This window comes from Lissotriton vulgaris, chromosome 3_2, assembly GCF_964263255.1.
Source record: "Lissotriton vulgaris chromosome 3_2, aLisVul1.2, whole genome shotgun sequence".
In the NCBI taxonomy this organism is placed as follows: domain Eukaryota; kingdom Metazoa; phylum Chordata; class Amphibia; order Caudata; family Salamandridae; genus Lissotriton; species Lissotriton vulgaris.
In genome coordinates, this window is record NC_141690.1 from 194,078,747 (window position 1) to 194,222,925 (window position 144,179).

At 45.7% G+C, this 144,179-nt stretch overlaps 1 protein-coding gene and 1 pseudogene across 3 annotated transcripts; both read right to left on the minus strand.

Annotated features, from left to right (window-relative positions):
- Positions 1 to 15,734: 15,734 nt before the first annotated feature.
- On the minus strand, positions 15,735 to 94,340 carry NICOL1 (NELL2 interacting cell ontogeny regulator 1). Of its 3 annotated transcripts, XR_015309784.1 has the most exons (5): positions 94,271 to 94,329; positions 93,994 to 94,145; positions 25,152 to 25,240; positions 16,666 to 17,177; positions 15,735 to 16,494 (listed from the first exon to the last, which is right to left on the minus strand). XR_015309784.1 is itself a non-coding variant. In XM_086964205.1 (4 exons), exons 2-4 carry the CDS (start codon positions 94,115 to 94,117, stop codon positions 17,112 to 17,114), a joined length of 279 nt encoding a protein of 92 aa, XP_086820331.1. In that variant the 5' UTR covers positions 94,118 to 94,145; positions 94,271 to 94,340; the 3' UTR covers positions 15,735 to 17,111. The 3 variants fall into 3 exon arrangements, 2 of the variants coding, with proteins under 2 accessions (XP_086820331.1, XP_086820330.1); XM_086964205.1 differs by having other exon boundaries at positions 15,735 to 17,177; positions 94,271 to 94,340; XM_086964204.1 differs by lacking the exon at positions 94,271 to 94,329 and having other exon boundaries at positions 15,735 to 17,177; positions 93,994 to 94,146.
- LOC147725515 (small nuclear ribonucleoprotein E pseudogene) lies at positions 29,686 to 29,986 on the minus strand (annotated as a pseudogene).
- Positions 94,341 to 144,179: the final 49,839 nt, after the last annotated feature.

The following is a 144,179-nucleotide window of genomic DNA, read 5'->3' on the forward strand; positions in this document are numbered from 1 at the left end:
CTTAATGGTGCTCAAGGAAGGCACTAATTTTTATTCATCTCAAACAGTAACCTAGAAAACATCTAATGAATATTTAGGGAAGAGTGTCCAAAACTTAGGCTTGCAGTTACAAGCACAGATTAATATCGTCACGGTATTGATCCACGGGAGAGAAAAACTGTAGAATACGGGATCTGCGTATATTATATCGCGTTGTCCATCACTCCAAACCTCCAGTTTCAGTGTGGAGCGGCGTGTCGTGACGTGTTGCTTCCGTGCAGGATGCTGTCTGGGTGAAGCATGTAGTTCACATGGATCTCCTCCTCGGTCAGCTGGAAGAGGATGATGCGTGCTCTGTAGATCCTTTCCTGGCATCTCCTTCTCTGTGTAGCATCTCTGATTCGCAGCCTCCTGGCTATCACATACAGGCCAGCCATGGGGGGAAATCCCAGTGGCATTGTGGGCCTGTTTAAATAGGTAGCACCTGGTTACCACCTGCTCAGAGTTGGTGGTAATTGAGAAGTGCAAAATTGTGAATTTGGTAAAATTGCAAATTGCGACTTTTAGCTACATCTCAATTTGTGAATTCGCATTTAGCAGGAACTATATTTGCAAATATCACAAATGCTGTGCCGCAGATTGTGATTTCGCAAAATAATTTGCAGAATCATTGGAACGCAAAAATGGTAATCGCTAAATTAGTGATTCCCATTTTTGCGCAACGGAAATCTTTCCTACATAGGAACAGTCTGTTTTGCGATCGCATACACCCTGATTTTTGCGAATCGCAATGTTTGTGATCGCAAAATAGCTTCCTACATATGGCCCTAGGTTTTTTAGGACTTATACTGGTGCGGACGCATCTTTCCCCAGAGCAAGGAAAGAATACGATGCTGTACGTTGATTCTTTTGCTTATGGTATGGGCCACTGCTCTGCCTACTTTCCTGATGACAACAGTGTAATATTTTCTGGCGGATTCTCATATGTAACAAAATGGTAGCTTTTTTTATTTTTGTTTAAAAATGCTTTATTGAAAATGTTTTAATGGAAATACGGCAAAGTGTATAAGGAAACTTAATATTGAGATATGCCACAAAAGAATTTGTATCAGTAATGGTAGCATTCTTGAACAACAGGTTTTGTAGTTATATGGCACAGATAAGTGCACACTTTCTTAAGCTGCAGCACCCTTTTCAGTAAAAGATAAAAGTGTGCTTTCTTCTTCAGACTTTGCCATTGGCCCTTTTGCAAAGAAACTTGTGAAAGCGATGAACAAGAGAATGGAGCTCTGTTCTCGAAACACCAGAGTGAAAGGAATGCAAGAAGGCTTTCAAGAAACTAAATGTTGCTTGAGGGTCCTGAATGTGTTCTGTGCATACCAATGCCAGTACACGTTCAGTATCTGAATGTGTAGCATTCTAATGCCAGTATCTGCTGTGGAACCGCTAGTTTTCATTTTAGAGTTTTTGAGCTCCTTCAGAATTTGAAGCACTTTGTGCAGAATCCGTCCAACATGCCTAAGAAAACTGTAAATATACAGCATACAGTACACTGTAATTATACATTGCAGGGGTGATGAATTTACTTAACAGAGAAATAGAATTTTGAGCATCCTGCTTTGAGTTATTCCTTGGCAACTAAGATGCCCACACGAGTGCAGTCAGGGGCATCTATTCTGTTCTATTCATTCTTTTAAAGCATCTATTAAATCTAAATAAATGATTTCCGGGTGAGCGCCCTCTCTTTTTTAAAAAATTGATCTTTATTTCTTTCCACACAGAAACCCCGAAGGAAATATACAAGATACAGCAGATTACAACATCATGTATATACCAATGTTTCACAAAAAGGCGTTCCAAAACAAATATTGGATCACAAATCATCAGCAGTACATCATCATCAAGAACACGTGGTATAGATCAACCATGGCAGCATCAGCAAAGATCTAAACATCATCGAGCAAGAAGGATCCCCACCCTACAAAGGAAAACTACCCACCGTGATCCAGCGGCCAGCAAAACACCGACTCAAGTCCATCTGTGCTGGTGTATGTTCCCTCGATTGTGCCCATTGACCTAGACCAAACAAGACCCAACTAGTGTATTACGATTGCCTGCAATACAGAAAGAATACATCCACTGTCATCTTACATTTTAGGGAGGTATTTTGGATAAGGAGGCATATTGTCTATTTTGGGGCATATAGTCTGCAGTAGTGATTCCCAATGTATTGCCGTCTTTGCTCTTGCCCCCCACTTATCTTGTGAGAAAGTACATTCATCTCCGCTTGGGCAAATCTGCCCAGATCTGCTTTCCACCTACCAAAGTTCAGAGGCAGCTAAGATCTCCAGTACACAGTATCTGTCTCTTTGCAAGGATCAACCTTATAACCTGATTTATCAGGTTTAGGCCGTGAAATGAAACCTAGGAGACGCTCTTTGGATTTATGTACGTCACCTTTGACAGTCCAATTCATGACTTAACTCGTGACCTCTGTCCACCACTGCTTAATAGCTACACAGAACTGCACCATATGCCAAAAGCTTCTCCCTCTGATGTACATCTGAGGCAGGCGAGAGACATATTCAGGTACATGACCTTTAAACCTGCCAGAGTTTTTTCTGTGTATATAGGTGCATTGCAAAAGCTTCAACCAGGCATTTTGTGAAACCTTGCACACATACTGCAGGGTACGAGCCAATTCAGCTGTTAAATCTTCCCACAAATCCTCATTCCATTTCCTTCAAAGAGCATCTAGGTTTTTTGCCCTGGTTGTCCTAATGCCTTGAAAACTGCAGTAATAAAATGCTGCCCTCGCCCGCATATAAAGAAAATATGTGTCATTGTGTCTTCTTCTGGCCCATGTGTTTTGATATTTCCTAGGATAATGTTGCATGTATCAAGAACTGACCTACAGGCACTCCATACGCGGCATTTATCTCCTTGAATGCCAGGAGGGTGCCTAAGCCATACAGCATGTCAGTTGAGATCACTGCGGTTCTTACTCAAGCAGACTGAGACGCAAGTTTTGCAATTGGACTAAAAGTCTGCAGCGCCAACAGTATTAATCCTGGGGCGAAAAGGGTCCTTCCCACCATACACTTCAGATAGTGATTTCAGTTATATTTCACTGCCTGTAGGAGTATCAAGGTAACTCAGATCCTTATATCGGGATTCAGAATGCAATCTCAGATGTCAAGGGGATCTATTCCTCATGCACATAGTCGCATTCCAGAGATGATCCAAGATCAAACCAGCCTGGAACACACTGGAGCGGAACCACCAGGTGGTACGATCAGGATACCGTGTGCTCCCTCATCTAGGGGAAGATACACTTCCAATTTGACTCATCTCCTATTTTCTCCTCATGTCAGTTCCATCAGAAGTGCAGATAACTCCTGCAAGAAGAGTCTCTTGAGTTGCAGTCGTATAAATGCAAAACTGTAAAGCAATCTGGATAGTATTACTATTTTAGAAAGAGCCACCCTCCTCATCACCGACAGCGGTAACTTACACTAAAATGTTATTGAGGATCTAGCCGCCATCATCGCCCGACCCAGATTACTCTGCACTGTCGTTCGGATCCCAGTATATTCTAATTCCCAAGTATTTAAATGTGTGGGATGCTAGTAACCAGCGCCGGACTGGGAACAGAAACCGGCCCTGGCAAACTGCTCAGCTGCCCCCCCACCCGGGGTGAGGGGTGTGCAGCCGAGCAGTTTGCGATGGCCAGTTTTGGACGACTTTGTTACAGGGGGCCGAGGTTCCTGACCCCCGATAACAAAAACAGCCCCCCAGGGGCCCAAAACCGGCCCCCACCTTAGCGGCCTACCGGGGAAACGCCCAGTGCCCCCTATGGCCAGTCCGGCCCTGCTAGTAACCCATGAACTGACAAACAAGGTAAATCTCACTTAGAATGAGGAACGATTTGGCCATGTTAATTCGAATACCTCATTGCTTGCCAAATCTGTCAAATTCACCCAGCACAAATGGGAGACCCTCCGCACAGTCCTGCATATGCAACAGGATGTCATTGGCATACACCGAAACAACATGCCTGTATCCATTGATTTGTAGGCCTACTTTATGTCCGCCTCACCTCAAATGACAAGGTAGTGGTTCCATTGCTAGTTCAAAGAGCAGCGGTGAGAGGGTATAGCCTTGCCTTGTCCCACGCCACACCAGCCCTACATTCAGCACAACACTTCCCACTATGATCCAACACTTGAGCAAAGATAACAAAAGCTGAATCCATTTGATGACATTGGCTACAAAACTCATGCTCTGGAGGACTGACCACATGAATTCCCAATTAGAGACGTCAAATGCATTCTCCTGATCATTGGAGACCCTGATGCTCTATTCCATTCAGAGTGGATGCTACTACCCATATGAGTCAATGTGCGCATATTTGGGATCGTGCTCCTATTCGGGATGAACCAAATCTGGTCCTGATGTGCTACGTGTGTTAAGACTGGTAATAGCCTATTTGCCCGTATCTTCTTCAATATTTTTTACAATGAAGATTTAGTGACAAGAAGTGACATTATGATCCGAAAGTTATGACAGTCTCCCTTGTGGTCAGAGGATGTGCACCACTTTCAAATGCTTGGCTAACTGCTCCAGGGAAAGTCTGTCACTTCAGAGGGTTTTGCCTGGGGATAACTGTCATAGCCAGTTTAGTTGTGTTCAGCGAGATCTGGGCTTCTAAGCCCTCCACCTTTCCTGGGGTCAGCTGCAGCAATCCATATGTAGTGCTCTGTTATCTCTTTCCATTGCTCTGTACATTGCGTATATAGTTTCTGACTCAATGAATTCACTCTAGGATTGTGTTACTTGCCAATTGTCTTGAAGAAAAGCTGTAATATCAGAGTGTGGGGTTTCAGCCCTGACCATTCTTGCCAGGAGGAACCTGTTCTATCAACCTCAGAATGTCTTTGGGCCAGATACTCCTTGTAGTCAGAGAGGCAGAGGTTATCACACAGCTCCCGTGGGAGCATTGCTTCGCAACCAACCCGCGACAGAACACCGGCTAGGTAGATATATTATGTTCTAGAGCTATCAAATCATTCTCGAGCTCCTTAAGCTGATCATGGAGTACTTTCTTATCACATCTGCATTTTTTATGCATATCCCCCTTATGTATGCCTTAAATGTGTCCCATATCACCAGATGTTTATCAATTAGTCGTACATTTGTTATGAAGAAGTGAATGATCTCTTTGAAGGTATGTCTGAATGCACCGTCATGCATCAATGCTTGCAGCTGCCAGGTGGGTATCTTCACAGGAATACTTCCCCCATTGCATGGTTATTAACAACCTTAAGTATACCGCTTTATAATGGCGGTGTGACTAAGAACATGTCATTTAGTGTGCAGCGCTTGCAATGGGGAATAATAAGAGTACTCCTCTCTAATGGAATAAAAGGTCCTATCCCCAAACCCAAGTCACAAATTTTTCAGTCATTCTCTTTGCTGTAGCCCACAAGAGTCGTGGATGTTTTCGGTACACGTGTGCATCAGTTATGGAGCTAAAATCACCTCCAGCCACATATGGTTCGTGAGGTAGAAAAGCTAACAATTTAGTAATATGTTCTAAATGAGCCATTTGACTAACATTAGGAGAATACAATTTAAAGGAATGTAGGGCTCTTCCATTTAGGCAAACATATACACATATGCACTGTCCTTCCTTGTCCACTTTGCAAACAGTCACCTAATTCTGCACTCCTGAGCATATCCTTATTAGGACCCCACTTACATAAGTAGAAAAAGATGTGCTATGTAGTTGGGCCTTCCATATACATTGTAGCTGCGTGCCTTCATGTTAGATGAGATCTATCTCTTGCAGTATTGCTACGTGCATCCCCTGCGTTTCAAGTAGGAGTCTATCTGCTGTATCGTGGTAGATTTGTCCTATCACTGGACATTCCAGGTAAGTATAGTACATTCATTGCAACCTACCATCAGGTGTCATTACGGCATAGGCACTTATAGCTCCTCTCTGTTCCAACCATCATTATTAGGCCCAAGGGGGCGTGGCTGAGCATGCAATGGCAACGGACGTGCCCGGGTAGAGCTCCGTGTTAAGCTCCCTGTTCACAGGCCATTTATCCATCACTGTTATCCGCCGTGGGCCCAAGACAGCAGTGGAGCTCCTGCGGGCGATCCCCGACCTCCCACCTGAACCTGGAGCGGATCGTGGCGCTGCGAGTGCCCCAAAATCATCGAAGATCTGACACCCTCCCTGGCGGGCTCCCCCGGCCGGCGCGCCTGATCACGCGAGACCGGGGTCGAGCCGCGCCCATCAGGCCCGGCCACTGGAGGAGACCCGGCGGAGGCGCTGGGGCCTCGAGACCTGCGACATCACCCCCCTCCTCACCCGGGGCGGCAGCGAGGTGTGCGCTGGACCCCTGTAATCCGGTAACGGCTGGAAGAGGCCGATCAGGCACGACGGAGCCCCGGCGACTACTTGCCTCCCCCCGGCCGACACGGCCATTATAGGGCGGCTGGGTCGCTGTAACGCTTCTGGGGCACAAAGAGCAACCGATTGCTATAGAAGACCTGGCAGTCTTGGTGCACGGCCGCGGAGATCCTTTATTTTTACCTACGGACACTGGCGTGGCTCGGGGGGCCTCGGCGGGTGCTCGGCTGCGGGGGTGAGTTGTGTGGCCTGCGGCCTATCTGGACTTCCTGCGGTGGGCCACACTGCCGGCTGCAATCGCTGGAAACCTGCTGCACTCCCCAGGGCTTGCTACTGTGCGCTCCTCTGGGGAACCTACTGACCGGCACGCTTGCTGCGGGATCCTTGACCTGGACGCTGAACCCTTACTACTTAATGGCCATCAGCCACTACCCGCGCCTGTGAGACACCCGCAGTGAGTGTTACAGAGGGGTCCCATTTACTGGCAGACTGTGGGTGATAACTGGAATTGGCGGGGAGCTACGGCCACGTGCACCGATGGGGTTTTGACCCCTGTTATCCTTCACTTGGCGAGGACACCCTTCTTCGAGTGCGGCTGGTGGAGGCACTGTGTGAGCTGCAGAGCCTATCACCCGCAAAGCGAGGCACCGCCTCGAGGGGACTGTTGCTACCGGTCAGTGATCCCTGCCTTGGCCCCCCAGCGCAGTGCCACCCTCCGTTTGCACACACTAACTGATACGGGACGCAGACGGACATAATGAGTGCTGTTCTCCTTTCTTCCCCTCCTCAATTGCGGCTGACATCCTTAGCGAGAGGTGGCGTCGTGGGTGCGAGGCATTGGAGTGGTAACCCTACATTCCCCCTGGGGCTGATACACATCGGCTCTGCAACATGTTGTGACTTCACACAGGCTTTGGGAGACCTCCGCGGAGACATTGGCGACTCACAATACTGCTTTGCACATGTCTGGGGGACCCAAGACGAGGGCTGGTGCTAGCGGCATCCAAGGAAAGGGCAAGATGGCGAAAGCGTCCGAGCCTGACCTAACCGGCTCCAAATTAGACACAATGCTGGCTGCGATGGAGCGTCTGGAGGAATCGCTGCAGTCGACACGCACGTCCTTAGAGACGAAAATTGATAGTGTAACCATTGACTTAACACACCTTCGAGCAGACCACAAGAAACTATCGGAACGGACAACTGCCCTGGAGACCGTCATGGCTGATACCACGCCAAAGATCACACAGATTGACCGGCATGTTCAAGATCTCCTCAATAGAGTGGAATTCCTGGAAGACCGCGGGGAGGACGCGGAAGGAAGGGCGAGGAGGAACAACGTCCACATCATAGGACTACCGGAACGATGGGAAGGGGGAGAGGCGGCGGAGCGTATGGAGAAATGGCTCATGGACTTATTGCCAGAAGGCTCCCTTTCTCAGCACTTCGTGGTTGAGCGGGCCCACTGGGTGCCGACGAGACCTCCTCCCGCAGGCTCAAACCCCAGGCCCATGTTTATTCGTGTTCTCAATTATCGAGACCGCGATGCCATCTTGAGGGAGACTAGAAAGCTGTCAGACATTAGCGTCGAGAACGCTAAGATCATGTTCTTCCCTGACTACACGATCCAAGTCCAGCGCCAACGTCACTCTTTCCTGGCAGTAAAACAACGCCTCCGCCGCCTGGCACTGAAATACTCCCTTCTCTTCCCGGCGCACCTACGAGTGGTGGCCCGGGACAAACCCATTTTTTCAATACTCCTGAAGCGGTTGAGACCTGGCTGTATTCGGGCGTGGATACAAGCCCTGGCGAGATGTCATCAAGGACGCGGCGTGACAGGGGGCCTCGGCGGTGCCGCCGGCGTCGACCCTCGCCGATAACATTGACGAACACAGGGGCGGAGAAAGGCCCCACTCCTGAACTTGCACAAAATGAACAGCAGGAGGCCCTCCCTATGGTGGCGGTGATCAGCGGCTCGCTGGAAGCGGAACAAGACCTGGAAGCCAGCCCTAATGCTATCACGAGTGATGATGAGAGCATTTATGGAATACCGGATTCACAGATATCGGTGGATCTACCGGATGTTACCCCGCAAACTGCTGACTTTGTCCACTGAGCACCTGCCTCCTTCTCACCTCGCCTCGGGACCTCAGGCTTTTGTTTCTGTTGTGTCACCTCTGAGACGCAACTTGCGCCGCCCTGTCCATGGAGGGGAGACTGGACCTGGAGATGGAGAACCTGCGAATCCAGCTCCCTCGGCCCGGCTGTGACTTGAATGCTCACGCTGCTGGTGAGTTGAGGGGTGGCACTGGAGGGGTGGACGGACCCCTGGACGTGAGTGCAGCATTGGGATCCGATCTGGAACATTATAGTGGTAGAACCGCGGACCCGAGAACTCTGGGGCCCCCATGTACTGGGAGGCTTTGCTGGGATTGGGCTGACTGTCTGGACCTGCCTGTGGGGGGGGAAGCGCCCTCAACCTGACCACGAGATGCCTGTGTAGATTGGAGCCGGGCGCTCAGCACACCCCCATTGAACTCAAGGACTCTTTCGCTCATAGGAGTGTTTGGACGACAACATGTTTCGCTGTCGACCTTTTGGCATTGTGTTTTTGTTTCCCTTGTTTACAGGGTTGGTTGACTCTTTCTTTCTCCATTGCATTTTATTTGTGACGTACGGGCTTGTGAAACAGTGTTTGGATATCATGTGTGAGTACTTGCCATGCTGGGTGGGTCTGCCGGGTGCTGGGGAGGGTGGATGGGGGGAGGATGAGGAAATGGATTTACAATGACTGCGATTACATTTTGCACGTTAAATGTGCGGGGGATGCATACGCCCTCGCGTCGCTACCAAATTTATACATACCTCAACCGACATAATATCCAAATCGTGCTATTGCAGGAGACACATTTGACTGCCCCGGAGGTGTTAACATTACGCCGTAGATGGCGGAGGCAATTACATACAACAGGTTATTCGGCATTCGCACGGGGGCGTTAATCTGGATACGACCTGGGGTCCCCTTTGCACTTTCCCACTCTACAATAGACACGGAGGGTAGGTATGTGGTACTCCATGGTAGATTGGACGGCCAATTCATAGTCCTTGCTTCCCTATATGCCCCTAATACCGACCAAGGTCACTTTTTTACTCACCTATCCACGGTGTTAACTCCATGGCATTGCACGCCACTCCTGCTCGGAGGCGACTATAACGCTATCTTGGACATTGCCTTAGACCGCTCCTTCCCCCCCTAGCCAATGCACCTGTAGTAGGAGCGATGAGGGCTCTCACAGACTGGGCGGTACAGTGGGACCTACATGACGCTTGGCGCAGTCACCATCCCCAGGAAAAGGGATATCATATTACTCAGGCGCCCACACACTACACGTCCGTCTAGATAGGTACATGTTGACAAGTGATTTATTGCCTCACGTCACAGACACCAGTTACCTCGGTCATACTCACTCTGACCATAATCCTCACACCCTTGATTTTGCTTGGGTACGCCCCCACCCACTGATCCCAACCTGGCGGCTCCAACCCGACGTCCTGCTGGACGCCCCGTATAGGGAGGCATTGTCGCACTACCTATTGCAGTACTTCGAAGACAACAATGGCACGGCGTCCACCCCACAATTAGAATGGGATGCATTTAAAGTAGTCATCCGGGGCCATTGTCTGGGCATGCAGGCAGGAATGCGAAAGCAGATAGAGACAGACCTGACACAGACCGAATCTGTGCTACTGGTGGGAGAACGTGCAGCGGCGGAGGGGGACGATGGGGCTTTACAGACAGCCAGGGAACGACATACACAGCTGTTAGGCAGGTTGAAGAATCTGAATTATGCTGCCCACTCAGCGCGAACACATCGATCAGGCGACAAACCTGGTAAATTGCTATCATGGCTGATTAGGCGCGACACTCAGACCACACCGGTGATGGCTATACGCACTAACCTACACACCATTGTCTACACTCAGAGAGCTATTCACGAGGCCTTCATGTCACACTATGAGGGTCTTTACCGCTCTCGTCTTTGTCGCTCGCCTGACGATATCTTGACGTATCTGTTGGCCTGGCCATCGCTGACAGCCACCGGTGAGCAACGGGGAGAATTGGAAGCACCGCTCACAGCGGAAGAACTGCGGACGGTTATCTTTTCCCTCTTCAACGGCAAGTCCCCAGGGCCAGACGGGCTGCCCGCAGAGTTCTATAAAGCGTACTCCGTTATCCTTATCCCCGAATTGCTGCGCATATATAGGGCGGCAATTGCAGATTCTGCCCTTCCGCCTTCCCTGAGCGAGGCGAACCTAGCGTCCCTCCTGAAGCCGGGCAGAGATGAGCTCAGTTTGGGCTCATATAGGCCACTGGCTCTCCTCAACACAACTACAAAATCCTAGCGTCCATGCTGGCTCAACGACTGGCCCCCCTAGTGCCAGGCTTGGTACACACGGACCAGAGCGGTTTTGTGCCAACTCGCAGTACGTCATATAACATCACACGCCTGTTTAGAATCCAAAGTCTAGCTACGACCCGATGGCCTTCCTCGGGATGCCTGGTTCTTGACCTCGTAAAGGCATTTAATTCTGTGGAGTGGCCCTACCTGCGACTGGTGCTAGAGAAGTTTGGCTTGGGTGATACTTTCCTCCAGATGGTGGAACTCCTGTACCAGGAGCCTACAGTGCGAGTCCGCATGGGGAAACTGATCTCGGACCCTATCCGAGTGTGCAGAGGCACTAGACAGGGGTGTCCTCTTTCTCCCTTAATATTCGCACTCATGATGGAACCCCTGGCAGCGCGGCTCCGAACTTCCGGAGAAGATTGGGGCATCCCTCTTGCCGACGGGCTACATGCAGTGTCACTATATGCAGATGACCTGCTCCTCTACCTTAGGAATCTGACCTGCTTCCCGCAGGCGCTCTCCGATATATTTCACGAATTTGGGCAAACGTCGGGGCCTAGGGTTAACTGAGCAAAGTCCGGAGTATATTCCTTTGCTGCTGACACACCAGAATGTGACATAGAGGTATTAGGCGAACGACTTGTCTGGTACCAGACCACTTTCGGCTACTTGGGGGTGCACGTGTATCGTAACCCCGCGGATATGCTGGATGGCAATTTGGTGCGGGCAGTTTCATCACTCTCAGCTCAGGTAACATTTTGGAACTTCCTCCACTCAATGTCCCAAGTCGCATCACACTGACAAAAATGATAGTGCTGCCTAAACTGTTGTATTACTATACCAACATTCCTATTTATGTCCCGACCAGAATATTCAGAGAATTAGAGACTCTAGCCAGGCATCTGATATGGAACATGGGGCGACCCCGGGTAGCCCTGAAGACACTGTATGCCTTGGTGGAGAGTGGTGGATTGGGGGTTCCCAACCAGGAACTCTATTATCTGGCGGCCCAGCTACAATGGGTGACCTACTGGTTAAGCGGGAAAAATCTGGGAGATACTGCTACGGAGGACATAATCATGACAACGGCACAGGTTCATGCGCTGTTCCACCCTCTAGCCACAGTCAGGTGCCCAAAGCAAATACACCTGGCGATAGCGCGGAAATGCTACATGAGGGGTTTGAAGCTCACAAACTCCATTAAACCGTATGCTCCCAATCTACCACTGTTGGGGCTGCCCTGGGAAGGCGGTGCTCTTACAGAGGCTACGCTAAGTAGCTGGACGCGAGCTGACCTGGAGGGACTGGGGTACACTGCTGTCATTTGAGACGCTGCCGGCCACCTCGGGGCTACCGGTCGGTCAATTCCTCACGCATGCAGCGATCGTATGCTCATACTCGCAGGCCTGGGGCGATCTCAGAGAGGAGCCACCCACCCACCTATTGATGCAGTATCTGCACGTAATGGGGAATGGTTCCCACATTGTTCGTTGGTTGGCACAGGCCCTACACACGCACACCCAGTTCTCCTCACAGCGCTTGCGTGACAAATGGACTGAGGATAGGGGACGGGACTGGACTGATGGGGAATGGGCGAGGGTATTAGCGGGAGTGTTGAACATCCCGCGCAACTCCCGCTTTAAAACTATCAAATATTTCATCATACACCGTGCATACCTATCCCCTGATAAAATAAATCGCTATTTTAACCTTACCACGACGGCGTGCCCCAGGTGTCGGCTAGTGGATGCAAACTTTTTGCATATGCTCTGGGCATGTCCACACTTGCTCAGTTATTGGTCGGTAGTATCGACTTCCCTTGCGGCGTCTACCGGGGGAAGCCTACCTAACACATGGGAGGCTTGCCTGCTGGGCCTGTACCAGCGGCCGAAAAAATTGAAAGCCCAGGCTAGATGCTGGGACCTTGGGTTAATAACGGCAAAGAGACTTGTCACAAAGCGCTGGAAGAATAGTGAGCCTCCCCAGGCCATACACTGGTGCACTTCATTTGCTACCTGGGCGCAGGCAGAAAGCGTGGCCCTGCACAGGGAAGAAACAGCGGAGACCCGCATGTACCTGATAGCTCAGACCTGGGATGAAACCCTAGTTGCCTTTCACCAAGTGTGTATCCAAGGTGGGATCACATAGAGGCTCATCTTACTGAGCGCCGCCTGGCCCCCCCCACCCTTCTTTCCTCCTTCCTCTTTCCTTCCTTCCTTCCCTTCCTCTAGGTTACATATTGACTCCCGGCGTCCACCCTCCCCTCCCTCAGACTGGGACCGCCCTTGGGAGTTCCCCCCCTATTGCCGCCGCCTTTGCGGTCACTATGCGCGATACTGGATGACACCCACTGCAGACACAATTACACATGCACTTGCCCCTACCCGTAGCCCCATCTCATTTGTTTAAATGCAAGCCTCTTCTTCTGTTAATATTCCCCCTTCCTCCCTACTATGATTTTCTCCCCTCCCGTTGGCTTACAGCCCCTATTTTCACAAGTTCTTCAATTACTATTTAAGGTTCTGAGTACATGATATTGAATATTGATTATTCGCAGATTTCTTTCTAGCGCTCTGCGGGGTGCCTATAGGACGACGTTGAATACTCAGACGTGGATAACACCCTTGGGATGAGTGTGGCCTCAGGGACATAACGTACGGGGCACGCCCGGTGACAGGGAGACGATGACTAACGCTACATTTGCTTCATCAGTGCGGTAGCACCCTGCCTGCCCGACTTTCCCCCAATATAACACTTCTTGAGGCTTGGATATTCTTTATTACCAGCGATGCATTACACCTGTCCTGTTAAGTGTTCTTTTGTCAGCCCTCTGGCACACTCAGACACTTCTCGTCAGACACTTTATTGGTATAAATGTCCCGCCATACAGATGTTCATTTTCTACCGGGTGAAACTGGGCAGAGCTATAATACCAGCAGACTGTTGTCATGTAGAAGTATCTTTGTACAGCTGCATTTCCCATCCTTGTCAGTCTATGTTTTAAACTGATTCGTAAAATTCCTCTTTTTTCTTTACGTATTCATATGTAGATAACGGATGTATGATGACGCATCTCGTCAATACTACTGCTGTTTTCCTGTATTCTAATGAAAGAAATGCAATAAAATATATTCAAACAAAAAAAATAATTACTAGGCCCACAACTTCCACCATTTCCTTGGGTGGAAATGCGGTGAACTGCATAGTCCCATACACCTTCCCTCCCTCATACCATGCGTTGGTAGCTGGATGAATGGTAAAAAAAAAAACAATTTCCAAACATGACCTCCTTTACAGAGCCAGGCATCAAACTGTCCTGTGCCGCGTGAAAACGTGCCTGGACATGGTGAACTAGGCTCCAAATCAAAAGGTATTCTTCCAACAAAGAGCAAGAATAGAACCATTGTGACAGAGTGCCAGTTAAGGGGTGCTACACCACACACACGTCAGTAGTCCATTAAATCCCCTTCAATGTGTGGTGTCTCAACCACCTTACAAAACTGAGCTGACTACTGCCTGAAGGAGTCAATAATGTACCCTCATAACTGCATCGAAGCGCAGGTTACACACAAAAACCCAGCTACCAGTCATCTGCAAGTCTGGGTGTTACCTGGGGAATTTCATAGTAGGATCCTCCTGCTTCGTCCTCCAACATTATGGCTCGTCCACTGGCTGCTTCATTTTCTGTGTCGTGCCTTGATGTCCAAGACAATTTCCATAAGGCAGCAGCTGTTGCCACATACTTCTAGCGTCCTGCCGCTACAAGAAGAGGAGTAGGATGCTCCATGACTTTCTTGCCGATCTGTCTTGTTCTGGGGGACATCACAAGTGTGAATCTGGGCAGGTGGAGGGCCGAAGTACTACCTTTCTAACCTCCGCCCATGCCCACCACACCTCTTTTGAGTCTTTGAAGAACACTGCTTACGTGTCAACAATGATTTTAATTATCACTGAAAACAGAAGCATGTGTTGTAGCCCCATTTTCCTCAATTTCACCTTCATATCACAAGAGGAGCTCTGTTGCTGAATTACTGCTCTATAGATAGGGAACACTCACACCTTAGAATTATCCACTGCCAGTCGACCCAAAGACCTGCCGTTCTTCAAAATCACATCCCAGTCCCAGAAATGTAGCACTTTGGCTATGAGAGATCTGGGAGTCTCCCCAGGTTTGGGGGGGGGGGGGGTCTGGTGGGGATTCTCTGACCCTTTTAATTGCAAAAACGTTGGTCAGTCTATCTGGGCCCAGGGTCATTTTGATCCATTCCTCCAGGATAGCCTCTGGATGCTTACCTTCTTAGTCTTCAGGAAAACCCACAAACTCTAGTTTTCTGTGACAGGATCTGCCCTCAGCGTCTTGTGTCCTGTACTCGAGGTAATGCACCCTCTCTACCATGTCTGCCAGGCTCGCTTTCAGCTCCAAAACCATTAGAGTGAGCTCTGCAATTAAGTTCTTAGTGCCCTCGTCAGCCAGTGCCCCATAACTCTGCTCTCGGCAAGGCAAGAGTTGATTTTCATTTTTAGAACAATTTTCATGTCAATCTCTGTAACTTTTTGAGTAAACATATGTCTTAACATCAACAATATGTGCATGGTTTCGTCCATAGCCTCTGAGCAGTGTGGTGTTGTATATTAAACTTAGCTGCATCCATTCAAAGATCAATTTACAGGTTGAGAGACCCACATTTACATCTTCAAAGCACTTGGGACCATTAATCTTCATATGCATGAGTTGCAAATGACGCATCTGACTTTGAAAATGTTGAAAATTATGTTTGAAGGAAATTGGGATTTGATGTAATATAGTGCATCTATTGCTTTGATATATGACAAGACTTGTTTTAAAGTAGTGATGCTTATATTTGACAGTATACATAATATTAAATGGCATAAACGCATGCAATAAAGCAACTGATGAGGTACTGTCAGTCATTTTGTGTATTTTATTATATCTTAATAATAACATCGAAAAAGAAATAAGGACCAAAAACTGAAAATATTTTGGCAAGGCCAAGTAAACCAGAAAAATGTTATGTATGTTGAAACACATTTCGGATGAGAGCAAATGAAATCTATTAGCTATTGATACGTTTTGTGATCGGACACTCACAGTGTATGTTGTGGTTAGCATTAAAGAAGTCCTTGAAAGGTTTTCTTAGAGGGTGTTAAACAATGGTCTTGATGAAATTTCTTGCTCACTAGGCTGTAGCAGAATACTTTCCCTAGCAGTTTTAAATTCCATGTTCAACTTGACGGAAGTAGTTGTTTTCAAAGCAAAAGTGTATGCACACATCAAGATTTCATGCAGGAATATTTGATTCTGTAAATGTTATACCTTGAATTTTGGACAACAGAATAAAGTTTTTTTTTATCTATTCCTGATAAATAATCCAATATGAATGTACCAGAAGCCGACAACTTAATTTTAGGAAATACAAATATGTTTGACTACAACTGAGGAATATCAAAGCTTGAGTTAAGTACACAGGGATGATAAAATCCAGTCCAATGTGCATTGCCATCAATCATTAAGTCAGTGAAAACTTGAGATTAGGTGACCAACAATATATCTACCAAATATGAATGGATTTAAAATCTGAAAAATGCTATCACTAAACATTTCAAGTCTGAAATACATAGGGCCTGAGTCACAAAGTGAGATGTTTTGTTTAAGCTTAGACCAAACGTCTAAGTTTACACCTTTGTGAATTCACAAAGGGCATTTACGAGTAGCAATTTTATGTCCACACTCGGCCGGATCTTTGCTCTGAGTGCTGACATAAAGATACTACTCGTAAATGCCCTTTGTGAATTCCCAAAATCGTAAACTTAGACGTTTGGTCTAAATTTAGATCGAACGTCTAAGTTTACCTTTGTGAATCGGACCCTTAATGTTTATTTTCTGTCAATAGATTCTATACAGCACAGCATAATAAATGTAAATTTTGGTCTTCACAATTGAGGGTAAGTACATAATAAGGTAACACTTGTTTGGATCTTTCAAAAGATATGTAGCGCAGCAGATAAAAATTATAAATAAATTAATGGAATTGAAGATGCAGAAAGTAAAGTCATTGCCACAAAGTTGTTGGTTTGAGTGATATTTCCGCGATTCCTACAGATAGTAAAATACAAGCTCACAGAATGAAACATATCTGCAGCTGTGTCGCTGTGGAAACCACAAGTATGCTTTACATTGTGACACATGCATGTTCATGACGAAAGCAAGTTGAATCCGATGGTCAGCAAATAGTGGAACAGTCTTAAAAGTGAAGGGCGTCTGCAGACCATTTCTATAAGTCCTTTCAATTGATTGATGGGAGGCAGTCACACAGGCCTCTCTTCTCTGCTCGCAGGAGAAGTGTCTCTGTCTGTAAAATAGTTTTATCATGGTAATTAGTACAATTAATACACACAGCAAACAATAGTTTATGAAAGGGGAGAATAGTTTGCGACTTAAGACATTCTAGGTTGTGCATAACAACAAATGCATTAATTTATGTAGTTATTCATTGTATTGATCTTTATGCATCAGAGTCCAAATCACACTATACAGCATAATGATTTCTTAACACAGACCCTGGTGCTGGACAGTCTGGTGGTCAGTCTTTAATGACAAGATAATATCTATATTAAGGTGTTTTGAATGCTTTACTGAAATGCTTGGGCATGCATTTTGAGTCATAACAGAAGGAGACATTCTGAAGTAGTTGTTTGCAAAGTGTGAGGGAATTCAGCTATAATGACACTTGTGCAATGTAGTTTTGAGTGTCACAATGAATGGTCCAGTAGTTTAACAATGTCTCTTAAGGCTGTAGAGGACTTCAACCAAAAACAGTGGTGAGACATCATGATTGTGCTGATCTGGGCAATGAGGATACTTGCAATACATCGAGTTTATTTGTGGCACGAAATTTTAATCATAGGCAGAATTTCAGCTACAAAAGTATTGTATGTAGGTTTGCACAGTGGTTAATTTGTAAAACAAAATAAGTGCCGGGGGCTCTCATCAGGAGACAGCTTGTACTAGCACATTTCTCCTACTAGCGCTGCCTAAAACAGAACCAACTACTAATCATGAAAGTGGGGAGAGGAGGTGGGGCAGTGGCCAGAGCTGTCAACTTCGGAGCTGGGGAACCAGGTTTGAGTCTCTGCATCGGCTCAACATCTCGGGATTCTGGGCAAATCACTTATTCTCCACGTAAATAAATGTGTCCGTAACTTGTGTCCAAGAAAAGCTCCGGTGTTGGCGATTAAGTACTGGTGCTCAGCACCAGAAGCAACTGGCTCAAATTAAGAACTGGGTCTGCATATATAGATAGCTATAGCTTTCCTATATTTACCTTAAAAGTTCCGGTGCTTTATGCTTAGCCCCCCCTTGGCCTAAATCGGGTATGATGTGGAGTGCTGTGCAGCACTGGAGTAATTACTCTGTGTTGGTTGTATGTGTGCCTGGGAAGCGTACTGTGCAAGGATGGAGCAGTATTGTGAAGTGCATGTGTGGTTAATACATTTACTGGGTGCATGTTTGTCCGAGGAGAGTATATTGAATGAGGGATGTAGTGCTGTCTATTGCATGCACAATGAAAGCATGTGCTGGATGTATGTGTGCTTGCATGAAGTACAATTCATGAAGAGTGAAATGTTGTGTAGCGTGCATAGTGAGTGTTTGTGCTGGCAGTGTATGTCTGTAAAGAGCATACTCTGGTTAAATATGGAAAAGCTTCGGTGCTGAACAGTGCCCTGAGAGAGTGTGTGTACTGAAATCACAGACAGAGGGTGTGTTGAATGCATGTGTACAAGTAAGGGTACAGTGCATGGAGGGGAGGGACAGTGCTGGTCAGAGAATGCGCTGTGAATGTGCACTGAGTAAGTGTGCCTGCAATGGTACATTATTTTGAATACACTGGGTTCCATTTTAGGAAGGCCACGCCCACCTGGTGAAGACATGAGGAAGAGAGGAATCCCCCCACACAGATTTGTGTATTGATGCATTCCTATGATCTGGGTATGGACATGCTGTAAGGAAAATTAAATGACTCCCTTTACACTTCCAGTAACTGCTCTTTGATAAAGTGATATATCACAAGTGAGGGGCCAGACCAGTTCTCAGAAAGGGGAGATGGTGTTGATAATGTAATCCTAAAGAGCAGTGACAGGGGTCTGGGATTTGCACATGTCACTGTGACTGACATCCATGTGTGAACTGTGGTCGCTCTAATTAATTGTGTTGTGGACAATCGGCTTCGGAGTCATGCCTGCTGTAACAGATATCATTCATGAATAAAACGAAAAGGAGAAGTGACACTTTAAAAGAAGCAGCATCCCAACATAAAGTGTCAAAGACAATGACTCTCAATCATATGTTGTGTCTGGAAAAGGACTATAAAAAGGGGAGGTTGAGTCCCCAAACATTTGTCATCTGCCACACAGCCAGACCGGTTGTGCAAGAAGGAGAAGCTCTGCAAGACTTCTGCCTGTCACCAGGACTGGGGGCAAAGGCATGCTAGTCTCCTTGCTGGATGAGGGACATAACCCAGGAAACTAAGATGACATGCCATGGAGCCTAAAGCACCAGTTTTTATATAGATAACAATCCTAGGCAACTGTGGGGTCCTTGAAGATATAGGGTACAATGGCACAAAAAAATATATATAGGCGCCGCACAATAAAAATAATTAATGCAGTGTACAAGGAAAACTAACAAAGACAACTTGAATATTCATTTATTTTAAAATATAAAAAACATGAAAAAGCAGATTTTAAAATTCACAGAAATGTCACAATTAAGAAAGTTTCAGAATATGCATTCATATCAACAATCATATATAAAAAAACACAAATGCAATCATAATAAAACAACCAAGTGGATTAATTAATTGTCTCTACGCGTGTTTCGGCGTAACAAACGCCTTCTTCGGGAGAACCACTTGCAGATTCTAAAAATAGAAATAATATACATTTACATAACAATATATATTTTATCCAGTACACTGCAACAATTAACAAATGCTACATCAAATACGATAAGGCTGCCTAAGAATTAAGAAACTGGTTAGTGCAGAAAAAGAAGGAGGGTGAAAAAAAATCACCCAACTACAATGTTTGATAATTAATTAGGAATGTGGAAACAATGAATAAAGTGCTGCATACAAGATAACAGAGACCAAGACACCGCAGATATGACTTGATATATATAGAAACCCAGGGCCTGTGACTACTGGTTGTATAATTAAATACACATCTAAAAAAGGCAGATGTGCCCTCATCTAAAAATATTTTGTAGTAAATTGCTTCAAAAGCCAAGAAGCAAGTTGGATTATATGTAGTTCAAAGATAGAACAAAGTCCTAAGAGGGTTAAAAAACAGGAATTTAATGAACTATAATGATGAACAGACTCAATGTGGTACAATGATAAAGTTTAACTGTATGTGATTACCTATCATGGGATTACTATTTAAGCCCAAAATAGACGGAGGATTGATACTATGTTCAAAACTGATAGGATTGAAATAACTTTCATCGTGACTTCCACACCCAGTTGGACCTGTAAGGAAATTAATTTAATGCGACAAAGATGGTATATTATTTAATAATTCATGCAAGCTGTGGGGATAGTGCTAAATTGTTATGACCTCAATTTACCTTAATAGTGGTCTGATATAAGGCTATGAGGGACCGTAGTATCGATAATAACAGAGCTGCAGTTAAATATATGAAAATAGCAGATGATCAATACTTAATTTTTATTGTGCGGCGCCTATATATTTTTTTTTGTGCCATTGTACCCTATATATTCAAGGACCCCACAGTTGCCTAGGATTGTTATCTATATAAATATTGTGCCCTGACCTAGGAACTTGCTACTAGTCTCCTTTTTTATATATTCACCTAAAGCACCAGTGCCAGCCTGCTTGCTAAGTATGTCCTGTGAAGAAGAGGAGAGCGCTGGAGGGTATGAGATCCAGTGGAGAGCCCTGAGAGAAGATTCACTGAGTGAGGTACCGATAGGGCCATTGCCCTTTTGCCATAATGGCTCTGCGACCCCCACTTGCCAGGAGAAGGCCGCAGGATACTGAGCCAAGAGTGAAGCCACGCATAGGCCTGGGCAAACCTGGGCCACTATGCTTCGGGGCCCCTATATGCCCAAGGTGGCCATTGGTAAAGTCAGCCGTGATGAATCAATGGGAGCAGTGACTGTCTTGACGTGGGTGTACGCAACAAGAAAGTTGGTGCCCGTCTTTTCCAAGTACTGCGGCAACCTCTTATGCCAGGAGGGGCTACGAGTACCAACATGTCAAAAGATTCAGATCTTTACCTGAAGTAGAGACTGAGGCTATGTCCTGCGGGTTGGACCCACACTGCAAGGAAACTGCACCTGACTGACCGGAGGGCGGCTGAAGAAGCCATGAACGATATCAAACCCCCCACTGGGCTCCAGTCGGGAACTGATGAAAGGATTCCTTCTCCCCAGTGAGCAAAGTCAACATACAGTGGTAGTTGTGGTGATGCACAGCTTGCATTTAGTTCAATACCAGTTTTATCTTGGTTAGACAATGTTTGTTAGTTTTGGTGGTGCTCAATGAGGAGGCGTCGAGGGCCCTACGACGTCAAATTGACTGTTAGATACGTGAGACCAGAGAGGCTCTGGTATCATCCCTAATTGGCACACACAGTGTTTGCGTTTCCTTGGTATAAGAAAACCACTTCCATTCAAAGTTCGTTATTCATCATTTATTTCATGAATTTAGTAATGATTTATATCAATGCGTTTCAAATTTCTTCATAGTTGTTGTCAACATGCAAAATCAGGCAATATCATAGCGTGTCCAATGCATTTCGGGCATTTAGAAGCATGCCCTTCATCAGGGAATTGACACTAGAAAAAATAACATGTGCGCAAATTAATATGAGCAAATCGTATACATATCGTCATTGTCTGTTCAAAAAACAATATCGGGGACATTTGTTAATTGGTTTGCATAACAATCCGTGTGCTTCATGCAGCTAAAAGTGAGTGATGGTGTTGGGAAAGTAATGCTGGGGGTTAAAAGTGCAGGGTTCAGAGGTTCACTTACATGCCTGTGTTGAACGGTGGAACGGAATCTAAAGAAAGGTAAAAGTAAAAAAATTCCGTCAGACCTAATGCACGAATAAAGTGTGCCTGTGCGCTCCAATATAAGGCTTTGTATGCGCTAAAACTGACCTTGCTGGTTACGGGTGACGTATTCTATCCGGTGCTCGTCTCCTTGAAACGCCGGTGAAGACAAGGGCTTCCCGCGTTAATAATATTCAAAACATCAGAGGTCACGTGGTAGGTTAGATTCCGTTCACACGTGACCTACCACGTGACCTCTGATGTTTTGAATATTATTAACGCGGGAAGCCCTTGTCTTCACCGGCGTTTCAAGGAGACGAGCACCGGATAGAATACGTCACCCGTAACCAGCAAGGTCAGTTTTAGCGCATACAAAGCCTTATATTGGAGCGCACAGGCACACTTTTTTCGTGCATTAGGTCTGACGGAATTTTTTTACTTTTACCTTTCTTTAGATTCCGTTCCACCGTTCAACACAGGCATGTAAGTGAACCTCTGAACCCTGCACTTTTAACCCCCAGCATTACTTTCCCAACACCATCACTCACTTTTAGCTGCATGAAGCACACGGATTGTTATGCAAACCAATTAACAAATGTCCCCGATATTGTTTTTTGAACAGACAATGACGATATGTATACGATTTGCTCATATTAATTTGCGCACATGTTATTTTTTCTAGTGTCATTTCCCTGATGAAGGGCATGCTTCTAAATGCCCGAAATGCATTGGACACGCTATGATATTGCCTGATTTTGCATGTTGACAACAACTATGAAGAAATTTGAAACGCATTGATATAAATCATTACTAAATTCATGAAATAAATGATGAATAACGAACTTTGAATGGAAGTGGTTTTCTTATACCAAGGAAACGCAAACACTGTGTGTGCCAATTAGGGATGATACCAGAGCCTCTCTGGTCTCACGTATCCAAAGTCAACATACCACATCTTTGCAAGCAGGGAGCTCCTTAGACATCTGAGAGACCTCCAGCAACCCTGCTCAGGAGAGGGAGCTTGTGCCGCCGGATGTTGCTGAGTAGGCCGAGAGCAGGCCAACTTCTCCAAATTGAGCAGGTGCGCATTGAAGGTGCCTGATGCATTGCCGAACTCTTTTGTCCTGAGAAAGCAGGTAAGGTGTGAACTGGGCCAGTTGGGCCCTGGGAGGACTCTCATCTAACAGTGCTAAGACAAGACACCATAGACACTTTGGACTAAATTCCTAAAGAGTCAAAGGGAGAACTCTTGAGTTCGGTCTAACAGTTTGCATTCCCTGATGCAGCCACCAGTGAATGGGGAATAATCCTGAACATTTTACAATGGGCCCTTTAATCACTCCTGTACAAGTGTGACGAACACATTAATAGTAAGCCCTGCTTACTATTAATGTAGCAGAACAGTATTCAAACTGTATTTGCTTTATATGTAAAGAAACAACAAGCACAGATATACAAGAGGGGGCGCTTTGGTCCTTGCATAGTGTTTCAGTACAGAGCTGCCGACATATGGTTTAAGAACATAGCTGCCGACTTTGGGACTCGGAAACCGGGTTTGAGTCTTTGCATGGCTTTCCTGTGTGTACAAAAAATGTCGATCTGAACTAATAAAATTCAATAAACAAGGGTTTGCAGATTGAAATTAATCAAATAAATAAACTGCGAATTATAATGAAATTAAAAATGAGGATGGTTACAAAGAAACAACCACATTAATGAATAAGCAGTAGGAAATAAAAGAAGTAGTCCCACAGCGTAATGAAACTGTAGTTGGCCGTGCTCCTGAAGGAAAAACGGAAGTGAGGTATCGGGAGCACCAACCAATAAGGAGCCACCAAAGAAGACTAACGCAGCTGGCAGAATTTCCCTATGTAGAGTGATTACAGCAGGTCTTGCACACAGCGCATGCACGCTGTCAAGGCTCAACCTAAAAATGGGGGTGATCAGAACAAAAAGGATGCCTTTCACACTCAGAATATGTTTAACTATTGCAAACCCCTGCAATAACATGCCCAAACCCTTTAAGTTTCTCTAAAATATACTCAAACGCACCTGCATGTTTCTGAAAATCATGGTCAGCAGTTACCCTGCTATTAATCATATCAGATTCCAATTATAAATGTCTCAGAGTGCATAGGAGACAGTTGCAAAGATTAAATGGTACACATGTGAATGATACATAATACTTTTAGGTAAAGTAATGAGGAACTGGGGTATCAGTGAGACAAATCACCATTGGAACTCAGTGGAATGCTGGTGGGGGTAGGCACATAGAGCCAATCGTTTGTGACAAAAATATGATGTGAAAGAGAGAAGAAGAGATTCTCAGTAATAAGATTATTTAATTCCGGAGCCTCTCTGCATAGACAGAAAGTAAATGTTTACTTGGTCATTCATTCTAGAATTTCTGTAACTCCAGCCCTCTAAGGTATATGTTGTGTGTTGTATGTATTCCATAGGGATGTGGGGCTTCCTTTGACATAATGTCAACAATTTCACGGTAGCTTTGTAGATCACATAGTAGGACTTGAATTTGATGCAGGCTCTTCGAGGAGTGTATGGAGCTCTCTTAAAGAGACGGTGATGTGGTTGAATATCCATTGACTGGCTATCAAGATAGCGTTGCATGGAGCCTAGATGGTGTGCTCTATAATGGTAGTAATATAGTGGAGTGGTGTGGCTCACTGGTTAGAGGCGGCAGACCCGAGAGCAGAGAACGGCCCGGGACCAGGGTTCGATTCCCGACGCGGCAGGGTCTTGGACCAGGATCAGCGGACTCGATAATTCTCGCATCGGTGCCTACTCCAACCAGAGATCACACTCGGCAACTCTGGGCATTAGCTTGCCTCATCTGCACAACGGCCCCTCACAAACGCCGGGGATGCCTGGTTTCACCTTGGAGACTCCCAGGAGGGACTATCTCACAGGGAAAGCCAGGACGGGTTCCCCAGCGGTCTATAGCGCTACGAGGCCTGCGGTGCGGGTAGAAGTGCGCTTTACAAGACACACACAATTTATAATGTCCCGGAGACTAAGCATTGCCACCACTGATGTAGAACGGGGCATGGGCTTGGACAATAAAGAGAAAGTAGCCCAAAGTTTGACCCTACAGACAAATTTCAAGCATGTGTTCTGGGCTTTCTAATTCACAAGGTCCTTGAAAGAAAAAGTGGTATCTCTGTACTAGTTTATGTAATGTATTAATCCAGTATGTGAAGCTTATAATTTTCACAAAGCGCTACTTACCCGTGCATCAAGGTTATACGCCGTCTTTTTCAAATCCTGCAAAGCCCTCTGCATGAACTCAAACGCATGGCAGTCAACACAGGGGCGACCTAAAGGGAGAAGATAGAACAATTGAATCTTATACACAAATCATATCTGCCTTACAGCTAGAACTAGCACTTTAGATAGGGAAATTGAAACTCTGCGTACAAGTTCACGAGGAGGCAGGTCTAATTCTAATGTTTGTGTCATGTGGCTAGTAAATAGAGGTAGCAAAGCATGAAGCAGGTTGTGGCTGTGCCTTATATGCACTATGCCCACTAATACTAGTAATACTAATGTATGTTAGCGAATAGATGTTCATATTTGCTTCATGTGTACAAACATACATCAGGATAATATACTCAACATCTGTACAAGATCAGTGCTACCAACGTGTCATTAAAAGCCATTGCATTGCTCAACATAACAACGTGGTTTTGGATCACCCATTGTAAACAGCCTTTGGTTTTACCATGTCTGCCTCTCTCACTAATCACCCAGTGGGTACCGATATAGTCATCATATGATAAGGAACACTTTTGCGTTTTCGGGGTTAGTTTTAAATGCTAGCCTGTTGGCATTCACATTTCCGGGACCCTCTGCATTACTATATACACATATTGGTTTTATTCATTGTATGTTCAAATCCACAGACCACCCATGGAAAGACAACAGTAGCAGCAGGCTCTCCCCCGCACTGTTGCCAATGTATATTGAGCAAATTGAAGAGGAGAATATTTGGATGCACATCGTAGCCAATGAGAATGTGGCAATAACTAACAAAACATGATGGCCTTTTTTGTATATAGGTTACACTGGTCATCTGCCCACCAGAACAGCCAAGGTTGCCTTTTAAGATGTGTGCTAATGAAGCCCAAAACACAGACCACATCACCAAGGTGGTATCTGGAGTTTGAAAAGACATTGCGATGTTAATTAACAGAAACAAAGTGGTTTGTCCCCCATGGTGTTCCATTATATAGTTGCTTCATTTCTACTAACCCATGTGGTCTTAATGCTAAAGGTTAGGTACAAATCTTACTGGGTCTGATGATTCGTGCTTCAATATCGACAGTATTTATGCATTTAGAAAATTTAAATAAATCTCCAAGATCTAGGATGGACCGATCTACCATGCCACTTCTCTTGAACATCTCAAATAGTACGCGCGGCATTGGTGGTCATTATTTACTCCACCAATGGCAATGGCTGTCCAGCCATCCAAATGGTTTATTCACCACTTCTTATATCAGTGCCTAGGATTTTATTTGACTTCTCTTGTGAGCTATTACGAGTGGGAATAACTAAATGGATGATTCAACAGGCTCAATACCACTTTGCACATCAGACCTAGTACTTCAGTCAGTTCTCTTCTGATACTCAATGGTACATGCCTCGGCCTTTGTTTAACTATTGCAAACCCCTTCTTTGATTCGAATAGCATCCCGAAAATCTTTAAGTTCCTCTAATATGTTCTCAAAGACACCGGAATGTTTCTGAAAGACATGGTCATTAGTTACTCTGCTATAAATCCTATCAGATACCAATTATTTTCCCAGAGTGTTTAGGAGACAGTTGCATGGCTCAAAAATACAGATATGAAAAAACAATACTTTTAGGAAGGGAGATAAGGGACTGGGGGGAATGAAGGCGACATGTTGCATTGGAACTCAGTGGAAGGCTGGTGAGGGCAGGCACATAGGGGGAACATGCACCAATAAAATGAATTGCGATTCCTAAATAGTGATTATTAAGGAATCGCAATTCCTTATGCATGTAGGTTTTCGCAGAAAAAACAGCGATTCCTACACATTCCCTGTTAGCGAATCGCAAATTGTGATTTACTATTAGGGAATACTTTCCCATTAGTTCCTATGGGCCTCTAGACCCACAGAAATCCGTAGTGAAAGCATTCGCGATTTACAATTACCAAATAGGTAATCTCAAATTGCAAATGCAATTCAAGGTGCCAAAAGGCCACCCTGATGCACCCCCAAAAATGGTACTTGTGCAAATGTGGCACACACACATGCCCTAAGGGCATGTGTATGCACCACATGGCACATAGAAAAATACAATTTTGGGCATTTTTCTAAGGAATTGCAAATTAAGATTCCTTAATGCAAAGTCACATTCTGAGAATGCTTCTTGCATTGCATTTAGGGAATCACAAATTGCGATTCCCTAACTGCGTTCACAAAATAGGTAATCACAAAAATTGCGATTGCCTATTTTGTGAATGCCTTTGAGGTTGATGCATCCCAAAAGGCTATTTGCTGGTTGCAAAGGAGCCAATTTTGCGAGTTTGCACGGTTGGGACCGGTAAATAGCTTGATGCATGTTCCTAATAGAGTAATTCTCTTTGTGGCAAACATATGATGTGAAAGAGAGAGGACAAGATTCTCAGATGATTTCATTCCAGAGCCTCTCTGCACAGACAGAAAGGACATGCTTTCTTGGTCATTCATTCAGAATTTCTCTAACTCTAGCCCTGCAAGGCATTTGGTGCATGTAGTATGTACTCCATAGGGATGTGGGGCTTGCCTGCGACATATTATCAACTTGGTCTTGGTCTGATAAATGCACGCATCCCGGGAGGTTAGCGCTCATCGGCATGTATTAGCTCTAGAATTACCACAGTTATCCAAGTAACAGATGGAGCGATCAAAGGAACCATAACTGATTTAATGAGCCATTCACAGTTTCACTGTACCGGCCGTGTGCACTTACACGTGCATGAGACAAGCTTTGTATATCATTCAGTATGAAGTTCATTTGATGCAGATTCTTTGGGGAGTGCATGGAGCGGTCTTAAAGGGCGCGTTCAGGTTCAGTTCTCCCTTCTATGCAATGGGCTGCCACCGTGGGGGGTGCTGATGTCCCCCCTTTTGGTAAATTCAAGTTTTAGAAAAAGAAAAGAACCATATGTTAACTTGTTTAACAGTAGCAGATGCAAATGGGTCTAAGGGAAACGGCAAATAGTTCCTTCCCCTACCCCTTTGTCACTAACAGTCTGGTTTATTTATCAAAATAATTTCAAAAGAAACACACAAAGTTATCAAAGACACAGTAACATTGATAAGCCTGGGATACTCCAAAAGAAGAAGCGGGTTCCTCCTGCAACTTCCACCAACCAAACAAATGCTTTCTTGGATGCACTATTTCTTCAAATGTTCACGTGATACTGCAAGGTCGCAGATAGAACAAGGGAGAAACGCTGGTGAGGCAAAGAGTTGGCCCCCCCTTCTTTTCTTTTGTGTGTTTTCTGGGGACACCTTAGACACCTCTTGCCATCTACCTGCTATTATTGGCTATCTACCGGCTATTGACTGGGTTTTGAGACTGTATAGACCAGATAGAGGTGGTCTGGAAGATAAAAGACATAGTTAAAAAGAAAGAAAAAAAAGTGCTCTTTTTCTCTGCTTAAAGCGAGCACCTGGATATTTGGGCTCTTTCTCCGGCTCTGCTCATACCTGCATCAAACTCTCTTCGGCTACCGCCCGGATGGTTGTAGGTTTCCTCCTTCTTCGGCAAAGAGCTCCATTTTGGCGTCTCCCTGCCTTTATGGTACGGTTATACTGTGGGGTAGTCCGTGGGCGCGGAGGAGCTCAAGTCACGACCCGAAGGAAAATGCTGCAGAAAGTCACTAGTATTGGAGCGCCGTAGATGAGTCAGTGGGACCCTGCGGCCCGCGCCTGCCTACCGTAAGGTTCAGCCTCTAAGTGACGTCAGGCGGGCGCACACACTTCCGCACAGGCGCAGAGTGTTCTTGGCCGCTTCTATGGGTCCACTTGGTGATGGCGTACAAGAGGCGATAGATGGCACTGGAGCCCCTGGCCGCGTCGCCCCTGCCCGCCCGCCCACTGTAGCAGCACTGGAGCCCCTGGCCACGTCGCCCCCGCCCACCCGCCCGCCGTAGCAGCACTGGAGCCCCTGACCGCATCGCCCCGCCCGCCCATCCATCCATTGGGAGCCGGGCAGAAGGAGCCCACAAGAAAACAGGGATTTCATCAATAAAAGAGCACGGTGAGGTAAGGGGGGGAGCGTGTGTGTATGCAGTGTGTGTGTGCTCGCGTGTGTATGCGACGGCGGGGGTGGGTTCTCTGTATGTATGGGTGCGTGCGTGCATGGGCGCTTGTGTGTGTGTCTCTGTGTATGCGCATGCGTGTGTGGTGTTGGAGCTTCCGAGGGGGGGGGCGTGTGTGTATGCAGTGTGTGTGTGTGTTTTCACCGTGTGTGTATGCGACGGCGAGGGTAGGTTCTCTCTATGTATGGGTGCGTGCGTGCGTGGGCGCTCGTGTGTGTGTCTCTGTGTATGCGCATGCATGTGTGGTGTTGGAGCTTCCGAGCAGGAGATAAGCATGGCGCAGTGCGCGCCCATGAGGTCAAATCTGCGCAAATCTGCGCTCGTGCCACTCTCGTGTCCACATTCCCAAAAACGTCTGACAATAGTTGTCGAGCAGACAGCAATCAATGCTTCCCATTGAATGCAGGTCGAGCTCGACCTAAAAACTACAGGTCATGGATGAAGCTGCTTAGACAGTGACGCTTTGAAGTAAAGTGATGTTGTCCCCTTTCAACATGATACGACCCGACTGTTTCCTGGACTTGGTCTTCAAGTGAACTTCTTGTGCATCATCAAGCACCAAGTTCATGTATTCGTCAAATCCAATGATGCAGCCCTCTATCCGCATGTTCACCTGTTCATACAGCCATACTTGGATTTTGGACCTATTTTGTAGGTATCTGAGGATGAGATTAATGGGCTGTACCGTCACTTTCTGCACCTTCGGACCTTGCCCATGGTAAGCCATGACTGCAGCTGTAGAGACTGAGCTACACTTCACCGGCACAAATTCGTCTGGAGTTTGGCCTCATAAAGCAAACTTGGGCTAGCTACGGTGCTTTCATTAACTGCTGGCACAAGATTAGGTCAGCAAACCCTAACACATTAAACTACCTCCTCTGGCAAGAGATCCAACAGAGGCCGAAATCACCCGCAGGCCAATATCTTGAGGAGGCTTTGACGATCACAGGCCTCTCCCCCTGATGGGACACACACTGCCTCCATTCGGCGTTCAAAAAAATGGTGCGGAAGACGCTGAAGACACTCTCCTTGCTAGAGGACAAGGCAACCTTCTCGCTTAGATTGCATGCCTGGATGACCTTGGCCACATATAAGTACTTAGCCCCACAACATTATTTTAATCTGGGATATTCAAAAATACTAAAACAACATTTTTTTAAAGTTCAGACTTGGAGTGTTACCAACTACGCAGCAGCTCCCACCTTGGAAAAGGGAGCAGGCTTTTACTCTTTGTAGTCTGTGCAACAAGGATCTGGGCGACATCATTCACACAATCTGCACCTGCACGGAGCTGTGTCAAGAAAGGAGACAGCTGCTAAAAATTCCCCTCAATCAAAGAGGTATCAGGACAAGGAGACAAGCTGTCCTGGCATGCTTTGATCCCTCATCACCACAACTGAACACTAGGCTAGTTAAATTTCTCGAAGCAGCTCGCTTAAAAATGCCAAACTGATCGTCACTTTGTAGACAATTGCTCTATGGAGGGAAATTTCACTAAGTGACTTTATAAATCTCACAGCGGACTGCATCTTTTCACAGGCAGTAAAGACAAAAACACCTGGGACATTAAAACTGTATTGACATAGAAACATCTTTTGCAGCTCACGTTGCGACGCTCATGAGGGAGCATGCACTTTTAAATATGGAACATTTTAATATGGTTGTATTATTTGTATGCATTGCAACACCCCCTTGTCAACTTTCAGTGATCAAAATGGCAGTCACTTTTGGGCACATTGATCCCGTGCTCCATTTCCCGGAGATGGGAAACCTATTAAGACCATCCACAAAAACACTTATGAGTACATTAAATAGTACTTTTACATGCCTTTATGAATCAGCTCCAATCGTCCATTTGCAAAGAGGAAACAGGCCCAATGAGCATGGTGATTTGTGGAGGATGAAGCATGAGGTGCCGATTGAGTGATTTTGTGACCAATGATTCATGCCAGGAATCAACCTACATGAAGAGGACACAGTCAGTAATCAGATAAGAGATGCTTCATGAAAGACCACGCCACCAAAACAGATTAAAAATCCTCAAGTGATGTTCAGGTACAGTGCCTAAGGTCTTCCATGAGCATGCATTTGAAATTATGGTTTAGGTCCAGAACATAGAGAAACATGTTTTTCAGTTTTTTATGCTCTGGTTGGGAAGTTTGCTGCTATTTTCGGTTTGGTAGAGTTGCCTGGGTTGCATATTCCGAGCATAGACTGATGTTTAGTACCGCACTTCTGTGCATGTTACGGTTTCTTTTGCGTATTCTCCAATTGCCTACTTATGTTTGTCTTTTGTAGCAGTGGTGGCTGGTGAGATTTGAAAGTGGTGGGCGTAAACTATCTGTGGGAGAGAAAAAAGAACAATCAATCAATCAGGGGTTGGTAAAGCGCACTACTCACCCGTGAGGGTCTCAAGGCGCTGAGGGGTGGGGGGGGGGGGGGTAGGGCAGCTCAAGTCAGTTGAAAAGCCAAGTCTTGAGTGCACTCCTGAATGCAGGCAGAGTTGGTGTACGTTGTATTTCCAACGGGAGAGAGTTCCAGGCCGTGGCCTCTGTGTAGGAGAAGGCCTTGCCTCCGGATCTGCTACGGCGGATGCGGGGGACTTCTGCCAGGGTGAGGTCGGCCAAGCGGAGGTTCCTCACAGGTGAGTGGAAACTCAGTCTGTCGTTGAGGTACTTTGGCCCAATGTTGTTGAGTGATTTGTAGGCGTGTGTGAGTAGTTCGTGAGTGACTCTCTTCTTGACAAGGAGTCAGTGGGGTCTGCGCAGGTGCGGGGTCATGTGCTTGTGGCGTGGTGTTCTTAGGATGAGCCTTGCGGCAGCGTTCAGGGTGGTTTGGAGATTGGATAGCAGGGATTTGTTGATTCCTGCGTAGAGGGCGTTTCCATTGTTGAGCCTGCTAGCGATGAGGGCATGGGTGACCGTCTTTCTGCAGTTGGGGGGGGATCCATTTGAAAGTCTTACGCCGGATCCGGAGGCAATTGAAACTGGTGGATGAGACAGCGTTGATTTGGCGATTCATGGAGAGGGAGGAGCCCAGGATTATGCCAAGGTTTCTTGCGTGATCCGTAGGGGTGGGGGACAGACCGATGGCTGCTGGCCACCATGCGTTGCTCCAGGCGGAGGGGCGGGTGCCGAAGATGAGGACTTCGGTTTTGTCAGAGTTGAGTTTGCGGCAACTGTCCTTCATCCATGATGCAACGTCCTTCATTCCCTCCTGGAAACTGAGTCTGGTTTCTTCTGAGTTCCTGGTGAGGGAGAGGATGAGTTGAGTGTCGTCGGCGTAGGATATGATATTAAGTCCGTGTTTGCTGACGATGTTGGCAAGGGGTGCCATGTAGACGTTGAAGAGGGTGAGGCTCAGCGAGGAACCCTGGGGAACTCCGCAGATGATGTCTGTTGGTTCGGAGAGATGGGGGGGAGTCTGATTTTCGGAGTTCTTCCGGAGAGGAAGGAGCGAATCCATTTGAGGGCGTTTTCCTGGATCCTCGCGTTGTGGAGTCTGGTGGTTAGTGTGTGGTGTGAAACGGTGTTGAAAGCTGCGGAAAGGTCCAGGAGGATGAGGGCTGCGGTGTGTCCCTGATCTAGTAGCATGCGGATGTCGTCAGTGGCGGCGATAAGGGCCGTCTCGATGCAGTGGTTGCTCCGGAACTCCACCCTCCTTTAAGACCCTCCCGCAGCCGCCACCGACATAGAACACATCGCCATGGAACTCCACAGCTGGATTACCAGATGCGCAGACAAACTTGCCCCCCAAAGGCATGCCACCACCAGATGCACTCCTAAAGCAGCCTGGTTCACTACCGAGCTCCTTGAGCCAGACGCACCTGCAGACGACGCGAGAGGATCTGGAGAAACCAAAAGTCCCCATCATCACTCTACGACCACAGAAGCGCCATGAGAGTCTACCACCAACTGTTAAAGGACACTAAAAGAACTTTCATCAACGAAAAGATAAACGCCAACGCCACCAACAGCAGTGAGCTCTTCAACATCATTAAACGTCTCACCAAACCCCCCTGCGAAGAAACTGACATAACACCCTTCCTAGACCTCTGCAACAAGCTGAGCACGTTCTTCCACCAGAAGATCATGACCCTCTACCACAATTTCAACAAACCAACGAACGCCCTCTCCCTCACCACCACTACCTCCACCATCCCGACCATCACCACTTGGTCCGCTGCCTCCGTTACAGCATTACAGCTGGCAAAAGACGGCTGTAATGCCAGAAACCGGTCCTAGGAAGCTTGAATCCGGTCCAGGGAAGGCATGACTTGGCAGTTCGGGCTGGACTGTTCCTATGAGGCACAGAGTCAGACTTATTTGCATATGGCCATGTCTGAACTGGGGTGGCAGAGTGGGCTAAAGAGTGGTGATGGATTAAACCCAGATCTGTTGACTGGGTGTGAGTGTTTGATTGGTTCAGATGCTCCGTCCATCACCACCCCCTTTTGTACCGCTTTGTTTGCCATAAGTTGGCAGGGTATGCTCTGACGTGAGTCCCTTGCTCATTTTGCCACTGGATTCAAGCAAGCCTGGCTGAAGACAGCTGTAATGCCAGAAACCGGTCCTAGGAAGCTTGAATCCAGTCCAGGGAAGGCATGGCTTGGCAGTTCGGGCTGGACTGTTCCCATGAGGCACAGGTTCAGACTGATTTGCATATGGCCATGTCTGAACTGGGGTGGCAGAGTGGGCTAAAGAACGGTGATGGATTAAACTCAGATCTGTTGACTGGGTGTGAGTGTTTGATTGGTTCAGATGCTCCGTCCATCACCACCCCCTTTTGTACCCCTTTGTTCGCCATAAGTTGGCAGGGTATGCTCAGACGTGAGTCCCTTGCTCACTTTGCCACTGGATTCAAGCACGCCTGGCTGAAGATGGCTGTAATGCCAGAAACCGGTCCTAGGAAGCTTGAATCCGGTGCAGGGAAGGCATGGCTTGGCAGTTCGGGCTGGACTGTTCCCATGAGGCACAGGGTCAGACTAATTTGCATATGGCCATGTCTGAACTGGGGTGGCAGAGTGGGCTAAAGAATGGTGATGGATTAAACCCAGATCTGTTGATTGGGTGTGAGTGTTTGATTGGTTCAGATGCTCTGTCCATCACCACCCCCTTTTGTACCGCTTTGTTCGCCATAAGTAGGCAGGGTATGCTCAGACGTGAGTCCCTTGCTCATTTTGCCACTGGATTCAAGCAAGCCTGGCTGAAGATGGCTGTAATGCCAGAAACCAGTCCTAGGAAGCTTGAATCCAGTCCAGGGAAGGCATGTCTTTGCAGTTCGGGCTGGACTATTCCTATGAGGCACAGGGTCAGACTTATTTGCATATGGCCATGTCTGAACTGGGGTGGAAGAGTGGGCTAAAGAACGGTGATGGATTAAACCCAGATCTGTTAACTGGGTGTGAGTGTTTGATTGGTTCAGATGGTCCGTCCATCACCACCCCCTTTTGTACCGCTTTGTTCGCCATAAGTTGGCAGGGTATGCTCAGACGTGGGTCCCTTGCTCACTTTACCACTGGATTCAAGCAAGCCTGGCTGAAGACGGCTCTTATGCCAGAAATCGGTCCTAGGAAGCTTGAATCCGGTCCAGGGAAGGCATGGCTTGGCAGTTCAGGCTGGACTGTTCCCATGAGGCAAACGGTCAGACTGATTTGCATATGGCCATGTCTGAACTGGGGTGGCAGAGTGGGCTAAAGAACGGTGATGGATTAAACCCAGATCTGTTGACTGGGTGTATGTGTTTGATTGGTTCAGATGCTCCGTCTATCACCACCCCCTTTTGTACCGCCCACATCAACAGCATTCGTCTTCCTGTTTAGAACAAAATGTTCTTTGGGAACAGGACGACATTTGCGCGCATCCTAACCGTTACACTGACTGGGAGCAGCACATGCATCTTAGCGCCTGCGGAGGTCACAGGTCAGGGAGCACGTGGCTATCATTAAAGAAAACCGTAATGGTGGGTACGATGACACGCAGAGGCTGCGGATCTTGTGTGGAGCCGCCGTGCGCGTAGTGGAACATTCATTTAGACAGGAGTTACAAGTCAATGACAGTTACCCAGTTTTCACCCGAACTATAATCCCTCTCTTTCTACCATTCGTGCTTCTCCTTCCAAGCCAGATAATGAATACTGCTAGTGTGCTCACTGTCAGAACACGTTTGCTGCTTATGTCCCCTTAAACCCTTCCTAATCTTTGCCAGAAATGGTATAAGCAGTAAAGCACAGAGCTGGCAATGTGATCTCTTAACCAGCGTCATTCCTAAAAAATAGAGTAAGAAACAAGAAGGCCTCTCCTTGATGGTCTGGATCGATGATGAGATGAAATTATGTTATTTGCTTAAACACAAGAGATTACAGCAGACTGCTGCCGACATTCAGAAGTTTCAGTTTCACTTTTCTCAGGCTCGCCGTCGATGAATTATCTAATTGCGCAGCGACCCCCACCATTCACGAAATGACCACAACACTTCGTTCACCTCTTAAGAGCCCCCACTCAGGGCAGACCCTCTGTGCTATCTCACTCTCTCACAGTGCTGATCTGTCACACATGCTCACGTCACAGCAGGACGCAGAGAGAGAGATAACTCTCTTGGCCTGGGTTCAATATCCACTTCGGTGCAGTATAATGGACGGGCCGAGGCCCGTGTGTGTTTTCGGCAGCACATAGCGCCTCCCTCCACCCGCGCTGTTTACGGGTTTCCACAGCCACGCGCAGCCACAGCAGCTTTTGCAGATCACCTATCTGTCAATCAATTAATTGGCCGTTGGCCGCCGCCACAAAAGAAGTATTTCACATACTAATCAGCAGCACTGATACTAACGCACGCATTCAATCAACTTTGCAAAGTAAGTAGTATGATACTACTTACTTTGCAAAGTTGACTGAATGCGTGCGTTGTTTGTATTATTCATGTATCGCTGCACTGTCTGCAGGCCAGGGCCTTTACTGGTAGGCCCAGGGCCTAGTACCACATGACGCAGTTCACCCTGACATTGTTGGCATCATTACATTATTGCGGCGGGCCATGATGATGATCTTGGCAATGATGGCATGCCGTAATAATGTGTAATAAATTATAATGCCAAGACAGAACTGCGGCATCACCATGTTACTGAATATTCCACGGGTCACATCATGATTCATGATGACAATGTAATGCATAATAAATTATAAACATGCAGCGCTCAGGCTTGTGTAACTCAGTCAGGGCTTGCGGGGGCGGGGGACGGCTCGTAGGGGGGGGGCGCGACTCGGGGGGGACAGGGAATTAAATATAAAACTGAACACTTACCTGACCGCCGGTCCGCGCCGCGTCTGCTCCCCTTGGCGCCTTCACCAACAGCACTGGAGTGGACTGGCAGCCCCTCTCAGCCAATCCTGGCGCTGCCAGCAGCGCCAGGATTGGCTTAGGGCACGGCTACTCTTTGCCCGCCGCACGCCCATTAGGAGACAGAGGGACTCCTAATTGGCATGCGAAAACCAGTGCAAACACAAGTGCGCATGACTGGGCACGGGCAAACAAATTCGCCCTCCGTCCCCACTATTGCGCACTTGTGTTGTGCTGCCTGCCCCTGGTGACGGTCTGACAATCATGTCAGTCAACATGATGCCTGACCGCCCACCCCCTTCAGTCTCTGAAGGGGGTGGGCGGTGTGACGTCATGCTGACTGACATGATTGTCAGTTCTCCCTCGGCGTCTTTGAACTTAAGTAAACTGATTCAGTTTACGTAAGTTCACAAACACCGAGGGAGCTGCGGGCAGGGGGGCTACGCCCCAATGGACGCACCGCGCCTGTTTAACAGTGCAGAAAAAAGGGAAATAGTGCATACAAAAGGACACCAGAGAACAAATTGTGATGTCTCATGTTGGATGAGTCCACCAATTGGGAGCTTTCATAGACACTGATACGTGGCAGCAGTTACCACTCAAGGGCTGCAAATGCCTAAGGCTTAAAGTCTTCACTGCGCATGCCCTGGCAGAACATCCTTCTCTGAGTATTTTGTTCTGTGTGCGCGGTCTGCTGCTTTTTTGGCCTTGCCGTAGTCGCATATTTTAAACATAGGCTCATGATTGTGCTAATAAGCTCTTTCTATTTCCCTACTGGTGTATTTATTCCTGTGGTTACCATGAGTAAAAGGAAATAGCAAATAAAATGTGTTGTCAGTGATCCTGCATCGATTAGTTCCTTTTCTATAGAAACTGAATTATGTTCCACATGGATAGTGACCAGTGAGTATTTACAGACTAGTGCACTTGCACCGGAGAGGTTGGTTTTCATTCAGACTGATCAGACACCAGTGAGCAGGAGCAGATCAGTGTTGCACTAGAGAGCATGCTGTGTAAATATTTATCAAGGACCCCCTGAGTACATGGAAATGAAGTTCCTAGACCAGGGAAAAGCAAATAATTTGATATGTATCAATCTAGGCAACAGAACGTAATAAGTGGTCGAAATGAACTGAGCTAAAACATAGGTTGTTTGTAAAAAAGGGGTAGTTCAATTTTATTCATAAATTCTTTTAAAAAACAACCTATGTTTTAGCTCAGTTCATTTCGACCACTTATTACGTTCTGTTGCCTAGATTGATACATATCAAATTACTAGAGAGCATGCTTACATGAGCAGTCTTCTCTTTCAGCAGTAAAGGCTTGTTTCTTTTTGTTTCTTCATGGGTCACTTTTTCGCCATAAACATCATGAACAAAGTCACACACTGGCAAAGCCTCTAAGTCATACTTTTTAATAGTGAAAGTGCTTGGTAAGCGATGGTAGATTTATCTGTGCTTATATGGGGTTTTACAAACGGGTGAATAACTCAGGGGCATATTACCAAAAAGTAGCGATATGTATCGCTAAATAGGCTTAGCGACTATTTTTTTATCGCTGCCTATCGCTGGATATATTAGCGGAGAAAACATGCTTATAGCAACGTTTTTCTCCATTGTGCTAAAATATCCAGCGATAGCGGCGAAATGCGTGAATATCGCTGAGAATACAGCGATATTCACGCATTAGCGACGAAATGCTCTTAGCCATGTTATCCACCTCCCATTGGATAACATGGCTAAGAACTGGTCTGGGCAGGTGTTAGTATTTGGAGATATTCGCGCTTAGCGCGAATATTTCCAACGCTACGCCTGCCTTGCTAATAGGCGATAGCAGCGTTAGCGACTGCTTTCAGTCGCTAACTGGTTGGGTATGCCCACTTTGCATGTCCTTAGCGATAAACATTGCTGACATGCAAAGCGGGCCCCAAACGGCTCGCTATCGCCTAAAAGCTGTTACTAACATCAGTTAGCGACAGCTTGCTAATAGGGCGATAGAATTATCACTGCTTAGCGGCCGAAAACAGCCGCTTAATCGGCAATAATTGCCTATCACCCCCCCTTGGTAATATGCCCCTCAATTCGGAGTTTATGAGTGGGTGAATGAGTGTGTGGGTATATGAATGGGAGAGTGACAGGGTTCAAGTATAAATGAATGAGTGAGCGTGTGGGTGAGTAAACAGCAGAGGCAGGGGTGGAGAACAGCCTCCAGCCACCACTGATTGTAGGCATCCATTCACTCATACATCGACTTGCTCATTCACCCATCTATACACTTACCTATTTCTCCATCCATATAGTCTCCTGTTCATCCAGCCATCTGTCATGTATTCACTGATCCATTTATCTATTCACGCACTCACCCATTCATGGGTGCATTTATTTGCACATCCATGCCCCATTACTCATCCACCCATTCTTCTACCATGACACGTTTTCATTCATGTACCCTACAGTGCTTACAACCACACAAACAATACCGCCAATTGATAAAGAAACATGTAATTAAAATAAAAGCCAGATCTATTGGTGTTGCGAATGCTTACAGTAGAGTGGTACAATATTTTTGGAGAAATCAGGAAAGTACACATTTTGCTCAGTGATTGTAGGTTTACACTAGAATATTTAACAGTGACTGTTTGGGACATTCTGGAGCCAGTGCATCAGGCACAGGAGCTTTATTGTTGTTTAGTGAAAGGATTGCTTCCCCTAAGGTTTCTATAGTAAACCAGTGATTCGCTCCTTTATTCCCTATGGGCACATCATGTGTGTCACTATCGCTAAAGGCTGTCATGAACAGTACTTACTGAAACAGGAAAGGATATATAAACCTGCCCAATAGTCGTACTTCCTATCAAGCGCAAATACTGAACAGGGTATAAGTGAACACATAATCATCATTTATAGCAAATATATTGCCAAATTATTTCAAAATGAATGTCCAACATAATAAGACGAGTGGAACCTATTCAGCTTTGAATATTTTTAGAAAAATGTTTTTTCGAAAAGACGACAATGATTGAAAAAAAATCAGTTCATGATCTGATATATTTATAGCCATAGCTATATGAATTGACTTCATTCACGAAACATTCAAGTTCCATGATGCTATTAAATAGTGGCTTAATCAAAACAGTTTGTTCACAATTGTAATTCTCCCTTTAATATTCCCACTGCATTTCGGGCGGACTGCCCTTCACCAGGGGATGCATAACCAGGAGCGTTTCTTTCCTCGTGGAAATTAGTTTTTGCACTATATTCACAGATCCTATTCCCTGATGAAGGGCAGTCCGGCCGAAATGCATTGGGAAGATTAAAGGGAGAATTACAACCGTGAACAAACTGTTTTGATTAAGCCACTATTTAATAGCATCATGGAACTTGGATGTTTCGTGAATGAAGTCAATTCATATAGCTATGGCTATAAATATATCAGATGAACTGATTTTTTTTTTAATCATTGTTGTCTTTTCGAAAAAAACATCTTTCTAAAAATATTCAAAGCCTCAGTCGAGGATTGCTGGTGTCTAGGGGGACATTCCCCTTGGGGGGGTTGCAAATGTATTCAACGCTACGTTCTGGTCCGGAGAACGATACCCCAGGAGCACATTTCAACTCATAAGCAGAAGAGTCTTCTTTAACCATAGCAACACATGGTGCAGGGGCTACAACCAGTATTTAATTTGTGCTTATGACATCAGCCAAATTTAGAAGTGTAAAATCAGCCCACATGTGTTTTGCTCTGTCTGGCTTGGCCCCAAAGTTTTTGTATTATGTTATGTTATACTTATTTATCAACACCTCTAAAACAAAGCTTATGGCCATTTCACCTTCCAAGAGATTCAGGAACAATGTTTCGCTCAATGGTGCCCCCTTGGAGTTGGTTGACTCCTTCGACTATTTGGGTATTAGGGTAAATAGCCGGATGAAATGGAAAGATCACTTGGCCAAAATGCTATTAAATCACACAAAAGAGTCTCAGGGGTGGTTTTAAGGGAACAACGGGAGTCGACGAGTAAACCTGTGGCACCGACTCTCGCAATCTATGAAGGTCAAGTATTACCGGCAGCCCTATATGGATCCGAGCTGTCGGGGTTCGAGAATATAACGGAGCTAGTTACATCCGAAAATAAGTTCATGAGAGATTTGGTGGCCCTCCCAGTTTCCACCCCGCTAATCCCCCTCTGGCTAGACCTGGGGAGGCGCCCCCTCAAAGACATAGTGCGTTTGCGCCCACTACTCTTTTGGGTGCGACTGAGAAGGACCCACGAGCTCCACAACTATGCAGCAGTACTAGACAAACTTATTTTACTCAATACGAGCAACAAGATCAAGTGGCTGTGCAACCTGAGGCAGTTGGTTGTGCAATTGGGTTTAAGTGAATCTTGGACGAGCCAAACACCGCCTCCCAAGTCAGTGATTAAGAAGCTCTATTGGGACTGGGTCCAGGAGATGGCCACACGCAGAGGTGTAGGGGGTCCTCTTTCTGAGCGGTTCCTTGAGTTCAAATGGACAAGAAAACTTGAACCCTTCTTAGACCTTATAGAAAAACCGCTGGACAGATCACTTTACCTAAAACCTAGGCTCAGGACTTTACCGGTGAACGATTTCACCTCTGGGTGGAATAACCGAGGTGATCTATCAAAAGCCTGTCCTGGATGTGCAGCCCCCAATGAGTCTGTGGCACATTTTCTCTTTGCCTGTTCGGCATATAGGGTCGCTAGGAAGGTATGGCTAAAACTACTATGCAAGGGGCTGGGCCTTAGGTGGCACAAAATGGCTCTACGAGTCATTCGCGTTGACACGTCCTCTACCGCTATGGTGTGCGGGGTAGCCCAATAGTTGGGTAGTGCATGGCAGACACGTATAAGGAGGGCTAACCCACCCCTGATCTAACCTAATCGTCTGAAGGCCCTATGGCAGGGAGTTTACCATGGGTTTTATCTATCTGTTTTTAGTGCATATTTTTATTGATTTTAGAACTTGGGTAATATGCAATGCTGTATGTACATAAGGATTGATGGGTTCCTGTCCTTTATCCTTTTAATGTTTGCACAAACTGTATACTTTTATGATGAAATGCTGTATGTACATAAGGATTGGTGGGTTCCTGACTTGTATCTTTTTAATGTACTGTATGAATTGTATACTTTTGAGATGCAATTTTTTAATCGAATAAAGTACTACTACTACTACTATACTTATTTATACAAGATGCTTGTTTCCCGTTCAGGGAGGACCAGGCTTGGCAGTTCCGGCTGGACTGTTCTCGTGAGGCACAGGGTCAAGACTGATTTGCCTATGGCCAGGTCTAAACTGGAATGGCATGGTGAGCAAAAGAATGATGGATTTAACCCAGATCTCTTGACAGGGGGTGAATGTTTTGATTTGTTCTGCATTCCGTCCATCAATTGTGTGTCTTATACTTATTTATACAGCACATGAACCTTCTTGCCACTGGTGAAACACAAAAGGATTAAACCCGGTAGAAGAGAGAGTGAGGGTCACACATTTTAAAAAAACAGGTTCGGAAGCACTTGAAGGAAATCACATTTGGCTTTGCGTGGTGGTTAAAAGGCAAGAGGTACTAAAGCTTTGCTGCTGCTATGGAAAAGGAATGTTCCTTGAAAGGGGTCGTTCTTACTCTAGGAACTATCAGTAAAATGAGGCTGGCAGAACGTAGAGATTAGGTGGAGCAGAAGGGAGTGAATCTGGAAGCCAGAAAGGCTGGAGATTTCTCATATGGCTCTGTAGACTTTAGTAAATACTTTCAAAACAACTCTGGACCGCTGGACAATCTAGGAAGACACCTCCGCACAGGATTATGTGCTCTGCTTACAGTGCTAGTGACAACGCAAGCAGCTACGTTTTGAAGAAGCTGTAGAGGATTAAGGAGGTTTTTGGAGAGGCCAGATGAATGGAACTAGCATAATTGAGTTTAGATTGGATTATGGCATTTGTCACCATAATGTATAAGGTGGAAAAACTGTGAACAAATATTTAGGAATGTGCAGTTGGGTGAAAAATGTGCAGGTAACTCTTGTATCTTGAGCATTGAAGCTTTGGTTGCAAAACCCGTAGAATACTCTTCACCTTGGAGGGTATATAGTAATAGTAATAATTTTATTTCGCATAGTTACTTAAAACCATTGCAATACAAAAATAGGTTAAGAACAGAGAATAATAAAAGTACAATTCTAATAAAAGAGAATAAAACATTCACATTTTCCTTAGTTCGAATGTGCACGCAACAGCTTCATGAGCAATAAAAATTTTTGTTTTTTTTGTTTTTTTTTAAAGTTCAACTTTATATTTGTAAGGTATTTCTACTTTCCCGATATCCTCATAAGCTCATGGAGTCAGTAATGTCATTCGACAGAGTAATATTAGGTCAATAGTACAGGGACTGTTATAGATTAATTTCTGGCATCTTTTTTTCCACTGCCTTCATAAATTTTACGAAGCTACAGCTCAAGCGAGAATCATGGGGAGAAAAGCAAGCCAGAACTGCCTCCCTTCGTGTACGGATTCCTTGCCGATTGAAGTGGTGTTTCAACAAGTGTTTCCGTTCATAGCGTAATTTCTCGCAAGAGCATATCAAGTGCAGCATGTCCTCTTGCCCCAAGCCACATAGCCGACAAAGGGGATCAGCTTTTATTTTAATCCAGCGTGGGAGATTTTGAGTACAGGGTAGCAGGCCCAGCCTGTGCTTTAAGAAGGGCATTTTGACAGATTTGGAGTATCCCTCACCAAAGTAGCTCTGTGGTGCCTTAGTAGTATACGAGTTTAGGGTCATCCAACCATGCGTTCTTTTGGAGAGGGCTGCCTTATCTTGGACCCATGATAGCTGTTTGATCGATTTCTTGACCAATTTTTTGAGTGTTATATGATTTACTGGGGTATCCCAGAGCTGCTCTAGTCCTGTGTTCGTCCGGATGTCCAGTAGGAACTTGGCTGCTGCTGAGGACGGATGTTGTACTAACTCTCTCCACAGATATTCATTTAATGTTCCCTGTTTTGATTTCCTTACTTTGTCCCAGGCTATCATGTAGGCTTCCTGCCTTGCTAGGAGCTATTGATCGATGCCGAATTCTAGCCTGATTTGAGCTGGTGAGGTTTGTTTGGGCAGGCTGAAGATGATTCTGTAAGCAGCTGTTATTGTGTTATCAAGGATCTTGGCATCCCTTCCTCTAAGTGCCTCACTCCCATAGGTAATTGTTGGGAGAAGTTTAGCGCGGATTACTTGCGTCAAGGGCAGAAGAGAGGGGCCAGAAAGTTTGTGGTTTAGAGATTTCAGCGAAATTGCCAAAGATAGCCCTTTCCCTCGAATACTCGTTCTCTGGGCGGAGAACTGCCCACCGTTGTCGATCTTCACTCCTAAGTATTAATATATATTGGGATGTCTCTAATTCTTGTCTTATTCCAGTACCAGGATGTTAGTTTCCTTTTTTCCTGCTGATGGTCATTGTCTGAGTTTTCTCAAGATTTATTGTGAGCTCATTTTTATCTGAGTAGCATTGTGTTGCAGTCAGGAGGTGTTGAAGTCCTACCTTGGTATAACTTATGAGGACGATATCATCAGCATATAGTAGACAAGGTAATTGCAGTCCTCCTAGCTTCGGAGTGTGGGAGTTACAACCGTTTAAAATGGGAACAAGGTCGCTTAGGAACAAGTTAAATAGGGTGGGGGCCAGGACGCGGCCTTGTTTCAGGCCCTTGTTGGTCTGTATACGTCTGGACAAAACGGAACCATCCCCCACCTTTATCTGTACCCAGGTCTCTGTGTGGAGGTTGATTAGCAGGTCCAAAAGGGGTCTCGATATCCCCCAGTCGTTCAGTTTAGACCATAAGAGGTTCCGGTTTATGTGGTCAAAAGCGGCCTTATAGTCAATGAAGCAGAAATGGATGGGCATTTTGTTAAATTCTGCCTTGTCTATGAGCATGCCGATGCTCAAAATATTAGTCATTGTGCCTACTGATTTGGCAAAGCCTGTCTGGTTGGCCGGGATTAAGGATCTCTCTGTTGCCCAGGCCATCAGCTCTTCTAGAAGGATGCCTGCAAAATATTTTGCCTCGTTGTCGATTAGAGCCACCAATTGATAGTTTTGAGGGGAAGCCTTATCTCCAGCCTTATAAATTGGGGAGATAATGGAGCCCTTTCAGGAGCTTGGCGGGATGTTGAAATGTCTTATCTCTAGAAAAAGGGGTTCCAGGGCTACTGCCCAGCCTGCCACATCTTGTTTATAGAGAATTGTCGGAATTCCATTCGGCCCTGGTGCTCCCTCACCTCTTCCCTTCTTGATTTGGCGCTGAATGATGTTTTGTAAGTTCGGCAAATTCCCTATTTCGCTCGGAGTGTGCCATTCTGTGGAGCTTATGTCATTGCTCGTTGGAAGTTTTTTGTGAGTATCAAACTCCTGGTCCTGGTTGTTTCCCTCAGCCTGGTTAAAATGGGTGCCAAGATAGTTTGCCCATGTGTCCTCTGAGATATTAGATGATATCCCATGGTGCGTAGGTCTTATAAATGAGTTTATTGATTTCCAGAACCTTGCCCCATCGTTCCGTTTAATGTCAGAGTGAAGTCTCGCCCATAAATTATCCTCAGCGGATTTATTCACTTCCCATTTTGATTTTTTCAGTGTTGATTTTAATTTCCGTAATTGGTCATGCTTTGCTGTATCCGTGGGTTTCTGTTGAAGCTCTCTCATTGTGCAGTAGATTGAGGTTTTTATGCCTCTAATTTTTTTTTTTTTTTCTTGAGAGAATTTGCCCGATCCTTCATTGCCTGTTTGTGACTGTGGCTTAGGTCTTGTAGCATACGTAGACATAATTTTTGTAAATTGTTCCCATTTTGTGGTTTCGCTGGATCCAGAGCAACTCCCAAGATGCTGTTTTGCCCTTTCCACTAGAGTTTCATCTATTGCTGCTGAATATTTAATTTTTTTTAAGTTGACGGTGTGGATTGACTCTTTTGGTTCTTTAGATAGCTCAAAGTTGGGCTTTACGATCTTAAAGATGGTTTCTTGGGGGCAGTGATCACTGTCTCCACTGCGGCCTATCTGGTATGATTTTAAGAACTGGAATAGTGCTAATGAGATAAAGGTTTAGTCTAGGATGCTGCTTGTTCTTGTAGAGTGAAAAGTTGCGGCTTAGGGGTTGTCTCCTGAGGTCCTTCCATTTAGGGCCCTGATGTTGAAGTATTCCAGATCTTTAAAAATCTTATTACCTAGCTTTGTTTGCTTGGAGATTTGTGGAGTCACTTGTGATGGAATGTCCCAGATTGCATTTTGGATTAGTGGCTCGTCTTCTTGCGTGGTACCCATGAGGTTAAGGTTGAAGTCCCCAGTAAGAACAACATTTGTTGTGGGTCTTTCCGTTATGCAAGTCTCCATAAAGCTGCAAAGGTCGTTGGCTGCTTTTCTTTTCCTTCTAGGATGAATGTAGACGTTGATTAAAGTAAAGTCGGTGTCAGCGGCACCTGTTTTAAGTTGTGACAGGTAAATATTGACAGCCAGCGAGGCTGTAGAAGTTGGTCCGACTTCTTTAGCCGTCAAGATGCTTGTGGCCGATATATAAGTTACTAGGCCACCTTGAGGGTGCCCATATTTAGCTGTCCTTTTTGCAGCGGAGTAAAAGCGTAAGTAGCCATGAAGGTGCGGGGGATGTGCAAGCCATGTTTCTTGAAATACCACGACATCGAAGTTTCTAATATAGGTCATAAACTCTGGGTCAGTTATTTTAGGCGCCAAGCCATTAATGTTCCATGAACATATTCTCAATAAGTCGTGAGCGCCCTCCTTTGGCTTGAGGCTAATTTGTCATTCATTATTATTTAAAGTTCTGGCTGTCCATCTTGAGTCCGGCAGTCCAGGTGGTTGTATGTATTCATCTGCAATACGTCGAGTGCTCTCATTATGTTGCTCGGCGTTGTTGCCCCCTGGCCCTATCGCTCCTCTCAGGACCGAGTTTCTGAGACTTTTCGTGATAGCTTGTTCTGCCTCATTTTCCGGCGGGACAAGAATATCAGGATATCTTGGCTTTATATATGGTTTTATTGTGATCCCCCAGTTTTTAAAGGTTTCTGCTTCAGCATGTATTTTTTGTGGAATTACCAAGGTTGTCCAAGTTGCTTTTGTTTTTTCTCTACCTGTGACCTCATCGGCTATAAATTCAATGGATACTAATTCCGAGCTTTTTACTTCTGCCAAAGAGGCAATATGGGATAACAGCCTTAAGATATTGCCTCTATTCAGTGTGTCTTGTCTTCCTTGCGAGGTGTAGTCCGGGTTGAACCAAACGGCGCCTGTTGCGTTTCTTTGTTCACTTGTCAGCCCACTCTCTATTTTTGGTTGGCTAGATCGCATTTCCTCTACGAGTCTTATTGCAGTTGTTTTCGTTTGGTTAAAATTAGGTGCCGTGACTCTTAGCTCTCTGCCAGGTATTTGCTGATTTCGTGCAGACGACTCAGCTTTTCTTTGTTTGTTTAACAGCCCTCCCTCTGTTTTGGGAAGGCTGGGTCGCATGTCCTCTACTAGTCGTGTTGCAGTTATTTGAACCTGGTTTGTATTGAGTGCGGTTACTCTTAGCTCTCGGCCGATGGCGTGCTGATTCCATGCTGGCTGCCCGGCCGGGCGATAATTATCTCCCGGCCTGGGGATAAGATCTGCTGTGCCTGTAGTGGATGATTCTTCTTCTCTCTTAATGGGCGGTGTTCCTTGGGTAATTATAGGTAGATAGCTTTCTGGAAGCCCTTTGCCTGTCTCTGCGTTATCTGGTCTTGGATTATTCCCAGGCTTCGCACCCCGAGTGTGTTCTTGGTTTTTTGTTTGCGGGAGGTTGGGGCCGGGCTGCCTGCTGCTTTTTTGTGCCTGTTCTGTGATTGATTCAAGAGTTATATTGCTGGCTTCACCGATTTGGAGGCATAAATTTTGAGTCCCTGTTTCGGGCAATTTTTGTATACAGATCCCATATGTTTCCAAGGTTTTTGTTTTTGTTTTACTGTTGCACCCCATCCCATTGGTGGTTGTTACCTCGGTAGGAGTCTCAGGTATATTGATGACTTCCTCGCGTTCCGATAGACACGTTGCACCCTCGAATTGAGTTGCGCTTTGCTCCATGGTTGGAATGTTCCCAAAGAGGTGAAAAAAGCCTTTGTGTTGAGAGTCAATTTTGTGTTTCCTGCCTTTGCGTTTTTTTGCTCGTCTTTGCTTGGCATTCATTTTTAAGCTTGCTTTATCTTCCTCCGCATTTTCAAAGAATGGAGGTTCTGTTGTTCCGGTTTTGCTGACCCCTGTGCTTGTTCGTATTATAGGTGGAGGGGCCCTTGCGTTAGAGTTGCCTTGTCTATTACTCGCCGCGCTTCTTTGGTCCTTAAGTTGTCTGTGTCAGCCTTGAAGGAGCTATCGAAGAGATTGCTTTGTTTGTGCTTGGATGGCCTTCTGAGCTGTATACACAGGTCGCTCAATATTGTTGGTAATGTTGCCAATTTATCGATGATTGGGCCGCATCCGCATCCATCTCTATTATTCCCAGATCCTTGGTTCGGCTGAGCCAGTTTGTTTTGGAGAAGCGTATTTAGTGTGCCCAACTTCCCATCAATGGCAACCACAAATACCGCCAGTGTGTCAAGTAGCGTCAATTGGATGTCCATTTTATCCGACTGATAGTTGAGGGCTTCTACCAGGAGTTGTGTTGTTTTGAGTAAACTGCACCAGGCGCTTTCATACTTTGTGTGCTTTGGAGTTTCGTCGTGATTTTCTGAGGTTGTGGGACTTTTTTGGCCCACCTCTGTAGCCCCCGTATCCTTCACTGGGTGTTCATGAGAGGCATTGCTTATAGGCGTATTCGGCACTTTGATATTTGTCTCACTTTTACTTTTGTCTTGAGTGTATGCAGCTAGTAGATCTTCCCACTCTTCCTTACCCAGGTATGAGGATATTTCTATTACCTCTAGCGGCGAGGTTGATGACCTGGCAGTGTGGGCCGTATCCTTCCCGGGCCTCGACGTACTATTGTGGTCAGTTGCTTGTTCAATATGAGTTAAAGTTTGGTTTCCCAAAATTGAGTAGTTCTTTTCCCAGCACTCCTTTTCAGTGTTTACATTTACTTCATTATAGTCGCTGAGATACTTTGTTTGTTCTTGGCTTATTGCAATGCAGTTCATACGTCCATCGGCTTCGCCTCCCTTGCCGAGTGTGTTGCCCTCACAAGAATTTTCATTAGCAATAGTGCTTTTGTGAAGTATGTTTATAGACTGGCTTTTTGTGTTGTTACTTGCCCTGTGCACTTGAATAAGGTTTGCTTCTAAGGCAAATTTCATTCCTGGCTTCATCCCTTCGTTTGTAACGGTCCTTGTGATGCAGCTTTTGTCGCGCTGAGGTGTTGATGTCACTTGTAGTGATCCCCTAGCCGTAGGGCTGGGGCTTCCCTTGCTGTTGATTGCTGGCAGTAAGCCAGTGCGCTGCACAGGCTGAGAAAGCTGAGACGGTTCGAGGGGTTGCTGTAGGCCTAAAGATTCATTGATGTTTGAGAGTAGTGTGTCCCCCGCATTTCTTAAGAAATGAAACTTTGTATACATTTTTGGTTGCAGCATTGCGAGGCTTGTATTTGTTTTGCTGCTCTTTTCTGCTTTAGTCAGTTGCTCACTACTCAGGCTGTTATGGTCGGATTTGTCGCTTGTTATGTCGATTAGCGAACCTTCGCTCTGGGTTGTTTGCCTGGTTTTGGTCGGTGGTTCTTCTCTTACGAGAGCTTTCGGCGATCTTTTGCGTTTATTTGTGCAGCGTTTGTTTGCCCCCCCTTTGTTCGTGGGGCATCCACGAACAACCTTGGAGGGTATAGGTTGTGGTCCCTTGATATCTGAGCACATGGACCTTTCCCACTCTGCATTGTCTGAAGATGTAAGCAAGATCTCTGTAGTTGCTGGGTTTAGCCTCATCCACTACCAGGCGATGGATAGAACTTCAGGCAAGGTGAATGTGCCTTATTGGGCAATTTTGACATGGGTGCTGCAGACTAAACTAAGCATTGTGTCATTTTCATACATTTAAAAGCAACCTCTCTACTTACTGGAGTAGTAGAGAAATGTAGAAGGAGCTACAGACTAGTTGTTCCAAGACAAAGTATTTCATCCAGTCAAAAACTTGGCTGAGAATCCAAACTCCACCAAAGTATTCGATAGGATGTTACATTCAATGGTATCAAAAGCAGACAGCAATTCTAATAAAATCAGCAGTCCAAGAACACTGCCATTTCCAATAAGCTACCAAAAGTTGTCAAGGAAGCACTAGACCCATCAGGCTGGTGCTGTGTCCATGGCAAAACTTGGCTTGGTGACCATTAAGCAGGACACTATGCTCTGCAATATTTTTCAATTGTGTCATGGCGAATATTTCCAGCAGCGTCTCCAGATTAAGGGAAGTCTTCTGTAACAGTGGCTTACGCACCATGGATTTCCAGAGATCTGAGAAAATGCCATGCCTGGCTGAGATGTTGAAGAGAGAGACCAGCTCTCTGCTGCTCAAGAGATGTGGGTTCAAAAATTGAGCAGGTAAGAGATCCTTGGGAAAGTCGGACGAGTGACTGCAGTTGGTGTGGTTCTGGTAAGTGCTCCGGTCAGAGCATCATTGAAATAGTTTCGGAGATCACTGGAGTTACTGTCTGTGAAGGTGATCAGAATTTGCCATGAAGTTTGTTAATGTTGAGGTCAGACTTTCCTGTTTCCTTTTTTTCCAGTTACGCACTGGGGAGGTTGATGGAAAACTTTGAGCCTATGGATAATTTGGTAATTTTACATTAACAGGAACCTCATAGTTGTCGGTCTAAACATATTAAATGGGATTATTAACAGGCATGATATAACCTAAGGGTACATTAGGGTAACACCTGACCCACTATGAGTGTTGGCTGATGGTCCAACAATTTTCAGTTTAATACAGACCGATAATTTAAGAGGATTCAGCAAAGAGCCTGTGGGTGTCTCTAATCTATAGGTTGGGGTTACCTACAAGAACAAGGTCATGTTTGGTGATGGCTAATGCTGTAGCCTCTTCAGTGAAAAAGAGAGACTTGAAAGTGCTAAATTAGGTTGTCTGTATGCCAGAATGAATGTAACAGTCAAGGGAACAAACAATTAGGGTTTCAGCTTCCTCATCAAACTGCGTCTGTATTGTTTGAACTGTGGCAGATGGATGAGGGATGACCGTGATGACCGCTAACCCACCCACTATCCTGTCTGTGTTGTCCTACCTTGGGAACATATCATTTTCAGGTGTTGGTGTCCAATAGATATCCTTTAGATTTTCGGCTGCTGCTGCAGTGAAATGAATCTCTCGGCCTTGCTAACCATGCTGTGATTTGAACCTACAAAAGTTCAGGAAGAATGGCTTCTTTCACAAGCACCTTAGCAGTTTGGTGCTGTTTCTCTGTAGGACCTATTGCAGATAGATGCATGAATGGATATCAGCTAGCGCCAAGATACCCTTCTTGGTTGAACGTTTGCGCTCTATAAATCTCATATTATAGCCCTGCCTAACCAAGGCTTTCTATGTAGGGGTACTATCACCCGACAACCACGCTTCAGTCTTAAACAGATGAATATCGTGGAGGAAGAATAGGTTTATCATATGAAACCTATGTTATAAGATAAGTGGAGTGGTGTGGCTCACTGGTTAGAGGCGGCAGACCTGGAAGCAGAGGGCGGCCTGGGACCAGGGTTTAATTACCGACGCGGCAGGGTCGTGGACCAGGGTCAGCGGACTCGATAATTCTCGGCCCGGAGGCGGAGCTTCCGGCGTGGGGGCGGAGCTTGCGGCCCGGAGGCGGAGATTCTGGCCTGGAGGCGGAGCTTGCGCTCCAGAGGTAGAGGTTTCAGCCATGGCTAAATCCCCACCTCCGAGCCGGAAGCTCCTCCTCCAAGCCGCAAGCTCCGCCTCTGGGCCGCAAGCTCTGCCCCCAAGCCAGAAGCTCCGCCTCCGGGCCGGAATTTACAGCCCGAGTGCGGACGTAAAGTTAGTAGTCTTAAATCTATTCTGTGAATACCGAAAGTAATAAGTTCATTCTGTGAATCCCGAAAGTAGTAAGTGCATTCTGTGAATCCCGAAAGTAGTAAGTGCATTCTGTGAATACCAAATAGTAGTAAGTTTAGGATTTAGTCTTAAGTTCATTCTGTGAATCGGGCCCATTATTTGTGGTGAGTTAAAGTTTGTTTGTGTGTGGTTTTATTTTGGTATTTTACGCTGCAATATAAAGTTGGCTAAAGGGCAATCCGGAACTCTAACTTTGCAAATCATTCATCAATTAGGCTGAACAACTGGCATGGGTGCAAATTCAGGATGGTAAGCGTAAAAATTCAGGACAAAAGGCCATAATTCAGGACAAAAATTCAGGACAGAAGGTCAAAATTCAGAACAAAAATTTGCGACAAAAGGTATGTTTTACAGACACATCAGAGAAGGTCGCGCAATAGTATATAAGTAAGTAAATAGACAACCAGCATAAGTTTATATTAGCTTGAGATAATCGTCCACTTCAGTTTTTCAGTCTGCGCGCAGCTTTGAGCAACTGCGCAGGTCTTTTTGTGGTATTTCATGTGATCATAATCTATTTATATGGTTACTGCACTGGGTTGTGGACTGTAGGTAACAAGGACCCCCTGATAAGGATGAATATCCTGGGACAGGGTAAATAATGTATGAAAAATAACACTCCCAGGCATACACTAAGGAAAGTACGCAATAGATTCAACAAACAAACTAGTTCAGTTAAGAAAAGTGTAATTTTTTAATTTGATAAAAAAGAAATATTAAAATTTAGTGCATTAGTCACAATTGATACAAATAGCAATATAATGATACATATGTATTCACAAAACAGATTAAAAAGAGGTTAGATGGCATCCGGTCGACGCGTTTCGGCATACACAATATGCCTTCATCAGGACTTTTACCATCAAAATTCTGTAAAAAAGTAATCATAACAAGATTTTAGTGTTATTGATTTCCTATCGTGACAGGTTTGCAACTGAACTAGTTAACGGTTTGTTACTCCATTCTATTGGTACGAATATAATACTCATTTCACATTCTCGATATACCGCTTTAATAAAACATCTCAAAAACCTATGCGTATACGTTAATCTCAAAAACACGGCATGATGTAATTTATGTTCATAAATCTGGCAAAGATAGCCTGACCGAAAAGTATTATCCTAATCATAGAGTATAGCAAATCTAATTCTACTAGGGACATATGGAAAAGATGGTACAGTTGTAAACAATCTTTTTTTGTGATCCATTCTGAGGAGTTAAATACTGTAACTGATAGTCATTATTACATTTTCGCCACCATATATGATTAAAAGTGGGTACAATTGACAAAAATACTTTTTTATATATTCAATTTCATGATTACTTGATACATCATTAGAAAGGATTAATACTATCAACAAGCAACGTTCCCTTCTCTATTTAGGTAAGCGGACTTTACCTGCACCGAAAATATTTACAACAGATTACCTCTCCGGGATCATTTAATCATTTCCATATTTTGTATCCTTTGGTAGGATTCCTATAATACACGCTATTGATTTATGGTGCTGCTCAACCGTTTGACTGGACCCCCAGACTTAAAGCATATTAATATCGTTTGAGGGTATGATACTACTAATATGTGCTCTCTCGCCTATAATAAAAAATAGCAGCAGGGTGGCTACTAATTAAATCACATAATTTACTTGTAGGTATGTAATTACGCCCTGGACCCAGGTTACCCCTCTGTGTTAATACAGCCTCAGTAGAAGATAACTATAGTACTGTCCACGTACAATGATACGCCTTTAAGGTAAGAGAACAATAATTAGGTGAACGGGCCTTAGGTTAGTAACTAGAGATAGTAGTCAACCAAACACGTGGCATTTACTAAATAACACCGTCTGAATTAATTTTAAGGAATCTAGTAACATTTAAGAAAATTCAAACAGTGTGAAAAGTGTAAATACCTATCCCTCTTTTCTCCCTTCTCCTTTTTCTCCTTTTTTTCATCCTTTCCTTTCATTTATTCATTTATTTTTTATTCATTTATTTTACTACCTGAGTAAACACGAGTGAGTAAGCCTTATTCATAGTCTAGCGACAGACATATGCAAACATGATTGTGAATATGTTTTTTGCAAAATGTATCAAGTAATCATGAAATTGAATATATAAAAAAGTATTTTTGTCAATTGTACCCACTTTTAATCATATATGGTGGTGAAAATGTAATAATGACTATCAGTTACAGTATTTAACTCCTCAGAATGGATCACAAAAAAAGATTGTTTACAACTGTACCATCTTTTCCATATGTCCCTAGTAGAATTAGATTTGCTATACTCTATGATTAGGATAATACTTTTCGGTCAGGCTATCTTTGCCAGATTTATGAACATAAATTACATCATGCCGTGTTTTTGAGATTATCTGTTTTGTGAATACATATGTATCATTATATTGCTATTTTTATCAATTGTGACTAATGCACTAAATTTTAATATTTCTTTTTTATCAAATTAAAAAATTACACTTTTCTTAACTGAACTAGTTTGTTTGTTGAATCTATTGCGTACTTTCCTTAGTGTATGCCTGGGAGTGTTATTTTTCATACATACTGCACTGGGTTGTCCAGTCTGATATTTTGTTTACGGTTTATGGACCTGAGCAGGCATGTTTGGTGAGAGAGGTGGTCAGAAAGATCTGCTCGGATGGACTTTGTTACTAGCATCTCATATCAGAGTACCATTGTAAGATGTAAAGTAGTATGTATAGCATGTACTAATCGGAACCTGCAGTGCTGGACTAGAGTGCAGTTCTCCGAGTGGCCAGCTTTATATGTCAGATTGCTTCAGGTATTCCATATCTGTTCAGCGGGTGATGACTGGTTTAGGTTGGTACAGTACTGAGTGATGAATAAGACCCATAGCAGACAGGTCTTGTGTGAGGGTAAGAGCATTAAGCAGGAAAAGGGAACTATTAACAAGTCTGCATGAGCCATGAGCCACTCAGCAGCACGCTGCTGAGTGTTATGGTATTATTGTAGCTCGGAGTGGTTAGATAGGAGTTGACATTACTATGTAATGTCCTGGCTAGCCATATATCAGCCCTCCATATTTTACCTGTATATTGGACAAAATATACTGATTGGGCTTTTTTTTATTTCTGTGAGCTGTAAAACTGCAGATTCTCAATGATGCGCAGTAGTGCGCTACAGACTAGAAAATGTGTACACTGTTGAGGCATTATTGTAGGTCAGAAGGAGGCACTGTCTTTTACATACACAACGTTTTCTATTGAAATGGCAGCAAAATACCAACATGCAGGCATACTGAAAAAACGATATAGCACACAAACAATAATATGTGGAAATGTGGTTTCAGCAAACACGTAGAATTTAAACATCACCAAGCAAAGTGCCTTGACTGTTTTTATCCTATTAAACTCTGTTTCCAGCACACTTCCGAATTACAAACCAGAGGTCCATTTGTGGTTTCCTAACTGCTGATATGTTTCGAAACATTTGCACAGTTCATTTACAGGTATTTAAAAGTTGTGTGTTACAAAAAGAACGGACAGCTTGCAGCCTTTGTTTTCACACGCTCTTTACCACCACAACAAGTCTGTCAACTAGTCTACTTTACTATTCTGTCTGTGACTGCAAAGTTGGAGAACAGTCGGGTAGGCGTTACATGAGTGGTGCATGGGCGTTCCCATGTCAATGTAAACCCATATTTACAAAGACTAGTAAAGAAGGGTTTGTGCCAAAATGGTGTGCTTATCTGAGGTAGGTGTAATGAGGAGATATATCTTCATTCCTCCTTGTTTTTTTTTATAAACAAGTTTGTATTGATTTACAGAAAGAATACACCAACCTTTCAACACTAACCCATGAAAATCTAGGATTACATGTAAGAATCTGTGTAACGCATCTGACAGACACCATTAAAACACAATTACTTGAAATTGGACAGTCCCCTCTATGATCACCCCACCTCCCCCAACCATTTCCCCAACACTCTGCAATACTTCTTGGGACACCCACGCACTTCATACATGACTTTCTCCTGTGTGGCGCACCAGTCCACCCCAGTCCGCCATCACCCGACACTCAGGGGTTCAGGGCATTTCCATAGGGCCGTGATGTCTCTCTTGGCGACCACCATAGCTGTAGTTAAAAACACCTTCTCATTCCGAGACCCATTTGACCCATCAGTAATGCCCAGGATTGTGTGCTTTGGGTCGTGGGGGGACCTCCCACCCCAAGATTTCAGTAAGCTCTCCCTCAATTTCCCTACAGAACTGCACCAGGCGGGGACAGGCCCACACCATATGAAGGAAGTCGGCTGGGTTGTGACAACACCTAGTACAGGCTGGGGTCGGACTAAACCCTGCCTGATGGAGGCGCACTGGGGTAAGATATATGGCGTGCAAATAATAGAGCTGGACCAGGCGCAGCCTAGCGGATGCGGAGACTGTTCTAAGAGCCATAAGGGCATCACACCAGTCCTCCTCCTCCAGGGGGCCAACCCAGACCTCCCACCGAGCCCGCAGTTGGTCTAAGGAAGTGGGAGTATTGTTAATCAGTGTACGATAAATGCGTGAGATGCAACCCTCACCAGGTCCACGAACATTATCTGAGCTTCAGGTGGGCTGTGGTCGGAAAGCCGTGTACCTGTTGTAAGGTGTGTGTGGAGAGCATGTCGCAGTTGCAGGTACCTATAGAATTGTGATTGGTGCAGTGAGTATCTGTTCTGGAGTTCTCCAAAGGAATGCAGGTCCCCTACCCATACGTCGCCCAATTGTGAATACCTATAAGGTCCCATACCCTGAAGCCCTGCAGCTCGTTAACTTCTTTGAACCAGGTCCCATGCCACAATGGAGTACACTGAGTCAGCGTGTGTGTCCATTTAGTATGCCGCAGTGCAGCCCGCCAGGCCAGCAACACAGAGCGTATCACCTCTGGAAGGCAAGAGGAAATAGGGGCCCCATACAACATGGATTGAATCCTGGCAAGGCCTGGCTCTCCCAGTTTGAGTCTGTAAGCCGGGTCTGACCAACCCCCGTTGAACCAATCATGTATGGAGAGAAGTTGTGTAGCAAGATAATATAAGTAGAGATGAGTCATTCCTAGACCCCGTCCAACAAAGGGATCCTGCAGGTATTTAGCGCCAGCCGGGACCTACCTTTCCCCCACAGAAACGTATTGGCTATACAATCCAGTTCACGGAACTAAGTCTTGGGAAGATACAAGGGGGTGTTCTGAAGGACGTAAAGTTTATTCCTCCTTTTTACTTCCTCTTTGCATGTGTGCCACATTCTGCAGCACACATGCAAAGAGGAATGAGCTGCAAAGGTTAGGTTTCTCTTCCTGCACAAAAAACATACTTGACCACAATGCTTTGGCACTAGGCATCCACAAGTGCCCCCGTACTAGGAGAGAGCAGAACTCTCTTTCAAAATATGGTGCTGTTATGCTGTTTCTGTTTCAGGCAACAGCGCAGAACTTTACTTGCTGCGCTGTGTTGCATGAAATGCTAGTAAATATACCCATTATAAACTTGGCACGTTTTCAGATTAAAGGTTTCTCTTGGGCATTGTACAGCGCTCCGCTGCCTTTTTGGCTAGGGTCCCACTACAGAAATAATATATACATACATACAGATAGATAGAAAATCACAGTTTGTTAGGAAAAAAGGCTTGTTTTCAAAGAATGAGGGAGAAATGTATTCATGGCTCCAGCTCGGAGCATTTGTCTGGCAGGTTACAGTGTGGCACTAGATGATTTTGGGATTAGTGCGCACCAGTTTTGTAATGTTAGACATTTCTAATTGTGCTCCTCATTCTCCATTATCTGGAAATGGTGAAATAAAACCCGTGCGGAAACACAGGTTATATAATAAAATCCTTCTGTTCATAAGCTATGCCTTCCTTGTGGTCCGTCCTACATCCAACTCCTGAAGTGCTTTTTAAAGCAGGGTCTGGGGCTGCAGAAATGATAGCTATGCCCCTGGCAGGGCCGGCTTGAGTGCTGGTGGCACCTGGTGCGACAATCACTGTAGGTGCACCCTCCCACAAAAGTAGTGGCAAAACACAGAACTATGGAGGCCCACTGCAGAATGAGATGAGGCGCTCCTGAGTCTCCCATATCTCACAGATGTAGTTTGGCCTTGGGCTGTATGGGGGTCTCCTGTAGGTTTGGGGTTCCCTTGAATTCTTGCACCCCACACTTCAGGGGACACAGAGGCCTTCATTATAACCTTTCACCGAAGACCTACCTCTGCACAGATTCCCTCACTATCAACCTGCAATGGTGCACCTCATCTCTAAATAGACCCTCTCTCATGTGTATTTCATTTCTTTTATAGTGTTAATCAGCCCAATGTGGGTGTTGAGCACTTTAGCTCAATCACATATTGTTCATTAATTACGAGAGTTAAATAGATGTTGTTATGGCCTGAATATTGCAGGGACGCCACTCAGAAGTCATGGCCTTTAATCCTCCAGCATGGCTCCTCGACAGTGGCGGCTGGTGACTTTTGAAAGTGGTAAGGCGTAAAACTTGGAGGTGAGTTAGACCAAGTGAGTGAGCAAAGCGAGCAAGTCGAACTAAAATAAGGGGGTGGTTAAGAGGGCTTCTGCCCCAGAGAAATCCTGAAAAAAGTGAGGGAAATAATTAGTTTTAAAGCTAATTCCACTAAAGAATTTTGTGGAAAAGCAATTAGGTATATAAATTAATAGTATGGGTTCAATGTGCAATAGTGTGGGATGCTCTCCTATTGCCTTAAGGGGACACACTGCACTTAAATAGCACCAGGGATCCAGAACAAAGGAAGTCACAAATGCATTAAACTACCGTCATCATATCATTAAACTGGGTACCAGCTCTCTCCCCAAAAAATAAAACTGTGCTGCTAGTAAAAAATACTGACACATTCTGGCCCAGCCTCATATATGGAATCAGAACAGCAGTTTTAATACGCTCTATGAAAACAACTTGACATTTGTCAGTCTTGCATATAATTAAACATTCTGCATGCACACTTTTATTGTAAATCTGGATTTCCAGCACAGATAAATGAAAGGTAACCGTGCTTTTAAAGAGGTGCAGTGCAGGTTTGGATTAGCGCCATTAGAAAACAGCTCTCCAAGCACCCCAAATGTAAATAATTCAGAAGAACACCTTAGTTTTTAAATGTCAGTGCAATTCACATCTTCCTTGGGAAACATCCATGCTTAGGAATAACAATACGTGCAACACAGGAAGTCCCAGACAGCACATCACCCACACTTCCATGATGTGAAGCTGGCATGTTTCTCCCAACCTGGGGCATGTGTGATTCACAGCACAAAAAGTGAAACTAATTACGCTTGCACATACTATGCAGCCAGCCCGGTACTGTATACACTTGGAACCAAAGGCAGCTCAAGCACATTTTGCAACACCACCCCATACTGAAAGGAATGAGTGAGTGCAAATAGCAAGTGCAACAACTTCAAGAGTTTGGAGAAGTTCTATCGTCCAATGAATAAATAAATGATACAGGTTTTGACCTTGTTGCCTTTTTCTCATCTTCTTCCCCTCTTTCATCTGCTTTTTGCTCACTAATCTTTTCATTTGCTCCCACTTATTCTTTCCTAACCATAATTATTGCAATTTCTTCCTCATCGCACCTTTATATTGCTCCTTTCTCCTTCACTCCTCAGTCTTACTCCATTATCCTCATTCCCCCTCCCTCTTCTCTACCCATCGAGTTTTCCTTGCTCCTCCAATTTCTACTCGTTTCCTTCTCCATCCTCCCCTCCCTAGCTCAACTTTTTTCCTATTTCATTAATAAATGAAGTGCTAGGACCTCTGTAAAGAATAGTTTACCACTAACTCTACCCACTGCCATTGAAACAACTGATCACTGTCATTTTCTCCATAATCACACTCACAAGCACTTCTGACTATACCAGTTATAGCACATTTTTTTATCTGTTCATCTTTTGTGTCATTTTGTGGCTTTGCCCCTCAATTCATTCTCCCCCACTTCACACACAAAAGGACGCACTGTTTTGAAATATGGCATGGATAGGAAAGCCATAATAAAACAAAGTGCATATTGCGGGGTGTATAAATGCCTGTCTCACGGCTACTGCCAGTGCCTATGAGTACTACTTTGTTTTAGGGCAGCCAAAATTTTTCAATACATCAAAAAGGTACCACGAATAAAAGGAAGAGAAGTGGTTAATAACTGATATGATATTTTTACACCACAAATAAACTGAATTCCGACCACAAGAACAGAATAAGTGGCACCATACAGACATGGTGGAAACAGCATAGCGGTTAATGCACATGCTGTATACATGTGTGCAACCTGAAGACCACAAATTCAAATAGCAAGCATTTTCAGTTCCAGAGGTTAAAGTTCAATGCTATATAATAATAACATGTTCCGCCCCTTTTTTCGGGAACTCCATGCCCTGCTTTGCTCCCTCATCTGGGGCAACGGTCATCGAAGAGTCGCCCTTACCAAGATGCTGTCATATAGATATACTTGACTATATGCTGTGTTAAGTTAGCATGAGCTTATTTGGAGTTTAAACGCCATTTTACCTTTCTGCTGCTTCTGCACACAACACAAATCTATTGCTTCAGCTTGGAGCCTAGTAGAATGTTTTTGATTCACGCGAGAATAATATGTTGTTACTCTGATATCAGCCTTGCTTGGTGAGCTGTGTCTGTACAGTGAGTGCTGAAACCTTCAAGGATATCTCAACACAGTGGTTGTTGTGAGGTCTGCTCTTCGCACGTTCCTAGACATAACATACATGCAGCTGCGACCAAATTCTGGCTTTAGGCGAGTTTTATATGGCTTTGCACAGAGCATACACACACACTTGATGGTGCTTCGCATGCAGAGAGCTGGTGGAAGATGATGTGATCCCTTACCACTAGGATCTGAGGTATGGGCCCGCCCTGCTAAAACCCAAAGAGACCTTCTTAGATATAAAATAATATACTAGCTAGGGAGGGTGAGAATAGGGTGTTAGTGAACCCTATTCGTTTTAGCATTTTTACCATGCTTTCACCTTTTGTGTTCTATGGACTAGTGACTATGCTGATTACTTTGTTTCTTATAATATGTTTGCTTGTATTAGCTAAGATACTGCATTTGAGAACACTGCATTAGTGAATAAACATTTCAAATGTGCACGCGTCCTCATTTACACCTTGTTCTGGATTGAAATCATTGTATAAGGAAAGAGTGTTCATGTGTTTCACGTTACCTGAGGTGTACTAAGTCCATGTTCTGGTTTGTCTAAGCATTGGTAGTCTGTGATAACCAATGAGACACTGTAGCTAGTCTGGTAGGGGATTTTGGGTACTAAGGTGAGTTTTGGTACACCCTAATTCACTGAGGTTCCAAGTCTCTATGCACAGTTCTGTATGAGAACGGAATCCCTGCGACATGGCACCCAATCGTTGGTGGTCTTATTACATGACACTCGAGTAGTGCAATATTCCGTCCTTAACGCCTTCACCATTGTTTCCGGTTAACGGTGGTGTTGGACAAACCTACCTATATTGGTATAGGTCTTTTCAAGCTTGAATTTTTCTAAACGGTTTCCTTGAATTACTACCCAGTTGTACTACAAGGTTTACTTTGTACCTCTTTCTTTCTGTGTCACTATGGCCGCGGTGAACATTCCGCAACATAGTCGCATTACGGTGCGCAATCATTTGCAGACTTATAATGTTCCAGTGGATGGCAAGGCCGTAATTATGGTGGTGAGTGCAGAGGTGGCTTACCCGTACGAAATCTTTTATTCGTGGGTGACCTTCCCGGCTATGAACGCAAATACTCGTGTGTTTGACACGTACACTCCCATGGCTGTGCCACAGGAATATGCTCCATATAAGGCACAGAAAATTCCTATGGATACTTGGCAGCACCGCGTTTGGTTTGATGGCGCCCTACCCCATTCTTTGGCAGCTTCGAGGTTAGGTCCTTTGTCCATTCCAGGCGCAAATTGGCCTGTTTTGGCTGGATTTACTCCTCATCCTCAACACGGAGCATGTACCGTGGTTGAGTTAAGGCGACTGCATGTAGTCGCAATTAGCGTGATTAGATTGTTAGTGCAATACATAACCAGTAATCTCCCGGGCGGGGCCCCGGGTGGTGCGGCGCTTCCTGCCGGACAGGGCGGAATGAAGCTCAGTCCCGTTATGGTCAACGCTGTGATGGGCAAGCGTCCCCAAGATAAGGATGATTTTCCTTTCTGGCTTGCCGAGAAGTTTGACCAGCTGGAAGCAGTATTTCCTAATACGACTCCTGGTGAAAGACTTGACCCCTGAAATTGGTGACTGTGAGACCTGGGGGTAAAACATTTGCGGCAGTCTATACGAGGTGTTACGGCACTCCGTCTATGACTTTCCTGCCGACGGTCCTTAAACGTGTTCAGAATGAGCACAAACCTGAGGCTGCTGTTGAATTGGGTATGCGCCTCTGTGGAATCTTTGATGTAGTTTCTGATCTCATCGCTAATGTCAAGGGAGATGCGGTGAACTTTCAGGTAGCCAATGCTTTGCAGGCCATACCCGATGCCGATAAACCCCGACAGTTGGCGAGGAATATTGTGGCGGCTTATAAAACCGTGGGCCACAATAGTAGGGGTCTCAAGCCTTTTTCTTCTAAAGAGAAGAAATTACCCCAAGGGCAGAAGTCAGAAACTGACGAACAGCCCAAGACCAAAAAACAAAATTGGCCAAATAAACAGAAACAGGGAAAGCAACAACAACAGAAACAGGAGTCTCGTCCTGTGTCTCCATTGCCTGCGCCCCCAGAACGTGTTTATGACTTGCGCGATGATAAAATCACCTGATCGTTTTCAGGTTTCTGATCAACGCTCTCCTCGTTCTTTACAGGAGTCATCGGCCTTTTCGACCGGTGGTGGAGGAGGCGGCAGGGGTCGGGTGGCCAGCAAGGACGCGACCAGCCCCGCATGAAAGATGGTAAAGGCAAGCAGGACGATTCTACACCGAAGAGACCTCAGTTTCAGAAAAAGAAAGTCGCCGCTTTAACAGCGAGATATGCCACAGATAGTGAGAACGCAACTTTGGAATCAGACATGGGCTCTGACCTTGCTGGACAGCGCACCGGAGATTACCATAGTGCGAGAGGCCCTGCGTCCACTACTGAAGGTGACAGCGACTGACCGTTATGTTGTTGTGGAGACAGCTGATACTAGAGTAGCTCCCCCTGACAGACTTTATGAAATAGTCTTGTTCATTGAAGGTGACATACAACGTACCATAAAGGGGGTATTTTGGGAAAATCTTACAACTACCTATGACATTTTGTTAGCGGAGGCTGACTGGCCCCCACCTTTTGTTCTAGCAGCTCCAAGAGGGGAGGAGGTGATCCTCCCTAGTTTCGCGCACACGTTCTCGAAGGAGCATGCGCTGAATTTTGCAGAAGATGGGCTAGAGCCCTTGCGCCGGCCTTGTACCGTACACATTGTGGATGGGATACATTTTCCCCGCACCACGAGATACCCTTGCGGTCGCAGCCAAAGCCTCAACCTCAGTACCCCATAAGACGTGAAGCTAAGACTTCCGTTGCGGCGATCCTTGAGCAATTGGAATATCAGGGAGTGATTGAAACTTGTGTGTCACCAATGAATAACCCTCTTTTTACTGTGACCAAGCCTGACGGTTCATATCATTTGGTATTGGATTACCGGCATTTAAACTCGCATTGCCGTACTTGTGCAGTACAGAATACTCACGGCTCTGCCTTAGTGGATAGTCTTGTGCGTAAGCGGTTTAAGATCACGCTTGACATTTCCAACAGTTTTTAAGCCCACCATTTGGATGGTCTGAGTTCCCAATGGACCTCCTTTACTTGCGGCGGTGTCCAAAAACAATTTCGGCGTTTACCAATGGGCTATAAAAACAGTCCAGGGGTATTTGCTGCCCGCATAGTCTCTCTCTTGGAGAGAATCGACCCCGATGCATGCTCGTATGTGGATGACATTTATCTCACAGACAACGAACTTTGGGTGCATCTGTGTTGAGTTGACCGCATAATTTGTAGCTTTGCGGACTTCGGTTACAAATTCAACTTTGCAAAGTCGCACATTGCAGATTACACAGTGTTGTTTCTGGGCTACGAGCTCAACAATGAAGGTCGAGGATTGGCTCCTCAATTCTTGGAGAAATGCGCACAACTGCGCGCTCCGACAACTCTGAAAAAATTACAGTCTTTGCTGGGTTTTTTGAATTTTGGAAGGACACACATTCCGGAATATGCCCAGCGTATCAAGCCTTTGTATGCTTTGATACAACCTACTTTTACCAAATCGTGCTGGCTGCCAGAGCACTCGGCTATACTGCAATCTTTGCAGGCTGATCTGCTCGCTTCTAAATACTTACTGACTCGTGACAACCACACCAACCTGGTGATAAGAATCATCCCTGGGACGGTGGGTTTCACATAACTTACTTTTAACGAAGGAGACACAGTACCTATTGCCTACAAGTCACACTTGTACACTTCGGCTGAAATGCGATTTTCCACTGTGGAGAAAGTTTTAAAGGCTGTGCAGATGGCGATTCTTAAGGAACGTGCTCTGTCACAGGGAAAACGCATGTTGGTTGTTACCCCGTGTCCTGCTTTTGAGGCAGTTACGAAAGCCAGTGTGCCTAATTCTAAAGCTTTGCATCCTCGGTGGATACAATGGGCTGCTTCTTTGACATCTCCGGATGTCACGTTTATTTTTGATGCCTCCTTACGGTCGCAGGAGTTTTTGCAGTATGAATTTGATCATCCTGCACCTTTGGCTATACGGCCTTTGGAGGATTTCCATTGCATCATATACACTGATGGTTCGGCGCAGGTTGCGCATGGTTCTAAATACGCCTACATTTCCGCATGCGCCATTGTGGTAGGTGCCATGGTGAACGATGAGTTCAAGTCCAGAGTTGTGCAGACGCAGACTCTAGGGGACTGCACCGCACAATTGGCAGAGCTTCGTGCTCTGATGCTTGCATTGGAGTACGCAGATCCTAGTGTGCTGACATTAATCGTAAGTGATTCTTACTACTGTGTCCAGTCTTACAATGAAAACTTGTTCTTTTGGATTCAGAATGATTTTCGTGATTCCAAGGGTAGCACAATAAAACATAAAATGATCTGGGTCCGAGTGGCTGAGCTTAAAGAGCAGTTGCCACTGGTATATGTAATTCATACTCTTGGTCGTCAGCGCGTTGGGGTTCACGCTGTTGGCAGCTCGCTTGCTGACGAGGCAGCGAAATCAGCAGTATCGACATATTTAGTTGCAGCAGTTACACAGTCCAAAAGTAAGATTGATGATGATATCTTGGCGGCAGTTGCTGCCACTGAGAAGGGAGGTAACTATCCTAAGGGATTCCCTTCAAAGTACTCATACCACTTAAGTCCCGATAAGGTTCCTTATGTGAAAATACCTGAAGTTGGGGAGAGATTGATTCCCAACTCGGATCGTAGAAATACATTGATCACAGCGGCCCATGAAGGAGTTGCGTCTGCGCATGCAGGCGTTTCAGCCACTGTGTCTCAATTGCAACAACGTTTTTGGTGGCGGGGACTGTACAAACAGACGTGTGATTATGTCCTTCAATGCCACATATGCCAGCAGATTAAGCCTTCAACTGCTGCGCGTCCGCCCCAAACACAGTTGTTCATTTCTAATAAACCACTAGGCTGTGTTTATTTAGATCATTGCTGTCCTTTTTCTTCTGATACTGCATATAAGTACGTCTTAGTCGCAGTGGATTCATGCACACGCTTTGTATGGGTGTGGCCTCACCGCAGCGCTGATTCACGGACTGTCATAAGAGATTTGCGTGTCTTTGTAGGGATTTTTGCCTGTGGTACTTTCCATTCGGATCAGGGTCCTGCTTTCGCCTCTAAGGCGTATAAGGATGCCATGGCTTCGATGGGGGTCCAAGTCAAGTTTTCGTCTCCATACAGACCTGAGGGTAATAGTGTCGCGGAACGAATGAACCGTGACTTAAAGCAATCATTGACAGCTCGAGTTATAGGCACTGGCAGGAACTGGCTGGCCCATATCAATGGCGTGCAGCGTGCTCCTAATAATCTCCCTAGAAGGTCTCTGGGTGGGCGGACCCCATACGAAATTCTCTTTGGTATCAAGATGTATGTACCGGACCTTTACGGTCTAGACTTGGTGGCTGGTGCTGCCTCCTTTAACGTAGATGAACATTGCAATGTTTTACAGACTCTACAAAAGACAAGAGACAGTCTGCAAAGCAACATTTGCCCTCTACTTCGGATGATGTGTTGCAGATCCCGGTAGTTGGCTGGCTGCCCCAAGTTGGAGAATTGGTTCGGGAGAAGATCGATAACAAAAAAGAATTTAGTCCCTCATACCGTGCTCCAGTTCCTATACTTGGTGTGAAGGGCACAAGAACAGTCATTATACCACCACTTCAGGTCGTAAAGAAAATAGGTATATCTCCATTGACAATGTCAAGATACACAGAGTGGCCGATTCTTCTTAGTATGGCGCCGGCAGTCTCATGTCCTTCGATTGTGAGAAATTCTGTACTGGCCACTGCTTCGAATCCTGTGCCTGAGGTGGCCCTGGAGATGCCTGCAATTTCTAGTCCTTTATTGAGTACATTGCCAGGTACTCAACTTGCTGAAACTAACTACACTTACCCAACTGACTTATCGGTGCCTGATTTACAAACTCGTTTGGCCACAGAATCCAGATTTTCATTTGACGCTGTTTCACACACATCAGGAAATCCTTCATGGATTAAAGTCTATGCACGTTTGTTTAAAAAACATTTTTTGATTCCCCCTTGGACTTATATTGAGAGGCAGCTCGAATACCTTTTTGAAAAAGTACACTTATTTTACTGATTTTAATCAGTCCAATCCCGCTTCATTTTATTTTAGAATGACAGAAAAATCCATGTCCAAAGTTAGACTTTGGCACTCACGATTGGCTCCTGAGGCGAAAAGCCGGGAGCAGGGGACAAATTGTTTTTAACTATTCTGTGTTATACCTTGTTCTTAAATCTGTACCTGGGCTTTTAAAAACAGCGCTCCTCGCTGCAAAGACCCCCTCATTCGGACGCCATTCACGAGGGCGAGGCGAGACACGCCCCCTCGGCTGGCCACGCCCCCCGCCAGGAAACATACAAATAGAGCGCGCCAACGCTAGGCGCCGCACTCACGATTGGCTCCTGAGGCGAAAAGCCGGGAGCAGGGGACAAATTGTTTTTAACTATTCTGTGTTATACCTTGTTCTTAAATCTGTACCTAGGCTTTTAAAAACAGCGCTCCTCGCTGCAACGACCCCCTCATTCGGACGCCATTCACGAGGGCGAGGTGAGACACGCCCCCTCGGCTGGCCACACCCCCTCCAACCTCCCGATCAGCGGCATAAAGCATGTGTCTTGGTCGGAAGCGCAGCGGACGAGCGCAGCGGGCGCGACGTTTGCGCGCCGAAGGCGCGCCTAAGGCAAGCCCGTCTGCGCCCGTCCGCGGCCGGACGGGGCTAGGGGCACGACTCCATGCCAAAACTACGTCCTACTCTTCCAAGGATCTCATTGCCCTCCAAGGCCATTGGCCACTCCCGGATCCCATCCGCAGATTGATCTCCTCACTAGGCCTTGCTTCTTCTTCCCCCACAGCACCTTATCCCCCGCTGCACGCTCCCCCGTCACCCTGCCCCCCTCCCCTTGACCCCCCTCCCCGCACTCCGGCATTGTCTGTCTTCCTACTCAACACCAGGTCAGCGGTCAAGCATCACCACGAGCTGTTTGTCTTACTCGACTCAGAGAAACCTGACCTACTGCTCCTGACCGAAACCTGGTACTGCGATACTTCCCTCCCTGTTCTCCTGGCCACCCTACCCCCCTCCTATGTAGCCCTGCGAGCCGACCGGCCGGCAGGCAAGGCTGGCGGTGGGGTCGCTCTAATCGCTCGGTCGGAGTTGAACTTTCAATCACTTCCCTTTTCCCCCATTTCCCCTGCTGACTTCCTGGTAGTCCGCTCTCTTTCATCTTCCCCCCCCCCATCACTTGCCTCTCAATGTACCGCCCTCCTCAGCCCTCGCCATCATTCCTGCCGGCATTTCAAGACCTGTTGGCCAACTTGGTGGTCAACTACGCCTCGGTCCTGGTGCTAGGGGACTTCAATTACTGGCCCTCAGACCCACATGAGTGCTCAGCCTCAAAGGAATTCACAGATTGCCTTTCGTCCCTCAATTTCGTGTCACACATATCCGTCCCCACTCATTCCCATGGGCACACACTGGACCAGGTCTGGTCCCTCAACCTCTCTGTGGCCTCGGCTGCTGTCTCGCCGTGCCCATGGTCCGACCATGCCCTCATCTCCTTCTCCATTCTCCGCAACCTGATGCCTAAAACTCCGCATGCCAAAAACACCTGGGCGCGGAACTGGAATAGACTGGACTATCCCTCCTTGACCTCCCTGCTCCGCAACTCCACCCCTACTCTTGCTGGCTTACCATCTGCCTCTCAAGCCAAGGCCATCAACACCTGGTTGGCTGGAGGCTGCGAATCAGTGGCGCCCCTACGCCGCATTTCCATCCGCCGACCAAAGGACTCCAATAGATGGTTTAACGACCACCTAAAAGATCTCAAACTGAGCGCCCGACGGGCGGAGAGGCAATGGAGGAAAAATTACAGTCCCTTATCAAAAACCCACTTCTTATCAGCACTGGCCAAATACAAAACAGCCATCCTGGCTGCAAAAACCACCTATTTTTCGTCAAAAATAACTTCTGCAGAAAACAAACCCAGGGAAATCTTCGGCATAGTGAATGACCTGGCATTCTCAGACCGAACCTCGCCCCATACCCCTCCCTTTCAGCCTCTCTGCGACCAACTTAATACCTACTTCTTAGACAAAATAGCTGCCATCAAGACCAACATCCCACCACCCTCGTCTGCCTTCGTCGACCCCTCCCCCCCTTCCGTTCAAAGTCCTCTTACCTCCATCCCCCCCCCTCACTCAGGACTCTTTTCTGGAGATACTCCCCAAAGTGAAGTCGGGGTCTCCCGCGGACGTCTGCCCGGCACGAGTCCTGCAGCAAATTTACTCCAGCTGCCCTGACCCCCCCATTGCCTTCCTCAACAGCTCCCTGGCACAGGGCGTAGTGCCCTCTGCGCTAAAGGCCGCTACCATAGTGCCCATCCTGAAAAAACCTGGCGCTGACCCTTCCATCTCGGCCAACTACCGCCCCATCTCCCTGCTACCCTTTCTGGGCAAGGTGATGGAACGCCACGTCACCGCGGCACTCAGCGCCCATGTTGAGGCAAATGGGGGACTGACATCCCGCCAAGCCGGGTTCCGTCCCAGGCATTCGACCGAATCAGTCGTGGTCTCAGTCTTAGACAAACTCAGAAAGGGCATGGATGAGAACAAACACCAGGCACTGGTCCTCCTTGATCTCTCCGCCGCCTTTGACACGGTGGACCATACCATCTTACTTACCCGTGTCAAGGCGGCCGGCATCGGGGGATCAGCTCTGGTCTGGCTCTCCTCCTTTCTGAGGGACCGCACTCAGGCGGTCCGGCTAGGCGACTTCACAGCCACTCCTCTCCCTGTCACATGCGGTGTTCCCCAGGGATCCTCTCTCTCCCCCTTACTTTTCAATCTTTATATCTTTCCTCTCATCTTCGCACTCCAGCAGCTAGAGGTCACCGTTTATAATTACGCAGATGACCTCCAGCTCATCTTTGATCTGTCCCTTTCTCCTCTCTCTGTCTCTAACTTCCAGTTAACTATGACATTCATCAGGGACTGGATGAACCACAACCACCTTAAGCTGAACCCGGATAAAACCGAGCTGGTTCTCACTGGTGGTTCATCCAGCCCCTGGAACTCCCCCTCTTTTGGTCCCGCACCGACCCCCTCCACCACGGTCAAAACACTCGGTGTCAAAATAAACAACCAGCTCACCCTCCATTCACAAATTAGTTCCGTGGTATCCTCCTGCTTCCTCACTCTTCGCACTATCCGCACTGTTTCCCGCTTCTTTTCCCCCCAGGCACTTAAGATCATCATGGCCGCACTAGTGATATCGCGACTGGACTACGCAAATGCTCTTTACCATGGCATCCCCGCGTACAGCTTGCGTAGACTCCAGACTATCCAGAACCAGGCAGCCCGGCTGGTATACGGCCTCCCTCGTTATCACCATTCCACCCCCCTACTCAGGGAGCTCCACTGGCTCCCTGTAAAAGAACGTGCCCTCTTTAAGATCAGCTGCATGATCTTCCAGGCCCGCCAGGGCACTGCCCCCGCTTTCATCTTTTCATTAATCAATCCTTATGTACCTGCAAGAGAACTTCGGTCCTCCTCCAAGTCCCTTCTTCAGATCCCTCGCTTCACACGTAAAAAGTGGGGCGGGGCCAACTTCTCCACCCTGGCTCCAACATTCTGGAACTCACTCCCTGACCACCTCCGCTCTGCCACTCAGTATCTCCCCTTTCGCAGAGATCTGAAAACGTTCCTCTTCAGCCAGGCCTTCCCCACTTAAACTCTCTTAATACCTCCTCTCATCTCTTTTTCTGGTCTTTTCCCTCAGGTGCCGAACCCCCTAGCGCCAAGAAACCGCAAGGTGCACGCTGCGCTCTAGAAATATTTTAAATTAGGGGGCGTGGCTTGGACGCCGAGGAAGATGGCGGCTTGAAGCGTCTCTCCTCCCGTCACGAGCGTCTTCAAGTAAAATTGGAACACCTTTTCATGCTTGCAGCTGGGTTGTGACCGAAGAATCTAGCGTCGGATCACTCCCTGCCTGCAATGAGCCGACCCTCGTGCCCGTAGCTGTAGCGGATCGAGAGCTGCGCCGAGTGAGGCGTCCATGGCGGCAGCGCGATCGAAGGAAAGGAAACGGAGCGTGAAGTGAGCTCCTGCGAAGTGCAGCGGTAAATCCGAAGTTGCGAGAGGGGTGAAAGTAGGTGGACGCGTCTACGGGAGAAAAGTGCACACCGGGACAGTCAGCTGAAATTACCGATCGTGTAAGTACAACCTGATCGGCCATGGCGAGGCTTCCTCTGCCTTTACCAAGATGGCGGCCGCAACTCTGTTATGCCTGAAAAACCGAGGCAAACTGTCTCTCCTCGCTAGTTCTGCCCAATCGGCCGGTTTTTGATGCCAATTGAACACTGTTGAGAACTACCCTGCTATGAGGGGAAGAAAATAGTCACATACTCTTGCACTGATCAGAGGAGATGGTTGTTGCTACGCTGTGTGCCTGGAGTGCCTGCCTTTAGCCCACAACGCATTCTCTACAGTCACAATACATGGCGGACTCACAGTATCTGACAATCTACTCATGAGGACTTAAATCTACTGAAATGAGCACCTGGATTGCCTGACATCGACTAGCAGTGTGCTCCCTAATGTTCCAGCTTCAGTTAGCGCCACGTGCACACAGTGAATGAATGAATGAATGAATGGGACGCCCTGTTCCTCAAATGCTATCATCAGTAAGCTGAGTTCATGCTATCATCAGTAAGCTGAGTTCTGGCTGACCAATCTCCTAGGTAGGCTAGTGCTGGTTATTTTGCCTCGCGTGAGTGCCGGGGGGAGCTTTCAGGTCACTAACTACAGCTCTAAGCAGCCCGGAGAAGGAACCAGTGGTCGCAAAGGATACCAAAGAACAGGGAACCCTTAAGAGACTTAAATCTGATCACTCGAACCCGGGATCGCCAAACAAGCCAAAGAAAGTTACCCCGGACGCACTTGACATGATATTGAACAGGTTGGATGAGGTGAAGGACCTAGCCAAGGTCACTAAGGAGGAAGTGGTGGCAATCCGTCAAGATATCCGAGACACTAATGCGCGCCTGACAGAAACAGAATCCCGGATCAGTCGCCTGGAGGACATAGAGGTTAAAACTACAACGGCTCTGAAACACCTACACATCTCCTCTGACCAGACAACTAGACGACTGGCCGAGTTGGAAGACAGGAATAGGAGGGGGAACCTACGCATTTTTGGAATTCCGGAAGGATCCGGAAGGATCCGAGGAGTCGGAAGGCTCATGCATTCAGTTCTTAGAATCCTGGTTCACTAAAGCCACGAACCTGACTTTTTCCAACCCTCTTGAATTTGATAGGGCACATAGAGTCCCAGGGAGAATCACTAAAACGCAGAGAGGACCAAGGCCCATCGTTTGTAAACCATTACGCTACCAACATGTGGAGCAGATCCTTGCCTTCGTGCGGAAGCACAATCATATTTTGTGGAAGGACTCCAAGGTCTACATTTCTCAAGACTACAGTAAGGAAACCGTGGAAATAAGGAAGGCCTTCCTTGCCCTTCGTCCACAACTATCAGTGAAAGGATACCAATTTGGTTTTGTGGGCCCAGCGAAATATAGGGTGACAATACGAGGATCGTCTCACTACTTCACGGACCCCATGAAGCTCAAACGTATGCTTGAGGACGTGGAAGAACGAGATATGGAGCGCGACATGGAAACTAATAATCCGGATGCCCTAACAGCCTCGGCTTCTGCGTCAGGATACAAGTGACCACGTTTAGCTCTATCAGCAAGTTTTCTATGCTCTGTTAATGTTAAAAGCCTAATGGGCCTGTCTACTGCTGGTTACCTACAGGATGGGGTTTCAGGTTTACGGAAACCTTCTAACACTCGAGGCTCTATGGTGCCCTGACATGGGACACTAGACTTTGATATAAAACTCTGGAAGTTTCCTTATCTTACTTCTCTAGTTTGATCTGGCGGGCACCTGCTGTTATTGATCTAAACTTTTTGATTAGAGCTGTCTCGCCTTGTTGATTCCAAAGAGCTGATAGCCGGTGTAATATGAATCGTAGCGTGTACCACACTCTGGTACACCGACAGGTTACTCGGGGTAGACCGGACTTCACACCGGCAGTACTGAGACTCTCTGATTGCTGTTAGCCTATTGTTCATTGCTTGAGTAACCCCTATTGATGCATTGGCTTAGAGCCTACTAATCATTGCGTGCCTTTAATGGAGGATATGATGCCATAATATCTACCAATAGGCCATGTTGTTGTTCTCTCAACTTGCTGTCCGGTAGTCCTACTTTAGTGGGCACTCAGGAATTTTCCCTATTTACCAAGATTATATAGTAGTGTACGCTACCGATTACATGTTGGCTCTGCTGCACCATTCTAACGTTCCACTGCTTGCTTAGTCTTTATATGCATTCAACGTTATGTTCTGCTGTTCCAATGTCTATACATGACCAGTTTAGGCGGGAGGGTTACTGCGGTTTTCCTCACGTCGCCATGCTTCTGTGTCACAGTTGGGGTGGGTGGGGTGGGGGGATGTGGGGGATTGGGGGGGATGGGTGTTGTGTTCTATGGTTTGTATTGCTTTTTCTTCTTCCTCCTTCATTCTCTTTCCTTCTTTTTTTTCTCTTCTCCGTGCCACCTTTCTCTCTTCTGGTCTATTTCTTTGCTCTTGATTGGACAAGTTGTATCGTACTTATGCTGTGTTTGTATACCTGTACTCAGGCCAGTCATGCTATGTCCCTGGGCATCCAAATGTTTACCCCTGGTTTTCGATCGCACTACATAAGGAGCAAAAAAGTATGTTTATTACATGATGCGCAGCGTACAATGTTTTCCCTTGGCATTCTTGAAACAACCATGATACATATACCGTTGTAAATGTCACATACAACACTGTCAACTCCACTTGGTACAACCTCATTTGACCGATTGAAAATCTTGTCCATGAATGTTAAGGGTCTGAATCAGCCCGTTAAAAAACAAAAGATATTAGACTACTTACGTAGACAAAAGGGGGACATTGTAATGCTGCAAGAAACCAAACTAGATGCTAAGCAATTCTACACTCTGCGCAACAAGTTTTATTCGGAGGTTGTAGGGTCTAGTGCACTCGGTAAAAAAAATGGAGTTCTGGTATTATTGTCAAAAAAGTCCAAGGTAGAATTACTGTCTTCATCATCGGATGAAAAAGGGCGCTGGGTCACGGTGAAACTTTCCAGGGATAACACGGAATTCTTTGTCACTAATGTTTATGCACCTAACACTAATGATCTAGAATTCTGGCAGGATTTAGTCAAGCAGATTGCAACGATACCTGATACAGCGGTACATATAATTGGGGGTGATTTTAATCTTCCATACGACCCGGCTTTAGATAGGGACTCTAAGTGTACATTCAAACCGAATAAGTCACATAATGCCTTCATCAAATTATGCCAACAATTTCATTTAATTGATGCCTGGAGGATACAAAACCCTACTGATAGGGACTACACATTCTACTCTCCCCCTCACGACTCGTTCTCCCGCATTGATTACATTTTCATTACACAAAATGCCGTAGCAAGGATAGAGGACACATCAATTGAGCCAAGGGTAATGTCAGACCACTCATGTATATCTCTATCTATCAGTAACATTAAACCGTCCCCTAAACAAACGTCTTGGAGACTCAATGAAGAAATCCTGCACAAAGAACAGAATAAGACTGAAATCCTGACAGCTATTAGGTCTTTTCTAGAGATTAATGCGAGAGGTGACACTTCAGACCTAGTGCGATGGGAGGCCTTAAAAAGTACTATAAGGGGGGTGTGGATCAAAATCCGTTCAGCAATGAATAGAGATTGTAATGAGAAGCTGGAAGGGTTGGAGGCTGAGATAGCTACTCTAGAGAACAAACACCAAATGACAAGGGACCAGGAAACATTCAATATAATGACCAACAAAAAGTACGAGTACAACAAGCTGGTGAGCGAAAGGGCGGGAGTGTGGCTGGACAGGAAGCGAAGGTTTAAGCTATGTGAATCTAATAAAGCCGGTAGGAGCCTGGCAGCATACTTAAAATTTAAAGTGCAGAAGAATGCTATTAATGTTATCAGGGATTCGGCGGGAATTGCTCACTCGGACCCCCAAAAAATAACTGAGGTCTTTAAAGACTTCTACAAGGACTTATACGCTAAAAACTAACTGGTAGCTGAAGACAAAATTCAGGAATATCTACAGGAATGTGTACTACCCAAGTTAAAACCTGAAGAACAACTTAGTCTTAATGAGCCGATTTCGGCCAATGAGGTGGAAAAAGCGATCAGGGGATTAAAATGTGGGAAAGCACCAGGTCCGGACGGCTTTACGGCCAAATTTTACAAAAGCTTTGCAACGAATTTGGCTGACCCCCTTCTAAACCTCTTTCACGAAATTACAGAGTCAGGGGAGGTGAAAGGCACATTGGCAGAGGCGACTATTGCAGTTCTACCTAAGGATGGCAAAGACCCGTCACTGCCAAAGAACTATAGGCCGATTTCTCTGATTAACCTGGACTGTAAATTACTAGCCATGATTCTGTCAGCCCGTTTACAGAAAGTCCTTCCTTCCCTCATACACCCGTCCCAAGCGGGTTTCTTAAAACATAGACTGTCTAGTGATAACACCAGAGTACTAGCCCATGCCCTAGAAAAAGCAAAACTTCTGAAAACTCCCACGGTAGCCGTCACTCTAGATGCGGAAAAAGCCTTCGACAAGGTAGATTGGTCCTTCCTTAAGGCAGTTTTGCGCAACTTTAACCTAGGAGAGACGTTTACTAAACTCGTAATGGCCTTGTATGCCGGCCCTACTGCTAAGGTCAGAGCGGGTGGCTCCTTCTCTTCTTCTTTTTGCTTAAAACAAGGGACGAGACAAGGTTGCCCACTATCGCCATCTCTGTTCTTACTAGCTATAGAACCCTTTTTGTGGCATATTAGACATAATGAAGCCATTGCTGGAATTTCATTTGGTGACTGCACTGTGAAACTGACTGCATATGCCGACGATGTGCTGATCCTGACGGAAAAGGCTGATGAGGCTATCCCAGCCTTGATGGACACAATTGAGGGTTTCTCCAGAGTATCAGGGTATAAACTGAACAAGGATAAAACGGAAGTTAAGCTATTAAACAACTTCGGGGGGAAGGAAATTCTGGGATCATCTGGCCTCACCTGGCAACCGAAGCTTTTAAATATCTAGGCCTAGACTTTGAGAAGGACCTGATTTCGACTTTGAAGTTAAATGAAGACTTAACGTTAAAAAAGATATCCACCCTGCTAAATAGCTGGTCACCAACATTTTTGTCCTGGTGGGGTAGGGCTGAGACTCTCAAAATGATGTGCACGCCTCTAGATAACTACCTAGCCTGCATGCTCCCCATGACTTTTTCAGACGAATTCATTAAGAAGGTATACAGATTGTTCGGAGATTTCCTGTGGCGAGGGAAAAAAGCCAGGATATCACTAAAAAAGTTGCAACTAGCAAAAGAGAAGGGCGGCCTGGGCCTGCCCTCGTTCAGGAACTACCAAACAGCCTTCCTCTGTAAGCAAGGGGCCCTCTGGCTCGTGGATGATACATCCTACACTCCAGTATGGCTAACTATTGAACGGTCGTTAATGGCAAATGCACCACTCTCAGCTCTCCTCACCATGGACTTGGCCCATATACCTCACTCTAAATACATCATGCTAAATACCAGAAGAGCACTCCTCCGACTTGACCAGTACCATAAGACTGCTTTGGTGATTAAGAGATCCACCCTACTCTCATTATGGCACAACCCTAAGCTCCGGATTGAAGGGAAGACCCTTCACTGGGAACTGTGGGCTGGAAAAGGTATACACATAGTGAATGACCTCTATGATAATGGCAGGCCCTTACCCTTCTCGACATTACAAGAGAAATTTGACTTACCACCAATTGAATTCTACCAGTTCCTGAAACTGAAAGCAGCTATCGCCAAGTATCCCCTATATACAGACTTGCCCTGGCTGGTGACCCGTCTCCGGATACTGTGCCATGCTGATCATTTTGTATCCAGAATTTATAAACTACTCCTCCCCCTACCCAAGAAACCACATAGGATGTCCGAAAGTAAGTGGGAATCGGAGCCTAACTCCACAGGCATTGCATTAGACTGGGATGTGATACACAGCACCTCACTGACAAACAAGATATCCCCGATCCTATGTCAAACGAAATATATGTTGTTAAACAGAGTGTTCTGGACCCCCCAGAAATTGTTCAAATGTAAACTAAGGGATACGCCTACATGTTGGAACTGCCAGGAAGCACCTGGCGACTTGGCACACATGCTTTTTAATTGTTCCTTATTGCGACCATTTTGGAATAAAATATTTACATATATTCAACAAGTGCTTGGAATCACACCTATCCAGGAATTTATATATGTCATTTTAGGTCCTCTGGAAGCACACTTACTAGACGTTCATGACAGACAATTGCTTGATATTATGTTGACATTGGCGTGCAAGGTCATACTCTACAAATGGAAAAATTTTGCTGAAGTCAACTTCAAAATGTGGCTAGAATGGCTTGCATTTTTAAGAGGGGCAGACAATCCTGCGCTACAATCAGCCACTTGGAAACCTTCAAACAACAAACTCTGGTCGTCCTTGGATGCGTCATCCTCTCACTTTGAACCACCATGACACACATCATAACAGCTAGCCTTGTGAGATAGAATCTAGATGTGAATTGATATTTGCTTCTGTATGCTTCTGTATGCTTACTGTATATTTTCTGCTACACGCACAGCGTACCAGGTCTGGGCAAACCGACTGCTATTGCCCTACAGATGCACCTGTCCTCTCTCTTCTCCCCTCTTCTCTCTCTCCTTTCCTTCTCTTTCTCTCTCTCTCCTCTTTCTTATCTTCTCTCCTTAATTTGCTTTTGATTATTGTAAGTGTCATTGTACCAACATTGTATCCAACATACCTGGAAGATTTATTGTATTGTCATTATTTTCATCTTTATCCTTCAATAAAAAAGATTTGAATTAAAAAAAAGAAATATTTTAAATTAGAATTTTAAATTAGAATTAATTAGACTTACCGATACTAAGTTATTGTACTCGAAGTCCTTTCTAGACCAACTAGCTGTTGGAGGCTACGAGTTGTGGAAGAAAACAGTTGACCTTAAATCTGTTTGGGGTTCTAAAAGTTGGCAGGTACAAGGCGCTGAGGCTTTGCACCATGCATGTCTCATCCCGAATCATATGTTGTTTTTGAATTCTACCATTTCACAGACAACATGCTTTGGATTGGCTTCTTCTAAAAAATTAAATACTCCTTCCTTCCCTGATTTGGAAGAATATTCTGGTTGGGGTAATACTACAAGGTTTTCGATTAGAGAGTTGCAAACTCTCTTGCAAAATTCGTCCTTTAACATATCGAGTTTGGATCCCAAGGGCTGGTTGCTGTGGCACAGAAGTGCTGACTCGTGCCAACATCGTTTTCTGGGTATTACTGATGACTTTACACAGATCAGGTTAGATCCCCGTTTTGAGAGTGATCATTCTGTAACTACCTATTCTGTGGGGAAATTATGTCAGAATTGGCTCAAACATTCTACCTTGGCGTCAGTTAAACTGCATTTGTCTAAACTGACTGACGATGTTGATTTGAATGATTTCATAAAAGGCCCGGCTAGAGGTAGATCTAGAAGATGGATATATGCGGTTTACAATGAAATCTGGAAAACATCACAGATTGAGGCGGCTACCCACCTTAGAGCTATCGATCAAGCTAATTTAGAAAAAGTGCTTGCAGTTGTGGATAATAGCATTAACACGCTTTCTTCCCGCATTTACACGCTTGATAATATTGTGTCATCTGTTGATATTGTGCAAGATGATGTGTCTGTATTATACCATGATCAAAATCAATTACGTTCTGTGATGCAGTTTGCGTGGACCCTGCAGACGCTGAAGACCGGGAAGGTACCTTGGAATTACATGAATGTCTCGTCTCTTTTTGCCCCGTTTAATTTGACTGATAAGCAACGTTTGCTTTCAATGAGAGATGTATCTTTTTCCATGTTACACATTGAACGATTGGAGTCTTTACCTTTCTCTGTGGCGGAGGCCACTACTGCAACATGGCTTATCCATGGGTTAATAACTTTACCATTTGCTCTGTTCAAATTTACAAATTGTATGAAATATTTTGCCATTGGTAGATACGAGCCTCTTGGTAGTTCCTATCTCCATGAAGCTTGGTCGCTCCCCTTTACGTACAGATGCCTTAGGGAAGGGAAGGAAGTGTTTCTCAACGGTGAAGAGTGCAATGAAACACCAGATCACTCATTAATGTGTAGACATATCCAATTACACGGCTCTTTCAATCAGGAACAGCCTAATTTAGACTGTGTTTTAAAAGGTACCCCTGTGCCCGCTATTGTCCCCACTTTCACATTACTGGCAAACGGCAGTAATTTACTTTAAAATAATGAAGATTGCTGTGGGTCATTAAAAGGCATTGCTTATGTGGTTACAGTCGGTGAACGTGTTGTATCCGCCCACGCATGGGAACTTGGATGTTTCCATCTGGCCGAGGATTCGACCTTGAAGGCAGAGTTCAATAAGATGAGTAGAATAAGAGCCCTATTGCCACAAAAAGAAGTTGCCCTGACATCTGCTCGTGAAACATTTGTCCTTCACGTAGCTAACACCCGCACAGAGGTGCATGCTTTATTAAATACTGACCTACCATTACATTTCGGTGAGCTGATTCATACAATCTTTAACACATCCTCCACATCGGGGCTGGCGCACTTTTATAAAGTAGTAAGCAGTGGTCTTGTGACTTCTTTCCAAAAGATATTTGGAGTCATTCCTGCTTTCTTCCATTCAATCTTTTCCAGCCTATTTGGTGGATTTCCAGTTTTACTGGCACTGGCTGCAGGCTTTCTAGTGCTATTTTGTTTTATTAATAATGGATGCACATCCTGTGTTCCAAGACGAGCTGTCGCCGTTGGCACTGTTTCGCAACAGGATGCTTGAATACTATGGAACGCTGCCGCTCGCCACCTTAAGTGCAGCATATGGATTATCATTTCGATTTTCCTATTTCCAGCCTGTCTTTCATTGCCTGAACTGCGATTTCGACTGGACCCTGGATTTGTGTCTCTGCAATATGGTGTCTCCTGAAGTGGATTTTAATCAGCTCATGAGCCCCCTAGTTGCTCATGAATTGCTTTGTTCTGACGGAGGGATTATGGCCTTTGCAGCGATGCATGGAATACTGGGTCGTTGGAATATATTCGCAGCGGCGCATGATTTCTTGGCAAACAGCTTCATTGAGAACCCGCCGAGTTGTCCTCTGATGGTACTAGAGGCTCCGGTACTTGAGGAGCATGTATGTTATTTCCCGCTGTTAAATTGGATGGCTGAGTTATTTTCGGATGATAACAGTGACTTCCTTTTGGAAGCTGTTGCTGTTTATTTTGCATACTCGGTATTAGGCCAACGCGTATCGAGGACCTTGATATCATGGAACTTTTTTGTTATTTTTTAAAATTATGATGAACCTTTTCGATCACTGACCTATTGACTTTATTTACAGTGAACACTAAATTGTCAAGCTGGTGAGATTTTGTTTTTTTGGCTGGCAAAAATATTTTTTTTTCTCCTCACCTGCTCAAATTCGGCCTGAATATTTTATTGAACTCTGCATTTCAAAATTGAGTCCCTTAACTTATCTTATCCGTGCTCGGATCATGGGAGGGTGTCATATAGATATACTTGCCTATATGCTGTGTTAAGTTAGCATGAGCTTATTTGGAGTTTAAACGCCATTTTACCTTTCTGCTGCTTCTGCACACAACACAATCTATTGCTTCAGCTTTGAGCCTAGTAGAATGTTTTTGATTCACGCGAGAATAATATGTTGTTACTCTGATATCAGCCTTGCTTGGTGAGCTGTGTCTGTACAGTGAGTGCTGAAACCTTCAAGGATATCTCAACACAGTGGTTGTTGTGAGGTCTGATCTTCGCACCTTCCTAGACATAACATACATGCAGCTGTGGCCAAATTCTGGCTTTAGGCGAGTTTTATATGGCTTTGCACAGAGCATACACACACACTTGATGGTGCTTCGCATGCAGAGAGCTGATGAAAGATGATGTGATCCCTTACCACTAGGATCTGAGGTATGGGCCCGCCCTGCTAAAACCCAAAGAGACCTTCTTAGATATAAAATAATATACTAGCTAGGGAGGGTGAGAATAGGGTGTTAGTGAACCCTATTCGTTTTAGCATTTTTACCATGCTTTCAACTTTCGATTTCTATGGACTAGTGACTATGCTGATTACTTTGTTTCTTATAATATGTTTGTTTGTATTAGCTAAGATACTGCGTTTGAGAACACTGCATTAGTGAATAAACATTTCAAATGTGCACGCGTCCTCATTTACTCCTTGTTCTGGATTGAAATCATTGTATAACGAAAGAGTGTTCATGTGTTCCACGTTACCTGAGGTGTTACCTGAGGCATCGCTATCGTCCATAAGAAATCCATCCGCATCTCAACCAGCTCAGACGTCAATCTCGCCAACTCTGAACACCTTCACTTCCAGATCCACACCGACCCCAAAACCACACTCAGAGGCACCCTCCTTTACAGGCCACCAGGACCCCGCGCACAATTTAGTGAAGACATCACAGACTTCATCACTCCACACGCGCTCCCCTCCGAGGATTACATCCTTCTGGGAGACCTCAACTTTCACCTTGAAAAGAACAACGACCGCAACACCACCTCCCTTTTGGACAACCTTGCCAACCTCGGACTTAAACAACTTGTCACTTCCCCCACCCACATCGCAGGTCACACACTCGACCCTATCTTCACCTCCAGCAAACATGTCTCCTTCAGCCACACCACAGCTCTCCTTTGGACTGACCACAGCTGCGTTCACTTTACCTACAACAAGCCCACTTCCAACAACCACCCCCAACCCACTCTGCAAAGAAACTGGAACAAAATCACCATCGACCAGATCTCATCATCGCTTCTTCAAAACCCCCCAGCCCACTCCTCAAACCCAGACCAAGCAGCCACCAACCTCACCCAATGGTTATCCAACAGCGCCGACATCCTAGCATCACTGAAAAAACGACAAATCCAACTAGGCAGCAAGAAGGCCTCCTGGTTCAACGATGATCTTAAGAAATCCAAGAAACTCTGTCGCTCCCTGGAGAAGGCCTGGAAAAAAGACCCAACCACCAGCACCAAGGACGCCTTCAAAAACGCCACCCGCATACACCACCGACTGATCCGGAATGCCAAGAAAGCCGCCTTCAAGGACCGACTAGATAACAACGCCCACAACAACAAGGAATTATTCAACATCGTCAAGGAATTCACCAACCCCTCAGCCAACTCCAACGACATCACCCCCTCTCAAGCCCTCTGCGACTCCCTAGCCTCCTTCTTCCACAACAAAATTGCTGACATCCACAACAGCTTCGACAACCGACCCGAAGACCAACCCACCCAACCCCCTGCAGGACCCCCACCCCCACTGAACATCCTCAATGACTGGAAGCCAATCTCCACTGAGGACACCATCCGTCTGATGAACTCTATCCACTCAGGATCCCCCACAGACCCATGCCCTCACCACATCTTTAACAAAGCAGACTCCATTATAGCACCGCACCTCCGAGACGTCATCAACTGCTCCCTCAACTCTGCAACCTTCCCGGAAAGCTGGAAACATGCCGAACTCAGCGCCCTCCTGAAGAAACCCACAGCTGACCCCACCGAACTCAAAAACTACCGCCCTATCTCACTCCTTCCATTCCCGGCCAAAGTCATCGAGAAAGCGGTCAACAACCAGCTCGCCGCATTCCTCGAAACCAACAAATCCCTCGACTCCTCACAATCCGGCTTCCGAGCCAAGCACAGCACTGAAACCGCCCTCATCGCAGCAACAGACGACATTCGAACTCTACTGGACAATGGAGACACAGTCGCCCTCATCCTCCTCGACCTCTCCGCAGCCTTCGACACGGTCTGTCATAGCACCCTTTTACAACGCCTCAGAAACGTCGGAATCCAAGGAAAAGCACTGGAATGGATCACCTCGTTCCTCACCGGAAGAACCCAGAGAGTCCGCCTTCCACCATTCAAGTCAGAGGCCACTGAAGTCATCTGCGGCGTACCACAATGATCTTCACTCAGCCCCACCCTCTTCAACGTATACATGAGCCCCCTCGCGGCCATCGCACGCCAACATAACCTCAACATCATCTCCTACGCTGATGACACTCAACTGATCCTCTCACTCACCAAAGACCCTAACACCGCCAAAACCAACCTGCATGAAGGAATGAAAGAAGTAGCCGAATGGATGAAGCACAGCCGTCTGAAACTGAACTCAGACAAAACAGAAGTCCTCATCCTAGGCACCTCCCCCTCCGCCTGGGATGACTCTTGGTGGCCAGCGGCCCTTGGAAAAGCACCCATCCCGACGGACCACGCACGGAACCTGGGCGTCATCCTGGATTCCTCACTCTCGATGAACAGACAAGTCAACGCCGTTTCTTCATCTTGCTTCAACATTCTTCGCATGCTCAAAAAAACATTTCGCTGGATCCCCACCGAAACTAGAAAAACAGTCACCCACGCTCTGGTCACGAGCCGTCTGGACTACGGAAACACCCTCTACGCCGGTACCACCGCAAAACTCCAGTAAAAACTCCAACGCATCCAGAACGCTTCAGCCAGGCTCATACTAGATATCCCGCGTAAAGATCACATCTCTGGACACCTGAAAAACCTCCACTGGCTCCCCGTCAATAAGAGGATTACTTTCCGGCTCCTAACCCACACACACAAAGCTCTCTACGAAATCGGACCCGAATGCCTCAACTCAAGACTGTCCTTCTACACCCCCTCCCGCCAGCTACGATCCGCCAACCAAGCCCTTGCCACTGTACCTCGCATCAACAAAACCACCATGGGAGGTAGATCCTTCTCCTACCTGGCAGCTAAAACCTGGAACTCACTTCCCACTCACCTTCGCCTTACTCAGAGCCACCTAGCATTCAGAAAGCAACTTAAAACGTGGATATTTGACAAATAATTCCCCACCCTTCTCCAAGCGCCTGAGACCCTCTGGGTATGTAGCGCGCTATATAAATTTATTGACTTGACTTGACTTGACTACTAAGTCCATTTCTGGTTTGTCTAAGCATTGGGAGTCTGTGATAACCAATGAGACACTGTAGCTAGTCTGGTAGGGGATTTTGGTTACTAAGGTGAGTTTTGGTACACCCTAATTCACTGAGGTTCCAAGTCTCTATGCACAGTTCTGTATGAGAACGGAATCCCTGCGACAATGCAACTGCCGATTGACCGGGGAGGAATAGGGGTCTAGTCTTTTGAAGTGTATTTTCTTGTGCCACAGCTTCAGTGGCTATCACGTTGGACGGTGGGGCGTTATCTGGGGGAAGCCAGCTCAGATACAGAACCTCTATCGATACCGATGCATCGCCGCCTGCTCCTGCCAGGCACCCGATCTGTCTCGACAAACCCAATTAAGGTAGCGGTGGCTAAGTCGTGCATGCTACGGGTCCACCGACTTTCCCCTGGAACCAGCTATACACCCCCTGTTACCAATGGCCGGCCTACCCCGGGGTTGAAGTAATTATACTGCCAAGCCTTGAAGACCAGGACGGACCACTCAATTCTCGAGGTAGAGTCCCTTTTCGCTGATGGTCAACTTCTCACATTTGATCAACTGGCATAGGAGAGTGGATTCCCAAGTGGATAGTTCCTTCTCCAATGACAAATCGTCTTAGACTGTCGCCAGCTCTGGGGCCTGTCTGAGGGGGAACCTGCGACGCACCCGGTACCCCATACAGTATTACACATGGGCACTGGACGGATGTATGATGTTACAACGCAGGCCTTTACAACGCGGTTTTTACATCGCAATCCATTACAACGCATAGCGCTTTGGGGTGCTGGATAGTGAAAAGTTTAATTTACTATTCCAACACCAGTCCCCGTGGACACTAGGGAAGGTGTGGGATAGTAAATTAAACGTATTCCCTATCCTGGAGCGCCCCCCAGCGCAATGCGTTGTAATGGTTCGCGTTGTAATGACCGCGTTGTAATGGTAGTGCGTTGTAAAAGTTTTGTTGTAAAGGTTGTTCACCGCACTGGACATCACTTAAATACCTGGATATACAAGGCCATTCAAGAACTCACGGCAGCCACACTTACCCAACTGAGACACATGTGGGAGGAGGTAATCAAGAGCCCACTATACGATAAGGAATAGGAAAATGCCCTGGAGCACCCAAAGAAAGTATCTTGAAACTCGTGATTTAAAAACATACAATTCTACATTCTACACTGTGCATACCTAACACTGGAGAGACTCCAATGATTCTGCCTAGAGTCACAGTTTTCCTGTCCCTGCTCAGGCACCTAGCACAACATTCCAGCATATGTTCTGAAATTGCCCCACCCTACACCTCTATTGGGACGCCATCCACAGTACACTACAGAAGATTATGGGGATCACCAGCATAACCACATGGGAGGCCTGTGCGCTAGGAATATTCTGGCACCGGAAACAGTGCAAAGTACAGATGCGGTTTGCAGGGCGGGCCCTCCTTGTGGTAAAACGGGGAATCACAACTCGCTGGCGAGCACCTGCAGGGCCCCCGCAGGCGGCCTGGACAGGAGCAGTTAGTAAATGGGGTGCAGCAGAGGAGAACGCAATCAGGAAGGAGGAGGTGTGGGGAGTGTGCTGATGTCGCATCTCCACGGACTGGGCCACACTCCTCCAGTGCTTCCAACAAAAGTTGGAGCAAGCCCAATCACCCCCTGCATCACCAATCCCAACCGAGGTCCCGGCCAGAAGCTCCTCATCGAAGCCTCAATCAGGCTCCGTCATCTCAGAGTTCCCCACATGATATGCACGCGTGCACACCAATGACAGCCTCCTCTGCGACAGGAACGAGGCACATCTCGCCTGAACCTGTATTCCCCACAGCATAACCGCAAGCAACCAGCACCCACCTACCCGCCCGCTGACATCACCACCACCAACCACCTTCCCCTGATTCGACCTCGAGTTCACAGTTAGTTAGCTTTTTCCATTTTTCCACCATCGGACATACAAAATGAAGGATAAACACCCCCCCCCACCCCTCCTACACCCCCCACCCCTCGGTGGGAAAGCAAGTTCCACTGAGACATTATTTTACCTCCATCTCATTGTCAGCCTCTATTCTTACCTGCCTGTAATCACGATTCAATACTTAGGAGATGTCATCCAGTTCTAAGCATATAACCTTGGTTAACAACAATGTATAATGATCCTACATTGTGGAAAACCCAAGAAAATGCTTTTTTTAAAAAAAATATAATACTCAACGTGTTACTCAATGCGCTCACAACAACACTCCTGTAGCAAACGCGGTATTCAAAAACAAAATAGCTACAGAACATGCTGGGTCTGCCAGATGTACCCATGCTGGGGAGAGGAGCATAATGTCAGCAGGCAGGTCGATTACAGTATAAACTGTATTACAGCCTCTTCTCATTCTAGCGCCCAAGAGGTTTTTCCAGGGCCCGTTGTATAGTCAATATGGGGAAGCAAATGCAATATAAAAACGATTGCACCTTCCAATGTACACACACATATTCTACTTCGAACTTAGAGACGGAAAAAGAAGCGTCATATACAGGACGTGAGGGGAAGTCTGAAGACACCCTGTCAGGCCCAATGAAGCATGACGAACACACAGCCCCATTAAGTGTATTTTTTACCAGTATGAGGTTCCGGTGTGGGCTACTGATCAAATATTGGGTAATTGCAATATGGAATTATGCCCGAGGGTCACATCAGACCACAACCCGATTTTATTAGAATTTGAAATTATCGATCAGAGGCGGGTTGCACGGCTTTTCACTTTTCCAAGGTACTTATTTATAGACTCTCATTTTGTTTCATTATTAAAAGAACATAATGAATATATAGAGCTGAATGTTAATACAGCTACTACTAATGCAGTTTGGGACGCTTGTAAGTGTAGCATAAGGGGCTTCGCCCAACAATATATTTTTAGGAAAAATGCTGAAAATCACAGAGATACAAAGATAACCACTTCTAATATCCTGATAATGGAGCAGCAACTAGCAGAGGCGACTAAACAAGGAAAAGTAAATATTGAAGAATTAAGAATGGAATTGCTAAAACTACAATCATCTATTAAAAAGACTTTAAGAGAAACATATAGTGTAAAAATACACAAGTACAAATTGGCCCAATATGAAGGAGGGGAAAGAATTGGTAAAGTGCTGGCCTACAAGATGACTGATAAGAAAGCTAGAACAAAGATTAAAACAATCAAAGGCTCCAACCAATGTAACTACAATAAGCCAGAAGAAATTCTAGATCAATTCACTAATTATTATCGAAAACTATACACCCCAGATAACGCTCCTACCAGGGTAAAAATACTTCAATATCTTAATAAACATATGCCCACAAAAAGAGATATTGAAGCCGTTAAACAACTCAGCTTTAAAATCACATTAACTGAAATAGAAAAGGCAATCTCAGCATTGCCTTTGGGAAAAGCTTTTGGAGAAGACTGCATACCCTTGGAATTATATAGAATTTGTTCACAGGAACTACTTCCACTCTTAGAGTCAGTAATTGATTCCATAGCGGAGTCAAGAAAGGCTCCCACATCTTGGAAAATAGCCAAAATAGTTTTTTTTCTTAAGAAAAATAAACCCCCGGATGAATGCGGCTCTTATCGGCCGATTTCTCTGATTAATTCTGACGCAAAAATGTTTTCAAAAATTCTGGCCTATCGCTTAGCCCCTATTATGCCGGATCTGGTCATTATTCAGCAGCATGGGTTCGTTATGGGGAGAGACACTACGGCTCATGTTAATATGGCAATCACAGCATTCGACGTTGCCTCAACTACTCTCACCCCACTCGGAATGGTCATGTTAGATGCAGAAAAGGCTTTTGACCGAGTGGGGTGGGAGTATTTGTGGGAGGTACTGAAGAAGATTGGTATCCAGGAACAATATATAGATTGGGTGTGTTCATTATATTGCAACCCAATGGCCAAAATTAGCTATGGGGGAACTGAGTCAATAAACTTTTTGATAGAGGGGAACAAGGCAAAGTTGCCCTCTATCGCCTCTGCTCTTTGCTTTATCTTTGGAGCCATTTTTAAACGCACTCTCCGCCCAAGATTACATCATTCCAACACAACATGGCGGGAAGAGCTTAAAAATAACTGCCTTTGCAGATGATATAGCGGTATTTACCATGGATTTAGTTAGAGCCATTCCAGAAATAATAAAAGAGGCCGCTAATTTTGGAGCCGTGTCAGGATACAAATTAAATGTAAGTAAGACCCAGGTTATTGCCAATTATAAACCTTTGGAACCTATCTTGGGCCTATGCCAAAGCGCGACATATTTAGGAATCAAGCTGGCAGCTAACATCGATAAGGTAATAACAATGAATTATGACTCATTGCTAAAGGAAACTACTTTAACCTTAAAGAAATGGCACAAGATATCGCTTAGTCTAGTGGGGCGTATAAATCTAGTAAAAATGAAGATTTTGCCTAAATTTTATACTTATTTAGATCCATTCCTCTACAACTTAATAAACTTTTCTTTAAGAAATTGGAAGGTATCTGTAGTAGCTTCGTATGGGGCTACAAAAAAGCGCGTAGATATATGAAACTTTTGGAACTACCAATCGAAAAGGGAGGTTTAACATTTCCTGATTTTAGGATATATTTTTTTGCTACTTTTTTGCGTCGTATACGAAGTCTGCTGAAAAATGAGAGATCGTTATACTATCATCAGTATATGCTAGGATCTGACTGCAATCAATTTTTATTTCGTGTTCATGACCCAAACTACTTCAAAAGAGTTAAATTTAAGACAGCTAAGAAACATTAAGAAAATTTGGGATCAAATTATGACTATAGATAAGATCTCTTTATAGAATGCTGAGCTTAGAATATGGGGTAACCCAGGACTACCTAGTATTTTTTCAGATGGGACAGGGAATCATTGGGCTAGACATGGCGTTATTACTTTGGGGGATCTCTATGGTCCAAATGGCTTTCTAGATTTTGATACTGTAAACCTCCTATATGAACTAAACGATGATATGTACTTTAAATATATTCAAATACAAGGTTTTTTACTTCGTAAGATGAAAATCGTCAAAGTGTCTCACTCAGATACACTAGTATGTTTATATTCGGATAAAAAAAATCACTCATAAGCTTGGGCTCTGGATATCTGAGCTCAGGTAAAATAGATGATAGTGGGAAAATAGCGGCCAAATGGTCGTCTAGACTGGGAGTAAACATAAACCCCACACAGATATCATCTTCACTACGCCAAATTAACCAGGTAGTCCAATCTTCCAATTTGAGGCTGCAGCTATATAGAACAATTACTCAGCTGTACTATACTCCTCAAAGAATATCAAGTTGGACACTAGGAAATGAATCAAATGATCGAACAAAATGCCCAAAATGTAATATGGAAGCAGCAGGCATTGAACACATGTTTTTCTCTTGCCCAGAGTTAACTTTATTTTGGAAGGGGGTAACGGATGTTTTAACTAGGAAACAAATTTTCACTCCATCATTATCGGCACATTTGATCTTACTAGACATTCAAAATGTCCATAGCCAATATAAAGACTTAATAACTATAGTATACGCATGTGCTAGGCTAGTCATAGCTAGATCCTGGATATCAAGGAACTCACCGAAAGTAATCGATTGGTGGATTCTGATAAATGAAATAAATGTAATGGAACTTTCGTTAGCAAGACTTCGAGGTCCTAAGGCTTTGATAAAGAAGGAAAAAATGTGGGGTACTTTCTTTGAACTGTGAAACTCAGGATATAAATGTTAGAATAAACCAGCTTAAATTTTTGTTTGTATTCTTTAAAGTATACTTTTAAAACTTTATAAGGTCTTTCTCTGTCTCAGATATTATTTTGTTAGTCTATATTTGTTTTTCTTGTTTGTATTTGTTATACCATGTAAATTCAATGAAGATGTTCTTCTTGCAATAATAAAAAATTAAAAAAAAAAAAGAGGTTCCGAACCAAAGTAAATCGCTGTGACTGCTCAGACAGGAGAACAGGGCTGGACTGTCTCTCAGGCAGGACTTGCGAGCACTTGTTCTGCGGCAGGTAGTATGATCCTTCTTTTTTCCCTGTGTGGCTTTAGAATACAGCCACACAGTCATTGGCCATGCTTCGTAATCTCCATAATGCTGCTTTTTAAGTGCGGACCAACAGGAGCAGGCCATCCTAGCACAACTAGGACAAATCAATGAATTGCTCTCATGCTGTTTATAGTGGTGAACAGCATGAGAGCAATACAAGGATTGGATGGAGCAGGTGAACCCGGCGCTCAAAATGAGAACAGGGGGCTGCGCTGTTTGCCTCGTGGCACCTTAACACAGAGTGGATTTGAGAGGACTGAAGTGCGCATGTGGGGCTGGTCGCAGTAAGAGGCCTACACAACCCAGCATGAGCACTTCATCCCTGCTGCCTGCTAATGCCAATCAACAGTATTGGCTCCACCCACAATGCCCCCAGGCTAGATACCACAGACCAACACAGCATGGTGGCAGGAGGAAAGCATTAGAAGAAAAATAGCTGCCACTTTTTAATAATACATGTGGCGGCTCATGACAGCTTGCATTGGGGAGTTGGGCAACCCCCCCCCTTACGCTCCAATCGAGAAATCGCCTCTGCTCCTTGACAAAGACAAAAGCAGAATGCCTTACCCTAGGCAGATGTAGGAGAAGGCAACCCTCCTGCTGTCACTACCCAAGAAAGGGACCATTGTCATTCTGTACTTGACAATCAGCTGAAGTTAGAATGACAGAGGGCCAGTCCTCAGTCTGTGCGAGGGGCTGCTGCTGCAGCTACAGTTTAACAGAGAAGTGGGCGCTGCCCCTGGTAGCGAGAATATTTAAACTCTAATGACTTCTCACAGGGGAACAGTACAGCTTGCTGCAATCCCCAAAATTATGGACAAAAAGCGTCCGTAAAAGGAATGACTATGGACAACGGACATCATACCAAAATAACGGACGGTCCGTGAAATTTACGGACGGTTGGTCAGTCTATCCTCAATCAGTCCAACAAGTTGTTACTAAGGCATCTCAACCTCCCTGGAGATCACTCAACCACGACTATGAGCCAGAATCTGGCACGTGTGAGCTTTCTCTTAGGAATTCATGCAATGCCTAGTTATCAGTAATTCTGGTCCCCCATGAGTGAGTCCTTAAGAAATGGGGAATAACGAGTAAATCTGTTTCCGTAACAACTCTCTCAAGACATCCCCCAATACCAGACTGTTTTTTACCATCACATTTCGTCTGTCTCGAGTTGGCAAAATGCCTAATGGAAGAACTCGATACCTCAGTATTCTTGTGTTCCTTGTAATTTCCATTTCGGCTGCCAACTGGTTTACCTGGAATTACTCAGCTCTCCAATTTAGGGCCTATGAAGGATGCCTACTTTTAGCCTTCTCAGTGCCTTGGCTGAAAATCAACACACCAACTAACTAATCAAATTACACAGAAGGCACCATTTTCAAACTCATTTTCAATTTTATGCAGCCCCTTCAAAAGCCACCTGAACAATGCCACTAATTTGATCAGCCAGCACTGCTAAGCCCATCATCATGTACAAAAACATTCCACCATACAACACTGCTGCTTCATCATGCATTTCAACATTTAATATTTCAGAAAGACTTTCACACACTGGCAACCACAACCCACATAAACAACCCACCTAAACCCAACAACACAACCCACATAAACCTGAAGGCCAATGTAAATAAACACCACCCTCAAATGTAGCTCGATAACCCATAGCCTTCTACGCCCTGTTACACCCTATACCTCACAGTCTGCAAACAAACTATTTGCAACCAAAAAATAAAATAGCACAAAATGCATTTCGAAATTACCTCATAGGTCTGTAGTCTCTCTAATGCCAATAAACACTATGCTATTCAAAACCCTGACCCCAAATACACCCACTCAACAAACAGGATGTCGTGGACACTTGACATTCATAGTCAATTGGCTGAAAACAATCTCCCTTAAATTCAACGGGGATAAAACTGAGTTTCTCTGCTGTTCTGAGAGCAAAATCCCCATGACACAACACTTTAATGTCTGGCCTCTTTCGAACGGTGAAGAGCTGCAACTTTCTGACATGGTCCGCAATCGTGGGGTCACATTTGACAACAAACTGTCTTTCGAGAGGCATGTCAACTAAGTTGCAGGCACCTGCTTCGCACTTCTCCCTGGTCTTAGGAATCTTCTACCACTGCTGCCAGCCCAAGCAAAATTTCAAATTGTGCAAAGCATAATACTAAGCAGGCTAGACTACTGCAACACCCTACTACTAGGACCACCAGACTATCTGGTTAACAGATTATACAGAGTCCAAGCGCCAGCGGCCAAATTGGCACTAAACAGAATTCGAAGATCATCTGCATCCAATGCAATGAAGGGCCTTCATGGCCTTCCTCTGAAACAGAGGATAGCCTTCAAATCTATATGCATTGTCTTCAAGGCCCCCAGGGCAAGTGTCTTGTGCCCCTGCAACACAGATTAAAGAGATACCCCTTTGGGAGATATCTCCAATTGGCATCCGCGAACCAAATTCCGAAAAACAAGAAAAGGCAGGCGAGCCTTAGCAGTCAAGGTGGCCCAACTATGGAACAAGCTGCCAGCTACTCTTAAATCGTCAACTGAACTACTGCACTTTAGGAAAGCCTTGAAGACCGGGCTCTTCCTCCATGTAACCTTGTTTCGCCTCACCATGTTCTTACACTAGCAGCTGCTCGGTCTAGATACAAGCCCCCAGTGCCAGGATACCTGTATGGTGACATTTACACTCTACAAATGTTATAAATAAATAAACAAATAAGTGCAACAATCACTTCTCAGCTTAGAAATAGACAACATTAAGTGCCACGTTGAAAGCACTGCATCCCTCCCATCTCAACATGCTAGAGGCCCCTTTTAACATGCTTACATGCATATTTTGTTGCATTCTCTCCTTTGTCAAAAAAAATATGAAGACAGAACCCCCTCACCCACCATTGTGCAATCTCCACCTGAAGAAGCATTCACACCCCTATTCAGCCAGCCCTTCCACATACGATGCATTAGCCATAACACGGACAAAGCTGAACAAAAGTTTACCTTACTGGAAGAAAACTCAACCGCAGTGACCCCTTGCCAAACTAATGATCGACTACACACATCCCTTTCTCCAAACAGATGACCGAGAAAGCAGTTACCATCCAAATACAAGAATAACTCAATATAGCCACGTCTGCACCAGTGCTGAGGAATCACATAGGCAGTGAATATCCGGGGTTATAATTAATGCCCTCGTGACAGGTAACCGACAGCCAGTCCTAGAAATTCTACTTGATCTCTCATTACTCAACATGCCGCCACTGAATATTGATCTGCATGCGGGGGCTTCATCTACCAAAGAGCTACACGTGTTTGACCACATCATACGCATCCTGATAAACCTGCACCAGCTACCCTTGCAGGTCAGCATCATACTCTGGATCAGATGCATCACGATGACTGCAATAATAAAAAAAAAAACACCCTACCAGGCAAGAAAACTAACATACTATTATAGAGTCAGATCCAAAGCCAAGAGATCAATCAGGAAATGACCCGAAAACAAGCCTTCTTACACCAGGCACCCAGAGCCGGACTGGCATCTCACTGCAGATCTGGCTGACTCCTATACACTTATTTTTTTTAAAGGGACTGATAGCTCAGGAAATGTACATACCGTCCTGTTTTGCACATTCATTCATTTACTTGCTTTTCTCTCCTTAGAACAGGAATAACACACAAACCCCAAAATGAAAAGAAACCAAGGACAGGACTAATTACCTACAGCTGACAACTTGATCTCCGAATTACTTGTATTTTTAACACCGCGCGTGCTGGCACGGTCTTGTAAGTGTAAACAAAGGGTTGCACTATCACCACCTGGGCAGCACACCTAAGAGTTTGAACCGGTGCCATGCACGTTAGCATTTCTAGCAGCCGCATTACTTCAGAGAGCCATTTCCATCCCGTACCAAGGGCGACAGGGACCCAATTTAAGCAAGTGAAACCCCCCCCCGCCCCCCTCTTCATCTTTGGTGGTTAGGTAGCAAAAGGCCTTCAGCGCAGTGTCTCTCAAACAGCCCTAGGCCCTACATATGTAGAGCAACACACTGCGTACACTGGGCTTGCCATCAGTTTTACATCATTTCAGTCTGTGAGGTGAATGGGTGTGCCGTGTGCGCCATTTCACTGGAGGTTAAACAACGCATCCGTTGCAGCCCCCCCCCGCGAGGGAGCGACTGCAAACACCCCCACCCCTGCCGCAGTGAACATAAAGCCCCATAGACAGTACATACTTTCTGCAGGAATGACGCTTCCCGCCTCAGGATTGGCTCCGGCGAACCCCACAGTCAGCAAAGCCAGCACAGAGATTATCAGCACCATTAAACACATCAATCTCGAGACGGAAGACGACGCCATCCTTCGAATCGATAATTACTGCTTCGTCCTGGGTCAGAAAGGGAAAGAGACAGAGGGACACTGTTGCCTTTTTTTCTTAAAAAACATTTAAATTGATAGCTAAAACCGTAAAAACAATAAACGAAGCCCACTGGTGGCCCGAAAGGCACTCACCTTCCTCGGGAGTCTGGTGCACGAAGCACCTTTTTTCATGACAGTCCCTTCAGAACGGCAAAGATTTGTTGCTGAAACACAGGGAGCAGTATTGCGCATGCTCAGTCCCAGCCTGTGGTACCCACTGCATCCCGCCCGCCCCGAACAGGGTCATTGCTATGGAGATTCCCCATGGCAACAGCAGGGAAAAGAGTAGTCTTGCGAAACCAGGCTTTAAAGTAACTGATGTGTGAGGCATGCCCGGACGCTGATTTGCTTTGCTTCGTTGGGGATCTTATCTGTTCCCGACGTCTTTCTTGACCACAATCTACATGTCCACTTTACCTACAGACTACCTACGCCCCGTATTTAGCAGCTCGCACTCTCCCCTCATGTTTATTAATCAAATAATGTCCATGGAAAGGTTTATCTTTAATCATTTACGAATTTTCATTATCCTGAAACAGATAAGTATTATGTTTTGTTTTTGAATTATGGAATGTCTTGGTAATTATGTATCCTCGTTCTATTAATGTTTTGTTTGCTCCATTAAGACTGTGAAGCCAATAGCCAATATCTTTAAATCAATATCCCACTGACGACATTGTGCAGCATGTCGTCATTTTTTACCTAAAAACCAATCAAGATGTAATATTATATGTTGTATGTTTTATCTATGCACGTAAGATTCTTTTAATGTGTTGCACGTTTCACTTGCTGTGCTTTTATGCCACAGAAATGTGGCGAAATAAAGGTCTTTTGACTTGAATTGACTGCACCTCTAAATAAGATCCCTTCATAGAAGATCAAAGTCCAAATGCTCATGTACACATAGAGCTCTGGTCCAGTCCTGATAATGTGACAGAAAATACCTGGACCTTAGGCGTGGTACTTGTAAAAATCAATGAAGAATGCCTGCAGTGAGACTACGATGCAAGGTGTGAGACTCATTCATGGTAAGTGAAACCCAAAGCGCATCGAATGGAGAAAGCAACGATTGGTATGTGGTGTTACAGAGGTTTGCAAGCACAGCATTCATCAACACTTGCACAGTACAGTAGGTTTGCTTTACACTACCAGAAAGGGAAAGGCAGAGAAAAACTGAAAGAAGGAGGAAGGAAATGATTGAAAAAAGTGACAAATGGAGAAAGCAAGGATGAAAAAGAAACTACAAGAGTGAGTGGAAGGGATTCTGGGGCGGTCGGGGAATGAAGGCTACGCAGCCTTGGTGTTTGCCAACCCCGACTTTCAGCAGTGCCACTAGCGGGCTCCTAAGAAACGCTATGGTCTATGCATTGTATGTTTTTTAGCTCATTAATTGAGCATGGAACGCCTGTTATATAACAACAATGACAGCAACACATGGGATTAAATTCTGAATTATTTTGCTTACCTACAAATGCCTGGCCAACTCCCCCACGTATTTCTGCAGCACAATTCTCCACAGATGCGCCACTTCTCAAATTTCGATCCTCGCACTGCCAGCTCCTTATGCTTCCTAAACTAAGAATGTGAAATAGTGACCAAACTCATCAGTAGAGGCTCTGTACGGTGGCATAAGGTTCCCTTTCACATCAGAACTATGTCATCCCTCAGTTTTCAGAAAAGCCCTGAAAACATTTCTGTTTTTAGCGTGTTCAATCTGTAAGCACTTATAAATGTTTCCCTTCTTTGGGGCCAATTCACAAAGGCAGTGGTGGCTGGTGACATTTGAAGGTGGTGAGGCATAAAATGATTGGCATACTGCACTGCAGCGAGTGAGCCCAAACAACCTAAGAGGGGCTCAGGGGGTACTCCCCCGAGAAAATCCTGAAAAAAGAATGGACAAATGGTGCGTTTTCACGCAAATTTGAGAAAGCAGGAAGGTTATTAAAGCAATTGTTGAAAGTGCAGTTATTACATTAATAAAGAGATGTCATATAACATAGGTAGCTGCTTATTCAAGCTTTCTTTCACCCCATAGTCCAGCAGGGTCTTGATACAAGACAGATAAGAGAAAAAGCAGTGTGGTCCTCAACCAGGAAGACACTCATATTTCGTTGGTAAGAAGTCAAAAGATTGGTCAAATTGAAAACCTGAAATGCAAAACGCAATCCAACACTTTGCAAGTACATCTCATCTATGTTCAACAAGCCATGTTTTACCCATGATTGGAATTGTGAATCACCAAATAAACGGAGCCACTGCAATCAAAATCAACCAAAACTGTGGCTCACGGTTACATACTAGCAGAAACAGTGTAAAACAGAAACACAGTCTAAATAACTATGAAAGTGACACATAAATATTGACCATGCAACTCGAACTCAGAAATTCCAGAGCCAATTCACTGCCAAAGCAGGCCTCCCACGTTCATTTCATGTGGGTTAAGTGCAGTCTACAATGCATGGCTTGCCAAAGCAAATTAACATTCACTCATATTTAAAAATTCCTGTAGCAGACAAAATTTTAAGTTACCCCAAAGTGGGACAAGATTTTACATTCCAACATTCAATGGTTTGTTCCAGTGTCTGATTCCAGTGTCTGATTATAGTAGAGATAACTGTGTACGTATGCTCATACCTATATCTTTCTTACTTCGTATGTCCCTCTTTTTCTCTCTCTAGCTCAACATACTCGTTATATTCCTCTCTCTTTCTGCCACACTCTCTCATTCTGGCTCTGCTTAGCTCCATCTTTATCTGTTTCTCTCTTTGTAAAAAGTGCAAAATAAAGTGACAAAGGAAAAGCAAAGCCATTGTGATCATGAAGTCAAGCTTTGTCCCCACACAGAAGGTAAAAGAAAGTGGAGTAGCCAGCAACAAGTAAAGATTAAAACAAAGGAACAATAGTCATCAAAATGCAGAAAGTCAATGTCCAAGTCAGCAGTTCCTTGCCGAGATTCACCATCAAAGTCGTGGAGAGAAGAGGATAATCCAGGTGTAAACCAGGCGAGGAGTTGAGGGAAAAATCCAAGGAAGAATCCACATGGAACTCAGAAGGATGCTGGCGGAAGCGTGGGAGTGCCTGAAGGGAGGAAGAACACCAGTAAGAAGTGTTGAGCGGGATAATTCTTGCCTCCGTGTCTTTAATAAAATTAAGACTTTCCGTCATAACTTATTAAGAAAATCTACATTTTATGACAAGAACGGAGGCTCATATTATGCTTGTTTAAAGCATATCAACCACCAATGAAGTAGCAGTAACAACAGGTTTGCAATAAAATGTACGAAAAACATTATCATTAGACCAATCCTCTGATCTCAGGATGTCCTCCAGACGAGAGCCAGCCCAAAAGGCTTTGGAAGCCATGGCTCCTCTGGTGGAATGGGCTCCAAAAACAGAGACATCGATACCGGCCAGGGACATAATCCAACGAACCCAACGGGCCAGGGAGGCAGAGGAAACAGGGCGGAAAGGTTTACGGAAGGAAATCAGGAGTTGGGACTGGGAGGAAGTCCTGAGATCAGATGTCTTGTTCTCATAAACCTTAAGGCATTGACCTACACATAGCTTGGGATGAGAGGGAAAATAGGGATAAAATACAGTATGCAAATTAGTTTTGGTACATTGACGAATGTGAAAAAAGAACACCAGAAGGAGTAAACTGACGAGAAGAAATGTCCATTGCTCTGACATCAGACACTCGTTTAATGGAAATTAAGCATAATAACATAGTGAGTTTGGCAGAAATCATATTCAATGAGACAGCAGAATTATCAGGCCAATCAGAAAACAGTTTTGATACAAGATTAACATCCCATAAATTGGTATACTTAGCCAACAGTGGTTTGGAAAAAACAAACTCCTCTAAGTAGTCTGCAAATCAAAGGATGGGCTCCTGCTGGTTTACCACCAATATGGCAATGATTGAGGGAGATAGCTGATCTGTAAAGGTTAACCGTACGGTAGGACTTGCCGAGGCAAGAAAAGTAACGATGAAGTTTAAAGAGGCTGAAAAGGGATAGAGATTTTTCCACACACCATCTTGACCAAAGCGACCAGGCAGATTTGTAGGCCCTGGAAGTACCTGGGGCCCAGGCGCGACTGATAAAGATCGAAGCTGCTTGTGAAATGAGGAGGTCAGAAGCGGCAGGCTGGATATCTTCCAAGCGGATAGGACCAGAGCTGATAGAGGATCAAGGGATGAGGAAGGCCTTGAGGGTCCTGGAGAAGATTGGGGTAAGAGGGAAGTAGTACTGGGAAGTCTATTGCTAGTTCCAACAGAGAGGGGAACCAAATCTGGGATTGCCAAAAGGGGACCACAAGCACCAGAGAAGTAATTTGACGACGAATCTGAGAGAGTACTCTGTTTATCAGAAGAAAAGGAGGAAAAGCATAATTTAAATGTCCTGAAGAAAAGCATTGGTCGCCAGAGCCGGTGGGTCTGGACGCCAGCTGAAGAAGCGGGGTAATTGAGTGTTGAGGCGAGAAGCAAAAAGATCTATGGAGAAAGGACCCCACAATTGAGAGAGGGAGAGAAAAGCGGAGGGATGAAGCTGCCAATCGCTGGAGTCGCGGAGATAACGAGAATGCCAGTCGGCAACCGCATTGAGATCTCCAGGCAGGTACTCAGCTGTGAGAGACGGCTGGTTTGAAAGACAAAATTCCCAAAGACTTTTTGCTTACTCCGCTAGAGGTTTCGACTTGGTGCCACCGAGATGGTTTATGTAGCGAACCGCAGAAACATTGTCCATTCAAAGGAGGATGGAACAACTCACTCTGTCTTTTGCCAGACTTTGTATTGCAAAGGAGCCTGCCAGCATCTCTAAACAATTGATGTGCAATTTGAACTCCTCTAGAGACCATGTACCTCCAGTCGATATTGGACCACGACGGGAGCCCCAACCCGATAGGCTTGTATCTTATTCTAATACAAGATCTGGGGCTGAAGCGAAGATAGTGCGCCCATTCCAGGCTTCTAAATGGTCGATCCACCATTGAAGTTCTTGACGAGACTCGAGATCTAACTGTATAAGGTCTGAATAGGCAAGACCTTGTTGAAGGTGTCTGATCTTTAGATGCTGAAGGGCTCGGTAATGGAGGGGACCGGTAAAAATGGCTTGGATGGAGTCGGAAAGAAGCCCCACTATCCGCGCAAGAGATCTGAGAGAGATCAGTGAGAGGCGAAGCAACTGAGAAATTTCTGACGAATAGCGGAAATTTTTGACTGTGGAAGGAAGAGGGAAGGGGTGGGAGAATCCACTCGATAGCCTAAGAACTCCATGTTTTGAGATGGAAGAAGAGAGGACTTGTCTGTGTTGAGAAGAAAACCTAAGTCCAGAAGGAGAGAACGAGTGGTGTCTAAATCGGATAGAAGAGCGGTTTTGTCCGAGTTCATGAGTAAAATATCATCGAGGTAAATGATGAGTCTGATACCTAGTGATCGTAGATATGCCACCACTGGTTTCATTACTTTTGTGAAGCATCAAGGTGCCGAAGAAAGACCGAAAGGAAGAGATCAAAAACAATAAGTGACGTTTTGCCACTGAAATTGAAGAAATTTTGTGTGAGAATCGTGGATGGGAATGGTAAGAAATGCATCATGCAGGTCGATGCTGACCATCCAATCGTTCTGACGAAGAGTGTCTCGAAGATGGAGAATCGTTTCCATTTTGAAGTGGCGATAAACCACGAACTGGTTGAACCATTTGAGATTGATGACAGGCCTCATCTTTTTGTTCTCTTGCGGACTAGAAATAGGGAGCTGAGAAAACCGGATGGATCGAACGGGGCTATGAGGATAGCCTGTTTGGAAAGGAGGGACTAAATCTCTGAAGATATCAGGAGAGACATTTCTGTGGAAAAAACAAGAAGGGTAGGTAAGAGGTTTTGAAAAGGCGGAGCGTAAAGCTCGATACGATAGCCTTGGGCAGTGTCGATAACCCAGGGATCTGCTGTGATGGATCGCCACCTGTGGAGAAAAAGAGAGAGACGACCTCCTACTGGAGGTGATGGAAGACATACCTTGTTGGTTGGAGTTGTGACGGAAGGAACGTTGGCCTCTGCCTCAGAAACCTTAACCCCTTTGGGGGTAAAACTGGGGCTTGAAATCCTGTTGACCATTGTTGAAGGATCCACGGGAGCCTTGGTTCTGATAACCGCGGCCGGTAGAGTGGCTCCTGCCTCTTCCGGACCTGCCAAAAACCCGAAGGGAAACACTTTTTTGATGTATTGTTGGGCTTTGTTTAGGGAAGCAAAGGTGGTTACAAACTTGCTGAGATCTTTAACCAAGGTATCTCCGAAAAGAAGACCATCAGCCTTGGCACCAGGATCTTGTGTGGCCAAATTAGCAAATTTAGGGTCTAATTTTATAAGTAGGCCTTTACGACGGTCGTGGGTAATGGCGGCATTGGCATTCCCCAACGAGCAAAAGACTTGTTGAACCCATAAAGAAATATCTTCCGGATTGAGATCAGAACCATCTAGGCGTGCTGATTCGGCCAGGTCAAAAATACGGCCAGAGGACCCACGACGTCCAAGAGTTTGTCTTGGACATCACTGACTTCATCTGACTTCATCACTGACTTCATCAGCCCACACGCCCTCCCCTCCGAGGACTACATTCTACTGGGAGACCTCAACTTCCACCTGGAAAAGAAAAACGACAGAAACACCACCACACTCCTGGACAACCTGAACAATCTCAGACTGAAACAACTTGTTGACAACCCCATCCACCTTGCCGGACATACGCTCGACCCTATCTTCACCTCCAGCAAACACATCTCCTTTAATCACACCACAGCTCTCCATCGGACGGACCACAGCTGCGTTCACTTCAGTTACAAAAAAACCTCGACCCACAACCTATTCCTCGAAGAAACTGGAACAAAATCACTACCGATCAACTCTTCACTTCGCTTAACCTACACCCTCCTGCCATGTCATCGGACCCAAACCAAGCTGCCACCAAACTCACACAATAGATCACCTACAGCGCTAACGAATTAGCACCCTTGAAAAACCACCAGATCAAACAAGGTAGCAAAAAGGCCCCCTGGTTCAACGACGACATTAAGAAATCCAAGAAGTTTTGTCGTACTCTCGAGAAAACCTGGAGAAAAAACCCTACCACTGACAACCTGACCACCTTCAAGGACGCCACCCACAAACACCACCAATTGATCCGATCCACCAAGAAATCAGCATTCAAGGATCGACTCGACAACAACGCCCACAACAGCAAGGAACTATTCAACATCATCAAAGAATTTACCAACAACATCTCTCCCTCACAAGACCTCTGCGACTCTTAATCCTCTTTCTTCCACAACAAAATCGCCGACATACATAACAGCTTTGAAAACCAGCCCGAAGAACAGTCCACTCCACCCACATTCGAACCAAAACAGCACCCTCACAACCTTTGCGCCTGGAACCCAATCACTACGGAAGACACCATCCACCTGATGAACTCCATCCACTCAGGATCGCCAACCGACCCATGCCCCCACCACATTTTCAACAAAGCAGACTCCATCATCGCACCCCATCTCCGCGATGTCATCAACAGCTCCTTCAACTCCGCCACCTTCCCAGAAAGCTGGAAACATGCCGAACTCTGCGCCCTTCTGAAGAAACCCACAGCAGACCCCTCAGAACTCAAGAACTACTGCCCCATCTCACTCCTCCCATTCCCTGCCAAAGTCATTGAGAAAGCCGTCAATAGCCAGCTCGCCGCCTTCCTCGAAGGCAACAATTCCCTCGACCCCTCACAGTCTGGCTTCCGAGCCAAACACAGCACCGAAACCGCCCTCATCGCTGCTACAGACGACATCCGAATGCTACTGGACAATGGAGAAACAGTTGCCCTCATCCTACTTGACCTCTCGGCCGCCTTCGACACAGTCTGTCATAGCACCCTCATTCAACGCCTCAACAACATTGGAATACATGGAAAAGCTCTGGACTGGATTATCTCGTTCCTCGCCGGAAGAACCCAGAGAGTCCGCCTCCCCCCATTCAAATCAGAGGCCACCGAAGTCATCTGCGGCGTACCACAAGGATCATCACTCAGTCCCACCCTCTTCAACGTTTACATGAGTCCCCTCGCATCCATCGCGCGACAATACAACCTCAACATCATGTCCTATGCAGACGACACCCAGCTGATCCTCTCCCTCACCAAAGACCCAAACACCGCCAAAACCAATCTACACGAAGGAATGAAAGAAGTAGCCGAATGGATGAAGAACAGCAGTCTAAAACTAAACTCGGACAAAACAGAAATCCTCATCTTAGGATCATCCCCCTCTGCCTGGGACGACTCATGGTGGCCACCGGCCCTGGGTACAGCACCCATACCTACAGATCATGCACGTAACCTGGGCTTCATCCTAGACTCCTCCCTCTCGATGACCAGACAAGTCAACGCCGTCTCATCTTTATTTTTCAACATCCTTCGCATGCTCAAAAAAATCTTCCTTTGGATCCCCACCGAAACAAGAAAGACAGTCAACCTCGCTCTGGTCACCAGCCGACTGGATTATGGAAATACCCTTACGCCGGAACCACAGCCAAACTACAGAAAAAACTCCAACGCATCCAAAACTCCTCAGCCAGACTCATATTGGACATCCCCCGTCAAGCTCACATTTCCGGTCACCTGAAAGACCTCCACTGGCTTCCCGTCAACAAGAGAATAACATTCCGCCTCCTCACCCACGCACACAAGGCCCTATACGACCAAGGACCCGAATGCCTCAACACACGACTGTCCTTCTACACACCCACCTGCCAACTACGATCATCCAATCTATTCCGCGCATCCATAGGTCCACCATGGGAGGAAGATCCTTCTCCTACTTAGCGGCCAAAACCTGGAATTCTCTCCCCACTCACCTCCGCCTTACACAGAACCACCTCTCCTTCAGAAAGCAACTAAAAACCTGGCTATTTGATAAGTAATGCACACTCCCTCCCTCAAGCGCCTTGAGACCCTCTGGGTGAGTAGTGAGACATACCGGATTGTGGAGAGAGGAGGACTGCTGAGGGTGTTCTTGCCCGTGACTCCTTAGCGGCGTTTGCTACGGGAGAAAGCTGTGCCTTGCTGTACCTTGCCCACCCGCTCCGCGGGTGCCGCTGCGACGTCGAAGGCCTGTGGAGTGCACACCTGGGGCCCAGCCTGAGGGAAGGGCTGTGTGTGCTGACCAGAACGCCGCCGGGACTCCAACTCCCAGGAGCCCCAGCGGGACACTGCACACCTGGTCCGCGTTCTGGCCTGAGCCCCCCCCCCTGTCCACTGCACTGTAGAAAACAGTGGGAAATCCAAGGAGTATTGGGAGACATACCGGATTGTGGAGAGAGGAGGACTGCTGAGGGTGTTCTTGCCCGTGACTCCTTAGCGGCGTTTGCTACGGGAGAAAGCTGTGCCTTGCTGTACCTTGCCGCACCCGCTCCGCGGGTGCCGCTGCGACGTCGAAGGCCTGTGGAGTGCACACCTGGGGCCCAGGCTGAGGGAAGGGCTGTGTGTGCTGACCAGAACGCCGCCGGGACTCCAACTCCCAGGAGCCCCAGCGGGACACTGCACACCTGGTCCGCGTTCTGGCCTGAGCCCCGCCCCTGATCACCGCGGCATTGCTCATAACGGATTACCATACCCGCCTAGCGGGAGCAGGCCGGGTGAAGCCCGGGAAAAGGGCGGGACCATCTGTGGCCATAAGGGGCCAGAAGAGGCCGGGCCGGGCCCCGTCTCTGAGACCTACGCTCTGGTGACTATTGTTCATAATCATACTTTAATTGCTGACGATTCATATATTGTCACTATTGTTCATCAGCCACCGTGTCACTAATGTCCACACGTTCGGGTAAATCTCTCAGAGGGGGGGGACTACGTGTTAGGGACAATGGACCAGTTTATAACCAGAGCTTGTTCGGTGGTCGAAAAGGAGATAGCCCTTGCAGAACCGAGGCTGTCTCGCGAATCCTTTGGCCAGAAACGCTCCTCACTGGGTCCTCTTGCTTTAGCCCCTTCGCCAAACACTATTGAACCCCCTATCCTGCTTGAGAACGATTCCAATAGTACTCAACAAGCCAGGATTAATGAGCTAAAATCAAGCCTTGATAACCTTTCCAACATGGTGAAGGCTGCAAATGGAGATATTAGTACTATCCCAGTCCCCATTGAGACAAATGCACTGCACAGAGTTTCTGTCACTGAGTTACCCCTTATAACCATTCATGAGGAAAATTCTGATACACCTGTTGTTGTCACCCCAATAACTGAGGATAATCCAACTGTACCACTACCCCCAGAGGCTACTAAAAGGAAGCGCGCTATTTCACCACACAGTGATCTTCGCTCGAAAACTCACAAAAGGCTAAAGAAAAATGTGACCAAAGTGGGTAGGCCTAGTAATGGAAGGGGGACTGTACATAGTGGAATAACGGCTCAGTTGGGAGGTAGGCCATTACACAGTGATATCGAAATAGAACCTGAAAATGCGACAAGGCATCCCCATACGTCTTCTATGACCTCGGGCCTGATACCGGAATCTCCTCTCATTGCACAAATAAAGCAGATGGTATCCGCCATCTTGTCCCCAGTGGTTGAAAGACTAGATAAGCTAGTTCTAAGGTTAGATAAATTTGAGCAGGTCTCCTTAGATAATTTTTGTGCAATAAAAAAGCTGGTGAAATTACATTCAAAACTTAGAGAGGATGGATCACCAGCAGAACTGGGAACTGGGCTACCTAATAATAAAGACATAATATTATGTTCTAGAAAGGGAGGAATAGAAGATACATCTGATATACCTGCCGCAAAAAGCAGGCCGAATGGACAATTTGAATGTCCCAAAAAAGCCAGGGAGTTGGTCCCCACTGTGAGTACAAGTAGTATACCAAACAGAGAGGTGCATGATAGGCGGGGGGGTGGAAGAGATCCTGCATTACCAGAGGAATCGTCACTCACTAAAGATAAGTCCAGGAATAACGCACAAACACTTAGCGTACCTGTAAATTCGATACCTGCCCCTATAAACGCTGCTGTAAGAGATAATAAGCCTAAAACAACACCAACCGCGGATCTCCCACCCGGGTGTCAACCATATTTGGTTGTTTTAACTGGGGTCCCGCCACTAAAAGATGATCGTAGCGAATCATATAATGAGCTCAAAAATAAAACCTTATACTGGCTAAGAGAAAACAGACCTCTTCATCCCTCCATTGACTGTCAAGTGATTCATGTCAGGAGGGTGAGCTGGGAGGGAACTAGACCCAAGGATATAAATGGTGATTGTATTTTGGTCAATTTTAAACACCCTTCAGTAGCTGAGTTAGTATATAGACAGAAATCACAGGGAACGAAGTCAGTAATTGGTACCCGAGATCTAAGCTATTTTTATCCAAAGGAAAAAATTACAGGGTACAGAGATCTGCCTTACCAAGCTGTAAGATCTAAGGGGTTCATCTCTTCTTTTCCTACTTTCTTTGATTTCCCGCCACTTGCCCCGCAGAGTTCCAACTGGGACTCGAATGTCAATGGCCAATGGTGGGGCTATTGACATGGCGTTCCTTCTTTTTCTTGGGCTAGTATTAGCTCTTGGTACCAGACCCCTGTATGTCCTGTCCGAGATCAATTGCCTGAGGTTTCTCTTTCCTACCCTTTAATGGATAACAGAAAGATGCATAAAGATACCAACATTCAATCTAGCAGCCCTGAACTCACTATAACCACCACCCCCAAAGCTGGAACCTGTATATCCCTGCCCATTAGTAATGCTGAAAAAGAGAATTTACTGATTAGCGAGTTGCCCATTGTCGGATCGGGGAAAGAGCCACCTCCACCTGTCTTAAGAGCCTTAAAACTCATCTCATGGAATATTGCAGGGGTGTGTAAGAATTTACAGGACGATGTCTGGTGCAGTTATATGGAGGAGTACGACATCATCCTGTTACAAGAGACTTGGGCTTTAGATACCATCCACAGGTTAGGCTATAAAACCTTCCACTGTGGAGCACTCCCCTCTAAAAGAGGTAGGCCCTCTGGGGGATTAACCATTTGGGTACGTACAACCTTGAAAGTAGAGGTATCCCCTCTTGCTCTTCCTTCACAAGATCTTTTAGGCATTAAAATGACATCACAGAGACTGGGGGAGCTCTTTATCATCAACGTGTACAGTAGACCCAAACCCCTAAATCAGGAATCCCAGGCCCTGGAACAACTTGGCCTTTACCTCGAAACATTGGAGACAGATTCTGGGATCCTCATAGGTGGAGATTTCAACTACCGTTTTGAACCCATCATGGGCCTGGAAAACCTCTTTGAAGACCAGGATGTAGCAAATGATATTCCAGTATTAGATAGTTTCGGTCCAGTGAAGAGCTCAGTGGCAGCTATTCAAATTTTACAGCTGTCCATGACACATGATCTGAGGGCATGTAATGGCCGCTTTAAGTCAGATCAACCACCGTCTCATACTTTCAATAGGGGTGACTCAAAATCCTTGATAGATTTCATAATGGTTTCTATTAATCTATGGCACTTGCTCTTGGTCTTTAATATAAAATGTAGAACCGAGAGCGACCACTATCCATTATGTTTATCGCTAGACCCTGGAAGTTTTTTAGAACCAACTGGATCAACTGATCTAGCAATGGATGAGGGATAAATTCAAATCTCAAATAATAGGCGGGCAATCAAGTGGCCCTACATTTTGGCTAAAGATGAATTGATGGAAAGCATTTATAATGCTTTTTCCAATACTATTAGACATTATAGTCACTCCAGCCTAGGGTCCCAGGAAGTTCTTGACATGCACTATCGTCTGGTAAACTCTTTGTCACCCCTCCTGTGTAAGTTCTATAGGAAAGACAAAGTAAACAAAAACAAACACAGCGAGTCAGGGAACCCCTGGTATAACAGTGAATGCCGGCTAGCAAAAACAAATTTAGTCCATGCTGTTAGGTCTAAAGATCCACAAGGTATAAGAAATGCTAGAGAGAAGTACAAAACTCTCATGACCTCGGCCAAACAAGAATGGGATGATTCCATTTGGGAGGATCTTCTCAAAGCATCTAGGGAGAGGGATCACTGCACTTTCTGGAGCTTGTTCTCCAAGCGTAAAAAATCTGAGAAATCTCTAAATGATCACTACCTAGATGAAAACACCTGGTGTGATCATTTTGCAAACCTCTGTCTATCTAAAGAAATGACCATACCTAAAGGCCCATGGGAGCTAGATGCAGCATTAGAGCTAGGGACTCTTTGGTTCAGCCAGGAAGAGACATTGGTGGCAATTCAGGCAGTTAAGGCTGGGAAAGCTCCAGGGCCAGATAAAATCCCAGGGGATCTTTTCAAACACGACACGGAGGTATGGTGCCCTTACATAAATTTTCTTTGCAACTCCATAGTGACAGGAACACCAATCCCTGATACCTGGAAGGGGACTGAAATTGTTACTATTTTTAAAAAGGGGAACCGTTATAATCCCGCCAATTACAGGCCAATCAGTTTAATTGATATTTTACAAAAAATTTTTGCCAGACATATTTTAAACCGACTAATAGAATGGATGGAGGAGGGCACAATTCTGTCCGTGTACCAGGCCGGGTTCAGAATTAAGACAAGTACAGTAGACCAAGTGTTTAGATTCATGTGTATATGTTGGAAATACCTAAATATAAGGAAGGGCACACTGTATGTAGCATTTATGGATCTACGGGCAGCGTTTGATCTGGTCCCTCGTGATTTAATGTGGTACACTTTGGGTGCAATGGGAGTCCCTTCTGAACTCCTAAGAGAACTTATCAGGCTACATGTAGATAATTATGCCAAAGTTCGCTGGGGAAGTAATGGGGAGGTAACAAAGGCCATTCCAGTTTGTAGGGGGGTACGGCAAGGATGCGTGCTGGCCCCCACACTCTTCTCCCTCTATGTAAATGATATCCCCTCATACCTAATTAATTGTAACCACGATTCCCCTAAACTAGGAAAGGAGGTGGTCACTGCGCTATTGTTCGCTGACGACACGATACTTATCTCTCAAACCCCAAAGGGCTTGCAAAATCTGGTTAACCAATTTAATAAATATTGTGATGAAAAGGGGCTAGAAATAAATTCTTCAAAAACCAAATACATGGCCCTGAACCCACAAAAGTCCTTCAAAAAGAACCTAACACTACATAATGAAAAATTGGAGTATGTGGATAGTTTCAGTTATCTAGGCATAACGATTGACAGTAAAATGACTTGGAAGGGCCAGTTGGAAAAGAGCAGACTGTCTCTTAAACAAAACTCACTTCCCATCCTGAAAATCCAAGGCGGGAGTCTCTCCAAGGCAATATCACCAGCCTTAGAGGTATTCAAGTCAAAAGCACAATCTGCGGCGCTTTATGGTGCAGAAATCTGGGGACCTTATTCCAGTAAGAATTTTGAGAGAGAAGAAAATAACTTTGTACGTCGCTTACTCAGAATTCCTAACAGAACTCCACTTCTCCCAATATTTTTAGACATTGACCTCAAGCGTACAGATGCACATGCAACTCTAAGACCGCTCATGTACTGGGTCAGATTGTGGACTACGCCTGAGTTGTCCAGTTATAAAAATGGGTTAGTGGAAATTATGAGTATGAATTCCCTTAATGAAATTAAATGGTTAAACCACATTTGTTCTTGGTGCACTAAATTGGGGCTAGCCCATTTCTGGAATAATCCTTCAGCTATGACTCCAAATTGTAAACAGCAGCTTAAAAATGTATACTGGGCTTTTGTGAATAACGAAAGATTGCTTGACCCAAAAATCGGTATTCTTACACAAAAATTCATGCTAATTAAGGACACTCCCTGCTTTGAACAATTTATGGATGAAATACAGCCTCCACTGACAAAAACTTTGTTTTTGAAATTTAGATATGGAATATTACAAATTAATTCAATAACTAGCAGATGGAGGAACAAACCGGACTGTAATATTTGCACCTTGTGCAACCAGGAGGCAATTGAAACTACTAGTCATGTGCTTTTCTTTTGTACTGCATATAAGTCTGCCAGGTCCAAATGGATTAAACCACTATGTAAAAACTTGGGGATAAGACAACTTATTGTAGCGGAACGTATATTCGCCTCAAACACCTCGAGGCTGGTGGTATTTACTTTGAGCAGGTATTTAGTCAACGTTTATCTGATTAGGAAGAAACATGGTCTATGTATATAAACTCTCCAACCCGCTTATTTTACATTGTGATATTTGTGCTGATTTGGCACTTTTTATTCTGGCTTTTTATCTATTTATATTTGTAGTGCTATTTTTATTAGGGTATTGTAATTGTGTGGAGATGCAATAGGGGTTTCTCTTTTAACAAATTCCTTCTTTCCAGATGTATTGATCTGCCACTAAAATGTAAAGAAATGATATTGTGATATTGGAAATTTTATTGAAATGTAAGCTTTTATGCACTTTTATGGCTTTTAGCCGAAATAAAGTTTTTTGAATTGAGTAGTGCGCTATACACATTCCTGAACTTGAACTTGAACTTGAACTTGTCTTGACAAGAAGACCAAGCTTTGTCAACCCCTTCCCGAGGGTCTTTTCCAAACTTCGAAAAGAAGATGATAAGAGGCTGATCAATGGAAGGAGTAGAGGTAATATGAGATGGAAGAGAAGGCTTGGGACATTCAGACTTAAGTTTAGCCCTGACGGACTTATCCAGAGGCAAGAGAAGCTTAGCGGAAATATACTCTCCTACATGATCAATGGAAAACCACTCGGTAGAGTTAGGGTGTTTGATGGACGCAGAATCAAATAAAGGAGTACCTTCTGAATTGTCAGAGCTTCCTCAGGAGCAGTACCCTCAAGACGCCCACCTTCAGGCAGCCCCGAATCTGAATGAAACAATACAGAGTATCAGGATGGCCAGACGGTGGGAGGGTAAGGAGGGGTACTGCGGGGAGGGAGATCTGAAACGATAGAAGCTGTTGTGGTCAACAGACTATAATCTTTCTTTAGATTGTTTAATTGTGAAATTGTGAAGGCTTCAAAAATAAAATCAAAACACTGCTGCTACTGTGCTAGGTTTAAATACACCCTAAGCTCAAAGAACATTAACAGTATGACTGTGATTCTTATTAACATCACATATGTATACCTAACAATATATACTAAGATCTAATACAAGACTTCACAGAATAAAAACACTAGACTCTAATAGTTCTAATTATAAAAATCAAAATGTGCCCAAAGAGTTGAAAGATTCCTTCTTGACAAATGGTTCACAAACAATAACGGGCTATGCAAATGAGAATAAAAACCTTTTCCACGTTTGCAAGGTTAAATCAACTTATTCAGTCCTAAAAGGTATTCAAGAGTAACTCAGTCTTTTGCAAAAACGATCGTAGGAATACTCCTTTTCAGCTCCAGAGAATATCCCAAAACGAATTAAACGAACCCTTTGTTAAAGAATAAAGGTTTAAGATCCTTACCTCAGGATGACCAAACTGAAATACCTGATCTTTCTTTGGACCGGGAAATTGCCAAACGGAGCAGCGGAGAGCTTCAGAAGACAGCAGGCTCGAACCACGATCCCAGGATAATCCGCATCGGCAAAAGGGCGCGGTTCCTTTTTATACGCGGTAAAGGGAAAGACGGTGGCCGCAACTGAACACATTTCAGTGTGATTCAGAGAGCAAAAAAAGAATGAAAGGTGCACAATGTACTCAATGTGCGTATATGGGCCATGCAATAGGGCAAAATAGACAGTGCACAAAGAATGCTTAGGCAAGGGTGCTGACAAAAATAAAGACATGGCATCACATTCATTAATAGATCCAGACATGGCACATAAAAACGATGCATATCAAAACATGTTTAATTACAGGTTCTAACAAGAGAGATACTGCTGGCAGCATTCACAATAATATCCAATGAACTCTGAGGGGTCATAAAAGTGAGGGGACTTGATGTTTGAACTGTGAGGAGTCGTGAGGAGTCATGACAGTCTTCCCCACCAAAAACGGACTCCCCTCACTATGCAGGGGCATAGGGATGCAATTTGTGAAACTGATGCAACAGACGTGGAGCATGTACTGAATCGCTTGGTTCCCAAGAATTTTCCTCAGGTCCGTATCCTTTCCAAGCAATCAGATACCAAAGTTTTCCTTTCATTCGTTTACTGTCCAAAATTCCCTGTACTTCGTATTCTTCCTGATCACCTACCAGAATGGGAGGGGGCTTGAAAGGGACCTTATGAGTGACCTTTTTCAACAAAGAAGTATGAAATACAGGGTGAATTGACATTGTCTTGGGTAATTTCAATTTATACGCTACTGGGTTTATCTTTTTAGAAATTTCGAATGGTCCAATGAATCTAGGATGAAACTTGTATTTATTCCAGAATTTCAAGTTCCTGGTGGACAACCATACCCTGTCTCCAGGTTGAAAAATAGGAGCAGGATTCCTTTTTCGGTCAGCATACTGTTTGTATTTAGTCTTTGCTTTCATAACATTTGCCCTTAGACTTCGTAATACTTGAGTCATATTCTTTAATTTGGAAGCCACTGATGGAAGAAGTTCCTCAGATCTTGATATATCAGATGGTAGAAAACGAGGGTGATAACCATGATTAGCAAAAAATGGAGACATCTTTGTGGAGGAATGACAGAGATTATTGTAAGGAAATTCTGCTTCCCATAGCAGGTCCACCCAAGAATCTTGTGTCTTTGATAAATAACATCGTAGATAGGTTTTGAGGATTTGGTTCACTGGTTCCGTTTGACCATCCGATTCCGGGTGGAAACTGTTGGACAAATTGCTTTGAATGTGGAGAGCGGAACACCAAGCCTTCCAAAGACATGAAGTGAACTGAGATCCACGGTCTGAAGTGATGGATCTTGGAAGACCATGTAACTTGACAACATGTTGTAACAATAGTGAAACCACTTCAGATGCAGTCGGTAAGCTATGGCAGGGTACAAAGTGAGCCATTTTAGATAATCTGTCAATAATTACCAGAATTGTAGAATAACCTTGGTCTTTTGGAAGATCTGTGATAAAATCTAAAGAAATGTCTTCCCATAATCCTTGAGGAGTAGGTAGAGGCAAAAGATATCCAGCATTTTTCTTATGATCAGATTTAGCTCTTGCACAAACTTTGCAATTTTTTACATAGTCAATTGAGTCTTTTTTCCATTGTGGCCACCAGAAGTTTCGTTGAACGAGTTCTATAGTTTTACTTTGACCAGGATGTCCAGCTAAAGAGTTGTCATGACACCATTGTAAAACTAGTTGACGTACTGACTTTGAAGGTAAGTACAACCTTTTGTCTTGAAAAGGAAGATTGTCTTTAATGGTTCTTCCAGGTTTTTGCTTTACCCAAAGAATCAAGTCTTTTAATGGCATTTGTTTTTGTATTTCTTCCAAAAAATGTAGTGTGTTTGTTGCACCAATGACAAGATTTGGGTCAATCACAAGTACTGCTTGTTGTGATTTAGATTTAACAACATTTTCTTCCTTTAGACGAGAAAGAGTAGATCAAAATATCATCGATATATACGATGACAAAACGATCCAAAAATTCCTTTAAAACGTCATTTACAAAAAATTGAAAAGCCGCAGGGGCATTACAAAGCCCAAATGGCATGACGCAATATTCAAAAAGACCGTAGCGAGTTCGAAAAGCAGTTTTCCACTCATCTTCAGCTCTTATTCGGACAAGACGGTACGCTCCTCTTAGGTCAAGTTTAGTGTAAATAGTGGCTGCACGTACTTGGTCCAAAAGTACCGATATTATTGGTAAGGGATATCGTTTTTTTACAGTGATACAGTGATGTTATTTAAGGCGCGGTAATCTATGCACGAGCGCAACTCACCATTGCTCTTAGGGATAAAAAATAGAGGAGAGGCTGCTGGAGACTTGGACGGTCGGATAAAACCATTCTGTAAGTACTTATCCAAATACTCCTTCAAATGTGTATTCTCTTGCTCGGTTAAAGCATATATACAACAGCACGGGACTTTGGTTCCCGGAATTAAGTCTATTTCACAATCATAAGTGCGATGTGGTGGCAGAATCTCAGCTTGACTTTCACTGAACACATTACGGAAGGGTTCATTTATTGAGGGTAGAACGGTATTTTGTTCTGCTGCGGTGGCTATCCTTTGCTCTAATGGTGATAGATCACCTCTGTTGGATAAAAACTTTGATCCTGATGTTTGAACCGGTGACTCTTTTTGCAAACAAACGTGCTTGCACCAATCGGCGTTAAAGCTATGGTTCTCTTGGCCCAATCTATTAACGGATTGTGAAGGGTTAACCATGGCATACCCAAAATTATACCAAATTGCAGCGCATCAATAAGATCGAAGATAATACTCTCTTTATGACAAAGGTCTTGTAAACAGCAAGTCATATTTATAGATACAGTAGTTCGTGTGATGGGTCCAGATGTCAATAATGTCCCATCAACAGCCCGAACATTTTCTGGTCGAGCCTTAACGAGTGTTGGAATAGTTAGTTTATGACACAATGAGGAATCAATGAAATTTCCGGTAGCTCCGGAATCAACCATGACCGTGAGAGTTTCATGAATAGTTTCAACTTCAAACAGAACGTTCATGGACAGGTGATGAACTGCACTTTGAACTGTATTGGCCAAAGACTGTTCAGGAAATTGGCTTGAATCTCTCGAGACATACTCCTGTTCTTTTCCCGAGCTCTTTAGTTTCCCTGACTTTTTTCTGAATCTTTTCCGACAAGTGTGCCTCAAAGACCTTTTGGTTTATTTGGACACTCTCTAACAAAATGTCCTTTCTTGCCATAGTATAAACATTGTCCGGCCCTACGACGTTGGTCTTTTTCTTCTTGTGTTAGAGGTTTTCTAATTCCCCCTATGTCCATAGGTTCTACTGAGTCTTGATGAACAGCTACAGGTCGTTCTTTTGTTCTAGAAAAAACTCGAAACTCAGGTCTTCGTTTGTCCCCTTTTCGATCTGCAATTCTGTGATCTAATCATAATGTTAAAGCAATTAAATCCTCACAAGTCGTGGGCTGAGGATCGATGGCGGCAATTAAATCTTTCAAGTCGTCTCGTAGCCCTTGATAAAATAGGGCCGCCTTTTTATCTTCAGGCCTTTGGGTTTCGGCAGAAAGTCTATTAAATTGAGTTAAATAATGCACCAAATCTTTATTTCCTTGGCGTAATTCCAATAATTCACGAACTGCTGATCCAGTAATGGTTCTTCTGTCAAAAACTTTTTCAAATTCTCTTTTGAAAGCACGCCAATCATATAACAATGGGTCATCGGTGTTTACCAAAGGAACTGCCCACATTGCCGCATCTCCACTTAAATAAGAAATTAAAAAGGCGATCCTAGATTGAGCATCTGGAAAGGCCGTAGGTCTGACCATAAAATGTAACTGAACTTGGGTTAGGAAGGTCTGGAATTTGTTGGGTTCTCCAGCATATCGTTCTGGAGAGGCTAAAGGCACAGTTTGAGGGACTGTCACAGAAACTGTTGGTGTGGTGGGTAAACTAACTGAAGGTTGAATAGCTGAAGGTGGCATTGCATCTGAACGTCGCTGTGTTTGTAATTGAGCAACCTGATTTGTCAAAGCTGCGGTTTCGGCTCTGGAAGCCGCTATTTCTTTTTGCATTTCACCTAAGATTTTACATATGTTATCTAAAGAGGCCATCTTGGCGGTACTGCTCAGGAGGAACGAAAATCCGTGGGTGGATTATTCTGTCAGAGCTCAAGTTCCTCAGGAGCAGTACCCTCAAGACGCCCACCTTCAGGCAGCCCCGACTCTGAATGAAACAATACAGAGTATCAGGATGGCCAGACGGGGGGAGGGTAAGGAGGGGTACTGTGGGGAGGGAGATCTGAAATGATAGAAGCTGTTGTGGTCCACAGACTATAATCTTTCTTTAGATTGTTTGATTGTGAAATTGTGAAGGCTTCAAAAATAAAATCAAAACACTGCTGCTACTGTGCTAGGTTTAAATACACCCTAAGCTCAAAGAACATTAACAGTATGACTGTGATTCTTATTAACATCACATATGTATACCTAACAATATATACTAAGATCTAATACAAGACTTCACAGAATAAAAACACTAGACTCTAATAGTTTTAATTATAAAAATCAAAATGTGCCCAAAGAGTTGAAAGATTACTTCTTGACAAATGGTTCACAAACAATAACGGGCTATGCAAATGAGAATAAAAACCTTTTCCATGTTTGCAAGGTTAAATCAACTTATTCAGGCCTAAAAGTTATTCAAGAGTAACTCAGTCTTTTGCAAAAACGATTGTAGGAATACTTCTTTTCAGCTCCAGAGAATATCCCAAAACGAATTAAACGAACCCTTTGTTAAAGAATAAAGGTTTAAGATCCTTACCTCCGGATGACCAAACTGAAATACCTGATCTTTCTTTGGACCGGAAAATTGCCAAACGGAGCAGCGGACAGCTTCAGAAGACAGCAGGCTCGAACCGCGATCCCAGGATAATCCGCATCGGCAAAAGGACACGGTTCCTTTTTATACGCGGTAAAGGGAAAGACGGTGGCCGCAACTGAACACACTTCTCAGTGTGATTCAGAGCGCGAAAGAAGAAAGAAAGGTGCACAATGTACTCAATGTGCGTATATGGGCCATGCAATAGGGCAAAATAGACAGTGCACAAAGAATGCTTAGGCAAGGGTGCTGACAAAAATAAAGACATGTCATCACATTCATTAATAGATCCAGACATGGCACGTAAAAACGATGCATAACAAAACATGTGTAATTACAGGTTCTAACAAGAGAGATACTGCTGGCAGCATTCACAATAATATCCAATGAACTCAGAGGGGTCATAAAAGTGAGGGGACTTGATGTTTGAACTGTGAGGAGTCGTGAGGAGTCATGACAGAATCTAGAACAGGTTTGCAGCAAAAGCGTCCAATTTGAGCTTTTTGAAAGTGGGGGAAGGGGGATCAAACATATCAAAGAGATCTGAAAGGTTTGTTGCATCACCCATATCATCATCCGTGCCATAGATGTTAGAAATTACCAATTTTTGTGGTACCTCCTTCTGTTTGGGTTTAGATTTATGAGTGCCATCTGAAACTTTTAACCCTTCCTTGGTAGGAAGCCTGGGAGAAACCACGCCCTCTGCCATATGTGAGGAAGCCTCACCAACCACACCTGATGCCAAAAGGGAAGATTTGGAGGGTACCAACTTATGTTTTCTGCTTTCCCCCGCAGAATGGGCCATGACTTTGGTCTTAATACTCATTAAGGAATTTTGCATATTCCTAGAAAAACGCTTCATTGAAGACTCAACAGCATTCTCAACAGAGGAAATAATGAATGCATTCAAATCTGCCTTAAACACCTGACCGTCGTCCCACAGGCGTAACAAAAAGTGAGGGGGCCTCCCTGCACGGTACTTAGGGGGGCCCCCTCCAGGATCAATCAGGAGCTCTCCGGCCAGAGTGCAGTGCTGAGGGGACCCTTGGAGCTAGGGGCCCCCCGCACAGCGTGGGCTGTGGGGGCCTATGTTACGCCCCTGCGTCATCCTCACAAAACTCAGCAGAGTCTTCCATAATTGAAAGGCAGTGAAATTCTGGCAAAAAAGGGTTCAACTTGGGAGTCTCAGTGAGTAAGTGGCTAGAGGCAGTCAGAAGGGAGAAAAACCACTCCTACAAAGGCGGGACCCAGAGTCGAAGCTCCGTGAGAGAACTTCACCGCCTGAGGAGATGACCGGCACAAATAGAAGGAAGCGGAGATAAGGGAACAACTGCGCAATGAAAGAAAACGGTAATGGAGACCGTTGAGAGGCTCGCGCGTGGTTAAAACCACCGGGAAGGGCCTGCGGGGGATGAAGAAAGCGCTGAAAGAAACATGCTGAAAGCGCAGTGAAAGAGGAGGTAAGGGCTCGGAGCGGCGCGAAGCAAAATTAAATAGCACAGAGCGAAAATACAATAAATAATTGCAACGTATGAGATAAATAATGAAAAGGTACTTATCTTGACTGCGAGCAGCAAGAAAAGAGGGCTGTTCGCAGTCAGGATATACCTTATACGGGGATATTCCCTCTGATTAGTTATTTTGTTTTCATTGTTTCCCATTGGCTGGTGGTTCTTTCTCCAAGCCTTCTGGGTACTGTAGTTACTTTGTTATCTTGCTGCTATTGAGAATAAAGCAAGAAAATTTAGCATAATATGAGCCTCCGGTCTTGCCATAAAATTGATGGGCGTCATTTGGCATCAATTCATTTACCTAGCCCAGTATTAATGCTTTCGTCTCATATAAGAAATCAAATCATAGATACACCTGACATTACTGGGATGAGCAACTTTTCAGGCAGTGATGTTGGGGTTTATTACGCTAGATAAAAAATAAATAATCGGAAGCACCATTGAGTTTATGCATATTTCAAGAATACCCCTTAAAAATGTGCTGCCATTAATTGTATGTGCTTTACATTGAAGCATCTTGGAGTGCATGAGTTGTGTTGGGGGAGGGGCTCCTCTGTTTTCTCTCCTATGACCTAAACTTCACATCCTCAAAATGGCTCCAGCCTGCCATGCTCTCTAAAGGAACCTACTTTGCTTTTCATCAGATAATTTGCCTTTGTTTTCTTAGTATAAATAAGCACTATATACTGGTAGCTTGATGTCTTCGAACTGGATAATTCTGGCTCTTGACCCCCTTGGGTCAGGTCTCACTGGGAGCAGCTTCTCATCCAGTCTGAGTCAGGGACAGGCAAGAGCACGGCCTGGCACCCACTCACCGCCTGTAGCACCACAGGAGAGCAGACAGAGGTCCCCGGCCTCCCATAAACCCTCCTGTCCTGACCACATACTCAGCTTGCTCCAAGTGGGCAGAAAACGTCAACAGATTTGTCTCCGGATTCAGGGGAAAAACCACTGGAAAACCACCCAGTATTCTTGGATCCCACTGGTTATTCCAAACATTATTGAATTTTGATCCAGAGATGCCACCTGGATCAGAGATTCCAGCGTTCATATCCTTGCATCCAAATCCAGGAAATTCACAATGAAGGCCTAAATCGGATCTATAAGGAAACAGCAGGCAAGAAGACAGGAAATCTAATTAGGTTTGCACAGCCTTATCTGACCTAGAATAGCCGATTAGCAATGCCTCTTTATATAATGTAATTATAACACAGGAGCAAAGACAGAGCTGGAGTTGCAAATAGTGGTGTAAAGAATAGAAAAAGGAGGGAGAGAAAGAGAGATGCGGAGAGAAAAGAGAGAGAGTGGGAGAGAGAGAGGGGGAGAGACCGAGAGAGAGAGAGAGAGGGAGAGACACACACGTGCCCACACACACACACACACACACACGCGTACATAAGGTGTATTCATAGTGAGAGGGCAAAGCCAGGGCTTGCAACTGTAGATAGTGTTGTTTAAGGCAGGGAGAAAATTTGGCTAAGTAGGCAGCTACATGCACAATCACAGACACACAAGCGCACACTGTTCTGTACCTACAGCATCATTGTAGTGCTCGATCAAACAACGTCTAAACATAGACAGAGTAAAGTCTATGGAGTCATAGCAGGTAAGAAAAAAATTGGTAAAAAAGGTGTCCCTAGTGACTCCCTATTTTTTACTAATACATATATATTTAGCTTTGTTCCTTTCCCTATATCACCAACACACAAGCACAAAACAGATTCGAACATGCCGGACATACTGGCAATATCAGGAGCAAAGAGAGAGACTGTGACTATGTAAGGATTTGTGGTCAAACAAGGTGGGAAGATTGACGGATCGGGTGAGGCCAACAGTCCTCCCGTCTCATCAATCTACATGTACAACCAGTGAAATAAGTGGGCTGGAACGGCAGGGCAGGGCACGGCGTGCCCCTACTTCTCTCATTTGACAGATTCCGTTACCCTACTTTTTGGAGTTCCTGGCTGTTCGGGGAGGCGGGACAGGCAGAGAAGGAAAATGCCTCTGTTTCTTCCTTCCTTCCCAGAGAAGACAAGGACGGTGTCCATGTCTCCTGCTCTGCTTCTGGCAGCTCCCCCCACCCCAGCAGCTGCCCTCCACACACTTTCTTACTCTGCCTCAGGCGCGCAACACTCATTGGCCTCATAGGTGTGAGTGTGGCAGCCCGGGATGAGACACTTCTCGGGCCCGCTCACAGCCACGCCCGAGCACTTCACAGGTCTTTAAAAGACCTTGTGCATGTTAATGGGGCTTTGTTGTTGTTTTACCCCTTCTAAGAGCCCCTGCAGCTCGACTCTGCTGATTGCCTAAAGATTCACCCCCCCGTAATTTTGTCTTAGCCCCCCGAAATTTGACTCAAGTTGCGCCTTTGCTCTGCCTCCCTCTCTTTCTGTCTTGCTCCTCCTCACTTATTGACTTCAAACAACAGTTATTACTCCCTCTTTCATCTCCCTTCCTTTAGTTATTTCTCCATGAAATGAATCCCAAAAAAAAATAATCACTCTGGAAATGTCGTCTTTTTGGGCCATTTTTCTACTCCAAAGTGCAGCCTTGGGAAGGGGAGAAAATAAAGGTTAAAAATGTGGAAAATAACGAAATAACCTATACAATAATTAAAAAAAACGATGTAGTGGGCTAGAAATCTCTCCTGTGGAAAGGAGCGTGGTCAGTGAACTGAGCGTCAAGAGCTGTCTGTTCCTGGCTATGAACAACAAAGGAAAACTCTACTGATCTGTAAGTAACACCTTGTTATGGGGATGAGGGAGGAGGTGTGTACATTGAGAGGACATGACGAGCACGAACACAGGCTGCACATATTGCCTCAAAGGGTTAGAATACCCTGCTACGAAGCATGCTAAATCTTTGAGGCACACGCATGTTGGACTGTGCAGAGCAGCTGTTGTGCCTTTTAGTCCTGCACTGCCCCCACCGTTGTTTGCACTTCCAGTCGAAGAGGGGCTATTGTCTTTTGGGGGGTGTAAGATGCTGCCAGAGTAGGGTTACCACATCTTAGGACCCCACAACTGGGAGATTTCGCAAAAATAGAGGTAGGCCCACAATTCTACAATAGCGAAGTGGCATAGAATGACATCCCTCAGCAGCACAGAAGACGCACTGAGAAGACATATATAACGTAATTTTTAAAACCAGCATCATGCCTGTTCATTAAATTACGAACTTATAAAAGATGCTAACAAACCCTGCTCTGGAACCCCTAAAAAAGTGATTCTCACTGTTTACAGTTGACCCACTCTAAAAACCGGGACATGAGCCAAATTTGCTGAAATCTACGGGGACAGCTGTTGAAAAACCGAGACTGTCCCAGCAAATCCGGGACACCTGGTCATCCTATGCCAGGGCCACAGAGCCTTCATTCCATAGCGCAGTCCTGCTATAGTTGGAACCCACACATACACGCTGTTGTTCCTAGCGGCATAGATACTGACATCAGGGAAGGCTTGCATGATCATCAGGCATGGCTGCATCCCTGCCTGCTCTCACATTATGCACTCTATCTAGGGGATTAATTAGATTGCCACATAGGAGACAGTGCTGAGGAATGGGCCTGTCAGGTCCTTTTCAGAATTGTAATTGTAGATGCATTTATATAGCGCTTCCTACTCCTGACGAGTGTGGCAATCAGTCGTGGAGGGGATTCGGCAGCATTACGCCTCCTTGCATCATCTTATACCTCTTTTACTGTTCCGATCCCCCAAAACAAGCCTTTCTAAACCTTTCCCTCTGACTCTTCCCACTACACCTCCCTTTTACTCATTCCAAGCTCCAAAACAAAAAAGATTTCTAAATCCTTTCCTCTTCCATCCCTTCACTATCCTTTTCAATCAAAACAACAGACTAACATATCCACCACTCAAATGAATTTCTTAGGTCTCGTAGAGAGACCTAATGCCGTCCATCCACAAAGCTGACTTTTTACGATCCGGATTTTCAACAGTTCACGAGAAGCGAATCACGTGACAAGCTCCTCGTGCACGAGCTTTCCCCTGCCAGCAGCATTTTCCACATCAAAGGCTTCCGCTGCCCCGCCCCCCGCCGTCACTTATTCACGGCCGCAGGCCATGACTCGTTTAAAAAATTGCACGCTTGTCTTTAACAATTCTTGTCCTGCCATCCGCAACAGAGCTATCTCCAAGCTTTTATATTTTTAAATAAAATTGCATGCTTGTCTTTAACAATTCTTGCCCTGCCATCCGCAACAGAGTTGGAGAATGCGTTTCGTCCATCACACTCAAAGCCCGCTGTGATCGTGTGCCTTGTTCTCCGCTTTTATTGTGGTAAAATGTTGCCGTAATTGCTTTGAAAAAGCGTCCTTGCAGCTTTTCAACTATTGTTTGTACCACCAAACAAGTGCTCAGGTTACCACGGCATTGCCACTTGTTGTATTAGTCACCCCCTCCCAGTGCGCTCCCCGCTGTTTTAGCCCTGGGCGTTTGAAAAATCAGGTTTCTTTCATCAGAAGTGGTTGTTGTTCATTGCTATTAGTTTTACTAGCTTGTTTATATTTCGCCTATCTCCCAGCTTTTATATTTTTTTTAAAAAATGCATGCTTGTCTTTAACAATTCTTGCCCTGCCATCCGCAACAGAGCTATCTCCCAGCTTTTATATTTTTAAATAAAATTGCATGCTTGTCTTTAACAATTCTTGCCCTGCCATCCGCAACAGAGTTGGAGAATGCGTTTCGTCCATCGCACTCAAAGCCCGCTGTGATCGTGTGCATTTTTCTCCGCTTTTATTGTGGTAAAATGTTGCCGTAATTGCTTTGAAAAAGCGTCCTTGCAGCTTTTCAACTATTGTTTGTACCACCACACAAGTGCTCAGGTTACCACGGCATTGCCACTTGTTGTATTAGTTGATGTAAACATGCAATGTTCTCCACTGTACTTGGCAGCCGCTTTTTTTTTTAGCCTGACGGGATGCACACAGTTTGCAGCAGGTATGGCATTGTCTCGAGTCTTCCATGCGAGTTAATAGAAAATGTGACTTTTAATTTAACAGCCTGAAATCTGCGTGCAGCAAGCACTGAATGTGCACCCTGTGCATCCAGGGGCTTTCCAGACTAGTCCCCGCTGCTCTCCGAGAATGTAGCTTGATTTGGTTCACTTCTCATCGCTTGGGAAGTCTCAGGCACAATAGCCCATAGTTGCTTCCGGCCTCTACCACCCTCGGACACAAATGCAGCAGCGTTACCTTTAAACAGATGCGCAGTCGATGCTTTCACACCCCCTTCAACACACTTGCTGTGCGTATATGCTGCGTTTTTTTGTTGTCAAGCTTTGTAAAAAAAAAAATCACCATAGTCTTCATAAACTAAAATGCTGCACGTTTTAACAAGCCATTTTGAGTGTGGTCCGTTCACATCTGTCTGCTTAGACCCATATTTTGTCTATAGAAGCTTCTACCTTTTGTGTTTTTAGACTGGCATGTCTCCTGTCTCCACTGAGGCATGTGTGTTATGTTTTCTCACCCTCAATAAGAATTGAACCCTTTGGGGACTAGAACTACAGAACCGTTTGTTTTCCGTGTTTTTAGACACTCTACCTTTTTTGTGTTCATTCACTACACCTAGAAAGCTGTTTTGTGTTTTTAGACAACTGTCAATTTTGTGTTCAGTTTCTTCTCTCATGCCTGCCGATGCTCGTGGGCAGAATGTCCAATTTTCCAAGATTGCAATCTGTCCCCTCAGAAACCCTTTGTTGTCAGGTCTCGTGCATAGGACCGCCTCTGCTAAAGAGACCTGCAAAGAGGCTAGCTAAGGTTTGGTCTGTCACATAAACCTTCATGGTAATACGCAAGCTTTCCCAGGCACGCGCTTGGCCTTACTCACACCCCATATGCCTGCTCCCCCTCCCTTGCCCCCCACGCCTCGCACCAGACTCCCCCGCCGCTCGCCATATGCTCCTTCCCTCCCATTGGCAGCCTGCGGCCACTGAAAACAGTAAAGGCTTTGATCTATCTCACACCCCTCTCCCACTCCCTCCTCCCACTTGCTCCTACTGACCATGTAAAGGGGATGACACTGGAACAATGGCTGCCTGGCCAGGAATGGCCTTCTGTCGACCCCATCTTACATCCTCCAGACATGGCTGAGGCAGCTTCTTCCTGCAGTTTGTTCTTAGGTCCATGCACACCACAACTTCGCCTTGCTTTGTTGTATTTTTGCATTGTTAATGTCTTGGCCTCTCCACTCTTCCTCAGTTTCCGCCTCACTCTCTCCTGCCCCTTCACTGTCTTGGCCTCTCCACTCTACCTCAGTTTCCGCCTCACTCTCTCCTGCCCCTTCACTGTCTTGGCCTCTCCACTCTTCCTCAGTTTCCGCCTCACTCTCTCCTGCCCCTTCACTGTCTTGGCCTCTCCACTCTACCTCAGTTTCCGCCTCACTCTCTCCTGCCCCTTCACTGTCTTGGCCTCTCCACTCTTCCTCTATTTCTGTCTCACTCGCTCCTGTCCCTTCACTGTCTTGGCCTCTCAACTCTTCCTCTATTTCTGTCCCACTCTCTCCTGCCCCATTACTGTCTTGGCCTCTCCACTCTTCCTCTATTTCTGTCTCACTCTCTCCTGCCCTTCACTGTCTTGGCCTCTCCACTCTTCCTCTATTTCTGTCTCACCCTCTCCTACCCCTTCACTGTCTTGGCCTCTCCACTCTTCCTCTATTTCTGTTTCACTCTCTCCTGCCCCTTCCCTATCTTGGCCTCTCCACTCTTCCTCTATTTCTGTCTCACTCTCTCCTGTCCCTTCACTGTCTTGGCCTCTCCACTCTTCCTCTATTTCTGTCTCACTCTATCCTGCCCCTTCACTGTCTTGGCCTCTCCACTCTACCTCAGTTTCCGCCTCACTCTCTCCTGCCCCTTCACTGTCTTGGCCTCTCCACTCTTCCTCTATTTCTGTCTCACTCTCTCCTGCCCCTTCACTGTCTTGGCCTCTCCACTCTTCCTCTATTTCTGTCCCACTCTTTCCTGCCCCATCACTGTCTTGGCCTCTCCACTCTTCCTCTATTTCTGTCTCACTCTCTCCTGCCCCTTCACTGTCTTGGCCTCTCCACTCTTCCTCTATTTCTGTCTCACCCTCTCCTACCCCTTCACTGTCTTGGCCTCTCCACTCTTCCTCTATTTCTGTTTCACTCTCTCCTTCCCCTTCACGGTCTTGGCCTGTCCACTCTTCCTCAGTTTCCGCCTCACTCTCTTCTGCCCCTTCACTGTCTTGGCCTCTCCACTCTTCCTCTATTTCTGTCTCACTCTCTCCTGCCCCTTCACTGTCTTGGCCTCTCCACTCTTCCCCTATTTCTGTCTCACTCTCTCCTGCCCCCTCACTGTCTTGGCCTCTCCACTCTTCCTCTATTTCTGTCTCAAACTCTCCTGCACCTTCACTGTCTTGGCCTCTCCACTCTTCCTCTATTTCTGTCTCACTCTCTCCTGCCCCTTCCCTGTCTTGGCCTCTCCACTCTTCCTCTATTTCTGTCTCACTCTCTCCTGCCCCTTTACTGTCTTGGCCTCTCCACTCTTCCTCTATTTCTGTCTCACTCTCTCCTGCCCCTTCCCTGTCTTGTTCACTATACTAATTCACCACTAATCCGTTATTGGTTCTGGAGTTACATGCTACTCGCCGAAAAAGTGCTTTAACACCCCATCAGGGGTAGCAAGCGCTATATAAATGCAAACCTTTCTCCCTTTTCTATCTTTACACTATCCTTCTTAATCCAAAACACTGACTAATATATGTAGAAAAAGGTACAGGCAGAAGACCTTTTTCGAAGTTGCCCGGCGTTAGCCGCCTCTATACCCACTCAAGTTTATCAAACAAAGAGGCAGGCGCTGGAGACTGGAAGGCAGGAAACAGAAGTTTTATTCTCTCCGGAGGAGAAACACATCAGTTCGGACAGCAAGTATCATCACGAGGTGCTCTAACCGCATCTCTGAGGCCTGGCCTCTTATACACAAGTTTATGATCTTTATTGCATGTAACACATTCTTGCAATGCTCTGATGTATGAAAGGACATCCTCGGAATCTCCCCTTCAGGCCCGTTCCCACACACATTTACAGTTGAAGTCCCCTCCCCGGTCACAACAGGTGATGATTATCGCGCAGCTGGACATTCCGCCGATTCACGGAATGTGTGGGGTTGATCGGATCTCATAGGGTGGGGGCTTTGATCAATTCGAGGGCCTTTTAATGGGGGGGAAGCTTCCTACTGTACGGGGGGCAATAAACAGTATCCGCAGGGTCAGGTGGCGGCCTGGGAACGAGGAAGACAAACGGGCACACAGGAAAAAGGGGGTGTTGTATCAAAGGACCTGGGACCATGAAAGGAATGAAGGGAGGTGTCGCGCTGGGAACAGGATGGGATTCCGAGGCAGAGCTGCGCTGAAGAGGGGTTTATGGCCCATGCATGAGAGAGCGGGGGTGACCAGTGTGTGTGGGGGGGGTGCTTGTCAGAGCGAAGAGCCGTGCTGGGGGTCAGTGGCGTGCAGAGGGTAGTTCTAACCAAGGTACCTAAAATGGCGGGTGTGCACGACAAAAAGTGTGGCATCGGGAGAGAAGGCAAGATGGCGCAGATAATGTTTACCAAACCGTATTAATTTTCCACAGTCCTCCCTTTAACATTCCTAAGACATCTTGCTGGCCTATCTCCTACCATGTCTACTGTGGCAGTTAAAAGTAAAGAAGTAGGAACCCAGGTGAAGGAGCTATGCATAAACATTACATTTAAGATCTTTCATCTTAGGAGGCGGGCTCATCGCTGAGCTCGTTGCAAGAAAGTCATAGTAATGCAATATCGGACAAAAAGGATTCTGCAGTGAGAGCGTTGGGTACATTTCATAGATGCTTATAGTCATTCGGAATATGAACTGATAGGTTATTACATATGTAAGTTCATTTTTCACTTGGTTTGGAGCATAATCAATACAATGGTAGCTGGGAGAGAAATGAGACGTAGTAAAAACGATAATCAGGGGTGTCATTGTTCGAAGAGGAGGGGTGTTACTTTTTCCAGTGTCTTATTGTCGTGGACCATTATTAGCGAGTTCTCAGCATTCTTTTGTCGCCTCCTGTTGGCACTGTTGAGCACCGGCGGTGGAGCCATGCGTCCAGCTCTATTCCAGGTTCTGCGTTGCAGGGCATGACCTTTTCTTCGGTTTCCGGTCAAAAAAGGTCCTTTTTCGCCCTGTGTCCTAACTATTCTTTCACGGGTACCTTAGACAGGGCACCCGAGTTTCATTTTAGTTCGCAACAAAACCCTATTCTATCTGATTGCAGTTTTCTTTTTCGAGTCGATTGTCAAAGAGTTCAGGTGGAGGAAGGGGGTGTGTGAGCGGTCCTTATGGTAGGTCGGAGGAAGAGGGGATGGAGCAGGGCCAGATCGGGGACAGACCAGGGGGACGGAAAATTTCAGGTAGGCGGGCCCATGACCGGGCTCAGAGGGTGGGGACTTTCCGGCACATGTTGATCATCGAGTAGGGGCATCAGGTCAGCCCTTTCCTTTCATTTTGTCGGAAACAGTGCCTCGTCCCGCGACTCCTTACTGTAGCGATCCCGCCTTGGCCAATGTCGCAAGTGATGCATGATCTGCAGTCAGGCCGCGTGCTCTCACATCCGGTCTCTCTCTCCTCCGACAGTGGTACCCTTAAATGAGTTTGGAAAGACAGTCTATAGAGAATTGGCATAGGAAGGTAATCACACAAGTCTATTTCTCTCCCAACTCCCAGCAACTGGGGAAACATCGGTTACATTGGGGATTACAACCAACGTATAGATAATTGATGATAGGTTTGCTGGATTCCCTACAACTTTTCTTCGTGACTATTTCTTTGGCGTTTGTTGGTATTACATTCATTATCGTGGTACGAGGTCTGATACCTGTTCATTACATTAGTTTATTACAGTCACATCGGTTCTTCTGGCAGACACCCACTTTTCTAATACGATTCTTACAAAGCTATACCGTTCTTCAGGGCTTTGTATTTTACGAAAAAGTGCAACGTGTTATCACCATGGTCTGAGAGGTATCTTTCTGAGGAATGAACATAGGCTAAACAATTTTCCATTATATCAATGCCTCCTATCTTTCAGCTAAACATTTTACTCTCAACAGGGTTTACTGCAACAATTTCTTCATTTCAATCTAATCTTAACATCGCAAACATCATTCTAATTTCTACATAGTCTCTTACAACCTGGTTACTTCATAAAAACGGGGGGGCTTGCGATAACTATTCGACTCATCCTTGGGGTGACCGGGGTCTTTATGGAAAACAACTAGGCACATAGCAAACTGGGGTGAGGGACTATCGTCTTGTTTTGAGTCGCAAGGGCGCTATCTAGCAGAAGGCTACAGTTCAGTTGGTAAGCGTTCAGGAACATTTCTCAAATTCTAAATTTTGTAGCTTGTTCATCAACAAATCATTTCTAGGAACAACGGCTGGCCTGGGTCAGCCGTAAGTCGACCCATCTCTTGCAACCAGGGGTGAGCCACATTTTTCAAACTCTCGTCCGGGGCAGCTGATACAAAACTGGGGGCGTTCTGGGAAGACGGGGATGCTTCGATCATTTTTACTGTTTGGATATTGGGACAATTCAGGACGGGGAAGGTCGCGTTACCTGAGGCATTTTATCATAGAAGCCACTGACATGTAGTTCCCTGATTACGGGTCAGAAGGGAACCTCAGTCGTCTTACCTGTCCTTTCCTTTTTGGCCAATTTAGATCACATCAATATTTAGCAGAAAGGAGAGGTAGTAACATGGCATCAATGTAATTTTAGTTAAGGCAAATTTGTGCAAATACTTGCGGTATTTGGAGCCAATTGGGTGGTGCACCAGGGATGGTGGTTCGTCAATTAGGTGCCACCTTGCTGCGTTAGTCCGCTTCATGTATCTGACATGGCGTGGCTTCAGATCTTCACTATACCTCAGTCGGGATTCCAATGTAACCTGTAGAGGGAGGAAAAGAGGGGAAGGGAGGGGGACAACATTCGAGCATATCATATGTACGGGCACAAAAGTCTTTTACTTACCACCTACTCGTTTTATCCCCTCGGGATATAATCCCTGAGATCTTGGTTTCCGAAGCCAGGGGGCGGGCAGTGTGGTAAGGATGGCGAGCGATAGGTTGTTCATGAGGGAGACGGTCCGAGTGTGGCATTATAGGTCGTGTGTAGGGAGACGTTAAAAATTAGAGGCGGATCCTCAAATCATTCCCAATGCTGTGATGTTCTTAGGCATACTCGCTCTTTTGGCCAACCCGATTCCCTAGTACCTTTGAGTACCATACCTTTATAACATTTAATCGTTCACACCGCTTCACTTTACCCATTCTCAGAAGTCGAGGTCCTTCTTCATGCTTTGTTCCTGAGCTAGTCGCACATTTTGGGGGCAGCGTATCGTGCCTTAGATTCGATCATCAATCCGAGGCTGAGCGACCATTTTCTAATAACCTTAAAAAGAGAACAAAACAGGTCGTACAGAAAAACCCTCCCGCTGATCCCACATTTACAAAAGTATGCGATACCTGTTCGTAGTTTTAAAAACCTTTATTTTCATAATCGTTCAGCATGTAAATATGAGAGTGCAATCGTATTTTGGCCGTTGGCGTTGGCTGAAGTGTGTACAGTAGGGGGGCTATTCTGCAGCATTAAAAATATTTTAAAAAGAGTTCATTTGGTTATTTGCAGGAAACTTAAAAACGTCTATCAATAGTTGAGGGATCAGGGGACGTTCATTTCATAATTGGAAGCATAGTCAGATTAGTTGCAATCAAATTTCCTAGAAGCATACCGTGAGCGTGTGTCATAAGCGTCATTATGTATCAGTTACAATAATATCATAATAAATCGTACATTTATTTATTTATTTATTTATTTATTTGTGGTTTTGTATAGCGCTAGAATCACTCCACCAGGCGTATCTCTGCGCTTTTGACCGGTAACTCCACGAACATATTGATATACTGAGATGTTTAGATTTGATTTTTGAATAGAATTAAACCAACATTTTAACGGGATCTTTTTACATGTTCGCCAAGTGAACCCTCCCCTTTTTTCGTCAAGTGTACAAAGGATCATATACAATTCCCAGAACATCAAGTCTTATTAGCAAAAGAAGACACCACGAGGTGTTCGTTAGTTCCTATTGCCACCGGCGCCATTTTTGGGCGAGGCCGGGTTAGTCCGGAAGTAGCATCAGGGACAAAATGTTTCCAACAACCGGCGGTTGGACCAGAGTCCTTTTCGGCAGTTCAAAACTTGTGCTAACAGAAGGGGCAGGCAATGTGGACCGTCAATCAAAAAGGGGAGGGAGGCAAAAATCTCCCCTACCGGGTCACGTTGAGATCCAGCCAGAACTTGTTCAGGTGATCAAGGCAGTTGTTCCCCACCGGAAGCCTGCAGGGGTCGAGGGCTCCTGGGACTCTTGTAGAATCTTCAAAGCTGTGGGGATGTTGTCGGAGGTGGGGGCTCGTGCCCAGGTGGGCAAGCGTCCAAGTTACGTTACTGGTCAAAGTTATTCTAGCGGCCCAGACTCGACTTCCAGGGGGCCCAGACGCCATTTTGAGACTCCGCAGCAGTCGCCCGTCGTCGTGTCTGCAAGAGTGGATGAGACTTTTTGGGGCGAAAAATGGAACACCGTGCCGTAGGAGCAGGACATTTGGCTCGGGGCGCTAGGGTGTAGCTGTGGCGCCTCCACCTGGGGAGGCGAGGGAGGCTGCCTCCCTCTCCCAGTGCACCCCACGCCGTCCCTTTGCGCGGGTCTACATGATGGCCATCCCACCTCCCGTGCTCCACAAGTACACCTGAAGGCCGTCATATGTCTCGTGCTGCGCAAGTATGGTTGCCGGCCATTGTATGTCCTGTGCTGCGCAAGTATGTCCGTCGCCCGGCTGGAGGATGTCGGCGCCGGGCCGGGGCTGGGAAACCTCCACCTGGGGAGGCATGGGAGGCTCGTTCGCGCCGCCTCCTTCTCCCAGCCCACCCCGCACCAATTTTTCAGCGGAGGTATCTGTGATGGCCGGACCAGGAGGGGCAGGCAATGTGGACTGTCAATCAAAAAGGGGAGGGAGGCAAAAATCTCCCCTACCGGGTCACGTTGAGATCCAGCCAGAACTTGTTCAGGTGATCAAGGCAGTTGTTCCCCACCGGAAGCCTGCAGGGGTCGAGGGCTCCTGGGACTCTTGTAGAATCTTCAAAGCTGTGGGGATGTTGTCGGAGGTGGGGGCTCGTGCCCAGGTGGGCAAGCGTCCAAGTTACGTTACTGGTCAAAGTTATTCTAGCGGCCCAGACTCGACTTCCAGGGGGCCCAGACGCCATTTTGAGACTCCGCAGCAGTCGCCCGTCGTCGTGTCTGCAAGAGTGGATGAGACTTTTTGGGGCGAAAAATGGAACACCGTGCCGTAGGAGCAGGACATTTGGCTCGGGCGCTAGGGTGTAGCTGTGGCGCCTCCACCTGGGGAGGCGAGGGAGGCTGCCTCCCTCTCCCAGTGCACCCCACGCCGTCCCTTTGCGCGGGTCTACATGATGGCCATCCCACCTCCCGTGCTCCACAAGTACACCTGAAGGGCGTCATATGTCTCGTGCTGCGCAAGTATGGTTGCCGGCCATTGTATGTCCTGTGCTGCGCAAGTATGTCCGTCGCCCCGCTGGAGGATGTCGGCGCCGGGCCGGGCTGGGAAACCTCCACCTGGGGAGGCGAGGGAGGCTCGTTCGCGCCGCCTCCCTCTCCCAGCCCACCCCGCACCAATTTTTCAGCGGAGGTATCTGTGATGGCCGGACCAGGAGATACGAGGGAGGGGGGGGTCATCTGCATTCGCCCCCTCCCTAGTTGTGGCCCGGGGGACGCCGCCCCAGGAAGAAGAGGATGGGGAAGGCCATTTCATGCCGGGCCCGCAGTGCCTCCTGGACATCCCACCGGCGACCTCTTCGATCGACGGCTGTCAGCAGGACCCCGCCCCACACGTGCTGCGTGTTTCACCTTCATGATGGGCGTGACCGGTGACCTGCTGCATCTTGGGAACTTCCGGAGTGGGTGTAATATGTATTGTATTGCTCTTATTAATACGGCGTTACTTTACTGGAATTAAATCTTAAATTATATAACAGAGACTTGGTTTCCTTGAATCCTTTTACTACGAGAACCTCGCTACAGTGGGGGTAGGTATTTTATGCCTGGGTAATGGGGGGGTGGGGTGTCCACAAGAACAGTTTTCCTGAATGGGGGGTTGTCTATGCAGGCCTGTAATTGCTTTTTGTTCACAGAGTCGGGGGGCAATAGAGAGTAATCAGTCCCATTGCACTCGAAGTTTGAGTTCATTAATGGAATGTATACTAATCTGTCCGAAACTATTCTGTGTGTTATCCGAAAGGGTGGCTTTTGTGTTCGGGAATAGTAGCGTCAGTACGGGGTTCGTTACCGGGTAACTTAGAGCTTGATTGGGTTTCCCGTTTTAGCGTTGTTCGAGCTATGAGAACTCAAACATGTCGCTGAAATCTGTCTGGCGAAATCTGTGCCATCGGGCGTAATCAAACTTGGTGGTTCTATCTGGCCTGTCCGTGTCAGTCTGATTCATCTTTGTCTCCCGCCCTTTCCCTTTCTGCCGGCCAGTGATTTCTGTCGGCCCTCTGCTCTTACCCGTGTTCAGTAAAGTCGGGCATTGGGCTTTCCAGTGCCCGGAATATTTACAAAAAGCACATTGATTTTGTCCTAAGTCTGTTCGTCCTGCGTGCAATGTCGGGGGATTACGTTCGGGTCGTCGTGTCTTGGGGTTGTCCTGTCGGTACATCCCTTTACACCGTTCCCTTCCTGTGTTTACTCCTTGGAACCGTGTCGCCGCTGTCTGTCGCGTTTCTTTACCTACTCTGACTTCGTCTCTTTCTTTTCGTTGCATTTGCTTCTTTTCGTTGCATTGCTTCACTGATAGGATCGAAGGATCCTATCAGTGGCCACTGTTTCTCTTGATTTTCTTTGGTATACTTGTACCATAGCTTACTATAAGCTATGGTAACTAATCCATACTTTGTGAACATGTCTTTATTAGGGGTGCCTTCCAGCGGAGCTAGATGGTCCACCTCTAATAAACGGTCCGGGTTGAACCAGCTACCAATCAGTGAGGAGAAGATAGACATGACGGACCACAAATGGGGACAAAAAGTCAGCACTGCCTATCTTATCACTGCGTGCAAAGACTAGACAGAATATTTCTATTCTACGTTGTTTGCAGGCAGTGAATACCTCATGAACCAATATCAAACAGTCAACGTTCGGTCAATCAAACAATCAGTGGGGAGAATAAGTAGGCCCACAAAAGGTCTGCGTCACCTACCCTTTCACTATTTGCAAAGAGGGAATCTGTTCTTTCCTGTTTGCAGACAGAGAATCTCCAGGAAACAATCCGCGAACAGTAGTCCGGGTTCAATCAATTAATCAGTGTGGGAGAGGGGAATCTCCCGAAAACAATCCCCGAACCGTAGTTCGGGTTCAAACAATCAATCAGTGGGGGAAAAAGATAGGCACAACGGCTGCGTTTCCTATCCTTCACTGCTTGCAAAGAGAGAGCCGGTTGTTTCTCCGTTTGCAGACAGCGAAACTCCAAACAAATCAACAAAGAGTAATACTAGTATTTTCCAAACAATCAAACAATCATTTCACAATTCGTCGTGTTTACACGACCTTACCCGGACCGCATGGTCAGTTTCTTGTCTTCCAAATCCAGCGCCCGATCATCCTCTTTTCTTCGTATTCCTCGCGGCACTCCTGATGGTTCCCAGTCAGGACCGTAGATCACTCGAGAGAGGTCTGTTCGGAACCAGTGAAGTTCGGATGATCGGCTGCCAGACGAGGGTCTATTGGGCAGGAGCTCTCCCGATCGTTGCAGTCGTTCACTCTGTCGTCAGGACCTCTCCCACTGGATCCACGTGTCGCTGATGGGCCCCACGTTTGGGACGCCAATTGTGGAAAAAGGTACAGGCAGAAGACCTTTTTCGAAGTTGCCCGGCGTTAGCCGCCTCTATACCCACTCAAGTTTATCAAACAAAGAGGCAGGCGCTGGAGACTGGAAGGCAGGAAACAGAAGTTTTATTCTCTCCGGAAGAGAAACACATCAGTTCGGACAGCAAGTATCGTCACGAGGTGCTCTAACCGCATCTCTGAGGCCTGGCCTCTTATACACAAGTTTATGATCTTTATTGCATGTAACACATTCTTGCAATGCTCTGATGTATGAAAGGACATCCTCGGAATCTCCCTTTCAGGCCCGTTCCCACACACATTTACAGTTGAAGTCCCCTCCCCGGTCACAACAGGTGATGATTATCGCGCAGCTGGACATTCCGCCGATTCACGGAATGTGTGGGGTTGATCGGATCTCATAGGGTGGGGGCTTTGATCAATTCGAGGGCCTTTTAATGGGGGGGAAGCTTCCTACTGTACGGGGGGCAATAAACAGTATCCGCAGGGTCAGGTGGCGGCCTGGGAACGAGGAAGACAAACGGGCACACAGGAAAAAGGGGGTGTTGTATCAAAGGACCTGGGACCATGAAAGGAATGAAGGGAGGTGTCGCGCTGGGAACAGGATGGGATTCCGAGGCAGAGCTGCGCTGAAGAGGGGTTTATGGCCCATGCATGAGAGAGCGGGGGTGACCAGTGTGTGTGGGGGGGGTGCTTGTGAGAGCGAAGAGCCGTGCTGGGGGTCAGTGGCGTGCAGAGGGTAGTTCTGACCAAGGTACCTAAAATGGCGGGTGTGCACGACAAAAAGTGTGGCATCGGGAGAGAAGGCAAGATGGCGCAGATAATGTTTACCAAACCGTATTAATTTTCCATATATATCCACTACTCAAATTACTTTCATGTTTCACTATACTAATTCACCACTAATCCTTTATGGGTTCCAGAGTAGCTTCTACTTATCTAAAAAGTGCTTTGACGCCTCGTCAGGGGTAGTACATGCTATATAAATGCATTTACAATACAATAAAAATTAGAGTGGAGTCAAAATGGCCAGATTGATTTTATTCACCCAAACACATTAGCAGCACTTTACTGAGTTTGAAAGTGAAGCACTGTTTTTGTTTTCTCATCTTTCTTTGAACAACATTGTTTTCAATGGGAGGAGAAGTGCACCATTCCTAGAGGTACTGACTCGCGTGGGGGCGTCATGTTCGCAAGTATATTATTTTTCTAAAACCACCTGCTGCCTCCTTCCTGGCCTCCAGCAATTTTCTGCAACAATAAAAATGTACTCTTAACTCCGGTGATTAATGTTCTTCCTAGAGAGGGATGGAGTTTTGTCAAGTGGAAGATAAGATCCATGGACAGCCACCTTAGCTTCAGAAAACTACCCAAGAATTGACTCTTCCTCACATGACCACCATAAGCAAACAGAAATATACATAATACAGCATATCCCTCTGTACAAAAGCATTTATTTCTACTATAGATATATACCTATATATGCATATTGCTTTGTATAAACGTGTAGAATAATTGTTTGTCATTCATGTTTGAAGTACTCTTGTCGAAAAAGGGAGACGTGCTGATGACAGAAACTCCATAGCTCAGAGACAAAAGGTTTGTGATTCCACTTTTAAGCGTATTTGGGACATTCTGTGATTGGAAACGAATCCCAATTTGTGAATGTATTTTAATGTCAATAACTCATTAAACCTTAAATACATGTGTATCCATTGGTTGAATTAAATAACATAATAAGTTGCAACTAGGCAGTGAAATGAAAAACAAACACTAAAAATTAGAATGCTTTGCTCTTTCTGGCCACACCTCTGACTCCGCCCACTGATCCAAGCCTCAGGTTATTCCCGCCCCCTGATCTCCGCCCACAGTTCCCCTACTTTTTTCCCCCACTTCGACCACTGTACAGTACAACACTGTGTAATACAATATTAGCATTCACAGAGACAGTGGAAAGCTAACGTGAGTATCTAATTAATATGCACATGTCCATCAGGAATACGGTGCTAAATGTGTGGAGATAGCCAATGAACAAGGACCTATACGACACACCTGCGATCACGGATAATTTTGGGACCAGCCATTCTACACAAGCTTCTCTAATGCGGGAAGGGAGCAAGAAATTAATTGGAAGGCCATTGCAAGTTAAAACAAAACAAGTAAGATCGGTCACATGTTTATGATGCCAGAAGAAAGCAGTAGTTTGGCACTTAAAGCTACTTACGGTCAATAATCTTGATGATAACTTCACATTTAAATTAGATCGTAAAGCACAAGCCCTGGAGGAAAAAAAGCGTGCCACACAGTTTCTCGGAAAAGAAATTCAGAAGCCCGAACGAACCCCTTTGAATATTGTATTCACAAGATAATTAAATGCCATGTCATCTTGAATAATGTGTGTTTAATTATTCCCCTTAGTTGCTCACTGTTCTGAGTATTTGCAATCGAACAGTGTGGGCTTATTGATTTCAGGCGTTAAGCGGTGCACAGGACATTTGCTGAACCCAGTGCACAGAAAACAAGCAGCAGCCAACACGATAATAAAAGTGAAACATCGCGCGTGGCAGAAGGCGCGGCTGCCACACTGACAGAGAACGCTGCGTCATGCACGAGAGTGAAAGGAAAACAACATTCGATTCATAGGTCAATTTCTATATCCAGTGCGGAGAAAACAAGTAACACGATGTGAAAGTTAAGCATAAAGCATAGCTAAAGGCACGACCGCCATATTAACAAATAAAGCGCGTGTGACACTAGAACGAAAGTAAAACATCGCACACAGGACATTTTCCATATCTAGTGCCGACAAAACAAGAATGAACGTTAACGATCATCAAGCGTTGCGAAAGGTGCGGCCTCCATAATTACAGTTAAAAAGCCACATGCCACATGGCGCACAGGACGTTTTTCATATTCAGTGCAGATAAAACAAGAAACATAACAGAAGAATAAAAGTTTGTTTGTCCGCACACCCCTTAAGGTGCCAAGACTTGCCGTACACCTTGTCACAGCCCTGGGCTTGGCTCGGGAGACTGGGGTCAAAGCCACTCTTTATCTGTGAGCAAACCCTAACAGCAGAGCCGCTTCTCTGACTGTACACAAGCACCAAGAATCTGTGAACGGAGCAGTTCCGGTGTTGGAACCCTCTGTAGCAACTTGCTGAACACCCACTCAGCTAAATTAGTGAAACCCCCATGATTATAAAGTACGCCAAGCAGAAATGTATGCTTTGAATGCAGCCTCTTTCCCCATCTCCCTGGCTTTCATTAAGGCATCTATTTGAATGTCGCAATGTTAAGAGTGACCATGCTGTTTATTTGCCTTATGCTATTTGTTATGCTAACTTTTTAGGCTCTATAAATTGGGCACTATGGTGTGGCCTTGCTAGGCCACAGCAGGGGTAGCAGGTGTGCAGGGGCTGAAGCAGGAGCGCGCAAATAACCCAGGCCACACTGTGCTGCTGGTCCGGAAGTGCCGCCCTCGAGCAGTGGCTTCCTTTTATTTCGCCCCGCAGGCCACGCCTGGCCTGTGGTGCTGCAGGCTCGCAGAGACTAGACTGCTAAGTGTCACATCCCTGTCCAACTCAGTCCTTGAAAACTAAACATTTCAAACAGTTCAAACAGGTTAACTGACAGGCACCAAGTTCTTGATACTTACGTGAACTCCAGATGCGGAGGCCGCGCGTCTTCAGCAGGCAAAGTCTCGTAGGCGCTGGTTAGGGCTTCGGTCTCAGGCTGTATCCCTGGGGACAGCCACGCAGCTGTCAGGAGTTGGATACCCTGGGCTCGGACTGGACTGGAGCAGAGTGTTGGTTTCCAGAGCTTCTCGGATTCCGCCGCTCCTCTGCCTTCCTTTGGGGATTTCTTGTGCTTGGGTAGTGGTATCATCTGGTTGATCATTGGACAGTCCAGCCTGGAGTTCCGCCAGGACTTCTTTGAACCATGAGACGTTTCGGAACACCTCTTCTCCTCCTCTTTGGACCGTTACCATGGTTCCATGGTTGGCGGTGACTGTCCATGTCCCGGGTTCATAGTTTGTTCTGAACTTCCCTCCGGGACGACGGTCTCACAGGAGGACGGTGGCCCCTGTGTGGAGCGTTCTTGGCGTGGCCCGGTGGAGGATGCTTGCTTGTTGGTTCCGGCAAGCTCTCTGATCTTGCGTGTTCTCCACCTCAAGAGGGGGTGGAGACATTCCCGGACAGGTGGGGAGCAGGTCTCTTCTTGGGCCATGGTGCATCAGTGCCCACGGGCTCCTCTGGGTGGTGCAGTGGGGGGTGCTTCGGTATTCTCTCAAGAATTCGTGGAGTCTCTTCTCTGGGTCCGCTTGTTCGACTACCGCTATGCCGAACATTTTGTTTAGCGTCGGGTGATGAATTCCACACTGTCTCAGGAAGGGGCAAACTCGGCGCCTTGGAATGGGGGCCCATTGTCGCTGCATATCTCGTGATGAAAACCGAACATCGCAAACACTTTTTCCAGGATGGGACTCACGTGGTTGAAAGCAGTGGATATGACAGGTTCCACTATGGGGTACTTTGAAAATGCGTCCACGGTCACTAGCGTGTGTTTCCCTCCAGGAAAACTCCCGAAGTCGATGCTCACTTTAGACCACGGGGCGGTGCACGCTTCTTCTGTGATCACGGGGATCTGCCTCTCTGGGGCACTTGTCAGTTGACCCGGCAGGCAGCGACAAACATACTCCTCCACCATCTCCTCTAGCTCTGGGAACCAGACCTTTTCCCGCATCCGTGCCTTCATTTTTGTTACCCCTCGATGTCCTCCTTGGGCCAGTTGGGTTGCCCTGTGTTTTAGGGTCTGGGGCATTACGAGCCAGGGTCCTCTTAGCAGGATTCCGTCGCTTGTAGCGCTGAGTTTGTTCTGTATTCGCCATATTTTCATCAAGTTTTTGCGGTCTTCCGATGTCCAGGAGTTGGCTTGACAAAGATAGTTCGGCCAGGACTCTTCTTGGATGGCTCGCAGGGTGCGGACATACACCGTGTTGGTGGCGGTTGCCTCCTTGACGTCGTCCTGGGTCATGCTCTGTGGGCATGCCGCGACAGACACCCTGTGGACATAGTGGTCTGCATGTTCCTTGTCGTCTTGTGCTCTTGGCGGGATTGGGTGTCTTGACAGGAAGTCCACAGGGTTTTTGGCTCCTGGCCTTTAGACCACCTCCATTTCCTACGGCTGCAGCTGGACTGCCCATCGCTCGATGCGTGGGGGGGGGGGTGAGGCGCAGTCCCTTTGAAGAGAGAAACGAGGGTCTGGTGGTCGGTGGCCATGGTAAACGGTTGCCCTTTCAGGTATAGATGGAAGTGGCTGCAGGCCCATTTTTGTTGGCTAATGCCTCCCGCTCGATTTGAGCGTATCTAGTTTCTGTGGGTGTTAGGGACTTGCTGGCAAACACTAGGGCTGCCTAGTGGCCTGGTTCGTGTTCTTGGGTCAGCACTGCTCCGAGTCCCACCGGGCTGGCATCGACCAGTACCTCCATTCTTTTCGTTGGGTCAAAGTATGCTAGCGTCGCCTCTCCCAGAAGGGCCTCTTTTATGCCTTGAAACGCTTCTTCCTCTCTTTGACCTCATCGCCACATGGAGTCTGCCCTTGTAAGGGCCCTCAGTGGTTCTGCTCGGGTGGCAAGTCTCGGGATGAACCTCCTGCAGTATGTGGCCATGCCCAAAAAGCTGCGTACTTCCGTTGGTGTTGTAGGCGCGGGGGCGTCCTTGATAGCCTGTGATTTCCTCGGGCCCACCTGGATGCCCTTCTGGTTAAACACGTACCCGAAGAATTCGAGTGACGGCTGGAAGAACTGACATTTGTCTTTATGCAGGGTCGCCCACTGCTCGCTGAGGCGTTGTAGTGTATTGCAGGGGTGCTTGTGATGATCTGCGGCCATCGCCGAGTGTATTAGAATATCGTCACTCACGTTTAGTACTCCGGGAAGACCTGATAGAATCTCTCAGATTGTGTTCTGGAATACTTCAGCAGCTGAGGATATTCCGAAATTCAGTCTTTTGTATCTCCTTAGTCCTAGATGGGTACTAAAGGTGGTAATGTAACAGCTTTCTTCTGATAATGGGAGTTGGTGATACCCTGCATTCAGGTCGATTTTTGAAAACCATTTGGAGCCATTGATGTCTGAGATGATGTCGTCCATCTTTGGCGTGATGTGGCGTTCTCTTTGAATGGCCTTATTTGGTAGCCTCAAGTCAATGCAAAGGCGTATTGCTCCTGGCTGCTTCTGCTTTTCCGCAATGACCATTGGGGACACTGTAGGAGAATCGGGTCTGCTTCCTATGGTCACCCCCACTTTTTGCTGTGATTCTCTGGTTTTTCGACTTTAATGTGGCTGTGGGCCTGCTAATCAGACCCACAGCCCAGCTGTTCTCTCTCTAAATTGATACCATGTACTTTAGGTACATACCTGATTGGGTATTGGGTCACCTTACCCAATTTCGCCCTCCTGACGGTATATCGCCCCCCTAAATCAACCCCGCACTTCAACGATCTGTTCACGACCATTATCTCTGATATTTGCACACACTATCAGAGAGTACTAGTCGTGGGTGACTTTAACGTACACTGGGATAAAAAACCCAAAGACACATCAGCTCTACAGCTGGAGACGCTTATGACCACACTAGGCCTCCAACAACTTGTAGAGGTCCCCACACACAATAAAGGTCACACCTTGTATCTTGTGTGGACATCCCACCCGGAGGTTACTCTTACAGATATTGTACCATGCCTATGGTCAGATCATTACTTAATAAGTTGCTGCATCCCAATAGAGGGCCACTTGACCCATTCATCCCAAATATGGATAATGGTACGCCAATGGAGGAGCACGCGGAAGCTCAGCCGAAAGAAAGGCTGGTGCATCCCCCCAGCAAAAAAACAGGATCCCACATCAAGAATGGGACTGGATCGCTAAAACAATCAACATCAGACAGCCTGACCAATGACAATTTAATGAGAGAAACAGCAGCACCCCAAACACAAGGCCACCACTAAAACTAAAACTTTGTTCCTGGAACATAAATGGACTAGGAGCAAAAACCCTTAACAAAGACTTACTGTCATACTTTCAGCAGTTTGACCCAATTTTGTTACAGGAAACCTGGTTAGCAGAACCATTCCATCTTCAGGGCTATAAAACATTCTACCTCCCAGCAAGGAAAACCTTAAAATTTGGTCACGAGAAAGGTGGCTTAACCATATACACCTCAATACAAACAATAAACCATGCAAAAGAACTCCTTAATAAAAATACTTCGAGGATTGAAAACGGGATCATTGCAGTCCAGCTGGAAATATCAACATCGGGAACCATCAGGCAGGAACTAATCCTGGTTAACACTTATTTGCACCCAAAAGGCAAAAAAAGCGGGGCTAAACACCTGGTGACAGAATTGACTAAACTAATAACGGAAGTGGAAAACTCAAACCTTATTGTCTCAGGAGACTTTAATATGTTCCTTTCGAAGTCATCCGGCACGAATCCGCCAATGGAAGATCATCTGTTTGTCAGGGGGATTCCCCCACTGGAAGTATGTCCATGGGGCAAATTGACAAACCTATCAAAAAGGTTAATGGAAGATTTATCAAACCTGGGCCTGATTTCGATAAACGGCCGATCCCTGGGGGACAAACCCCAAGTGGCAACTTTTCACAACACTACGGCCAGCTCGGCGATCGACTACACCTTCCTGTCTTTTTCAATGTTCACATTAGTACAAGCCTTTAGAATTGGCACATTCGACTGCAGCGACCATCTCCCGCAAGAATTGACACTGAGGGCTCAAGGAACAGCTCTGACATTTTCTACAAATGGCCCAAAGCTATTGACAACTACAAAATGCAAAAGAATCAAGTGCAACATCAGTGATCCGGAGCGACTAGCGAAAGATGCAAAGCTGTGCTGGGAAAGCGCTGCAGAACTGAATGCTGGTATTACTGCCTAGGAGTCCTTTTTGAAATCTTTCGCCCTCTCGAATTCCAAGTCTAAATTGTCTCAAGAAATCGATGTACAGACAGGCCAAAAAATACCCGTCTGGCCCATTAGCGACTCAAAAAAACATCCTCAGACTCTTCTATCTCCCGATTTAAGGGCAATAAAAACGGCCATAAATAGAACTCTACGCAAGCTGCGGAAAGCCGGGAGTGATAACAACCTAATTACCAAACTGAGAGCATTAAAGTGTCAAAAGAACAAAATCCTGTGGCGAATCAAGCAGGAGTCCACTGAACAAACCTGGGCGAAACTGCTCTATGATTCAAAAAACAACAACAGCGCAAGATTCTGGAAAACCATCAACAAAATAGAGAATCCGAATGCACACGGTGTGAACTCTCACATCACTGAGGACACCTGGGCACATTTTCTGTTTAAACACTTCAACGATGAAGGCCCTTGCAAAAACCAACAAAGCCCTAAATTTTGCCAAGCGATCCAGACGGTTCTAAAACCTTTAGTTGAGGAGTCCAACTTCCCAGGTTCAACCGTCCAGTTGAAGGGTCGAATCGCGAAAGGCCGGAAGGAGAGAGCTCCTGTCCCAAATGGAATTCCACCCATCCTCTATAAGCAAGATCCAACTTATTGGGCCGATCAATTGCTCCCTCTTTTCGTAGAAATCTGGAGGGCCGAACAACTCCCATCCTCCTGGAGGGGTTCAATAATTGCCCCAATTTACAAAAAGGGCAATAAGAACGAGGCAAAGAACTATAGGCTCATAGCCCTTATAGATATAGACGCCAAATACTTTTCGGGGCTTCTCTTGGAAGAATTAACAGCATGGGCGTCACCCAAAAAATTAATCCCCATTAATCAAACCGGATTCCAAAAAAAACTGGGGACCACGACAAATATTTTAGCCCTTTCCCTGATGACAGATGCTACAATTAAACACAAAAAAACACTATATGTGTGTTACATCGATTTTTCTGCTGCATTTGACAGCGTTGACAGAGGAAAACTGTGGGCAAAACTTTCAAGGTGGGGAGTCGACCCCAAATTGCTGAAACTTCTGATGTTACTACATACAGATACCTGGATCCAAGTAAAACTGGGGGCCGGCAACTGTCTGTCAAAAAAAATACCAACCACAAAAGGGTTGAAACAGGGGTGCGTCCTTGCACCGACCCTGTTCAACCTTTTTATGTCCGACCTCTCCAAAGATCTGGATAACTGCAACCACCATGCCCCAAAGCTAGGGGGTTTTACGCTGTCCAACTTACTATACGCAGACAACCTGATACTAATCAGTCAAACACCAGTAGGCCTGCAAATGTAAATGTATTGGCATTTATATAGCGCACTACTTACCCGTAGGGTCCCAAGGCGCTTCGACCGCTGCAAAACCCTTCCTGGCTTCCCTGAGAGATGGTCCCTTAATGGGTATCTCCAGGGTGAGACCAGGCATCCCCGGCGGTCTGGTGGGGCCGTTAGTGAAGATGAGGCAAGCTAATGCCCAGAGTTGCCGAGTGTGATCGCTGATCAGAGTGGGCACCGAGGCGAGAGAATTATCGAGTCAGCTGACCCTGGTCCAGAAACCTGCCGCGCTGGGAATCGAACCCTGGTCCCGGGCCGTCCTCTGCTCTCGGGTCTGCCGCCTCTAACCAGTGAGCCACACTACTGCAACACCTCATCAACACCACGAGCAAATTTGCCGAAAAGAATGGGCTAAGTGTAAACACAGAAAAATCAAAGGTGATGGTACTAAATCAAAAATCAAAAAAGCATGTCTTCCAATGGTCTCTTCAAGACAAAAAAATGGAAATAGTCCAAGAATACAAGTACCTGGGCATAGTCTTTGACTCAAATGGCTCCTTCAAGCAACAAGAAACATCAATAAGAAACAGAGCGATCTCATTGGCCATTGCATTAAAAAACATCAAAAATAAAATAGCGGGCCCAAATGTAATCCCCTTGCTAGACATATTTTGTGCGAAATTGCTGCCGTCAATTACAAATGGCAGTGAATGTATGAGAGGGAAGGATGAGACCATCTTAGACAACGTGGTCAGCAAAACATTGCGAATAATATTCGCGCTTCCTCCACACACTTCCCCAGCACAGCTAAGGCTCAAGTTTGGCCTACAGAAGAAGCAAATCGCACGCAAGGGTGCATATGTAAAATGCTGGCACAAAGTAAAGAACGCGGAAATAGACTCTCTGAATGCCCATCTTTGGAAAGAATTGGTAATAAACAAGGACTCCCCTGCAATGGTCCACCTCCAAGCAGCCATAAATTCCCTTGTGCTAAGAGATCTTTGGGACTCGAGTTGTACACACAATTGCTTCAAGCGTCTTGTCAATAAATCTGTGAAAACAATTTCCTTGGAAGAGGACAAAGCAGCACTCACCAAGAAGTCCCATGGGTAGTTTGTGATTCAAGGCTACATCAGCGCCTCACCACAGCCATACCTCAGCACCGGCTTTTCAAGGAAGGCGAAGGAAGACTTTTTGCGGTTGAGGATGGGGGTAATACCATCTAAAGCACATCTTCCCCCCTGGATGCGCCTGAACTGCAATCCTAAGTGTAGGCTCTGCGAAAATGCTAAGGACGAGGTTCTGCACCTGCTGTGTAGCTGCAAAGCTCTAGATAGTATCCGAAAGAGCTTACTAACACAGCTTTGGAACCGAAGACGTGTGCGAACTCGTAGACAAGCTCTGTTTATGAGCTTTAAGGGAGAAGACATCCAACTAGCATGCAGGCTAGTGCGCTTTATGAAATTAGTCAACACGGCCCTAAACCCAGCGGTTAGTAATTGAATTTGACTTAGCGTAAAAGGCTTCCGCTCTTCAAGACTATTTTCCTTTGATATCCAAAGACACAATTGATCGTGAAAGTCCTTTTTCACTAATGCATAGTACTGTACCTGCCGCATGGTTATTCTTTCACTTTTTAACTTTTCTAAATGTTTTTTAAAATTGCTTTCCAAAATGCTTTATTCATACACTTTTCTCCTTCTTGTTTTTATTGCCTAATTGCAAAGATTTTAATTAATCAAGCAATAAAGATTATTATATTATTATATATTATTATATTATTATATTATTATATATATTAAGCCCC

What these genes read in the sequence shown, in the direction of transcription:
- NICOL1 (XM_086964205.1), bottom strand. Translation starts at nt 94,117, where the DNA reads ATGGCGTCGTCTTCCGTCTCGAGATTGATGTGTTTAATGGTGCTGATA. An exon ending in AAGCGTCATTCCTGCAGAAA is followed by an intron (nt 25,241 to 93,993) that starts GTATGTACTGTC and finishes TTCTCCCTTTAG; the next exon opens with GTCGCCCCTGTGTTGACTGC. An exon ending in CGTATAACCTTGATGCACGG is followed by an intron (nt 17,178 to 25,151) that starts GTAAGTAGCGCT and finishes ACTATTTTACAG; the next exon opens with ACAGAGACACTTCTCCTGCG.